This window comes from Heptranchias perlo, chromosome 14 (assembly GCF_035084215.1).
Source record: "Heptranchias perlo isolate sHepPer1 chromosome 14, sHepPer1.hap1, whole genome shotgun sequence".
Taxonomy (NCBI): Eukaryota; Metazoa; Chordata; class Chondrichthyes; order Hexanchiformes; family Hexanchidae; genus Heptranchias; species Heptranchias perlo.
In genome coordinates, this window is record NC_090338.1 from 27253577 (window position 1) to 27375472 (window position 121896).

General features: G+C 45.3%; 1 protein-coding gene across 2 annotated transcripts; it reads left to right on the plus strand.

Moving 5' to 3' along the window:
• The first annotated feature begins 40965 nt into the window (after positions 1 to 40965).
• LOC137332378 (organic cation/carnitine transporter 2-like) lies at positions 40966 to 116642 on the plus strand. Of its 2 annotated transcripts, XM_067996156.1 has the most exons (10): positions 40966 to 41355; positions 47301 to 47404; positions 56002 to 56156; positions 73347 to 73518; positions 86228 to 86354; positions 93167 to 93267; positions 98682 to 98896; positions 101789 to 101971; positions 107717 to 107852; positions 110707 to 116642. In XM_067996156.1, exons 1-10 carry the CDS (start codon positions 40966 to 40968, stop codon positions 110804 to 110806), a joined length of 1683 nt encoding a protein of 560 aa, XP_067852257.1. In that variant the 3' UTR covers positions 110807 to 116642. The 2 variants fall into 2 exon arrangements, with proteins under 2 accessions (XP_067852257.1, XP_067852258.1); XM_067996157.1 differs by lacking the exons at positions 107717 to 107852; positions 110707 to 116642 and adding an exon at positions 102693 to 102833.
• The last annotated feature ends 5254 nt before the right edge of the window (positions 116643 to 121896 follow it).

The following is a 121896-nucleotide window of genomic DNA, read 5'->3' on the forward strand; positions in this document are numbered from 1 at the left end:
AAAAGCTGAGGCAACTATGCCTGTAGTGAGAAAAATGGCAAATTCTTGACATGCACTGCTCACTGCATCAGTATCAATTACTCTCCTTGCCATTCAGTAAGGGATTGGAGAGAGAATGTGAAATTACCAATGAGCAAATTAAACAGGCCTTGCGCTGGGGTGGGGCGACACTGCTCCCTGGGGTGGGGGAGATACTGCTCCCTGGGGGGGTTGGGAGAGATCACGCTCACTGGGGAAGGGGTGATACTGCTGACTGGGAGGGTTAAGAGTTTGTGCTGAGAACTCATGCTCTGAGTCAACGGGTGTACTGTAAATTTTCTATGATTCTATAATTCTAACTGCCCCATCCTACTCTCTCACCGACTTTCCTGCCCAGCGCGCCCGATGGAGGCTAATCCTGCCAATCTCCTTCCCGCCCCACTCACCCCTCCCAGTGCTGACCCTGTAGACTCTGTCAGTGGATCCTTAGCTAAGGAAGAATATACTTGCCTTAGAGGGGGTGCAACAAAAGTTCACTAGATTGATTCCTGGAATGAGAGGGTTGTCCTATGAGGAGAGGTTGAGTAGGATGGGCCTATATTCTCTACGGTTTCTAAGAATGAGAGGTGATCTCATTAAAATGTATACAATTCTTGAGGGCTTGATAGGGTAGATGCTGAGAGGTTGTTTCCCCTGGCTGGAGAGTCTAGGGGGCATAGTTTCAGGATAAGGGGTCGGACATTTAGGACTGAGATGAGGAGGAATTTCTTCACTCAGAGGGTTGTGAATCTTTGGAATTCTCTACCCCAGAGGGCTGTGGTTGCTCAGTTGTTGAGTATACTCAAGGCTGAGATCGATAGTTTTTTGGACTCTCGGAGAATCAAGGGATATGGGGATCGGGCAGGAAAATGGAGTTGAGGTCGAAGATCAGCCATGATTTGCCAAGATCTGATTGAATGGCGGAGCAGGCTCGAGGGGCTGTATGGCCTATTCCTGCTCCTATTTCTTATGTTCTTGTGTTCTTATCATCACTACATCATATTCCAATGTGGCTATTTGAGCCTGCAGCTCACCAGACAACCTTATTTACCTCACTTCACGCGTTCACACACATGCACTCTAAACCTATCTTCGGCCGTCTCATATTCTGTCTTGGTCTGATCCCACCTGATACTGTACTCTTTCTTACGCTAGTGCTATCTGTCTCTCCAAATCCTTTGTGCACCTTGTTCCTCCTTTCCAATGCTACATCCTGGTGCCCACCCCCCTGCCAAATTAGTTTAAACCCTCCCCCACAGCACTAGTGAACCTCCTCGCGAGGACATTGGTCCCAGCTCTATTGAGATACAACCCATCCGTCTTGAACAGATCTGTCCTGCCCCAGGACTGGTCCCAAATACCCCAAGAATCTGAAGCCCTCCGTCTTGCACCATGTCTCTAGCCACGCATTAACCTGCCTTATCTTCCTATTTCTGTACTCACTGGCGCGTGGCACTGGGAGTAATCCCGAGATTACTAACTTCGAGGTCCTGCTTTTTAACTTCCTCCCTCGCTCCTGAAACTCTGACCGCAGGATCTCATCCCTGAGGGGTTGCAAATGGAACTGAACACTGTGCAATCATCAGCGAACATTCCCATTTCTGACCTTATGATAGTGGGAAGGTCATTGATGAAGCAGCTGAAGATGGTTGGGCCTAGGACACTGCCCTGAGGAACTCCTGCAGCAATGTACTGTCTTATGGTTCAGAAAGTTACAACCGTGGTTGAACAACATTCCTGGGAACCATGGGTAGTCTGCTAGGGCTCCCGCTAGGCATTGAGCATGACTGGGACCATGCAGAAAGACCAAGCACAGCAGGTCAAGCTGCGAGGAGACGGAGGTCGATGAGGCGCAGAGCACTGAGCAGGAGGCCCTACCCAATGAGGGCCTGCCGGGACCAATTGTCTTATCTTAACATGACCGAGGAGGATTGCATCTGATGCCTGAGATTCACCAAGGAAGTCGTGACCAGATCTGTCAATTGGTGCGGCCACAATTGCAGCCGCAGAGCAGGGTGAGGACAGCATTGCCTGTGGCTGTGAAGGTCACCGTGGCGCTGAATTTCTATGGCTCAGGAGCATTTTAGACCTCTGCTGGCGACATGTGCAACATCTCGCAGTATGCAGTGCACTGCTGCATAAGGGAGATCACAGACGCACTGTACCGCATGAGGAACAGGTTCATCAGCTTCCCTCTCAACAGAGACAAGCAGAACGAGCGAGCACGGGGGTTCACTCACATTGCTGGCTTCCCCATGGTGCAGGTTGCCATTGATTGCACGTATCTTGCCATGCGTGCCCCGCATATCAACTCAGCCGAAAGGGCTTCCACTCCCTCAACGTGCAATTGGTGTGCGACCACATGCATCGACTCATGGAGGTCAATGCCTGCTACCCTGGGAGCAGTCACGACATCTTCATCATGCGGCAGTCCAACGTGCCAGCTTTCTTTCACCCGACTTGGCACGTCAAAGGCTGGCTACTGGGTGACAAGGGCTAATCCCCTCACGCCATGGCTCATGACACCGGTCTGGAATCCACGCACACGTGCACAGCAGACCTATAATGAGAGCCATGCTGCTACACACAACATCGTGGAGCACACCATAGGCCTCCTCAAACAATGCTTCCGCTGCCTGGACCGGTCTGGAGGAGCCCTGAGCGGGTGGGCAGATTCGTGATAGTCTGCTGCATGCTGCACAACCTCGCCATTATGAGGGACCAGCCTTTGCCACCAATGATTGGAGAAGACCCTGAGCCAGGGGTGGAGGAGGAGGAGGCTGAGGAGGAGGAGCAGGAGGAGGAGCTGAAAGAGGAAGTGGAGGAAGACGCAAGGGTGCAACAGGAACCACACGCCTTGTCTGCAAGGGCTCTGCTTGCTCGCCTGATCCATGCCCGCTATCAATAATGTCAACTACATCCCCCAACTCACCAACAGTCCTAACAATCCCCACCTTTCCGCTCCCACAAGACAATCAAATCGTCCTCCATCTGATTGCACATTGGTTTCCCCCTCAGCTCATTGCATAAATAAAAATCACCACCAAATGCAAAATCAAAGTCTCATTTATCAATAAATAAATGAAGTTATGCAAACATAGCAGAACTATTCACCCATGTGCATTCCCTTAGTGCCTTTTGTCCGTGTGCCTTTACCTATCCTAGTGCTCCTCGAGGTGCTTCCCCAGTGGCTGGAGTATGGGTGGTGGAAGGCTGCTGGCCTTCAATGGAGGAATGTCCAGATGGCCTTGAGGACGATCTCGAGCAACTCTGGGCCGGGAGAGCCCAGCTTCAGACTGCACCATCTCACCATGGGCTGCAGCAGCCTGTCCTGGCTGGCTGATAGGCAACAAAGGGGCACTGGCGGAGTGGCAGGGGTGGGAGCAGGCAGGTCGTTGTCCTGAGAGAGGACAGCAGGTCTGACTGCCATGGTGCCACTGCCACTCTCAAGGGGCGGCGCCTCAGCAATCCTGGTGATCAGCTGGAGAATGGATTGCTGGAGTGCTGTGACACCCTGGAAGCCCCGTTCCACAGTGGTCCCCAGGCCCACGATAGCAGCAGTCTGAGCTTCCAAGGCAGCAGTCTAAGCTACAAATGCAGCTGTCAGACCTTGGATGGCAGATGTTTGTGCTGCAATGGAAGCTGTGACGTCAATCATTAGACGCTGCAACATAGTGGGTTCCACAGGTGTGCTGATGGAGGTGACCATCCATTCCATATGAGAAAGGATGGGCTTCAAGCTCTGCGCAAAGCCCTGTGCCAAGTTGGAGCTGGACTCCTCCATGCCCCTTCTCATTGTCCGCAGACTTTGTGGCAGGCTTTCCAGCGCTCCAAGCATTTGTTGGTGTACACCCATCGGCCATCTTCTGTAGCCTGGCCCATCAAAGTGCTCATCTGACTCCTCTGCAGCAGAACTAGTGAGCGACCTCGTCCTCCAGCGATCTGGCACCTGTGGTATCCATTCCCCCCGCCCCAGCTCCTGCGCACTTGTGCTCGGTGTCTCACCAGGTGCAGATCCCTCCTCTAACTTAGCCTCTAAGGACATGCAGTGTCAATCTCTGAGCTGGTGGAAGCAAGTGTCAGATCGAGTGACGGTGTGGCTTCAGTGTCCCCCTTCTCCTCCTCCTCCTCCTCGGACGGTGTCACTACGTGTTCCTGGGTATCTGCAATGACAAAGGGAAACAGGTTGAGTTGTGGAGCGGGGAGAGGAGCAAGTAAGATGTGCATGCTGACTGCATCTGCAGCACGTGAGTCAGAAAAGATTATAGGAGGAGGGAGAGGTGGAAAAGGAGAAGGAGTATTAGATATGCAGAGACCCCCTTCATCAGGACCTCCAGCGTGGCATGTGGTCACAGCTGCAGCGACGGCCCACTCAATGATCCGAAGCACTGTCTCCTCTAGGGGGGTGAGGACGTGTAAGCGTGCCTATCCACCCTCATGTTCCTCCTGCTGCCGGCTGATGTGCGCCACCTTCTCCTCAAGCCAGAGGACAGTGTGTCAGTGAGTATCCTGCAAGGTGTGTGGATGATGTGCCTGTTGAGGTTGAATAGCTGCCAGTGTGTGTGACCTATGAATGGTGGTTGTGTGGCCTGCAAGTGTGGTACTATGTGCGGGTGAGATGCAGCATGCTGAGTGCAGCATTGCATATGGATGGGCAGTGTTTGTTGGTGGGTGGGTGATGGGGAGTGTGATGCGTGGAGCAGTGGTGCAGTTGGTAGGTTGTACCACTTGACACTTGCATTCACTCACCTTGACCACTCGTGTCAAATCATTGAACTTGTTTCAGCACTGCACCCACATGCGTGGTGCACTGCTTCTGGCGTTGACTTCCTGTGCCACAGCCTGCCAATGCCTGCGAAGCTGCAGTCTGGAGGGTCTCCTGCCACCCTGCGGGTACATGTTGGCCCTTCTTTCGTCCACCCCTTCCACCAGGGCCTCCAGTGCATCATTGGACAAGCATGGAACCCTCTCTCGTGCCGGTCCTGCTATCCTCATGGCCATTTTTCCCTTCTCCTAGTAAGCTGTGTACCTGTCATTTCAAATGTGCACCTGCGCCTTTAAGAGGTACAGGCTGGTGATGACGTGCGCTGTGCACGCCCCATTTCCAACTTCCTCATTCTCCATGCAGCCTCTCAGCAGCGCTGATAGCACTAGCTACACGGAGATATCATGGTAAGTAGCAGGCAACACGACGTTCACGTGCTGCCTGTGCACGGGCGATCGGTCGCAGGGTACTAGCAAATCACACTACCCCCGCCCGAAAACGGCCCTTATCAAATTCTTTCCCCATTCATCTCCAGTTTCCCCAGTTTATTTCCCAAACACAATGCTTTGCAAAACATGCATTTTAACTTACTGTTATATTTTTTATCACTATTCATTTTCTCATAATTTTTTTGCCTAAGCTATCTCCTACCTTCACTTCAGTCTTTTGCTTGTTTAGATCGAGAACATTGGATTTTATTTTCTATTCCATGTCCCTCTTTGCTAAATTGTTTTCTTCATGAATATTATTGTCATCTATTTCTTTCTTCTCCATTAGCTGATCCTGATTATCTTTATTATCCCAGCCACCCACCCTCCTTCCACCCCGTTTGTTGTTTCTCTTCAGGTCTCCCTGCACCATACGCAATGTCATGGCGAGAGAATGTCCAAAACTTGCAGTGTCAATGACACTCACGATCCGAGCATTTCTGTAAACCTGTCAAAATCCATATTAAACACCGTTCACACCATCCCGTGCCATTGTAGTACCTGAATCCGCTACTAAATTTGAATACAATTATATGTTAATATCATAGAGTCATAGAGTTATACAGCACGGATAGAGGCCCTTCGGCCCATCGTGTCCGCGCTGGCCATCAGCCCTGTCTACTCTAATCCCATATTCCAGCATTTGGTCCGTAGCCTTGTATGCTATGGCATTTCAAGTGCTCATCCAAATGCTTCTTGAATGTTGTGAGGGTTCCTGCCTCCACAACCCTTTCAGACAGTGAGTTCCAGACTCCAACCACCCTCTGGGTGAAAAAGTTCTTTCTCAAATCCCCTCTAAACCTCCCGCCTTTTACCTTGAATCTATGTCCCCTTGTTATAGAACCCTCAACGAAGGGAAAAAGCTCCTTAGTATCCATCCTATCTGTGCCCCTCATAATTTTGTACACCTCAATCATGTCCCCCCTCAGCCTCCTCTGCTCCAAGGAAAACAAACTCAATCTTCCCAACTATTAAAGAGTATCTGAAGATTAATAGAAACTTCACAAGTCCTTTGTGTGACTTTAGTCCCTTTTCTTAAAATAACACTTTTCATCCCAGGTTTATTCCTGAATCTCCACGCTGGCTGCTGTTAAAGGGAAGGAATCAGGAGGCTGAAGCAATACTCCGACTAATTGCAAAGAAAAATGGTGTCACTCCACCAGCAGTGCTCTTCACTCTTCACTGACCTTGAGGTACGACACACAATACTACTATTGATTTCTGTGTGGTCATTTAGCCCTTTAGTACATATGTGCTCTTTTCCTGGAAAATATTTCTCATCCCCTTTCTCTCATGAAGGTCTTGACTCTCTGCTATGGTTCGACGGGTGTCAGTCACCTCCCTTGTCCAAGTGACTATTCTTTCTCATGTATGAACCAAGATCATGAGTGCTAACAGACTTTTTGACCATCAAGGATCTTGTGGCCAAGCCCAATCCAGTCTTCATCTAAAGCAAACACACGTGCCCTTTCCAGCAGGATTCACCGCATAGCAATTAGGCATGAGAATGCTGGCTGATTTGTTTTTGCTTCCCTCCAATTCTTAGAACAGCAGTATTGCCACCAACTGCACGAACAAGAGATCAGACATGGTTTATATGGCTCAGTACCAGTCGGAACCTTAGCTCAGGGTCAAATAGAATGCCAAGTTTGCAAATAGTCTGGTTCAGCCTCAGACAGTGGCTAGGGGGTGGAATCGGGGTTGTAGCCGAGGTGAACTTGACGGCAATGTACAAATGTGGCCAGCGGACCAATATCCCGTGGTCCTGCCGCCAGGCTCTTTAGGTACGAGCAGAGGTCACTGCAACCGGATTACACCCAAATTCAGGCACATTCCTATTTCGAGACCACAGACTCTGGTCACCCAGATAATTGTTCTCGATATGAAGGCCTGCTTCGAAACAGTTTCAACTTATTTTTTGATCTGATGAAAGGTCATCGACCTGAAACAATGGGCTGGAAATTGCTCCAAGCGGCAAACCAGCAGTGGTCACCGCTCATTAGATTTAAATTCACCCTCTAAGTTACCGCGTTCGTTTTGCCGGCAACTTCCTTGAACTGTGGGCTGTGTGAGTGGTGAAAGGATTTCTAAGGCCCCTCAACCAATTCGCTTGAAGCAAGCCACGCTGTGAGAACCAGGATGTGCAGTTAATAGACAAACAGTGCAGACTAAAAACCCAGATGTGCTTGATAAAGTATTATAAAGTGACATGGAGAAAATGAAATAGAGAGAGGATAACATTAAAAGACTGAGATAAAAGAGACAGAAGAAAAAAGTTTTTTAAAAAATTATTTTTTTAATTTCAAATTTTTAAAAAAATGTTCCAAAACATTTAAAATCAGGAGTAATGAGACTCCACATTTTTAAAAGTTAATTTTTAGTGCCAGAGACGTTGTTTGGCAGTCATTAAAACTTTCCACGTTGTTAAAACTTAGTTTAGACTTAAAAAAATGAGCATTCCTGTTTTGTGGCGAGATGACTTTGTTTCCAGCTGGGCAGGAGAGCAAGTTGGTACTGGTTCATTGATTCCATTGATTGCAGCCGGCGATATCCCTTTAAGGTGAAGATGTCATATTGTCGGCGAACCAGGAAAAGGATGTTCCGGACTTCCGCATTTAGCTGCTCAAGTGCGGTCGCTGGAACTTGCTCTTCGATTTCGCCATTAATAATGGTGAATGCTGTTAGGCTCACCATTATTTTAAAAGCGATTTCTGTGCCATTAACTCTGTTTCTCCACAGATTCTGCCTGACCTGCTGAGTGTTTCCAGTATTTTCTGTTTTATTTTAGATTTTCATCAACCGCAATACTTGCTTTTATTCCAGTAATGCCCCACTTGGCTTAATATTGCAAATGCAGCTGGTCACCTGCTGTCTGCAGAGTAGATCTAGGGTCAGGCATGGCTGTGACGTCCCCTGCAGTTGATTTGTCTGCTGCCATTTGATGTCCAGGCTCATGTAGGAAGAATGATAAACTGATGACAATACACATGCACCTTCCAATGAGCATTGGACAGTGATCAGGAGGGGGAGTCCCAACCGATTTTGCTGCCCTTTCTCCCAGGGGTGGGGAAACCACTTCTTGTCCCCACTAATGTCCTGACTGTGATCAGCTAAATGACCATGGAGAGGGGAATTAAACGTGAGACCTTCCATATTTGCATGGCTCAGACTTGCATCCAGTGGTGCATTTATCCTCTAAGCAATTACGGTAAATACTTATAATTTTTTTTAAAAAGACGAGCAAATTTAGCCTTGTACTTATCTCAACCTCTTTAGCTCATTTAGATCATATTGATAAGGGAAAGGTGTGTGGACTTTTTCAGCCAGTTTGATGCCTAGAACGTTTCATAACAAACAAGATTGCTGCAAAATTAGCTGCCAGTGCAACTCAGCAGTTTCAATACCTTCCTTGGCACTTACATTTACCATGTGTTGCCTCCCCCATTTTTATAAAAACTATGGGGCTGGATTTTCCTGTGAAAATAACAGTGAGTCTAACAGGGCTCGCCGTTATTTCTGTGCAAATGGTAGAGCAACTTCCAGTGACCGCACATGTACAGTTAAATACGGAAATCTGGAATTTGCTGTACCAGATGCGACCGTCCTCCATAAGCTGTGTTGGAATGGCATCTTGCCGGCTTTCTCTCCATTCAAATAAATGGAACGGCATGAAGTTCCTGCACTAACCTCATGGATATGAACTAATCGCGTCAAAAAAAGGCATATCAAGCCATTTTAAATCTAAGCACCCTGTTAACAGCCTGGTGAGTCTTAATGGCTGCCAAACAACCTCCCTGGCACTGAAAATTAACTTTTACATGTGAAGTCTCATTATTTCAGATTCTAATTGGCTTTTAAAAAAAATGCTTTAAAAAATTTTTTTACTTTTTCTTTCTGTCTCGTTTATCTCTGTTTCTTAATCCAATATTTCTTATCCTCTCTTTATTTTGCTTTCCATAACTGATTTGACATTGAATTCACTGTCCTAACTTACACTTCCTGGTTCAGTCTCTGTGTGGCTTATTAACATGCTTCAGTCTGTTTGGTTAAGTGGATACATAGTTGCTTGCCCCGTTCACACAGGTCCTAGATGCCCGGGAGAGGGCGTCACGTTAGATTGAGAGCACCATGAGACAAACTTGCTGTGCAAAAGCCAATGAAAAGTCTATGGTTCGTTCACCGCTCACAGGAACATCCAACCCAATATTTAAAAATAAGTGTCACATGCTATTGTCATTGTGTCACTGATCATACTATTGCACACTTGCCTCAATAAAGTTATGGGTAAAAAAGGATATTACTATGACAGCAGGGCACTTTAAACGAATGTAAATAGTGTCCAAAACATTCCTATTTTTTTCATGCCAGTAAAGATGAATTTATTGTGCTCAAACTACACAAAATGTTAATACGTTCTTGCCCACCACTCTCCACATACTCAGCTCTGACAGAGACTGAAGGAAGAGCTATAATTTCTAACTTTATTATAATTTCTATTCAAAAATTATATTATGCACCCCAACCCACAAAAGCATTTTACCTCTCCAAGCACAGACTGAAAATGAGATGGTGTGAAAAACAATCCTCTTTGAGGACTGAGTCAGTATCATGAACTGTGACATGGCACAGCATCAATAAAATGCGGGTTTTATTATGTTTATACATAACAAAGAGATCTGGGAGTACAGATTCATAGCTCCTTGAAAGTGGAGTCACAGGTGGATAGGGTGGTGAAGAAGGCATTCAGCATGCTTGGTTTCATTGGTCAGAACATTGAATGCAGGAGTTGGGATGTCTTGTTGAAGTTGTACAGGGCATTGGTGAGGCCACACTTGGAGTACTGTGTACAGTTCTGGTCACCCTATTATAGAAAGGATATTATTAAACTAGAAAGAGTGCAGAAAAGATTTACTAGGATGCTACCGGGACTTGATGGTTTGACTTACAGGGAGAGGTTAGACAGACTGGGACTTTTTTCCCTGGAGAGTAGGAGGTTAAGGGGTGATCTTATAGAAGTCTATAAAATAATGAGGGGCATAGATAAGGTCGATAGTCAAAATCTTTTCCCAAAGGTAGGGGAGTCTATAACGAGGGGGCATAGATTTAAGGTGAGAGGGGAGAGATACAAAAGGGTCCAGAGGGGCAATTTTTTCACTCAAAGGGTGGTGAGTGTCTGGAACGAGCTGCCAGAGGCAGTAGTAGAGGCGGGTACAATTTTGTCTTTTAAAAAGCATTTGGACAGTTACATGGGTAAGATGGGTATAGAGGGATATGGGCCAAGTGCAGGCAATTGGGACTAGCTTAGTGGTATAAACTGGGCGACATGGACATGTTGGGCCGAAGGGCCTGTTTCCATGTTGTAACTTCTATGATTCTATGATTCTATACTGAGACCCACTTATCTTATCTACAGGTGGTGTAGGGTCAACACAATAGATGACAAGGGAAGGGCAAAGAAAGAAGCTGCAAATGTGATAGTGATTGACTTCAATGGAAACAAAAATCAGGAGAGTTGTAAAAGGGCCTGCCGATTCGCTTTCACCCCTCTTACACTATCGCACAAAGCCAAAATTACCCCCAATCATTTTTCACTAGTCCACTGTGTCACCATTATTTACTGATACCTGGCAAGGTAAGGGTGGATCCTGCATGACCAACAATATCTGATGTAGCCTTGGCTTATGACACCTTCATGGCATCCTACTCCAGAACCAAGCACAAAGACAGCATGCCACCATCCGTTGCACTATCGAGCACACCATAAAAATGCTGAAGCAGTATTTCTAGTGCCTTGAAAGGTCCGGGGCATCCTATAGTATAACGCAGCTAGAATTTCCCATAAGATTGTAGTTTGCTGCATTCTCCAAAGCATGGCAGTTAAAGAAGTTATGCAAATTGCGGAACAAGAACTGCAACAAGCAAGAACAGCTGGAAGATAAAGCAGAGGAACCTGAGGAACCAGATTTGGTGGAGAGGCACAAGCACCTTCTGTGGCTGCAAGAGCTATTCGCCACATCTTAATTCAGGAGGGAGATCTCCAAACGGAAATTCTCTTCCACAATAGCCGATTTGCATAACTGTGGCAGAGGTCAGAAAACCATCAGCACTTCATCAACCTTTTCATGTTTGTTAAAAAAAGAAGCCCATAATAGAAGGGAAGAGCTGAAAATTGGAGAGGGCACCCCAAATCTAAAGCTCACCCTGGACATAGTGGGCTGTCACTCCATGATCCCCATTGGAGAGGGGCATGCAGCTGGCAAACCTAAACCTGCAGGTAACTACCCATTTTTCCATCTTTCTCTTCCCACAAGGAGTTAATTATTCGTTTATGTTTTTCGTCAAAAGGCAACTAGCCAGCACTACTAAATCATTTCATGACATGTGAGGGTTGCTGAAATGTGCTGCAAAGAGTGTCTTGCAATATCTGCTTTCTCATATTGTTTTTCTGTAGGGCTGCCTGAGGTGCAGCTGTTTGCAGGGACAGAAGTGGAAGGCCCATTTACTACATATCACACTCCATCCGGTGTTCACTGCCTTCTGGTACCTTACCCAAGAGGCTACTCTTAAGGTATCAGCCTAAACATTAAGGGGGATCATTTCTTTCGCCTTTTTGACATAACAACGGCCTATTCAGGGCAGGCATGGGTAGAAATTGGGGTGGGGCCTAATTATGCTGTGTCCTAACCACTTTTTAACACCCACTGAAAATTCCTGTGGATGCATGCAGATGAAAAATAGTCACCTGGGCAAGGTAGTCCAGGACTGATGATGACCAGGCTTTCAATAGAGGAGGGGAGTAAATTAGAAAACTAAGATTACAATAGAATTAAGTTAATTGAGAAAAAAATGGATAAGATTGTTAAAATGAGTAATAATTAGCTGTACCTGTTTTAGTTTGAAAATGGATACTGACACTAGCTCTTATACCACCCCTCCCCCACAAAGGCATAGAAGATTATCTCAAAATTGTTAACCTTTGTGCCTGAACTTCAAATATTTGCTTGATAAGGAGCATAGGAATTGCTAGAATAAAAAAGATGAAGGTCCATCTAGTTCGCCTCCTACCAGGAGTCACATGATACAATGATAATAGAGTTGCTGAATAATCAAAGCAATCAATCACTATCAATTAGTCTACACAGAACCAGACATCACAGTATCATAGTAGGTACAGTGCAGGAGGAGACCACTTGGCCCATCGTGCCTGTGCCGGCTCTTTAAAAGAGCTATTCAATTAGTCCCATTCCCCTGCTCTTTCCCCATTGCCCTGCAAATTTTTCCCTTCAAGTATCTATTCAATTCCCTTTTGAAAGTTGCTATTGAATCTGCTTCAACCATCCAGCATTTGCAGTTTTTTCTTCTTATTGTGCTGTTTGATTTACTGCTACTTTCTAGATGCTGACTGACGAGCTGTTCATTTCCTGCCTTTTCTGTTTTGTTTCAGATTTTCAGCATTTGCAGTTTTTCTTTATTTGTGCAGAATCAATTCTTTGTCCCACCCAAACACCCTTGTCAAACTTTGTTGATTGGGACACAGTGGCTTTAGGAGAATGCATTGGATACAATTAAGCTGTGTAATGGTCATAAGGACAGGCTTACTAAACCTCAATGTTTAAAAGAAACTCAAAATAAAAGAAAAATTATCCCCAAAACAAATTTTGAAAACTGCTTACAAAGCAGCTAGTCTTTTTCAATATTTCTCACACACAATGCACTTGCATTATAATTATTCCCAATGGTGGGAGGAAAGGGACTGAAGAGAATATGGTATGAGGGCTGTCCGTAAGATAATAATGGAAAGTTCTGCAACTACGGACACTTATGTCAGACATTACGCTGTGTCCCTGCCCTTTTTAACACCCACTGAAAATTCCTGTGGATCATACATTAGGTATAACAAAGTATAACTTGTTGGAACAAGTTTTCTCTATCTTTGATAAATTCATGAGTAAATCAAAACAAAATTTACTACATATCACACTCCATCTGGTGTTCGCTGACTTCTGGTACCTTACCCAAGTCGCTAGTCTTAAGGTATCAGCCTAAACATTAAGGGGGATAATTTCCTTGGTCTTTCTGACATAATAACAGCCTATTCAGGGCAGGCATGGGTAGAAATTGGGATGGGGCCTAATTACACTGCGTCCTAACCCATTTTTAACACCCACTGAAAATTCCTGTGGATGCATGCAGATGTAAAATAGTCACCTGGGCAAGGTAGTCCAGGACTGATGATGACCAGGCTTTCAATAGAGGAGGGGAGTAAATTAGAAAACTAAGATTACAATAGAATTAAGTTAATTGAGAAAAAATGGATAAGAATGTTAAAATGAGTAATAATTGGTTGTACCTGTTTTAGTATATAAAACCACAGAATTGAATTTTGCCTTTGCCTCCTTATGTAAGGATTTGAAACCTAACCAGGTCCTTGGTGCTGTTGGCCAGAGGCTGCAGAAACCTATTGAGGTTAATTCGAAGTGCTAACAAAGACACTGACCTTTTGAACTGAGGTGACCTGGAGTTCAGTCACTGGTCTGAACTGGCCAGAACCGGTTTGAATTCATTCCGCTTCTTACAAGGACAAAGGAGCTGTGATGAGACACCAGTCCTTATTTAGAAAAGGAGTATTGAGGTGATGCTACCTAGGCCCTTGGAACAGAGCCAATCAGGGGATGACATCGATCACTCCAGCAACTTTGAGCCAACCAGAGAAGACAGCATCATTTGAAAAGACAGGCTTGGAGTTAAAACTGAAGAATTGCTGGCTTGGTCCCAGTGTGTTTGTTTGTGAGGGAGACTCTGGAGACTAACCATTGTGGAAGTGAGAACCCTATGTCCGGGACGTAGAGACTACGTCAGGGACGTAGAGACGACGTCGAGAGTGAGCGAGCGAATTGCCTGGCCAGCAGTATCTCTCCTTTCTGGGTAATATAATATCTTTTCTATTCTGTGACACTCAGGGAGTGTTATCAGATAAACCTAGTGGGTGTGTGTTTAAATCCTAATACTCAGGGAGTGTTAGCAGAGAAACCTAGTGGGTGTGCGTTTAAATCCTAGTTTGAGTATAAAACTGTATAACCTGCTGTAAACTGCATGCCTATATCTAACTAGACGTATAAGCGGTATGTACATGATCTAATAATGTTAATAAAGCGAATTGAGAATTAAGAGAGAATTGACTCTTCCTCTGTGTACTAAGCCAAAACCGTTAACCGGTGACTTCCGATCAACATCTTTGGTGTCCCTGGGTGGGCTCGAGGATAAATCTCTCCGTTGCGTCAGTGGGAGCCTCGAGGCGAACCGAAGTTGGCAAAGTATACAGAGAACATGAGTTTGGGTTAATTCATCGTTAATAACACAAGATGACGAATAAAGGGAAATCACCAAGCCCTGGGGACTTGGACTGTTTTGATTGGAAGGGACTCCTTCAAAAATACGTAATAGGGAAGTGGCCGCAATAGGGGAGTATGCGGGTCACATTGGAGACAAGGGAAAGCCTGTTGGGGAGGTCCTTTGGAAAATTGCGCAAACAAAGATGTCAGATAGGAAATTTAAAAAGATACAAAAGTCCGTAGCGATCGGATGTTTACTTGAGGAATAGATAGAATGCCGACAGCAGACTTGGAGAGAGAAAGAAGAGACTCAGGAAATCCAAGACGAATTAGAAGTAGAAAATAAAAAACTCCGTGAGGAGATCGCCCGCCTTAGTGAGAAGGTAACTGATCTACAGGGACAGAGAAGTGCAGATTTGATGCACATGAACCAATATCAGTTACAGTGTGAAAAATTGACTAATGAAAAGAGTAAGAGAGAGGGAGAAGCCCAAGCAGCTAAAGCTGAGGTGGAGAGATGGAAACAACAATGTAGTGATTTAAAAACTGCTATGAATGTGATTCACAGAGCAGCTCAGGAGAAGAGGAGTAGTACTGGCGATCACACAGTGTCAGAAAGTGATAGGGAGGCTGCAAGTTCAGCTAGCCGTACAGAGGGGCATATTGTGTGCTTTTGCACCCGGGAGAGGTGAAGAAAGTGGTCTAGGGGATGTAGATTGGGATGATTTAGCAGACAAGGCGGATAGATACAGCAGCGGTGATAGGGAACCTCCACTAGGGGACCCACCGCCAGCATATGCTCCAGAGCAGAAAAAACCGTCTGCCCCAATGGCCCCCCTTGTAACCACTAGAGCACAGGTGGGGGATGATGGCCAGGATATGACATATTCCACCCCACTTGGGGTACAGGAACTGAGGGTTATTGCGAAAGATATTGGGACGTGTGTACCTGGGGATGATCCTAGGGAGTTGTTCCTAGCGGTCAGGCAACAGAGAGCGATACACGGCTTAGACGATGCTGAGGAAAGGAAATTAATCCTAATGTGCCTACACCCACATATACACTCCGCCCTACCGGAGGAACAAAAACTTGGTAGAGGCACAAATGAAGCCTTAAAGGACCAGGTATTATCTGTCATGGGCAATAACAGAGGGGATCCAGTGGAGGTGCTGATGAAATGCTATCAAAGGAAAGGTGAACACCCCACTGTATTTTCGGCCCGCATTTGGGCGGTGTTTCAAGGGGTCTATGGTACAGACTTAGACAGGGATAATTTACAGCGGGAGGTTAGGAACCAATGGCTGAGAACACTAGTGTCGCATGGCACTGAGGAGTCGAGGAAGGCACTAGATCAGTTTGACCCCGCTGATGACACACATACGGAACCCTGGATAATTAGGAAGATGGTTAGCGTATGGGAAAGGGAAATACCAAAACGATCCAAGGCATCCGGGGACACAGCAATGCCTGTTAAAGATCAGGTGATAATTTGGAGAAATGAAGGGAGGGGACCTACTAAGGGGGAACCCCCTCCAGCTTATCAGACAGTGGGAAGAGGTAGAGGCAGAGGAAACTTCTCAGGAATGGGGAGAACTCAAGGCGAGGTGTCCAAATGCTATAACTGTGGCCAAGAGGGACACTTCGCAAGGGACTGCCCGAACCCGAGACGAGAGAATGCAGGTCGGGGAAGGAATCAGAGCCTACCCGTGGAAGGGCCGAATAGACCAGGTCCTCAGTGTGATACGATAGAAATATCACCGAGTTCCGGGTTGTACCCCGAACTGCAATGACGGTCTCAGGCCTCTCCGTTATGGGTGTGTGACGCGCGGTTGGATGACATGGGGAGACCCCTAGTGAATGGTAGGGTCGGAGGCCGCCCTCTTACATTTCTTTGGGACACAGGGGGATCCCGAACCACCGTTAACACCACTCAGATCAATGATATAGATTGGAAAATTCAAAACGAAATTATTCTCAGTGGATTCACAGGGCATTCACAAGTGGGATATGTGAGTGTACCGTTGGAAGTCGGTGTGGGAGACATCGTGATAGAGCATTCAGTGGTCCTTATTAAATTACCTAGAGAACAAGAACATATATTAGGGAGTGACTATATGGCCAAAGCGGGATTCTGCTTCGACCCTGTTAATTGTAATATTTGGCAAATGCCTTTGGGCATGGGCAGTATGAATCACACAGTCGTCCCGGTGGGGGAATATCAGGATAGGATATGCACGATCGGGGAAATGTGGATAGAACCAGGAGAAATAAGTAACGATCGTGAAGTACAACAGATTATTGCACAAAACTCAATAGTTTTTGCCCGACATAAACATGATTGTGGGGAAATGACCGGGAGTGTGTGTATACAAGGTCCAGATCCCAAACCACAGAAGCAGTATGGTTTCCCAAAGCAAGCAGAAGAAGAGATAGAGAAGGTGATAGAGTCTGCTGCAGCAAGGGATATTGAGACCAATAGCTTCTACTAATAACGCACCTATTTGGCCAGTAAGGAAACCCGACGGTAGCTGGCGACTAACGATAGACTACAGAGAATTAAATAAAGTCACCCCGCTAACAGCGCCTACTGTAGCAACTAGCCCAGAGACAGTAGTTTGACAAAATGAGGATGCGCAGTGGTTTACGGTTTTGGACATAAGTAACGGTTTTTGGTCTATTCCACTGGAGAAAGAATGTCAATATAAATTTGCATTTACTTTCCAAGGACAGCAATATACATGGACCGCCCTGCCGCAGGGGTTTCACAATTCCCCGTCCATATTTCACCAACGGCTGAGGGAAGGGTTAAAAGGATTCTCGAGGCCTGAATGTCTAGTGCAGTATGTAGACGATTTACTCCTACAAACTGAAACCAAGAGGGAACATTATCAACTGCTAAGTGAATTACTGCAGTTGTTATATGACTTGGGATTAAAGGTTAACCTTAAAAAAGCGCAGATCATGAAACAAAAAGTTACTTACTTGGGAATGATTCTGACGCCGGGACTAAGGGACATTGACAAGCGAAGGGTAGAGACGGTTGGCAGACTCCCTGTTCCGTGGGATGTAAAAGGGTTAAGGTCCTTCTTAGGGTTGGTGGGATATTGCAGGGACCATATTGATGGATTCGCCACAAAGGCGGCCCCGCTGATGGAATTATTAAAAAAGAATGTGGCTTGGGAGTGGAAAACAGAACACACCCAGGCCATGACTGATCTAAAGCAAGCACTAGATGCCGCGCCTGCTTTAAAAACCCCAAATCCAACTGAGCCATTTGCATTGGAGGTGGCTACCACAGACACCGCCCTCTCGGCAGTTCTATTACAGGAGACACACGGGAAATTACGACCAGTAGCGTACGTCTCACGTATGCTCTCACCAGTAGAGCAGGGGTATACGGTATGCGAAAGACACTTGCTAGCTGTCTTTTGGGCAGTGCAGCATTTTACTTATATAGTGGGACTAAACCCACTTACAATATTAACAGAACACACCCCAGTACAGCTACTGTTGGGTGGAAGGATTAAGGATGGTTCAGTTAGCCAAAACAGAATTGCTAGATGGACATTGTTGCTGCAAGGGAGAAATATAACTGTAAAGGGGGTAAAAACCACTACTATGTTAGCAGACAACTTAGTTTATCAGGGAGAAAAACATGAGTGTCAATTGATGATAGCAAATGACCCGCCCATTTGTATCAAAACAAAAAGGGGGTAAGACGGGGCCTGAAAGCAGAAAGACAAAGGAAACAGGAAAGGAAGAACCCTCTTTTAAAATTATTGTGGATGGCTCTTCATCAGTACAGGATGGGGAAAGGAGAACTGGCTGTGGGATATACATGGAGGATGACCACGGACAGGAAAGATTTAGTGCGGCTCTGAAATTACCTAAAACTATGAGTGCGCAGGTAGCAGAACTAGCAGCCGTCGCATATGTGGTTGGTCACCCAGAATATTTTCCGCCCAGATCAGTTATATATTCTGATAGCATGTATGTCTGTAATAGCCTCACAGAACATTTGCCCCTATGGGAAGCAAGAGGTTTTGTCTCAGCGGATGGACGACCCCTTCCGTCAGCCCCGCTATTACGGTACATCTTTGAAGAAGCACAGGGGAAAGGATATGGGGTCACAAAAGTGAAAGCTCATTCAAAACTATCTCCCGAAGGGAACAGGAAAGCTGATGAGCTAGCTAAACGAGGTGCTGTAAGTGGACAGGAATGGCAGCCACCGATTGGGGAAATCGGAGGCCAGAAAGAGAAGCAGGTCAAAATAATGGATTTAACGGAGAAGCAAAAGAAAGACGGAGAATTAAAAAAACTAATAGAAGGAGCAGAGTCAGCCACATACAAAAGGCACAAGGGGGTCTATATTCAAGACGGAGTGGTTTTATGTGAAGGAAAATTTGTGGTGCCAGAGAGGGGACGAAACCAAATAATCCACTGGTACCATGACTTATGGGGACATAAAGGGATGGAGAGCACCCTAGATAGGATAAAGGAGGTGTGTTGGTGGCCTGGAATGACAGGTGACGTGGAACACTATGTCAAGAATTGTTCGATCTGTGCACAACACAACCCCGATAGAAATGTTAAGAAAGGGGCCCTCCGACATACTAGACCAGTAGAAGGGCCTTGGACTAATTTACAGATAGACTATATAGGACCGCTTCCTCCCACTCCAGGAGGATACAAGTACATTCTAGTAATAGTGGATACCTTCACTACATGGGTGGAAGCTTTTCCGACCAGAACAAACACAGCCAAAGTTACTGCGAAAATTCTATTAGAAAAGGTGTTTACCCGTTGGGGTTTACCTCGAAGCATAGAATCGGATCAGGGAACACATTTTACAGCCCAAGTAATGCAGGACGTTATGACCCTTTTTAGGGTTAGACAGAGATTTCACATACCCTATAGACCACAGTCTAGTGGAATTGTGGAAAGAATGAATCGGACATTGAAAAACAGTGGGCTCGAATTTAGCAGGCCTGCGGGTTCCCAGCGGGTGGTCCTCCGGGAGCGTCGAAAACGCGAACGGCGAAATTAGTGGGTTGCCCACGCGATCGTAGCAGGCAATCCACTAATAGGATCCAATTACCTGCTCCTCCGGGGTCCACGGCGCTGGCCTGCGCGTCGGTCGGGCTGCGCATGCGCAGTACGATCTGTCAGCTGGAGGCTCTCTAGTTAAAGGGGCAGTCCTCCACTGACAGATGCTGCAACCAATGGGACAAATTGCAGCATGGAGCAGCCCAGGGGGAAGGATGCTCCCAGTTTAATGATGCCTCACCCCAGGTATCATCAGATGGGGTGAGGAGGAGGGGGAGGACACAGATCTTCCCCCCGGCGGGCGGGAGGAAGCGGCCTGCCTCTGCCACCAAGAAGGCCTGGCTCGAGGTGGCAGAGGGGGTCACCTGCGCCACCAACATATGGCCCACCTGCATACAGTGCAGGAGGCGCTGCAATGACCGCAGTAGGTCCGCCACAGTGAGAACATGAAGTCTTTCCCCTACACTCCGTCTGCCACAACACTGCCCCCACCCCAAATCTCCTTCGGCACCGCCAACACTATTCTGTCACATCACCCTTCATGCCCACTCACACCCCATCCTCATCTTACCTCCACCTACTCACCTCGCCAGTACTCATCCTGCCACTAACACGCGACCCAATCCTCATACAATCTCATGGCTCCATCCCATACTCACCCTCTCGTGCATCTCCCTCACGGCCAGCCTCACTCAACCTGCCACCACCTGTGCTGCAGCCACAGGGCATGCATCACATATGTGCAGTAGGCAGGGTAAGGCAAACGTCTCGTCAGCATGAAGGGGGTGCACAAGGGTGTCTGAGGGTTTGTCATGGGTGTTACCCATATTGAATTTCAGAGCCACAAACAGCACACATTATATTGACGCCACCACTGCCATGTCTCCGCGAATCCTGTCCATTGTGTCCAATTATGCCCGCTCCTGGGTATCACTATGAGGACCCACCACTGATGCCACCCATCGTGTTACTGCAGAGTAGGTGCAGGTGTATTTGCAGGGCTCGTCCGCGCAGACGACTGAGAGACATCGGCGGTGTAGCCGGCTGCACCCTGGAAGGATGCGGAGGAGAAGGTGTGGAGGACAGTGGTGACTTTGCCAGCGACAGGTAAGCAGTTGGTGCTGGGGCCAGCCAGGAGCAGCTCGGCATGAAAGAGGCTGCAGATCTCCACGACTACATGTCGAGCGAAACTGCGCCTCCCTGTGCACTGCTGCTCGGAGAGGTCCGGGTAGCTGCGCCTCGGTCTGTGGACCCTGTGGCGAGGGTAGTGCCCTCTGCGACGCGTCTCTCTCTGCGGTAGCCCTCCCTCCTGCTGTGCAGGTGGGCGTGCAACAACACCGTGTTGGGGGGATCCACGTCTCTGCGGCGGACGGCGTGGACTGCGAGGCTGCTGGTGCTGGTCATGCTCTTCGTCCTCCGAGGGTGTCCACACACCACCCAACTGGCAGGTGTTGGTCTGAGGGGTTGTGCAGGGTAGGTGTGTGGGTCCTCGGACTGGGGCTGCGGTTTCGTGTCGGTCTGTCCTCTGGCTTGGCCGGGGGGTGGTGGGGGGCAGGGGTTGCCCTATGTGACGCGGTGGCCTCCTGCGTGGGTGAGGGCTCTCCCCCGTGGAGCGCACCTTGGCACCTGCCACAGGCTGCTGGCTGCAACACGCCTGGTTTGAAGGGTCCTGTTTCCCCCAGTGTGGGAAACTGACTGCTTTGAACGTAAAATCCCACACTTCCTCTTTTGACAGCTGCTTCAGCTCATTAACTGACCACAACGAGCAAGTTAAGTGCTCTCAAGTGGAACCCCGCTGGCTTTAATTGCCTGCGGGATTCCCACCAGCGGGGCTTTCGCGCGCAGCCCCGCACGTCCGCGCGGTACCCGGAAGTGGCCGGGATTTCGTCCGAATCCGGTCACGTGATCGGAGATCGGGATTTTCGGGGCCCCCCCGCTGGAAACCCGCAGGTAACCCGACCCTAAAATCGAGCCCATGATAGCCAAAATGGTGCAGCAGCGCAAGACAACCTGGCAAGTGGTTCTGCCCATCAACAGGCTACACTCCTTATAAACTCATGACAGGAAGGGACATGAGGGGAATGGAGGGGTTGGTAGGTTTGGATTTGTCTGAACCCGAGGTAGACCACATTATATCAGAAAAATGGGTACAACAGCTAGTAGAACAGTAAAAGAAGCAAATTATGTAGCCGCTCACCGACAGGGAAAGAAGAAACAGCAAAGCAAGGCTTATTTCGATGTAAAAGCCAGCCCGATAGAGTTGAGCCCCGGACAGAGAATAATGATTAGAATACAACAGCCCACCTCATTCTTGAGTCCAAAGTTTGCCGGTCCCTATGAGATAGTAGACAAAGCTAGCCCATCTGTATACAAGATATTAACGGCACCAGATAAGAGTGGCTGGTACCACATTAATCAGCTAAAGTTGGTAGGAGAAAAACAAGATAATCATCATTGGCATGTGCTGCTCGATGCTAACGATGTTCTGAATTCTGAAGGTCAGGGAGATCAAGAACAGGACCAGCTACAGGTCCAAGAGGAGGTGATCGAAAACAAATTTGATACTGTCCGTTCGCGTGCAGAGGCGAATCCAGGAAAAAAACGAAAGAAAAACAAAACAAAAAGGGGGAATAAGTGGGTTAGAAGAAACGGACGGTTAGAATCTGAAACAAATTGGGAGCAGGATTTGGACGGTCTGGCTCAGTGTATGGAGAGACTGGACTTATGATATTACCTGAAAGAAACTGTACATAAGAACAGAAATTACGCTTGTTTATTCCTGGTCCAGCCTAGAATGAAGGGGATGATGCATTTTGTTGCTATCGGATTGATCATCATCAGAACTGTGGTTGAACCTGCCTTGGAGTCGTCACGACGAATGAACGTGCCTGAAGCAGTGTCGACGGCGGAGGGATATCCCGAGACCAGGGACAACTTTGCTCTGCAGAATAAGACAGTCCGAACCAACAAAGGGAAAAGAGGCGATTTAAATTTGTATTATACGGGTGTGGATGGATTAGCGTGTGTAGGAAAGACTTTGGGTATACCGGAGGGAGCGGGAGTACGGTTTTCATGTAACACAGTTCTAGAGGTGACATTATCGGTAATCCCAGAGGGAAATATTATTAATCAATTTGTGGGTCCATTTATGGAGCGACCATCGGGGAACGACGGTCAAGGTAAAATATGGTCCACTGGGACCACACCTATGTAAATATTGACTGGAGTAGTGACCCATACCAGAAATATTACGTTGGGGCGGTGTTTCATATTCCCCGGCATGGAGGCAATTTGACCTACCAGTTAAAAAGAGTTCATAACGTGGGCAAGTATCATGAGGGTACTTGGATATCTTTGAGCAATCCACCATCTCATGCTATTGTAATGGACGGTGCTGAGAAAGGGGTAGATTTGTCAAAGTGTCACCAAGGAGGGAATCACTGGGCCTGTCCAGAAGAGATAACGAGACAGAGACTTACTAATTGTGGGTTCAGTACTTATGAAAATTGTTCATTGTCCATTTTGCCAGTTAACAACCAGTCCTTTTTACAATACGCCCTTGTGGGACAAACGTATTACATAGCCACAGCGGCTATGAGCTATAATAAAGGATGGAAACAGTGCCCTCTGGAAGGACACAATGTGGCCATTAACAATGTGACCTCAGACCTGGTTGTCGGTGGACATGTTCTGCCGAAGCCAATAATGAGGATGGTAATAAACGAAAACCTCACAGTCCAACGTACCGATATAGACCAAGATCTGTGGAAATATGTTCCTACCGAACTACCACCCATTCCGCACCTGACTGCAGATTGGACGCAAATAGCAGAGGAAGCCAATGAGATAATTCATCAATGGACTAAACACACTAAAATAATTAAAACACATGTTGATAAAGCGGATGAACTGCTACGGGACCCCGGGTTCTGGAATAAGTTTTGGAATTGGGGATCTAATGTTCAGATACATCCATGGGTCAGGATTTTATCACATGCTGCTGTAATTGTGATTTTATGTGCATTAATACTTGTCATATTCAATGTATATCAGCTTAGAAGGTGGAAAAATGAAATTTTGCAACAATTGAGTGTTAGTGCTATAATGAAACAGAAGAAGCGATTATCAACATAAAGGACACTGTGTGAAATATATTTTATATGTTTCTGTTTGTATTTTTTCTATAACCATTCATATATTTTCTATAATCATATGATATCGCGGATGTAACATGCCCATTGGGGGACAATGACAGCCTCAGGAGTGGTACACAGAAAGGGAGAATAATGATCCTAAGATAGGCATCTTTGGATCAAAAGGAGGGAGATGTTGGCCAGAGGCTGCAGAAACCTATTGAGGTTAATTCGAAGTGCTAACAAAGACACTGACCTTTTGAACTGAGGTGACCTGGAGTTCAGTCACTGGTCTGAACTGGCCAGAACCGGTTTGAATTCATTCCGCTTCTTACAAGGACAAAGGAGCTCTGATGAGGCACCAGTCCTTATTTAGAAAAGGAGTATTGAGGTGATGCTACCTAGGCCCTTGGAACAGAGCCAATCAGGGGATGACATCGATCACTCCAGCAACTTTGAGCCAACCAGAGAAGACAGCATCATTTGAAAAGACAGGCTTGGAGTTAAAACTGAAGAATTGCTGGCTTGGTCCCAGTGTGTTTGTTTGTGAGGGAGACTCCGGAGACGAACCATTGTGGAAGTGAGAACCCTACGTCCGGGACGTAGAGACTACGTCAGGGACGTAGAGACGACGTCGAGAGTGAGGGAGCGAATTGCCTGGCCAGCAGTATCTCTCCTTTCTGGGTAATATAATATCTTTTCTATTCTGTGACACTCAGGGAGTGTTATCAGATAAACCTAGTGGGTGTGTGTTTAAATCCTAATACTCAGGGAGTGTTAGCAGAGAAACCTAGTGGGTGTGCGTTTAAATCCTAGTTTGAGTATAAAACTGTATAACCTGCTGTAAACTGCATGCCTATATCTAACTAGACGTATAAGCGGTATGTACATGATTTAATAATGTTAATAAAGCGAATTGAGAATTAAGAGAGAATTGACTCTTCCTCTGTGTACTAAGCCAAAACCGTTAACCGGTGACTTCCGGTCAACAGTGCAATACCAGTTTCTGCCACGAAATGCACGCATTATTCTTAATAGTAAAGCAATGCATTGTATTTAAGTTCTTCTACTAGCAGCAGCTCATAGCAAAAAGTCTGTTTTATACTGCAGTCATATTTTTTCCAATCAGCTTAACATGTCATCCACTGTAACAAAATGAATTTTGAACTAAGACTCACACTAACCTAAAAGCTATTTTGCCAATCAATGCCTGCAGTAATTTGTCACAGTCTTATTTATTGCCCCCAAATACTGTGCAGGTGGTACCTGAACCAAATGTTATCAGAAACAAAATATTTACATGTTGCAGATTTATTGATTTATTTCATTTTAGTTTCTCCAGCACAGCGATAATACATGCCCAGGATTCAAACGTGTTCAGACAATAGCTGCTGTTCCATTTGTATAACACAAAATAGGTCCTAAATGTGCATCTTGAAACAACTCAATATGCTTATTCTGAGTAAAGTGTTGCTGTTAGTTCTTGAACAGAGAATTAATTTTATTGCAAGCCAAAAGGAAGGCAATTTGAAAATGCAACTGGTCAGGCCCTAAGATGCACCTTTTTGTAAATGCCCAATTTAAAAGTGGTCTTAACCTTAAGAAAATACTGTACCAAAAAGTCTTCATAAATAGTTGTGCAAGTTAAGGTTTCATAATTGTTGCATGATGTGAGGCATGACGTGTTAAGAATCTTAACTGAATAATAATTGGGAAATTGGGAAAGGACAGCTCAAATAACATGTCCACCATTTTAGGACCAAGTCTAAACAATAGAAATTTTTATTATCCCTATTCATGTGAGATTTATTGTTTTCAGGTTAATGAATGTTTAAAATGACTTTGGAAAAGTTAACCAGAGAGAAATATATAAACTGATTACATAGGTAAGGAAAACAGCCTTGACCCTTTCTTTCCCTGTCCTTCTAGGTAATGCTCTAGTGAACATAAGTACAGACAAATAGAAAATCCAAATTTTTGGTGGGCACTCATCAGCAAATGAATTGGCTCCAACCACAGAAAGGAGAAACATGCTCATTGAAGCATGTTAAGTAACCAGTGTTGGGAGTTCAAATGAGTAGGAATGGAAGAGTATTGTTATCTATCCAACTGCAAAATGGAGCTGCATAGAATGGAAATTAAATGATGGCCAGACAGAGCAGTAACAAAAAGAGTTGTTTTTTTTTTCTTTGCTGTTCCTTCTTTTTCCATCAATTTTCTTCCCTTCCTTGTATCCTGCTCACATTCACTTCTTGTAGAGCTTCAGCAATTCCTTCCAGCACTTCCCCAAGTGGCAATTCAATCATGAATGTGAATGTCAACAGGCTACTCAAAAGTAGTGGGGGGATGGGGGTATCACCAGTGAACTCAATCTAGTAATCAACCAACATCCATACATGTATACTTCCAGCAGGAGTTGGATAGTGATCAGGAACTGGAATCTTGGCCAATTCCAACTGTCTAAACTAGAGGTGGCAAGTTCAATTGCAGTATCCTAAGTATTACCCTGGCTGGAATCAAGAAATTTGGTATAGAGTGGGGATTAAACCTGCGACCATTCTGATATATATCGCTCTGCTATCATTGCCTTAACCAGTTGAGTCATTGGGGATCACCCCACTTTGTATATTTGCACCCACTGATATTTCCTCTATTTATGTTCGACAGCATCACAGACTAGATACGTCTCTCTGACAGGATCACTTGTTGAACTGAACTAGCGCTAGCCCTGCCAAATTTTCAGTGGCCAATTTTAATTAAATAATCAAGGCAGATTCCTGGTGGTATTTCCACCTCTGATTGAGAGATCACCACTAGGGAATGGGAAATGGTGTGGTGCTGCTGGTTCCCATCCTACTCTGGATGCTGTGGAATGATCTTTGATTTGCTGCTATCTGCTTGTTTACTGTGGTCACAGACACTGCTTTGCTACACTCATCTTTAGCACTGTTTGCTGGGCTGGGTTGGACTGGCTCCTCAAGGGTATGTACTATATATTGAATTGTATTGATGCTTTTGGAAAAAAAACACATTGGTCACCTAATTGATTCATGGGGATCAATATAGTCTTAATGGTTAAGTGAGGGAGATGGTAAGCTCGTAAGAAGGGAGAATTCCTGATCTTATGTACTCCTCGCCTTCCTGGAGCTGTTCCTTGGAGCAGCTCCCTCATAGAATCATAGAAAATTTATGGCACAGAAGGAAGCCTTTTGACCCATTGTGTCCGCGCCGGCTGAGAAACGAGCCACCCAGCCTAATCCCACTTTCCCGCATTTGGTCCGTTGCCCTGCAGGTCACGGCTCTTCAAGTGCACATCCAGGTATTTTTTAAATGAATTGAGGGTTTCTGCCTCGATCACCCTCTCACACAGTGAGTTCCAGACCCTCACCACCCTCTGGGTGAAATTTTTTTTCCTCCTTTCCGCTTTAATCCTTCTACAATCTATGCTCCCTGGTTATTGACCCCGCTGCTAAGGGAAATAGGTCCTTCCTATCCACTCTATCTAGGACCCTCATAATTTTGTACACCTCAATCAAATCACCCCTCAGCCTCCTCTGTTCCAAGGAGAACAATCCCAGCCTATCTAATCTGTCATAGCTAAAATTCTCCAGTCCTGGCAACATCCTCGTAAATCTCCTCTGCACCCTCTCTAGTGCAATTACACCCTTCCTGTAATGTGGTGACCAGAACTGTGCGCAATACTCAAGCTGTGGCCTAACTAGTGTTTCATACAGTTCCAGCATATCATCCCTGCTTTTATATTCTATGCCTCGGCTATTATAGGAAAGCATTCCATATGCCTTCATAACCACCTTATCTACCTGTCCTGCTACCTTCAGGGATCTGTGGACATGCAGTCCAAGGACCCTCACTTCCTTTACACCTCTCGGTATCCTCCCATTTATTGTGTATTCTCTTGCTTTGTTTGCTCTCCCCAAATGCATTAGCTCACACTTCTCCGGATTGAACTCCATTTGACACTTTTCTGCCCATCTGACTAGTCTATTGATACCTCCCTGCAGTCTACAGCTTTCCTCCTCACTATCAACCACATGGCCTATCTTTGTGTCATTCGCAAATTTCTTAATCATGCCCCCTATGTTTAAGTCCACATCGTTAATGTATACCACAAAAAGCAAAGGACGCAGTACTGAGCCGTGCGGCACCCCACTGGAAGCAGCCTTCCAGTTGCAAAAACACCCCTCGACCATTACCCTTTGCTTCCTGCCTCTGAGCTAAATTTGGATCCAATTTGCCACATTCTCTTGGATCCCATGGGCCTCTACTTTTTTGACCAATCTGCCATGCCGGGCCTTGTAAAAAGCCTTGCTAAAATCCATGTAGACTACATCAATTGCGCTACTCTCAGCAATTCTCCTTCTCACATCCTCGAAAAATTCAATCAAGTTAGTCAGACACAACCGTTCTGACTGTCCTTGAATCGTCCGTGCCTTTCTAAGTGTCAGTCTATCCTGTCCCTCACAATTGATTCCAATAATTTGCCCACCACCGACGTTAGGCTGACTGGCCTGTAATTACTCGGTCTATTCTTCAGTCCCTTTTTAAACGACGGTACAACGTTAGCATTCCTCCAATACTCCGGCACTTCGCCTGTATCCAGTGAAGTTTGGAAAATGATGGTTAAAGCCACTGCTATTTCCTCCCTGGCTTCTTTTAAGAGCCTGGGATACATTTCATCCAGCCCTGGTGATTTATCCACTTTCAAACATGCTAATCCCCTTAATATTTCCTCTCTCACTATGTTTATCCCGTCCAATATTTCACACTCCTCCTTAGCTTCAATCCCTGCATCATCCCTCTCCTTTGTGAAGACAGATGCAAAGTATTCATTAAAAACCACACCCACATCTTCCGCCTCCACACATAGTTTACCGTTTTGGACTCTAATAGGCCCTACTCTTTCCTTAGTTATCCTCTTGCTCTTAATGTATTTATAAAATATCTTTGGGTTTTCTTTGACTTTACCTGCTAATATTTTTTCATGCCCTCTCTTTGCTTTCCTAATTTCCTTTTTAACTTCACCCCTGCACTTTGTATACTCCTCTAAGCTTTCCGTAGTATTGAATTCCCGGTGTCTATCATAGGCTTTCTTTTTCTGCCTTATCTTACCCTGAATGTTTCTTGACATCCAGGTGGCTCTAGATTTGGCAGCCCCTCCCTTTTTCTTTGTGGGAACATGTTTACCCTGAACCCCTTGAATCACCCCTTTGAATGTCTCCCACTGCTCTGACACTGATTTACCTTCAAGTAGCTGTTTCCAGTTTACTTCTGCTAAATCACTTCTCAGTTTGGTAAAATTGGCCTTTCCCCAACTGAAAACTTTAACTCCTGCTCTGTCTTTGTCCTTTTCCACAACTATGCTAAAACTAACTGTATTATGATCACTATCATCAAAATGCTCTCCCACTGCCACTTCTTCCACCTGTCCCTCTTCATTTCCTAGAACTAAATCCAGAACTGCCCCCCCTCTCGTTGGGCTTGCTAAAAACGGCCTAAAAAGTTCTCCTGTATGCAATTTAAGAATTGTGTGCCCTCGATACCATTCACACTATTTGTATCCCAGTTAATAGTAGGGTAGTTGAAATCCCCGACTATTACTGCCCTATTGTTTTTGCATATCTCAGAAATTTGCCTACATATTTGCTCCTCTATCTCCCTCTGGTTGTTTGGGGGTCTATAGTATACTCCCAGTAGTGTGGCTGCCCCTTTTTTGTTCTTTAGCTCAACCCATAAGGCCTCATTTGATGCTCCTTCTAAAGTATCATCCATTCTCACAACTGTAATTGTTTCCTTAACCAAAATTGCCACCCCCCTCCTTTTTTATCCCCCTCTCTATTGTGTCTGAAAACCCTGTAACCAGGGACGTAAGCTGCCAGTCCTGCCCCTCTTTAAGCCATATTTCTGTAATAATTAAGATATTATACTGCCGCGTGTCTATCTGTGCCCTCAGCTCATCCGCCTTATTTTCTATACTCCTTGCATTGAGGTAAATACATTTAAGGACTGCCAAACTCCTCTGTTGTTTATTTTCTAACCTTCATTCCCTCTGCCTTCCAGACTCATTCACTAATTTTCTGCCCCACATTTCCACTTCTGACTTTATCTCATCTGAATCTCCTCTCAGGTTCCCACCCCCCGCCAAGCTAGTTTAAACCCTCCCCGACAGCACTCGCAAACCTCCCCGCAAGGACACTGGTCCCGGCCCTGTTGAGGTGCAACCTGTCCGGCTTGTACAGATCCCACCTCCTCCAGAACTGGTCCTAATGCCCTAGGAGTCTAAAGCCCTCCCCCTTGCACCACCTTTGCAGCCACGCATTCATCTGCTCTATCCTTCCATTTCTATTCTCACTAGCGCGTGGCACTGGGAATAATACGGAGATTACTACCTTTGAGTTCCTGCTTTTTAATCTTTTTCTAACTCTTTAAACTCTGCCTGCAGGTCCTCATCCCTCTTTCTATCTATGTCGTTGGTCCTGATATGGACCACGACCTCTAACTGTTCACCCTCCCCTGCCCCCCCCCCCCGAAGAATGTTCTGCAGCCGCTCAGTGACATCCATGGCCCTGGCACCAGGGAGGCAACATACCATCCTTCAATCATGCCTGCGGCCGCAGAAACACCTGTCTGCTCCCCTAACTATGGAATCTCCAACCACTATTGCTCTCCCGACCTGTCTCCTTCCACCCTGTACAGTAGAGCCACCCATGGTGCCCTGCCCTTGGCTCTGGCTGCACTCCCCAGGGGAACCCTCTCCCCCACCAGTATTCAGAACTGAATACTGGTTAGAGAGTGAGATGCTCTCGGGGGACTCCTGAACTACCTGCCTGGTCCTCCTTGTCTGGCTGGCAGTCACCCAGTCCCTCTCTGCCTGCACTCTCTTAAGCTGCAGGGTGACCACCTCCTGAAACATGCTATCCACGAAACTCTCAGCTTCGCGGATGCACTGCAGTGACACCAGCTGCTGCTCAAGCTCTGAAACGTGGAGCTCGAGCTCCTCCAGCCAACGACACTTCCTGTACATGTGGTTGTCCAAGACACGGGAAGCATCCTGGAGTTCCCACATGGTACAAGATGTGCATTCGATGGGTCTGAGCTGCCCTGCCATGCCTCTGTTTTTAGATTATAAACTAAACTAAAGCAAATCAAGCCTTAAAACCGGTTATTTATAGTTTAATTACTCTAGTTAATAAACTAGTTTAAGTTTTCTTTTTACGCTCCCAGCTTTTACTTTAATTTTACCCAATTCCCTAACTCAGAGGGAAAAAAAGCAGCTGTAACACTTACCAGCCAATCACCTACCTGCTCTCCTGGACCACGACCTCTGGCTGTTCATCTGTTCTTTTTCTTTTTCCTCGATTTCTACTGACCGCTGGGTCCGCTCCCGCCTCCTGCTGGGTCCGCTCCCGCCTCCTGCTGGGTCCGCTCCCGCCTCCTGCTGGGTCCGCTCCCGCCTCCTGCTGGGTCCGCTCCCGCCTCCTGCTGGGTCCGCTCCCGCCTCCTGCTGGGTCTGCTCCCGCGAGTGTAGGCCCTCGAGCCTCGACCTTTATTTGCACTTCGATGCCGATTCCTGTGCTCCCGTAGGTCCACTCCTGCCTCCTGCTGCGCTCCGAGTCATCTGTACCAATCCCATTTATTTACCCGTCATGCTCCTTTTGCTCCCTGATTCATTGCCTTGGCACTCCCACTGCTCCTCGCTCCTCTGCTGGTCTACTTGATCTGCTGGTGTGCACTGATAACACCTGAGGCCAGTACAGACCTTTGTTGGATGAACCTATTCTGGCTCATGGATAACTCTCCACTCCTCCCTAGCCCTCTGATTCCACAGGTCAACCTCAACCAGTACACCTGCTAATACTCTGCTGGCTCTCAAACGGCGGCTGCATCCACTCCATCTCCACAATTACCTCTGAACCTGGACTCTGGTCCGTGGGCACTTCAAGCTTATGTCCTGTCCACATCCCTGCATAGAGCCTCAGACTTTAACTTTAGACCCTTTCATATCGGCTCCTCCCAGTTCTCTGTTTATGACAAAGACAAGTTTCTCCTAATCTCTGCCATCCCTATCTAACGCAAATTTCCTCTGTGTCCATTCGCATGTACATTTTGAATGCTGCTCCAGACATGAGCACATTACTTTTATCATCCAGCCCTGCTACCTTTCATTTCTCTCATCTCAGGTACTTTGCCTCCCTCCATCACTATTTCTGTGCTTTCCTACTTTTCTTCTGCCATCCCTGATTTGAATCTCTTGTGAATACGCCTACTGCTACCCTCTGTGCCTCTCTTAGTATTTTCCAAAGGGCCCATCAAAGCAGCGGTCACTCCCTCCTTGCAAGCAGCAACCCCAACTGCCCCACCCTCTTCTCACTCCAAACTTTTTGCCCAATGTGCCTATTGGGAGCTATCCTCACCAACATCCTTCCTGTCCCGCTCAACCCACCCCCCCTGCCTTCTTGGACTCTGGCAGAAGATCAGCAATCCCCACCTCTCTCCTTATTTCCCTTCCAGAATGTCCATGAGGGTTGTCCTATGAGGAGAGATTGAGTAGAATGTGACTATACTCTCTGGGGTTTGGAAGAATAGGAGGTGATCTCATTGAAACATACAAGATTCTGAGTTGACTTGACAGGGTAGATGCTGAGAGGTTGTTTCCCCTTGCTGGTGAATCTAGAACCAGGGGGCATAGTCTCAGGATAAGGGGTCGGCCATTTAAGACTGAAATGAGGAGAAATTTCTTCATTCAGAGGGTTGTGAATCTTTGGAATTCTCTACCCCAGAGGGCTGTGGATGCTTAGTTGTTGAGTATATTCATGGCTGAGAATTCCAACCTCCAACCAACGCTATACACCAGATACATCGATGACGACGAACACCTCGCTAAGGCCATCCCCACACCTCCACTACTCGCCTTCAAACAGCCACCCAACCTCAAACAGACCATCATTCGCAGCAAATTACCCAGCTTTCAGGAGAACAGCGTCCACGACACCACACAACCCTGCCACGGCAACCTCTGCAAGACATGCCAGATCATCGACACAGATACCACCATCACACAAGAGGACACCACCCACCAGGTACATGGTTCATACTCCTGTGACTCGGCCAACGTTGTCTACCTCGTACGTTGCAGGAAAGGATGGCCCGGAGCATGGTACATTGGCGAGACCATGCAGACACTGCGACAATGGATGAACGGACATCGCGCAACAATCGCCAGACAGGAGGGTTCCCTCCTCGTCGGGGAACATTTCAGCAGTCAAGGACATTCAGCCACCGATCTTCGGGTAAGCATTCTCCAAGGCGGCCTTTGAGACACACGACAACGCAAAATCGTCGAGCAGAAATTGATAGCCAAGTTCCGCACCCATGAGGACGGCCTCAACCGGGATCTTGGGTTCATGTCACGCTACACGTAACCCCACCAGAGAATAAAAGTTATCTGTTTTTAATACAACGGGTCATTCTCTGTCTTTCTCTTCCTTTCGGATGTTTCTCCCTCTCTCTCTCTGTCTTTTGTTCTGGCCGTTTGTATATTCGGTGGTCCTGTAGGTAACACCTCTCTGTCTGAACACTTTGATTGCCTTGACAATGGGCAGTTGGAAAGATTATCTGTAATCACCAGGTATTGTTCTCTGACTATAAATACGAAACGTTCAAGGAATCCCACACTCACCTGACGAAGGAGATAATCTCCGAAAGCTTGTGATTTTCAAATAAAATTGTTGGACTATAACCTGGTGTTGTAAGATTCTTTACACTTGTCATCCATGACCTTATTGTACATCCTGCACTTTTATTGCAACTTGGATCATGTGTGGCAACACCTTGCTTCTTACTGAAACTTTGCTGGCTGCCTGTACTTTCCACCACTGCCCCCCAATCCCCAAACTGCCATGGTTATATGTGTGTTTCCTGCAATTGTGCTTGCTGAAAGGCTCTCTTCAAATTATGAGCAGATTTTCAGGCACAGCAGCAAACAAAGTGTTTTATTGCAACTTTTTGACCATTTTTTTTCCATTTCTCCTCACTCAGACCTACTCTGTATTTCCGTTTCTTTCAATGCATGTTTATCGCATCAGTATAAGTCACATTAAAAATTGAAAAGCTTCACCGATTGCAGGTTCGTAAAAATTCTGTGCCTAATGTGCATGAACAATGGTTGAAAGAATTGAAACTTTAATATTGATATTCAAAGAGTGAATGTATAGTGTGAGTTTGGTGCTTTCCTTGAGTCCCAGTAGCTTACGCCCATTTTTACATTTGGGCTAATTCTAATGAGATTTGTAAACAATTTTACAACACCAAGTTACAGTCCAACAAATTTATTTTAAATTCCACAAGCTTTCGGAGGCTTCCTCCTTTCTCAGGTGAACGGTGTGGAAAACCGTCAATTGTCAACCCCAGTCCATCACCGGCATCTCCACATCTAATGAGATTGGCAGGAAATTATGAGCGTAACTTGACATTGGCAGAATGGGCACGAGAATAGGTGCATTTTTGGGTCTAAATTATGGATTGCGCACATTCAGGAACTCCCATGCCCAGGTATGCAGAATCTGAGTGCTGCAGTACTGCAGTGTGGTCAGACATTTACACTGTTTGTATCACTGTTTCTCCTCTCCAAATATTTAGAATTAACAAATAAATGAAATGTAACTAGCCATTCTACATTCATGCATAGCGACAAAGAGCAGAAGCCATCAGTGTAATTGCAGAATATTGTGGACCCCATATCCGCTCCATCACCAAGACCACCTACTTCCACTTCTGTAACATTGCTTGTCTCTGCCCCTGCCTCAGCTCATCTGCTGCTGAAACCCTCATCCATGCCTTTGTTACCTCTAGACTTGATTATTCTAATGCTCTGCTGTCCGGCCAGCCTCCCATCTTCCACCGTCCATAAACTTAAGCTCATCCAAAACTCTGCTGCCTGTATCCTAATTCACACTAAGTGCCGTTTACACATCACCCCTGTGCTCACTGACATACATTGGCTCGGGGTCTGGCAACGCCTCAATTTTAAAATTCTCATCCTTGTTTTCAAATCCCTCCATGACCTCGCCCCTCCCTACCTCTAACTTCCTCCAAACCTCCCCGGGATCTCTGCGCTCCTCCAATTCTGGCCTCTTGCGCATCCCCGATTTTAATCGCTCCATCATCTGAGCCTTCAGCTGCCTAGGCCCTAAGTTCTGGAATTTGCACACTAAATGTCTCCACATCCCTCTCCTCCTTTAAGATGCTCCTTAAAACCTACCTCTCTGACCAAGCTTTTAGACACCTGTACTAATATCTCCTTATGTGGCTCTGTGTCAAATTTTCTTTGCTAACACTTTGGACGCTTAAAGGCGCTATATAAATGCAAGTTATATATATTAAGTGCAGCACCTGTATTGGTGGAATGATTGGGCTGCCTGCATGTCCAAAACAGCCTACATCTAACATTTTTTTTATGCAACGAGCATTTAATTGAATAAACTTTTGTCAGTTGTAAGCAAGTAAACAGAATTTGCACTCTGTGATCATTTCTGTTTTACAGAAAAATTGCTTCTCCTGCCAAAAGAATATGAAAATTTCAGTGCTAGAAAACAAGTTGTTTACTAAGCGAATCCGCTTAATGAGTAGAGGGAGGAGACAGTGCCGGATGAAGATTGGTTTACTGTTTAGAAACTATGTAGATTAGTTTAGACTTTGAAATAATGCAGTTCTACAAATTTCTGCTCTGCCCTCCATCGGCCAATTGCTGCAGCTTTACTAAAGACATTCGCTGTCGGTCCTCCCGCTGCAACTAACATAAGAACATAAGAACATAAGAAATTGGAGCAGGAGAAGGCCAATCGGCCCCTCGAGCCTGCTCCGCCATTCAATAAGATCATGGCTGATCTGATCCCAACCACAAATCTAAAGAACACAAGAAGTCGGAGCAGGACCCGGCCACATAGCCCCTGGGCCCTCTCCGCCACCCACAGGGCATTGACCGATCCGAACTCAGCATCATGTCCAATTTCCTGCCCGCTCCCCATAACCCCTAATTCCCTTTACTTCTAGGAAACTGTCTATTTCTGTTTTAAATTTATCTAATGATGTAGCTTCCACAGCTTCCTGGGGCAGCAAATTCCACAGACCTACCACCCTCTGAGTGAAGAAGTTTCTCCTCATCTCAGTTTTGAAAGAGCAGCCCCTTATTCTAAGATTATGCCCCCTAGTTCTAGTTTCACCCATCTTTGGGAACATCCTTACCGCATCCACCCGATCAAGACCCTTCACAATCTTATATGTTTCAATAAGATCGCCTCTCATTCTTCTGAACTCCAATGAGTAGAGTCCCAATCTACTCAACCTCTCCTCATATGTCCGCCCCCTCATCCCCGGGATTAACCGAGTGAACCTTCTTTGTACTGCCTCGAGAGCAAGTATGTCTTTTCTTAAGTATGGAGACCAAAACTGTATGCAGTATTCCAGGTGCGGTCTCACCAATACCTTATATAACTGCAGCAATACCTCCTTGTTTTTATATTCTATCCCCCTAGCAATAAAAGCCAACATTTCGTTGGCTTTCTTGATCACCTGCTGCACCTGCATACCAACTTTTTGATTTTCTTGCACTAGGACCCCCAGATCCCTTTGTACTGCAGTACTTTCCAGTCTCTCGCCATTAAGAAAATAACTTGCTCTCTGATTTTTCCTGCCAAAGTGCATAACCTCACATTTTCCAATATTATATTGCATCTGCCAAATCTCCGCCCACTCACCCAGCCTGTCTATATCCCCTTGCAGGTTTTTTATGTCCTCCTCACTCTCTACTTTCCCTCCCATCTTTGTATCATCTGCAAATTTTGATATGTTGCACTCGGTCCCCTCCTCCAAATCGTTAATATAGATTGTAAAGAGTTGGGGACCCAGCACCGACCCCTGTGGAACACCACTGGTTACTGGTTGCCAGTCCGAAAATGAACCATTTATCCCAACTCTCTGCTTCCTGTTTGATAACCAATCCTCCACCCATGCCAGAATATTACCCCCAATCCCGTGATTTTTTTATCTTAAGTAATAATCTTTTATGTGGCACCTTGTCGAATGCCTTCTGGAAGTCTAAATACACTACGTCCACTGGTTCCCCTTTATCCACCCTATACGTGATATCCTCGAAGAACTCAAGCAAATTTGTCAGACATGACTTCCCCTTCATAAAGCCATGCTGACTTTGTCCTATTAAATTATGCTTATCTAAATGTTCCGTTACTGTCTCCTTAATAATAGACTCCAAAATTTTACCCACCACAGATGTTAAGCTAACTGGCCTATAATTTCCAGCCTTCTGCCTACTACCCTTTTTAAATAACGGTGTTACATTAGCAGTTTTCCAATCTGCCGGGACCTCTCCTGAGTCCAGGGAATTTTGGAAAACTATCACCAAAGCATCCACAATCCCTACTGCCACTTCCCTCAAGACCCTAGGATGTAAGCCATCAGGTCCAGGGGATTTATCCGCCTTGAGTCCCATTATTTTACTGAGTACCATCTCTTGAGTGATTTTAATCGTATTTAGCTCCTCCCCCCCGAGAGTCCCCTGTTTGTCCAGTGTTGGGATATTCTTAGTGTCCTCTACTGTAAAGACTGAAACAAAATATTTGTTCAGCATTTTTGCCATCTCCATGTTTCCCACCATTAATTTCCCGGTCTCATCCTCTAAGGGACCTATGTTTGCCTTAGCCACCCTTTTTCTTTTTATATAACTATAGAAACTCTTGCTATCTGTTTTTATATTTTTTGCTAATTTCTTTTCATAATCTAACTTCCCTTTCTTAATCAATCCTTTAGTTACTTTTTGCTGTCTTTTGAAGAATTCCCAATCTTCTATCCTCCCACTAACTTTGGCTACCTTATATGTCCTTGTTTTTAGTCGGATACTATCCTTGATTTCTTTACTTAGCCACGGGTGGCTGTCATTTCTTTTACACCCTTTTTTCCTCAGTGGAATATATTTATTTTGAAAGTTGTAAAATAACTCCCTAAATGAACACCACTGCTCATGTACCGTCTTACCCTTTAATCTATTTTCCCAGTCCACTTTAATCAATTCCGCTCTCATACCATCATAGTCTCCTTTATTCAAGCTCAGTACGCTTGTTTGAGAATCAACCTTCTCACCCTCTAATTGGATATGGAATTCAACCATGTTGTGGTCGCTCGTTCCAAGGGGATCCTTAACTAGGACATTATTAATTAATCCTGACTCATTACACAGGACCAGGTCCAAGGTTGCCTGCCCCCTTGTAGGATCAGTTACATACTGCTCAAGAAATCCATCCCTGATGCACTCAATGAACTCGTCCTCAAGGCTGCTCTGCCCAATTTGATGTGTCCAGTTAATATGATAATTAAAATCCCCCATAATTATGGCTGTTCCCTTATTACATGCCCCGACTATCTCCTGATTAATACTTCTTCCAGCAGAGTTGCAACTATTAGGAGGCCTATATATTACGCCCACTAATGTTTTTTTCCCCTTATTATTCCTTATCTCCACCCAAACTGTTTCATTATCTTGATGCTTTGTCCCAATATCATTTCTCTGTATTACAGTGATTCCTTCCTTTATTAACATAGCCACCCCACCTCCCCTTCCTTCCTGCCTGTCCTTCCTGATTGTTAAATACCCTGGCATATTTAATTCCCAGTCGTTGTCACCCTGCAGCCATGTTTCTGTAATGGCCACAAGATCATACCCATACGTAGTTATTTGTGCCGTTAACTCGTCCATTTTATTACGAATGCTACGTGCATTCAGATAAAGAACTTTCAAATCTGTTTTGTGACGCTTAGTTCCTGCTTTTTCCTTTTTTAACACTTTACCTATTACTCCATACCTTCTGTCCCTTCCTGTTACGCTTTCCTCTCTCTCCCTGCTCAGGTTCCCAACCCCCTGCCACTTTAGTTTAAACCCTCCCCAACAGCACTAGCAAACACTCCTCCTAGGACAGCGGTCCCGGCCCTGCCCAGGTGCAGACCGTCCGGTTTGTACTGGTCCCACCTCCCCCAGAACCGTTTCCAGTGTCCCAGGAATTTGAATCCCTCCCCCTTGCACCATTCCTCTAGCCACGTATTCATTTGAAATATCCTCCTATTTCTACTCTGACTAGCACGTGGCACTGGCAGCAATCCTGAGATTACTACCTTTGAGGTCCTATTTTTTAATTTACCTCCTAACTCCCTATATTCTGCTTTTAGGACCTCATCCCCTTTTTTACCTATATCGTTGGTGCCTATGTGCACCACGACAGCTGGCTGTTCGCCCTCCCCCTCCAAAATGTTCTGTAGCCGCTCCGAGACATCCTTGATCCTTGCACCAGGGAGGCAACACACCATCCTGGAGTCTCGGTTGCGGCCGCAGAAACGCCTGTCTATTCCCCTTACAATCGAGTCCCCTATCACTATAGCTCTGCCACTCTTTTTCCTCCCAGCCTGTGCAGCAGAGCTACCCGTGGTGCCAGGAAGTTGGCTGCTGCTGCCTTCCCCTGATAAGTCATCCCCCCCCAACAGCATCCAAAGTGGCATATCTGTTTGCGAGGGGGATGGACACGGGACCCCTGCACTACCTGCCTGCATCTCTTACTCTTCCTGGTGGTCACCCATTCACTTCCTGCCTGTATACCCTTTACCTGCGGTGTGACCAACTCGCTAAACGTGCTATCCACGAGTTTCTCTGCATCGCGGATGCTCCACAGTGAGTCCACCCGCACCTCCAGCTCCGAGATACGATCGGTCAGTAGCTGCAGGTGGACACACTTCCCGCACACATGGTCGGCAGGGACACTGGTAGTGTCCATGACTTCCCACATCTTGCAGGAGGAGCATATCACGGGTGCGAGGTCTGCTGCCATGACTTGCCTTAGCTGAGTTACCCCTTTTAAATTACGTTGAAATTAGAAAATGTTAACTATACTAGGGACCTAGGTTCACTAAAAAAAAAACACTATCTGCTATAAAACCTGCAGATCTTCCCTTTCTTATTACTTTACTTACAGTAAAATGGTAGAAATACTCACCTGAACCTACTCACCAATCAGCTGCCTCCCCTGTGCCGCGTCACTTTCTGACTGGTGACGTCACCCCGAACTGCCGCTGGTCTCAGAGTCTCGCTCTCAGAGTGAGCTCTGGTCTCGCTCTCTCCGCGCTGTTTATATCTCCGCTCTGGTCTCGCTCTCTCCCGCCGCTCACCGCTCTCAGGTCCACTACCGCTCTGCAGGAAAAGCAAGGCAAAGCAGCACCTCCTTCCCCCACTTTACCAAACTCCCACACGTACCGAACTCTCAGCACACTGTGTAATATCCGCACACCGTGCAGTCCGCACTGACAGGCCCCTGTATTTCTACAGTTGAGACTCAGATGAGTCAGGCCTGCCCCAACTTCAGGGACCAATTGAATCTAGCTAACCAATTAACTTGCTACAGCAGCTCTCTGCTGAAGCCTGACAGAAACTTAGAAATTTAAACTTTTAAATTGACCTTAAACAGTTGAAGCAATATGCACTAGATTTAAAGAGATTAACCCTTCAACTCCCACACGTACCGAACTCTCAGCACACTGTGTAATATCCGCACACCGTGCAGTCCGCACTGACAGGCCCCTGTATTTCTACAGTTGAGACTCAGATGAGTCAGGCCTGCCCCAACTTCAGGGACCAATTGAATCTAGCTAACCAATTAACTTGCTACAGCAGCTCTCTGCTGAAGCCTGACAGAAACTTAGAAATTTAAACTTTTAAATTGACCTTAAACAGTTGAAGCAATATGCACTAGATTTAAAGAGATTAACCCTTCAACTCCCACACGTACCGAACTCTCAGCACACTGTGTAATATCCGCACACCGTGCAGTCCGCACTGACAGGCCCCTGTATTTCTACAGTTGAGACTCAGATGAGTCAGGCCTGCCCCAACTTCAGGGACCAATTGAATCTAGCTAACCAATTAACTTGCTACAGCAGCTCTCTGCTGAAGCCTGACAGAAACTTAGAAATTTAAACTTTTAAATTGACCTTAAACAGTTGAAGCAATATGCACTAGATTTAAAGAGATTAACCCTTCAACTCCCACACGTACCGAACTCTCAGCACACTGTGTAATATCCGCACACCGGATATTACACAGTGTGCTGAGATGCGGGATTACGATGAAATTGTCGCTTTCCTCGGAGAATGGGGACCCTATCAGAGGTTTATTTTCTTCCTTTTGAGCCTCAGTGTCTTTCCCAACGGCTTCGGCGGTCTGTCCATCGTTTTCGTCGGGGACGTTCCAGAGCATCGCTGCTTAATTCCCGGGAATCTCAATCTCAGTGAAGTGTGGATGAATCGGACTCTCCCTCTGGTCCAAGAAGGAGACAAACTCCAGTACAGCAAATGCAGACGGTACCGGTTGGACGTGATATCGAATCTTTCGGAGACATTTCCCGACTTAGATTTCTTCAATATGTCTGAGGTCGAACAGGAGCCCTGTTTGGATGGATGGGAGTACAGTAAGGATCAATACATCTCCACCATCGTCACCGAGGTATGTGGCTGGAGGGACACAATGGTCCCACCGGCAATAGTTCGCCTGAGAATAGTTTGTGAAGATAACTGTCATATGGTCAGTTTTTTTAAATAAAAGGAGCGGGCGCATTTGAATGCAAACATAACCAGGCAGCTCCAATTATTTATAATAACATAAGAAATAGGAGCAGGAGTATTAGAATAGGGCAGTCCTTAAATGTATTTACCTCAATGCAAGGAGTATAGGAAATAAGGCGGATGAGCTGAGGGCACAGATAGACACATGGCAGTATGATATCTTAACTATTACAGAAACATGGCTTAAAGAGGTGCAGGACTGGCAGCTCAACGTCCCTGGTTAAAGGGTTTTCAGACGCGATAGAGAGGGGGATAAAAAAGGAGGGGGGTGGCAATTTTGGTAAAGGAAACAATTATAGTTGTGAGGAGGGATGATATTTTAGAAGGAGCATCAAATGGGGCCTTATAGATTGAATCAAAGAACAAAAAAGGGGCAGTCATACTACTGGGAGTGTACAAAAGACCCCCAAACAATCAGAGGGAGATAGAGGAGCAAATATGTAGGAAAATTTCTGAGAAGTGCAAAAACAGTAGGGCGGTAATAGTAGGGGATTTCAACTACCCTACTATTAACTGGGATACAAACAATGTGAATGGTATAGAGGGCACAGAATTCTTAAATTGCATACAGGAGAATTTTTTTAGCCAGTATATAGCAAGCCCAACGAGAGGGGCGGGGGGCAGTTCTGGATTTAGTTCTAGGAAATGAAGAGGGGCAGGTGGAAGAAGTGGCAGTGGGAGAGCATTTTGGTGGTAGTGATCATAATACAGTTAGTTTTAGCATAGTTGTGGAAAAGGACAAAGACAGAGCAGGAGTTAAAGTTTTCAATTGGGGAAAGGCCAATTTTACTAAACTGAGAAGTGATTTAGCAGAAGTAAACTGGAAACAGCTACTTGAGGGTAAAACAGTGTCAGAGCAGTGGGACACATTCAAAGGGGTGATTCAAGGGGTTCAGGGTAAACATGTTCCCACAAATCTAGAGCCTTCTACATGCCAAGAAGCATTCAGGGTGAGATAAGGCAGAAAAAGAAAGCCTATGATAGACACCGGGAATTCAATACTACGGAAAGATTAGAGAACTATACAAAGTGCAGGGGTGAAGTTAAAAAGGAAATTAGGAAAGCAAAGAGAGGGCATGATAAAATATTAGCAGGTAAAGTCAAAGAAAACCCAAAGGTGTTTTATAAATACATTAAGAGCAAGAGGATAACTAAGGAAAGAGTAGGGCCTATTAGAGACCAAAAAGGTAAACTATGTGTGGAGGCGGAAGATGTGGGTGTGGTTCTTAATGAATACTTTGCATCTGTCTGTACAAAGGAGAGGGATGATGCTGGGATTGAAGTTAACGAGGAGGATTGTGAAATATTGGATGGGATAAACATAGTGAGAGAGGAAGTATTAAGGGGATTAGCATCTTTGAAAGTGGATAAATCACCAGGGCCAGATGAAATGAATCCCAGGCTGTTAAACAAAGCCAGGGAGGAAATAGCAGAGGCTTTAACAATCATTTTCCAAACTTCACTGGATACAGGCATAATGCCGGAGGATTGGAGGAATGCTAACTTTGTACCATTGTTTAAAAAGGGAACAAAGGATAGACTGAGTAATTACAGGCCAGTCAGCTTAATGTCGATGGTGGGCAAATTATTGGAATCAATTCTGAGGGACAGGATAAACTGACACTTAGAAAGGCAAGGACTAATCAAGGACAGTCAGCACGGATTTGTTAAGGGGAGGTCGTGTCTGACTAACTTGATTGAATTTTTCAAAGAGGTGACAAGGAGGATCGATGAGGGTAGCGCAATTGATGTAGTCTACATGGATTTTAGCAACGCTTTTGATAAGGCCCCACGTGCAGATTGATCAAAAAAGTCTTTACCCATGGGAGCCAAGGGAATGTGGCAAATTGGATCCAAAATTGGCTCAGTGGCATGAAGCAAAGGGTAATGGTCAACGGGTGTTTTTGCAACTGGAAGGCTGCATCCAGTGGGGTGCTTCATGGCTCGGTACTAGGTCCTTTGCTTTTTGTGGTATACATTAACGTTGTGGACTTAAACGTAGGGGGCATGTTTAAGAAATTTGCGGATGACACAAAGATAGGCCATGTGGTTGATAGTGAGGACGAAAGCTGTAGACTGCAGGAAGGTATCAATGGACTAGTCAGATGGGCAGAAAAGTGTCAAATAGAGTTCAATCCGGAGAAGTGTGAGGTAATGCATTTGTGGAGAGCAAACAAGGCAAGGGAATACACTATATTGGGAAGATACTGAGAGGTGTAGAGGAAGTGAGGGACCTTGGACTGCATGTCCATAGGTCCCTGAAGGTAGCAGGTCAGGTAGACAAGATGGTTAAGAAGGCTTATTAGCTGAGGCATAGAATATAAAAGCAGGGATGTTATGTTGGAACTGTATAAAACATAAGTTAGGCCACAGCTTGAGTATTGCGCACAGTTCTGGTCACCACATTACAGGAAGGATGTAATTGCACTCGAGATGGTGCAGAGGAGATTTACGAGGATGATGCCAGGACTGGAGAATTTTAGCTATGAAGGCAGATTGGATAGGCTGGGGTTGTTTTCCTTGGAACAGAGGAAGCTGAGGGGTGATTTGATTGAGGTGTACAAAATTATGAGGGGCCTAGATAGAGTGGATAGGAAGGACCTATTTCCCTTAGCGGAAGGGTCAATGACCATGTGGCATAAATTTAAAGCGTTTGGTAGAAGGATTAAAGCGGAAATGAGGAAAAAGTTTTTCACCCAGAGGATGGTGGGGGTCTGGAACACGTTGAGAGGATGGTAGAGGCAGAAACCCTCAACTCATTTGAAAAATACCTGGATGTGTATCTGAAGAGCCGTGACCTGCAGGACTACGGACCAAATGCGGGAAAGTGGGATTAGGCTGGGTGACTCGTTTCTCAGCCTGCGCGGAGACGAAGGGCCGAATGGCCTTCTTCTGTGCTGTAAATTTTCTATGATTCTGTGAGTAGGCCATACGGCCCCTTGAGCCTGCTCCGCCATTCAATAAGATCATGGCTGATCTTCGACCTCAACTCCACTTTCCCGCCTGATCCCCATATCCCTTGATTCCCCTAGAGTCCAAAAATCTATCTATCTCAGCCTTGAATATTTACAACAACTCAACATCCACAGCCCTCAGGGGCAAAGAATTCCAAAGATTCTCAACTCTCTGAGTGAAGAAATTCCTCCTCATCTCAGTCTTAAATAGCCGACCCATTATCCTGAGACCATGCCCTCTAGATCTAGACTCTTCAGCCAGGGGACACAACCTCTCAGCATCTACCCTGTCAAGCTCCCTCAAAACCTTGCATATTTCAATAAGATCACCTCCTATTCTTCTAAACTCCAGAAAGCATATGCCAATTCTTCTCAATCTTTCCTCACAGGACAATCCTCTGAACCCAGGAATCAATCTAGTGAACCTTCATTGCACTGCATCTAAGGCAGATACACCCTTCCGTAGGTAAGGAGACCAAAGGTCTCAACGAAGTCTTGTAGAATTGTAGTAAGACTTCCTTACTCTTGTACTCCAACCCCCTTGCAATAAAGGCCAACATGTCATTTGCCTTGCTAATTGCTTGCTGTACCTGCATGCTAACTTTTTGTGTTTCTTAGACGAGAACACCCAATTCTCGCTGAACAACAACATTTAATAGTTTCTCACCATTTAAAAAATATTCTGTTTTTCTATTCTTCCTACCAAAGTGAATAACCTCACATTTCCTCACATTATACTCCATCTGCCACCTTCTTGCTCACTCATCTAATCTGTCTATATCCCTTTGCAGACTCTTTGGGTACTCCTCACAGCTTACTTTCCCACCTAGCTTTGTATTGTCAGCAAACTTGAATACATTACACTTGGATCCTTCATCTAAGTCATTAGTATAGGTTGCATTTCCAACAGAATAAAAGTGCAATATAAAAGCTACACGTGCATATTATGTATTCAGTGATAATAACATTATTGTAAATTAAAAGAAAATGTATTTCTAATGCTCCTAAAAGTTGATAATGTATCCTTTGAAAAATCCTCAAATGCTGTTATTCTGCTTGCTTTCTCTGTTACTGACTTTCTCTTGTCTATAATAAATATATATCATGTGTATATTTCATAATGTGGAGATCAAACTTCAAGGTGCATTGCAGCTTGGATTACTTGCCGTTGTCTTGCTGAATTGTTGTTAGGATAGAGAGAGCAGTTTTTATTTACAGGGCAGATACTGGAATGGGTGAAGGTTTTACATCCCGAGTCTATAGCATGATCTCCAGGGTTGGATGTCACCATAGTGGCCTGATGAAGAGAGAAAGAGCAGATTCAAGCATCCCATAGGAACATAGGAACAAGAGTAGGCGTTAGCTCCTCGATCATTCAGTTAGATCACGGCTGATCTATATCTTAACTCCATCTATCCGCCTTAGTTCCATAACCCTTAATACCCTTGCCTAATAAAAATCTATCAATCTCAGTTTTGAAATTTTCAATTGACTTAGCTTCAACAGCTTTTTGGGGGAGTTCCAGATTTCCACTACACTTTGTGTGAAGAAGTGCTTTCTGACATCACTCCTGAATAGCCTAACTCTAATTTAAGGTTATGCCCCCTTGTTCTGGACTCCCCCACCAGGGGAAATAGTTTCTCTCCATCCACTCTACCAATTCCTTTGATTATCTTAAATACTCAATTAGATCACCCCTTAGATCACAGAATCATAGAATGGTTTACAGCACAGAAGGAGGCCATTCAGCCCATTGATCCTTAATCTTCTATGTTCAAGGGAATGCAAGCCTAATTTATGCAACCTGTCCTCATAGTTTAATCCTTTTAGCCCCAGTATCCTTCTAGTGAATCTGCGCTGCAATCCCTCCAAGGCCAATATATCCTTCCTGTGGGGCAGTGCCCAGAACTGAATGCAGTGCTCCAGATAGGGTCTAGCCAGAGCTTTATACAGCTGTAACATAATTTCCACCCCTTTGGATTCCTCCACGCTGGTGACATTTTTACAGAGACATCAAACAAACAATTCCGCACTCACTATTTTCTTTGAGAAAATAGGATTTTGAACAAAACTACTCATTCTCAGCTTTCCTTCCCTTTTAATGAAAATATATTTTCAGTAGTAAATGGTACAAAAAAGAGTTTCTTATGAGCGCATTGGCAGATAAAATTAAGCCATTTTTGAATTTAAACGTGATAAGGTTGCAGACTTGGAAATTGAATAAGTTACATTTGATTTGAAGGCTTGCTCTATGCCAGAGAGTCATCCAAGCAAATGCAATCAGTCGAAAGAATGATGCAGGATAAATATTCAGAATATGATTAACTGGGTGAATGTGTTACCAAACAATTGCAGTGTATTTTTTGGTGAAAATGTCATGTTCAGAATTTTTAAAAAAAGTAACATAATTTAAATAGTATAATGTCTTTCATTTTTTATGCAACATTTTTTATACAACAGTGCAGATGAACTCTGAAGTGCTGTGTTTTTGGAAGGCAAAAGCTCAGCATCACTAATAAAATGAAACATCCTTGCTCTCCAAAATGCTGAAAAAAATGCACAAGATAATGTAAAATATCTGAATTTTCTTGGGGGGAGGGGGTTAGACCATCATCTTTCCAGAAAACAATCTCACACCTTCAACAGTTGTATCTTCCTCAACCTCCTGGCTCAGAGGTGTAAGTGGTGTCACTGAGCCCAGGCTGACATGGCAGTGAGCTTGGTGATCCGAATGGGATTTTCTCGTATTCTGTTTTGATCCATTCTGATGTCGTGGAGGGCACATTCTTAGATCCAGTGCAGTAAAATGGCTTACCTATAAACTTGGCCAAGAGCACATATTTGGAGCTTTTCATTTCTCTTTACATTTCAGTGGGACTTGGTGTGCAACAATGACTGGAAAGGGCCGTTTTCTATGTCAGTATTCTTCTTGGGAGTGCTGGTTGGTTCCTTTTTTTCTGGCCAGTTCGCAGACAGGTGAGTTATTTCCTTTATTCAATTCTGCTAGAAAGACTCTTTATTTTATTGTAGAAATTGTTCAGCTGTTGCCTATTGTTTATTTTGTACCCCGATGCTGGGGACACATAAAGAACAGATAAAATGATTTAAAAGACAGAGGTGAAGAGGTGAATATATTCTACACCAAATGTAATAAAGGTGATGACTGTCTCATATCAGTATTTAAAACTTCATCAACAATTTCATGGGTTATAGACATAATATTCTGTAGCGTGAAATCACTTTGATTGTGGAAATGCAATTGTATGCTCTTGTATTTTATCATATGTGTTAACCCATTTAAATAAATAAGTTAACACATTTATATGTTACTATCACAAAGTGCGATTTCACCTCCTTGATCTATGCCCTTTGTGCTTCACTTTGCCACGTTAAAAAAAATTTGTGTATAAGAATAAAAGGACGATGAAAATTTGTAAAAAACATTTTATTTCCTTATCTCTGACAGTCAGCTTTTCTGGATATGGATAGGTGAGTGACTGTTTGTGTGAACTCACTTGTTTGTGTGAATTTGAGTGTGTATTAGTGGGTGTATGAATGAATATCCATGCATGATGAATATGAACATGTTTGTTTTTCTTTATTCGTTCATGGGATGTGGGGGTTGTTGGCAAGGCCGGCATTTATTGCTCATCCCTAATTGCCCTTGAGAAGGTGGTGGTGAGCCACCTATTTAAACGCTGCATTCCATGTGGTGAAGGTTCTCCCACAGTGCCATTAGGTAGGGAGTTCCAGGATTTTGACCCAGCGACGATGAAGGAACGGCGATATATTTCCAAGTCGGGATGGTGTGTGACTTGGAGGGGAACGTGCAAGTGGTGTTGTTCCCATGTGCCTGCTGCCCTTGTCCTTCTAGGTGATGGAGGTCGCAGGTTTGGGAGGTGCTGTCAAAGGAGCTTTGGCGAGTTGCTGCAGTGCATCCTGTAGATGGTACACACTGCAGCCATGGTGCGCCGGTGGTGAAGGGAGTGAATGTTTAGGGTGGTGGATGGGGTGCCAATCAAGCGGGCTGCTTTGACCTGGATGGTGTCAAGCTTCTTGAGTGTTGTTGGAGCTGCACTCATCCAGGCAAGTGGAGAGTATTCCATCACACTCCTGACTTGTGCCTTGTAGTTGGTGGAAAGGCTTTGGGAAGTGAAGAGGTGAGTCACTCGCCGCAGAATACCCAGCCTCTGACCTGCTCTTGTAGCCACAGTATTTATGTGGCTGGTCCAGTTAAGTTTCTGGTCAATGGTAACCCCCAGGATGTTGATGGTGGGGGATTCGGTGAAGGTAATGCCATTGAATATCAAGGGGAGGTGGTTAGACTCTCTCTTGTTGGAGATGGTCATTGCCTGGCACTTGTCTGGCACGAATGTTACTTGCCACTTATGAGCCCAAGCCTGGATGTTGTCCAGATCTTGCTGCATGCGGGCATGGACTGCTTCATTACCTGAGGAGTTGCGAATGGAACTGAACACTCTGCAATCATCAGTGAATATTGCCATTTGTGATCTTATGATGGAGGGAAGGTCATTGATGAAGCAGCTGAAGATGGTTGGGCCTAGGACACTGCCCTGAGGAACTCCTGCAGCTATGTCCTGGGGCTGAGATGATTGGCCTCCAACAACCACTACCATCTTCCTTTGTGCTAGGTATGACTCCAGCCACTGGAGAGTTTTCCCCCTGATTCCCATTGACTTCAATTTGACTCGGGCTCCTTGGTGCTACACTCGGTCAAATGTTGCCTTGATGTCAAGGGCCGTCACTCTCACCTCCCCTCTGGAATTCAGCTCTTTTGTCCATGTTTGGACCAAGGCTGGAATGAGGTCTGGAGCTGAGTGGTCCTGGCAGAACGCAAACTAAACATCAGTGAGTAAGTGCCGCTTGAAAGCAGTGTGGAGGACACCTTCCATCACTCTGCTGATGATTGAGAGTAGACTGATGGGGCGGTAATTGGCCGGATTGGATTTGTCCTGCTTTTTGTGGACAGGACATACCTGGGCAATTTTCTACATTGTCGGGTAGATGCCAGTGTTGTAGCTATACTGGATCAGTTTGGCTAGAGGCGCAGCTAGTTCTGGAGCACAAGCAATCAGCACTATAGCCAGGATGTTGTCGGGGCCCATAGCCTTTGTGGCATCCAGTGCACTCAGCCGTTTGTTGATATGACGTAGAGTGAATCGAATTTGCTGAAGACTGACTTCTGTGATGGTGGGGATATCGGGAGGAGGCCGAGATGGATCATCCACTCGGCATTTCTGGCTGAAGATGGTTGCAAACGCTTCAGCCTTGTCTTTTGCACTCATGTGATGAACTTTGCCATCATTGAGGATGGAATTGTTCGCAGAGCCTCCTCCTCCCATTAGTTGTTTTATTTTCCACCATCATTCACGACTGGATGTGGCAGGACTGCAGAGCTTTGATCTGATCTGTTAGTTGTGGAATCGCTTAGCTCTGTTTATAGCATGTTGCTTCCACTGTTTAGCATTCATGTAGTCCTGTGTTTTAGCTTCACTAGGTTTGGCACCTCATTTTTAGGTATGCCTGGTGCTGCTCCTGGCATGCTCTTCTACACTCCTCATTGAACCAGGATTGATCCCCTGGCTTGTTGGTATTTGTAGAGTGAGGAATATGCCAGGCCATGAGGTTACAGATTGTGCTGGAATACAATTCTGCTGCTGCTGATGGCCCACAGCGCCTCATGGATGCCCAGTTTTGAGCTGCTAGATCTGTTCTGAATCTATCCCATTTAGCACAGTGGTAATGCCACACAACACGTTGGATGGTGTCCTCAGTGTGAAGACGGGACTTCGTCTCCACAAGGATTGTGTGGTGGTCACTCCTACCAATACTGTCATGGACAGATGAATCTGTGATAGATAGATTTGTGAGGACGAGGTCAAGTATGTTTCTCCCTCATGTTGTTTCGCTCGCCACCTGCTGCAAGCCCAGTCTGGCAGCTATGTCCTTCAGGTGATGGATATTGAAGACCCACCCAGAGTACATTCTGTGCTCTTGCTACCCTCAGTGCTTCCTCCAAGTATTGCTCAACATTGATCGGCTGAGGGAGGACGGTAGGTGGTAATCAGCAGGAAGTTTCTTTGCCTTTGTTTAACCTAATGCCATGAGATTTCATGGGGTCCAGAGTCAATGTTGAGGACTCCCAGGGCCACTCCCTCTTGACTGTATATCACTGTGGGACAGGACATACCCAGGGATGTTGATGGAAGAGCCTGGGACGTTGGCTGAAAGGTATGATTCTGTGAGTATGGCCATGTCAGGCTGTTGCTTGACTAGTCTGTGGGACAGCTCTTCCAATTTTGGCACAAGTCCCCAGATGTCAGTGAGGAGGACTTTGCAGGGTCGACTGGGCTTGGTTTGCCTTTGTCGTGTCCGGTGCCTACTGGTTCGATGCCGGATGGTCCGTCCGGTTTTATTCTTATTATGACTTTTTGTAGCGAGATTGTACAACTGAATGGCTTGCTCAGCCATTTCAGAGGGCGATTAAGAATCAACCACATTGCTGTGGGTCTGGAGTCACAAAAAGCCAGACCGGTATGTTCAAGTGACTGTGGGGTAATTTCTGCCATGGTGTATAACAGGCAATATCAGATCGACCTCCCATTATACACCTTTCCCGACTTTAATTTCCATTGAAGTCGGGTAAGATTTATCCTTTTATTTATGCAACGGACATACCTGGGCAATCTTCCACGTTGCCAATGTCACAGTTCTACTGGAACAGTTTAGCTCGGGGATCAGCTAGCACTGGTGCACGGGTCTTCAGCATTACAGCCGGGATGTTGTCTCAACCCATAACCATTGCTGTTTGCAGTGCAGTCAGATATTCCTTAATGTCACATGGAGTGAACTGAATTGGCTGGACACTGGCATCCAAGATGGCAGGGACACCGGAGGGAGGCCGTATAAGATCATCCACTCGGCACATTTGGCTGAAGACATTTGCTTAGTGCTGAAAATGCACAACAGGGTGCACCTCCTACTGATTACCACCTACCGCCATCCATCGGTTGAAGAATCAGCCCTCCTCCATGTTGAACACCACTTGGAGGAAGCTCTGAGGGTAGCAAGGGCACTGAATGTACTCTGGTTGGGGGACTTCAATGTCCATCACCAAGAGTGGCTCAGTAGCACCACCACTGACCGAGCTGACCGAGTCCTAAAGGACATAACTGCCAGACTGGGCCTGCGGCAGGTGGAGAGTGAACCAACATGAGGGAAAAACTTACTTGACCTCGTCCTCACCAATCTACCTGTCGCAAATGCATCTGTCCATGACAGTATTGATAGGAGTGACCACCGCACAGTCCTCGTGGAGATTAAGTCCCGTCTACGCACTGAGGACACCATCCAACGTGTTGTGTGGCACTACCACCGTGCTAAATTGGATAGATTCAGAACAGATCTAGCAGCTCAAAACTGGGCATCCATGAGGTGCTGTGGGCCATCAGCAACAGCAGAATTGTATTCCAGCACAATCTGTAACCTCATGGCTCGGCATATTCCTCACTCTACCATTACCAACAAGCCAGGGGATCAACTCTGGTTCAATGAGGAGTGTAGAAGAGCATGCCAGGAGCAGCACCAGGCGTACCTAAAAATGAGGTGCCAACCTGGTGAAGCTACAACTCAGGACTACATGCATGCTAAACAGCGGAAGCAACATGCTATAGACAGAGCTAAGCGATTCCACAACCAACGGATCAGATCAAAGCTCTGCAGTCCTGCCACATCCAGTCGTGAATGGTGGTGGACAATTAAACAACTAACGGGAGGAGGAGGCTCTGCAAACATTCCCATCCTCAATGATGATGTGGAGATGCCGGTGATGGACTGGGGTTGACAATTGTAAACAATTTTACAACACCAAGTTATAGTCCAGCAATTTTATTTTAAACATTTACCTGAGGAAGGAGAAAATCTCCGAAAGCTTGTGAATTTAAAATAAAATTGCTGGACTATAACTTGGTGTTGTAAAATTGTTTACAATCCTCAATGATGGCGGAGTCCATCACGTGAGTGCAAAAGACAAGGCTGAAGCGTTTGCAACCATCTTCAGCCAGAAGTGCTGAATGGATGATCCATCTCGGCCTCCTCCCGATATCCACACCATCACAGAAGCCAGTCTTCAGCCAATTCGATTCACTCCACGTGATGTCAAGAAACGGCTGAGTGCACTGGATACAACAAAGGCTATGGGCCCTGACAACATTCCGGCTGTAGTGCTGAAGACTTGTGCTCCAGAACTAGCTGCGTCTCTAGCCAAGCTGATCCAGTACAGCTACAACACTGGCATCTAACCGACAATGTGGAAAATTGCCCAGGTATGTCCTGTCCACAAAAAGCAGGACAAATCAAATCTGGCAAATTACCGCCCCATCAGTCTACTCTCAATCATCAGCAAAGTGATGGAAGGTGTCGTCGACAGTGCTATCAAGCAGCACTTACCAATAACCTGCTCACCGATGCTCAGTTTGGGTTCCGCCAGGACCAATCGGCTCCAGACCTCATTACAGCCTTGGTCCAAACATGGACAAAAGAGCTGAATTCCAGAAGTGAGGTGAGAGTGACTGCCCTTGACATCAAGGCAGCATTTGACTGAGTGTGGCACCAAGAAGCCCTAGTTAAATTGAAGTCAATGGGAATCAGGGGGAAAACTCTCCAGTGGCTGGAGTCATACCTAACACAAAGGAAGATGGTAATGGTTGTTGGAGGCCAATCATCTCAGTCCCAGGACATTGCTGCAGGAGTTCCTCAAGGCAGTCTCCTTGGCCCAACCATCTTCAGCTGCTTCATCAATGACCTTCCCTCCGTCATAGCGTCAGAAATGGGGGTGTTCACTGATGATTGCACAGTGTTCAGTTCCATTCGCAACTACTCAGATAATGAAGCAGTCTGAGCCCGCATGCAGCAAGACCTGGACAACATCCAGGCTTGAGCTCATAAGTGGCAAGTAACATTCGCGCCAGACAAGTACCAGGCAATGACCATCTCCAACAAGAGAGAGTCTAACCACATCCCCTTGACATTCAACAGCATTACCATCACTGAATCCCCAACCATCAACATCCTGGGGGTCACCATTGACCAGAAACTTAACTGGACCAGCCATATAAATACTGTGGCTACAAGAGCAGGTCAGAGGCTGGGTATTCTGCGGTGAGTGACTCACCTCCAGACTCCCCAAAGCCTTTCCACCATCTAAAGGCACAAGTCAGGCATGTGATGGAATACTCTCCACTTGCCTGGATGAGTGCAGCTCCAACAACACTCAAGAAGCTCGACACTATCCAGGACAAAGCAGCCCGCTTGATTGGCACACCATCCACCACCCTAAACATTCACTCCCTTCACCACCGGTGCACAGTGGCTGCAGTGTGTACCTTCCACAGGATGCACTGCAGCAACTTGCCAAGGCTTCTTCGACAGCACCTCCCAAACCTGCGACCTCTACCACCTAGAAGGACAAGAGCAGCAGGTGCATGGGAACATTAAATAAATTTAAAACAGAAATAGACAGTTTCCTGGAAGTAAAGGGAATTAGGGGTTACGGGGAGCGGGCAGGAAATTGGACATGAATTTAGATTTGAGGTTAGGATCAGATCAGCCATGATCTTATTGAATGGCGGAGCAGGCTCGAGGGGCCGATTGGCCTACTCCTGCTCCTATTTCTTATGTTCTTATGTTCTTATAACAACACCACCTGCACGTTCCCCTGCAAGTCACACACCATCCCGACTTGGAAATATATCACCGTTCCTTCCATCGTCGCTGGGTCAAAATCCTGGAACTCCCTTCCTAACAGCACTGTGGGAGAACCTTCACCATACGGACTGCAGCAGTTCAAGAAGGCGGCTCACCACCACCTTCTCAAGGGCAATTAGGGATGGGCAATAAATGCCGGCCTCGCCAGCGACGCCCACATCCCATTAACGAATAAAAAAAATCACACTGTAAGTGCTGAGTAGCACCTGCCCAAGACCTCCATTACTGACCCTGCCAAAGTTTGCATGGCCAGGGTGAGGCCCCTTCATTATCAAGATAATGTTGGGTGCCCATGCAACTGGGGCATATCTAGGGCATCTGCTCGCCAAAGTGACCGAAAGGTCCAGGAGAAGAAGGGGGTTGTTGGAAAGGAGGCGTGGGTGCTCGGTTCCCACAACATAAACATCTTCATGTTTCCCCAGTGATCCCCTTTTTAAGGGGGGGGCACATTGAAGTGTTTTTTTTAAATTGGAAATCCTTTTCTTCAGGGTACAAGCTGGAATCCCAGCCTGGAATCCGGTGGGCCCCACCTCCACTGTCTGACAGGTAGGTATGCCTGATCTCACCAAATGTATCTCCACAAACTCTACACTGGGTCTCTTTTGAGGGCCAGAGTTGCAGGAATTCATGATGTAGGTTGATCCCGCCTCCAACCTTGTTCCGTCTTATACTGAAGGCCTTTTTTGTGGAACCAGCAGATATTACATCTCCATCTCAGAATCCCGGATGCAAGACCCTGCATATCTGGGTCCCAACTTAATTTCTAGCATTTCCAGTGCGCCCTCGCCAAACCTATGGCAAGAGCGTGCCAACTGGATTGTGCATTTTTGGTCCCAGTATATTTTTACTTAAGTGTAAGTGTAGTGGATGTCTGTGTTTATGTGCACGACTGCTTATGTAACTGAGAGAATATATACCTGGCTTATACACCAGTGTACATGTGTTTGTACAAAGGTGTGCATGATTTAGCATATGGACAACTACATGCATGAATTTATGGGCCGGATTTTGCTGTGAGCAGCAGTTCGTTAGACTTGCACTTGCCAATAGACTCACTATGAGCTTTTGCATGGCAAGTTCCTCTAAATTGGAAATCCAAAAAGCACGGCTTCCTCTCCAGGGCATCTGGGACCTGTGTGAACAGGGCAAGCGACTGTGCATCTCCTTAACCAATCAGATTGATGCATCGCAAATGATCAGCAGGAGGTCTGAACCAGGAAGTGTAAGCTTGAAAAGTCCAACTTAGAATGTCAAATCAGGTACAGTGAGTGAAATAATGAGAGGGAAAGAAAGATTGGATTAAGAGGCAGAGTTGAAGGAGACAAAAAGATGTCCAACAATTAAAAGCTGAAGGAATGAGACTCCACACTTGTACAAGTTAATTTTCAGTGCCAGAGGGGTTGTTTGTTAGTAATTCAGACTTACATTGCCATTAAAATGGCACTTAGACTTGAAATGACTTTTTTTGGTGAGTTTAGATTGTATCTATCAGGTAACTATAGGAACTTCATGCCGTTCACTACATTTGAACAGGGAGCCAGCCAGCGAGATGCCGTTTTCGGGCATGCTTTTGGAGGAGGAGGGCATCTGGCACAGAAACTTACGGATTTCCGCGTTTAATTGTGTCTATGCAGTCGCCGGAATTTGCTGTCTGATTTGCACATGAGTAACGGTGAGTGCTGTTAGCCTCACCATTATTTTTACAGCAAAATCCAGCCCATTGTATGTTTGTCATTTACAATGCAGTATTGTACATATTTGAAACTTTGGTTGATTCTGCTTTGCAGGTTCGGGAGGAAGACAGTTCTGTTTGGGACCATGGCTGTACAGACTGGATTCAACATGCTTCAAGTGTTCTCTCCAAACTGGGAAATATTCTGCCTTCTTAATTTCCTTGTGGGTATTGGACAGATATCAAACTATGTGGCTGCCTTTGTTCTTGGTAAGTGTCCACACCATTCAATACGTTTATCAGCCCTTTCCTCACTACTTTTGCTGATTATGTCGCTCTCAGTAAGACACAAAGGGCGCTAAATTGGGCCGTGCAGTGCCCATTGTTTCGGCGCTACACGGCCTCTCTGACATCCAAGATGGTGACTTGGATGTGCACGCACGTTTCCTGCGTGACGTGCGCCAGAGGCCATCTGGGTATAGGAGTTTTGCAGGCCCAGATAACGAACGTTGGAATCATGTAAAGTAGGGAGAAAATGGCTTCAATTAATGTGCAATGCTGATTTAAAGTGATAGACACCATTTTGGGACTTAATGCTCAACTCAACGCACAGTCTTAACCCCGACCATCTGAACGTGTCTTAGAGTGTCTGGAGGACCCCCCACCAGTGCTATTTAAAGGGACCATGCAGGATTTACAGGTTAGTGGCTGGATTATTGCCTCTGGCTGCCGGGACATTTGTAACTGTTTTTGGAGGTCTCCTAGACTTCAATACTAGGACGCGGGGACATAGCCTAACATTTAGAGCCAGAACGTGCACGAGTGAAGTTAGGAAATGCTTCTACACGCAAAGGGTGGGAGATGTTTGGAATGCTCTACTGCAGACGGCAGTTGATGATAACTCACTTGTGAAAGTTAAATCTGAGATTGATAGATTTCTGCGAAACAAGGCTATTAAGGGATATGGGACTAAGATGGGTATATGGAGTTAGGTCACAGGTCCACCATGATCTCACCGACCAGTGGAACAGGCTTGAGGGGCTAAATGCCACTGCTACTTGCTGCCTCTTGAAATGCGCCACCTTCTCCTGCAAGAAAGCGGGATGCGTGCCTGGGTGATGTGCCTGTCATATTTGAATAGCTGCCAGTATGTGTGGCCTGTGAGTTGTGGGTGGGCAGCTTGACACAGTGGTAATGTGTAAGGGTGAGAGGAAGCATCTGATTGGAAGAGTTGAGTACTGATGGGAAGAGTTTATTGGTATATGGGAGATGGGGGTGCAGTGCATAGTGCAGTTGGTTGGAGATGCCACTTGACAGTTGACCTCACTCACCTTGACCACTCATGCCAAATCATTGAACTTTTTCCTGCACTGCATCCATGTTCATGATGCTGATCGCCTGGCATTCGTCCCCCGCTGCCTCCCACTGTCTTTTGAGTATATGTCTGGAGGGCCTCTTGCCCCCCCAACCCCTGCGGATATAGGATGTCCCTCTTTCTGTCCACCTCTTGCACCCAAGGTCTCTAGTGCATCAGCAGAGAACCATGGTGCATGCACTCTCGCAGGCCTGGTACCAACTCAGATCGGCAGATTGGTGAGGTCTGGCATGCAGATTGGAGGGTGTGGGCTTTAGTAGTGCGCAACCTTTATTCAATGTTTTAACATAACTCATCAGTATATAAACATAGGGATGGGCTCTGCATCTGTGTTTTACGTGTGCGATGTCTGATCTCTGTTCAGACTCCATGCAGACAGTCGACTGTTATTTTCAGCAAATAACAGGTACAACCTACCTTTAAGAGCTTTCAAAGAAACATCCTTCCTTTAAGAGATGGAGCTCCCTCTGGTGGTGGAAAGTGCAAATTGCATTCATTCCACGTGCAAGGCCCGGAATGGAACACCGATTGCACGTAAGTGCTCCCTTGGGACCAAACTTGCGTCTAGCCTGCCCAGGGTCCGTCGGGCGCGGGGTGTTAGCATCGCCCAGAACGGACCCTTATCCAATTTTACCCCCATCATGTTTAGTTGCAACTGGCTTTGTCAAATTTTTTGACACAAATTCATGAAAAAATAAGGCTTGTAAATCAGAAAGTTCAGTTCAGAGTATGTTGTTATCTTCCCACCTTTGCCACAACTCCATATTTGAACCCCTTCAATCAGGTTTCCGCCCCTGCCACAGCACTGAAATGATCCTTATCAAAGTCACAAATAGCATCCACTGTGACTGTGACCATGATAAACTATTCCTCTTCATCTGTCTCGACCCATTTGCAGCCATTGACACAGTTAACCACGCCATCCTCCTCCGTAACCCCTGCTCCGTTATCCAGCTGGATGAGACTGCCTTCACCTGGTTCCGTTCCTTTCTATCCAGTCGTTGCCAGAGAATCACCTGCAATGGCTTCTCTTCCCACTCCCTGACTCTTATCTCTGGAGCGCCGAAGGATCTAACCTTGGCCCCCTCCTTTCTCTCACCTACATATTGCCCCTCGGCGATATCCAAAAACACAACGTGAGGTTCCACATGTACGCTGACGACACCCAGCTCTACCTCACCACCACCTCTCTCGATCCCTCCACTGCATTTGATTTGTCACGCTGTTTGTCCAATATCCAGTATTGGTTGAGTAGGAATTTCCTCCAATTAAATTTTGGGAAGACCGAAGCCATTGTCTTCAGTCCCCACCACAAGCTCTTTTCCCTAGCCATCGCCCTCCCTGGCCACTGTCTGAAGCTGAACCAGACCTTTCGCAACCTTGGCATCCTATTTGCCCCAGAGTTGAGCTGCCAACCGTGACCACACGGACTGCAGCGGCTCACCGCCACCTTCTCAAGGGCAATTAGGGATGGGCAATAAATGCCGGCCTTGCCGGCGACGCCCACATTCCATGAACAAATTTTTTAAAAAATAGGTTTTAAGGAGCATCGCAAAGGAGGAGAGAGAGGCGGAGAGGTTTTGGGAGGAAATTCCAGAGCTTAGGCGACTGAAGGCACAACCGCTAATGGTGGAGCGAAGAAAATTGAGGACGGGCATGAGGCCAGAATTGGTCAATCGATCACCAAGACCACTTACTTCCAATTGCATAACATCGCCCGTCTCCGTCCCTGCCTCAGTTCATCTGCTGCTGAAACCCTCATCCGTGCCTTTGTTACCTCTAGACTTAACTATGCCAATGCTCCCCTGGCCGGCCTCCCATCTTTCACCCTCCCTTCCATAAACTTGAGCTCATCCAAAACTCTGCTGGCCATATCCCAACTCACACCAAGCCCTGTTCACCCATCACCCCTGTGCTCGCTTACCTCCATTGGCTGCCGGTCCAGCAACACCTCTTTTAAAATTCTAACTCTTGTTTTCAAATCCTTCCATCTCGCCCCTCCCTATTTCTGTAACTTCCTCCAGCCCTACAATCATCTGAGATCTCTACACTCCTCCAATTCTGGCCTCATGCCCGTCCTAAATTTTCTTCGCTCCACCATTAGCGGTTGTGCCTTCAGTTGCCTATGCTCTGGAATTTCCTCCCTAAACCTCTCCGCCTCTCTACCTCTCTCTCCTCCTTTGCGATGCTCCTTAAAACCTAATTTTTTAAATTCGTTCATGGGATGTGGGCGTCGCCGGCGAGGCGGGCATTTATTGCCCATCCCTAATTGCCCTTGAGAAGGTGGTGGTGAGCCGCTGCAGTCCGTGTGGTCACGGTTCTCCCACAGTGCTGTTTGGAAGGGAGTTCCAGGATTTTGACCCAGCGACGATGAAGGAACGGCGATATAGTTCCAAGTCGGGATGGTGTGTGACTTGGAGGGGAACGTGCAGGTGGTGTTGTTCCCATGTGCCTGCTGCTCTTGTCCTTCTAGGTGGTAGAGGTCGCGGGTTTAGGAGGTGCTGTTGAAGAAGCCTTGGCGAGTTACTGCAGTGCGTCCTGTGGATGGTACACACTGCAGCCACTGTGCACCGGTGGTGAAGGGAGCTCAGTATTAGCACAGGTGACCAAGCTTTTGGTCACCTGTCCTAATACCTTCTTATGTGGCTCGGCGTCACATTTTGTTTGATAACACTCCTGTGAAGTGCCTTGGGACGTTTGCTACATTAAAGGTGCTACATAAATGCAAGTTGTTGTTGTTATAGCCCTGACTCAATCAGTGAAGACTTCCTGAGCAGAACTGATTGTGATACTATGTGGAATAGGAAAGATTAGTTCTAAGGACTATTGAAATCACAGTTGCAGGACAAGGGGCCATAGGTACATATTGGTTAATGCAAGTTCAGGACTGTTGTGAGGAAGCAATTCTTTACACAAAGCTTGATTAGTTTGGAGTTTTCTTGGGTGGCCTCCTTTGGCACCTACTTCCACCTTAGCTCCATGACACCTCTTCAACTTTAACTTCTCAAGTACTTTAAGTCTACTTCTGCCTGTGCTGCCCTTCAAGAAGATACTTAGAGGTACTGATTGCTGAAACTGCATGCTGTTCAGGGGGCTTTGGGGAATAAGCTGCTCAGACTGAATAGACTGGCGACTAACATTAAAGGGAATCCAAAAGTCTTCTATAGGCAAATAAATAATAAATGGGTAGTAAGAGGAGCAGTGGGGCCGAATAGGGACCTAAAAGAGATCTACGCATGGAGGCAGAGGGCATGGCTGAGGTACTAAATGAGTACTTTGCATCGATCTTTACCAAGGAAGAAGATGCTGCCAAAGTCACAATAAAAGAGGACGTAGTTGAGATACTGGATGGGCTAAAAGTTAATAAAGAGGAGGTGCTAGAAAGGCTGGCTGTACTTAAAGTAGATAAGTCACCTGGTCCGGATGGGATGCATCTTAGGCTGCTGAAGGAAGTAAGAGTGGAAATTGCAGAGGTACTGGCCACAATCTTCCAAACATCCTGAGGTATGGGGGTGGTGCCAGAGAACTGGAGAATTGCAAATGTTACACCCTTGTTCAAAAAAGGGTTTAAGGATAAAGCCGGCAACTACAGGCCAATCAGCTTAACCTCGGTGGCGGGGAAGCGTTTAGAAATGATAATGCGGGACAAAATTAATAATCACTTGGACAAGTGTAAATTAATAAAGGAAAGCCAGTAGGATTTATTAAAGGCAAATCATGTTTTTATTTATTCATTCATTCATTCATTCATGGGACGTGGGCGTCGCTGACAAGGCCAGCATTTATCGCCTATCCATAATTGCCCTTGAGCCGGGGAGCCGGCTTCTTGAACCGCGGCAGTCCGTGTGGTGAAGGTTCTCCCACAGAGCTGTTAGGTAGGGAGTTCCAGGATTTTGACCCAGCGACGATGAAGGAACAGCGATATATTTCCAAATCGGGATGGTGTGTGACTTGGAGGGGAACGTGCGGGCGGTGTTGTTCCCATGTGCCTGCTGCCCTTGTCCTTCTAGGTGGTAGAGGTCGCGGGTTTGGGAGGTGCTGTCGAAGAAGCCTTGGCGAGTTGCTGCAGTGCGTCCTGTAGGTGGTACACACTGCAGCCACGGTGCGCCAGTGGTGAAGGGAGTGAATGTTTAGAGCGGTGGATGGGGTACCAATCCAGGATGGTGTCGAGCTTCTTGAGTGTTGTTGGAGCTACACTCATCCAGGCAAATGGAGAGTATTCCATCACACTCCTGACTTGTGCCTTGTAAATGGTGGAAAGGCTTTGGGGAGTCAGGAGGTGAGTCACTCGCCGCAGAATACCAGCCTCTGACCTGCTCTTGTAGCCGCAGTATTTATGTGGCTGGTCCAGTTAAGTTCCTGGTCAATGGTGACCCCCAGGATGTTGATGGTGGGGGATTCGATGATGGTAATGCCATTTAATGTCAAGGGGAGGTGGTTAGACTCTCTCTTTTTGGAGATAGTCATTGCCTGGTACATGTCTGGCACAAATGTTACTTGCCACTTATGAGCCCAAACCTGGATGTTGTCCAGGTCTTGCTGCATGCGGGCACGGACTGCTTCATTATCTGAGGGGTTGCGAATGGAACTGATCACTGTGCAATCATCAGCGAACATCCCCATTTCTGACCTTATGATGGAGGGAAGGTCATTGATGAAGCAGCTGAAGATGGTTGGGCCTAGGACACTGCCCTGAGGAACACCTGCAGCAATGTCCTGGGGCTGAGATGATTGGTCTCCAACAACCACTACCATCTTCCTTTGTGCTAAGTATGCCTTCAGCCACTGGAGAGTTTTCCCCCTGAATCCCATTGACTTCAATTTAACTAGGGCTCCTTGGTGCCACACTCAGTCAAATGCTGTTTTGATGTCAAGGGCAGTCACCCTCACCTCACCTCTGGAATTCAGCTCTTTTGTCCATGGCTGTAATGAGGTTTGGAGCCGAGTGGTCCTGGCAGAACCCAAACTGAGCATCGGTGAGCAGGTTATTGGTGAGTAAGTGCCCTTGATAGCACGTCGAAGACACCTTCCATCACTTTGCTGATGATTGAGAGTAGACTGATGGGGCGATAATTGGCCGGATTGGATTTGTCCTGCTTTTTGTGGACGGGACATACCTGGGCAATTTTCCAGATTGTCGGGTAGATGCCAGTGTAGTCGCTGTACTGGAACAGTTTGGCTAGAGGCGCAGCTAGTTCTGGAGCACAAGTCTTCAGCACTACAGCTGGGATGTTGTCGGGGCCCATAGCCTTTGTGGTATCCAATGCACTTAGCCGTTTCTTGATATGACGTGGAGTGAATCGAATTGGCAGAAGACTGACTTCTGTGATGGTGGGGATATCGGGAGGAGGCCGAGATGGATCATCCACTCGGCACTTCTGACTGAAGATGGTTGCAAACGCTTCAGCCTTGTCTTTTGCACTCACGTACTGGACTCTGCCATCATTGAGGATGGGGATGTTTACTGATCCTCCTCCTCCTGTTCATTGTTTAATTGTCCACCACCATTCACGACTGGATGTGGCAGGACTGCAGAGCTTTGATCTGATCCATTGGTTGTGGAATCGCTTAGCTCTGTCCATAGCATGTTGCTTCCGCTGTTTAGCATGCATGTAGTCCTGTGTTGTAGCTTCACCAGTTTGGCACCTCATTTTTAGGTACTCCTGGTGCTGCTCCTGGCATGCTGTTCTACATTCCTCATTGAACCAGAGTTGATCCCCTGGCTTGTTGGTAATGGTAGAGTGAGGAATATGCCGGGCCATGAGGTTATAGATTGTGCTGGAATACAATTCTGCTGCTGCTGATGGCCCACAATGCCTAATTGATGCCCAGTTTTGAGCTGCTAGATCTGTTCTGAATCTCTCCCATTTAGCACGGTGGTAGTGCCACACAACACGTTGGATTGTGTCCTCAGTGTGAAAATGGGACTTTGTCTCCACAAGGACTGTGCAGTGGTCACTCCTACCATTACTGTCATGGACAGATGCATCCGCGACAGGTAGATTGGTGAGGATGAAGTCTAGAAGGTTTTTCCTTCGTGTTGGTTTCCTCACTACATGGCGCAGGCCCAGTCCAGCAGCTATGTCCTTAAGGACTCGGCCAGCTCGGTCAGTAGTGGTGCTACCGAGCCACTCTTGGTGATGGACATTGAAGTCCCGCACCCAGAGTACATTCTGTGCCCTTGCTACCCTCAGTGCTTCCTCCAAGTGGTGCTCAACATGGAGGAGGGCTGATTCATCAGCTGAGGGAGGGCGGTAGGTTGTAATCAGCAGGAGGTTTCCTTGCCCATGTTTGACCTGATGCCATGAGATTTCATGGTGTCTGGAGTCAATGTTCAGGACTCCTAGAGCCACTCCCTCCTGACTGTATATCACTGTACCGCCACCTCTGGTGGGTCTGTCCTGCCGGTGGGACAGGACATACCCAGGGATGGTGATGGAAGAGTCTGGGACGTTGGCCGAAAGGTGCTGTCAAAGAAGCCTTAGCGAGTTGCTGCACAAGTCAGGAATGTGATGGTATACTGTCCACTTGTCTGGATGAGTGCAGCTCCAACAACACTCAAGAAGCTCGACACCATCCAGGACAAAGCAGCTTGATTGGCACCCCATCCACCACCCTAAACATTCATTTCCTTCACCACCTGTGCACTGTGGCTGCAGTATGTACCATCTACAGGATGTTTCTTCATCATCGCTGGGTCAAGAAGGCGGCTCACCACCACCTTCTCAAGGGCAATTAGGAATGGGCAATAAATGCTGGCCAACATCCCATAACCAAATTTTTAAAAAGTTGCGTGATATCATTGTTTTGACATTTGAAAAATTATTATTTGATTTGCAAAAATGAGATCAAATTCGAAATCAAGTAGATTTAGAGAAAAGGAGACCTTTGCACAAATTCTCCTGATTTTTTAATTCATTTTTGGAATACGGGTGTCACTAGCAAGGCCAGCATTTATTGCCCATCCCTGGTTGCTCTTGAGAAAGTGGTGGTGAGCCGCCTTCTTGAACCGCTGCAGTCCATGTGCTGAAGTTACTGTTCGAAGTAACTTCAGCACATGGATACTTAATTAGAAGTTATTCCTCAAAATAATAGGGTTCACATGATTAAAGATACATGCACAGATTTATTAAGCATATGGTAATACTATTATTCATAATAATTAAATGTACACTTACCAGCAGCACTTATGGCAAAACCTTGCGAGCTCACCAGACAATTTCACACATAGGTGTTAATGGTCTCGAGCTCGAGGATTTCAAGGATGATCAGGCCTCATCAAATTCTGAGGTCTCTCCCGCAGCAACCACTCATTTATATTTTTGTCAATCCTGTTATGTTTCCGCATTACCTAATCTTCCTTTCACGTTCCTTTTCAATTACTTCAGTTTTACACATCCTGATTGATCTGTCAATCAAATCCTTAGGCTGAAGACAATAACACAAATTCATGAACTATAAAAGGCTCCCTGACAAACTATGAGGGTGTTTCTTTCCCATCACCCTCGACCTTATATGTCTGATCAATACAATCCTTTCCTGCCATCTTCACCTTTACAGACACCTAACCATCATAAAAATATCAGACCTCTCCTGTATCCCTGTGAAGTTTAAAGACAAATAACCTACAAGATGCCGTGTTGTCTACACACTCACTTGCACCGACAAACTGCCCACGGTTTTGTTACAGGATCTGTCCGCATCAAAAGGAAAATTAAACTGCTTGTGAGATCTGCTACAATTGAAAAGTTACTGGACACAGTTAATATAAAGAAATCAATAAAAAGAGAAATCAGTGGCCAGCCCATCTGATTAACCCTTCGTTAACAGTATTCCCACAGTGCTGTTCGGTAGGGAGTTCCAGGATTTTGACCCAGCGACGATGAAGGAACGGCGACTCCAAGAAGACATTCGATTAAGTACCTCATAAGAGACTGTTGGCTAAAGTTGAAGCTCAAGGAATTGAGGCAAATTATTGACCTGGTTAGGAAATTGGCTGAGTGACAGGAGACAGAGAGTAGGGATAATGGACAGATTACCAGATTGGCCGGATATTGGTGTCTCACAGGGGTTTGTGTTGGGACCTCAACTATTCATTGTACTTATTAATGACTTAAATGACAGGATAGAGGTTATGCACTTTGGCAGGAAAAATCAGAGAGCAAGTTATTATCTTAATGGCGAAAAACTGGAAAGTACTGCAGTACAAAGGGATCTGGGGGTCCTAGTGCAAGAAAATCAAAAAGTTAGTTTGCAGGTGCAGCAGGTGATCAAGAAGGCCAACGGAATGTTGGCTTTTATTGCTAGGGGGATAGAATATAAAAACAGGGAGATATTGCTCCAGTTATATAAGGTATTGGTGAGACCGCACCTGGAATACTGCATACAGTTTTGGTGTCCATACTTTTTTTTTTATTCGTTCACGGGATGTGGGCGTCGCTGGCAAGGCCGGCATTTATTGCCCATCCCTAATTGCCCTTGAGAAGGTGGTGGTGAGCCGCCTTCTTGAACCGCTGCAGTCCGTGTGGTGACGGTTCTCCCACAGTGCTGTTAGGAAGGGAGTTCCAGGATTTTGACCCAGCGACAATGAAGGAACGGCGATATATTTCCAAGTCGGGATGGTGTGTGACTTGGAGGGGAACGTGCAGGTGGTGTTGTTCCCATGCGCCTGCTGCCCTTGTCCTTCTAGGTGGTAGAGGTCGCGGGTTTGGGAGGTGCTGTCGAAGAAGCCTTGGCGAGTTGCTGCAGTGCATCCTGTGGATGGTGCACACTGCAGCCACAGTGCGCCGGTGGTGAAGGGAGTGAATGTTTAGGGTGGTGGATGGGGTGCCAATCAAGCGGGCTGCTTTATCTTGGATGGTGTCGAGCTTCTTGAGTGTTGTTGGAGCTGCACTCATCCAGGCAAGTGGAGAGTATTCCATCACACTCCTGACTTGTGCCTTGTAGATGGTGGAAAGGCTTTGGGGAGTCAGGAGGTGAGTCACTCGCCGCAGAATACCCAGCCTCTGACCTGCTCTCGTAGCCACAGTATTTATATGGCTGGTCCAGTTAAGTTTCTGGTCAATGGTGACCCCCAGGATGTTGATGGTGGGGGATTCGGCGATGGTAATGCCGTTGAATGTCAAGGGGAGGTGGTTAGACTCTCTCTTGTTGGAGATGGTCATTGCCTGGCACTTATCTGGCGCGAAAGTTACTTGCCACTTATCAGCCCAAGCCTGGATGTTGTCCAGGTCTTGCTGCATGCGGGCACGGACTGCTTCATTATCTGAGGGGTTGCGAATGGAACTGAACACTGTGCAGTCATCAGCGAACATCCCCATTTCTGACCTTATGATGGAGGGAAGGTCATTGATGAAGCAGCTGAAGATGGTTGGGCCTAGGACACTGCCCTGAGGAACTCCTGCAGCAATGCCCTGGGGCTGAGATGCTTGGCCTCCAACAACCATTACCATCTTCCTTTGTGCTAGGTATGACTCCAGCCACTGGAGAGTTTTCCCCCTGATTCCCATTGACTTCAATTTTACTAGGGCTTCTTTGTTGCCACACTCGGTCAAATGCTGCCTTGATGTCAAGGGCAGTCACTCTCACCTCACCTCTGGTATTCAGCTCTTTTGTCCATGTTTGGACCAAGGCTGTAATGAGGTCTGGAGCCGAGTGGTCCTGGCGGAACCCAAACTGAGCATCGGTGAGCAGGTTATTGGTGAGTAAGTGCCGCTTGATAGCACTGTCGACGACACCTTCCATCACTTTGCTGATGATTGAGAGTAGACTGATGGGGCGGTAATTGGCCGGATTGGATTTGTCCTGCTTTTTGTGGACAGGACATACCTGGGCAATTTTCCACATTGTCGGGTGGATGCCAGTGTTGTAGCTGTACTGGAACAGCTTGGCTAGAGGCGCAGCTAGTTCTGGAGCACAAGTCTTCAGCACTACAGCTGGGATGTTGTCGGGGCCCATAGCCTTTGCTGTATCCAGTGCACTCAGCCGTTTCTTGATATCACGTGGAGTGAATCGAATTGGCCGAAGACTGGCTTCCGTGATGGTGGGGATATCGGGAGGAGGCTGAGATGGATTATCCACTCGGCACTTCTGGCTGAAGATGGTTGCAAACGCTTCAGCCTTGTCTTTTGCACTCACGTGCTGGACTCCGCCATCATTGAGAATGGGGATGTTTGCAGAGCCTCCTCCTCCCGTTAGTTGTTTAATTGTCCACCACCATTCACGACTGGATGTGGCAGGACTGCAGAGCTTTGATCTGATCCGTTGGTTGTGGAATCGCTTAGCTCTGTCTATAGCATGTTGCTTCCGCTGTTTAGCATGCATGTAGTCCTGAGTTGTAGCTTCACCAGGTTGGCACCTCATTTTTAGGTACGCCTGGTGCTGCTCCTGGCATGCTCTTCTACACTCCTCATTGAACCAGGGTTGATCCCCTGGCTTGTTGGTAATGGTAGAGTGAGGAATATGCCGGGCCATGAGGTTACAGATTGTGCTGGAATACAATTCTGCTGCTGCTGATGGCCCACAGCGCCTCATGGATGCCCAGTTTTGAGCTGCTAGATCTGTTCTGAATCTATCCCATTTAGCACGCTGGTAGTGCCACACAACACGTTGGATGGTGTCCTCAGTGCGAAGACGGGATTTCATCTCCACGAGGACTGTGCGGTGGTCACTCCTACCAATACTGTCATGGACAGATGCATTTGCGACAGGTAGATTGGTGAGGACGAGGTCAAGTAAGTTTTTCCCTCGTGTTGGTTCTCTCACCACCTGCCGCAGGCCCAGTCTAGCAGCTATGTCCTTCAGGACTCGGCCAGCTGTGGTGCTACCGAGCCACTCTTGGTGATGGACATTGAAGTCCCCCACCCATAGTACATTCTGTGCCCTTGCTACCCTCAGTGCTTCCTCCAAGTGGTGTTGAACATGGAGGAGGACTGATTCATCAGCTGAGGGAGGACGGTAGGTGGTAATCAGCAGGAGGTTTCATTGCCCATGTTTGACCTGATGCCATGAGATTTCATGGTGTCTGGAGTCAATGTTCAGGACTCCTAGAGCCACTCCCTCCTGACTGTATATCACTGTACCGCCACCTCTGGTGGGTCTGTCCTGCCGGTGGGACAGGACATACCCAGGGATGGTGATGGAAGAGTCTGGGACGTTGGCTGAAAGTAATGATTCTGTGAGTATGGCTATGTCAGGCTATTGCTTGACTAGTCTGTGGGACAGCTCTCCCAATTTTGGCACAAGTCCCCAGATGTTCGTAAGGAGGACCTTGCAGGGTCGACTGGGCTTGGTGTTTTGCCGTTGTCGTGTCTGGTGCCGAGTGGTCCGTCCGGTTTTATTCTTATTATGACTTTTTGTAGCGAGATTTTACAACTGAGTGGCTTGCTAGGCCATTTCAGAGGGCAATTAAGAATCAACCACATTGCTGTGGGTCTGGAGTCACATATCGGCCAGACCGGGTAAGGGCGGCAGGCTTCCTTCCCTAAAGGACATTCGTGAACCAGATGGGTTTTTACGACAATCTGGTAGTTTCATAGCCATCATTACTGATACTAGTATTTTAATTCCAGATTTTCATTTAATTAATTGAATTTAATTAATTAATTGAATTTAAATTCGCCCGCTGGCGTGGCGTGATTTGAACTCATGACTCTGGATTTTAGTCCAGGCCTCTGGATTACTAGCCCAGTAACATAACCACTATGCTACCGTACCCGATAGAAAGGACATACTTGCTCTCGAGGCAGTACAAAGAAGGTTCACTCGGTTAATCCCGGGGATGAGGGGGCGGACATATGAGGAGAGGTTGAGTAGATTGGGACTCTACTCATTGGAGTTCAGAAGAATGAGAGGCGATCTTATTGAAACATATAAGATTGTGAAGGGGCTTGATAGGGTGGATGCGGTAAGGATGTTCCCAAGGATGGGTGAAACTAGAACTAGGGGGCATAATCTTAGAATAAGGGGCTGCTCTTTCAAAACTGAGATGAGGAGAAACTTCTTCACTCAGAGGGTTGTAGGTCTGTGGAATTTGCTGCCCCAGGAAGCTACATCATTAAATAAATTTAAAACAGAAATTGACAGTTTCCTGGAAGTAAAGGGAATTAGGGGTTACGGGGAGCGGGCAGGAAATTGGACATGAATTTAGATTTGAGATTAGGATCAGATCAGCCATGATCTTATTGAATGGCGGAGCAGGCTCGAGGGGCCGATTGGCCTACTCCTGCTCCTATTTCTTATGTTCTTATGTTCTTATATGTTCTTATGTATATCCAAGTTTGCCGATGACACAAAGATAGGCAGCATTGTAAGCAGTGTAGCTAGAAGCATAAAATTACACAGAGATATTAATAGATTAAGTGAATGGGCAAAACTGTGGCAAATGGATTTCATTGTAGGCATGTTTGAGGTCATCCACTTTGGACCTAAAAAGGATAGATCAGAATACTTTCTAAATGGTGAAAAGCTCGAAACAGTGGAGGTCCAAAGATGCTTAGGCACACAGATCATTAAAATGTCATGGACAGGTGCAGAAAATAATCATAAAGGCTAATGGAATGCTGGCCTTTGTATCTGGAGGACTAGAATACAAGGGGGTAGAAGTTATGCTACAGCTATACAAAGCCCTGGTGAGACCACACCTGGAGTACTGTGATCAGTTCTGGGCACCGCACCTTAAGAAAGATGTATTGGCCATGGGGGGAGTGCAGCGTAGATTTACTAGAATGATACGCGGACTCCAAGGGTTAAATTTTGAGGCGAGATTACACAAACTGGGGTGGTATTCCTTGGAATTTAGAAGATTAAGGGGTGATTTGATCAAAGTTTTCAAGATATTAAGGGGAACTGATAGGGTAGATAAAGAGAAACTGTTTCCGCTGGTTCGGGAGTCTAGGATGAGGGGACATAAAAATTGGAGCCAGGACTTTCAGGAGTGAAATTAGGAAACACTTCTACATGCAAAGGGTGGTAGAAGTTTGGAACTCTCTTCCGCAAATGGCAGTTGATGCTCGCTCAATTGTTAATTTTAAATCTGAGGTTGATAGGTTTTTGTTAACCAAAAGGTATTAAGGGATATGGGGCTAAGGCGGGTATATAGAGTTAGTTCACAAATTAGCCAGGATCTCATTGAATGGCGGAACAGGCTCGAGGGGCTAAATGGCCTACTCCTGTTCCTATGATATATGTCCAAGTCGGCATGGTGTGTAACTTCGAGGGCAACTTGGAGATAATGGTGTTCCCATGCACCTGCTGCATTTGTGGTGGAGGTCTTGGGTTTGGGAGGTGCTGTCGAAGAAGCCTTGGCGAGTTGCTGCAGTGCATCCTGTGGATAGTACACACTGCAGTCGTGGTGCGCTGGTGGTGGAGAGGGTGGATATTTATGGTAGTGGATAGGCTGCCAATCAAGCGGACTGCTTTATCCTGGATGATGTCAAGCTTCTCGAGTGTTGTTGCAGCTGCACCCGTCCAGGCAAGTGGAGAGTATTCCATCACACTTCTGACTTGTGCCTTGTGGAGAGGGTTTGGGGAGTTAGGAGATGAGCCACTTATTACATAATACCCAGCCTCTGACCTGCTCTCGTAGCCAAGGAATTTATGTGGCTGGTCCAGTTGAGTTTCTGATCAATGGCGACCCCAGGATGTTGATGGTGGGGGATTCGGCGATGGTAATGCAATTGAATGTCAAGGATAGGTGGTTCCACTCTCTCTTGTTGGGAGAAAAATGGATGTATCACTTAGAATGTTCATTTAGCATATCTGTGTACAACGCAAACCAGTCTGCTGTTGAATGAGGCATAGCCCAGGTCACAAATGCCATTTTATGAGGACAGAGTAATTCACCTTCACCTTGTCCCCTCAACAGCAGCAGGATAGATGCCTTATTTTTTTCCACATAGCTGAGAAGTGATTTAGCGAAAATGGACTCGAAACAGCTACTTGAAGGTAAATCAATGTCAGAGCAGTGGGAGGCATTCAAGGGGTTCAGAGTAAACATGTTCCCACAAAGAAAAAGGGTGGGACTGTCAATTCTAGAGCCCCCTGGATGTCAAGGAGCATACAGGGTAGGATAAGGCAGAAAATGAAAGCTTATGTCAGACACTGAGAATTCAATACTGCAGAAAGCCTGGAGGAATATAAAAAGTGCAGGGGTGAAATTAAATGGAAATTAGGAAAGCAAAGAGAGGGCATGAAAAGATATTGGCAAGTAAAATCAAGAAAAACCCAAAGATGTTTTATAAATACATTAAGAGCAAGAGGATTACTAAGGAAAGACTAGGGTCTATTAGAGACCAAAAAGGTACGTGTGGAGGCGGAAGATGTTGGTATAGTTCTTAATGAATACTTTGCGTTTGTCTTCACAAAAGAGAGGGACGATGCAAATATTGCTTAGTAAAATTGGCCTTTCCCCTTCATTAAAAGAAGTGTGTATGTGTGTGTGTTTGTTCTATCTTTGTCCTTTTTCATAACTATGCTAAAACTAACTGAATTATGATCACTACCACCAAAATGCTCTCCCACTGCTACTCCTTCCACCTGCCCAGCTTCATTTCCTAAAATTAAATCCAGAGCTGCCCCCTCTCTTGTTGGGCTTGCTACGTACTGGCTAAAAAAGTTCTCCTGAATGCAATTTACGAATTTTGTGCCTTCTATGCCCTTCTCGCCATTTGTATCCCAGTTAATATTAGAGTAGTTGAAATCCCCGACTATTACTGCCCTATTGTTTTTGCACTTCTTAGAAATTTGCCTACATATTTGCTCTTCTATCTCCCTCTGACTGTTTGGGGATCAAAAGAACACTCCCAGTAGTAGGACTGCCCCTTTTTTGTTCCTTAGCTCAACCCATATGGCCTCATTTGATGATCTTTCGAACATATCATCCTCCTCACAGCTGTAATTGTTTCTTTAACCAAAATTGCCACCCCCCTCCTTTTTTACCCCCTCTCTATCTCATCTGAAAACCCTGTAACCAGAAATGTTGAGCTGCCATTCCTGCCCCTCTTTAAGCCATGTTTCAGTAATAGCTAAGATGTCATACTTCCACATGTCTATCTGTGCCCTCAGCTCATCTGTTTTATTCACTATACTACTTGCATTGAGGTATATACCTTTACACACTGCCAAACTCCTTTTTCCTCTGCCTTCCAAACTCTCTTACTAATTTTCTGCCTTCCATCTCCAGTTGTGATTCTGTCCCATCTGGATCTACACTCAGGTTCCCATTCCTCTGTCAAACTAGTTTAAACCCTCCCCAACAGCATTAGCAAACCTCCCCGCAAGGATATTGGTCCTGGCCCTGTTGAGGTGCAACCCGTCCGGCTTGTACAGGTCCCACCTCCCTCACAACCAGTCCCAATGCCCCAGGAATCTGAAGCCCTCCCTCTTGCACCATCTCTCCAGCCACGCATTCATCTGCTCTATCTTCCTATTTCTATACTCACTAGCGCGTGGCACTGGGAGTAATCCGGAGATTACTACCCTTGAGGTCCTGCTTGAATGTCTGCTCTGGAGATGACCATTGTCTGGCCAGAGTGGTCAAGAGTAAAAAACCATTCCTCCTTTCCTGCTCCCTTGCTGATTTGCTGCTTTCTTAGTGGCAAATAATCTTGCCAGTCCCACCTCCAAAAGTGACATAATGACAAAGTGGTGGGGGGGGGCGGGGGGCTGGACAAAAGATGATGGCCTCCCTCTACTGGAATTGCTGATCCTGGCCAGAAATGGGTCCTTTCTCAAATTTCCACCCCTGCCCGGATGGTATGAATTCCAAAACACGCTGGAAATTCTAGCCTCAGATCTTCATTAAAAGAAGTGTGTATGTGTGTGTGTTTGTGTGCGTACTCTGATTTTCTTAGTAGTGCTGCCTTTTCACCAACACCCTCCAAGGCAGACTGCAGAAGAAACTAGGGGGAGAAATTCATGTAGAGCTGGAAACAAGTGTGAATTGGGCATCACTTGCGAAATTTAGCTGGCTCCTGTGCTGAGCTGACCCACAGGTAAGTCCTTGGGTGGGGGAGCAGAGGGGGGGTGAAATTAGGAAATAATTCACAATCACTGTTGTCCTTAACCTGGTTATTCTCTTCTTGCAGGATCGGAAGTTCTTGGGAAATCCATTCGGATTGCGTACTCTACACTGGGAATTGGCACTTTTTATGCATTTGGCTATATGCTCCTGCCTTTGGTTGCATACTTTATACGAAGCTGGCAGATATTGCTTTTCACCCTGTCTCTCGTTGGCCTGCTGTACATTCCTTTGTGGTGGTATGTAGGAATTAAAACTTTAATCTATTTTATCAATAGATTAGGAACTTTTATTGCCATTAACTTATGGGACTGCTTCTGACCAAGATAAAGAAAACGAGAGTCCTTCTGGGATGAGGGTAGGGATGGGGATCTGCATTGGCAGTGTATTAAGGAGGTGCAGTAACATCTCCTTGACTGTGATGAGAGGCTTGACGTTCAGTAGGGGTAATTTTGACCTTCACTGCCTGGGCGGTACAGTCCCCACCCAGTCTCAGCATCAAAGGCCACACAAATCAAGTATGGCATGGTTACCAGCAGTGTAAATCTCCATTTACTCTCTTCCATCAAGCTCCCTCTAATTATTCCACCAACCTGCCTTAACTCCACTCTCAGAAAAGCACCATCTGCTGTTCCAGTGTAACAGTTCCTGTACCAGCCACCATTATGGTACCCCAGAGTGAGGTTGCCAATTTATATCAAGACATAACATTTTTATACTATGGGATCATGCCCATTAGCAAGTGAGTTTCAACAGCTCCAAAGCAATCTCAGTACCCTTAGAACCAGGAAAGACTTTCATCCCTCCATGCTGGGATGGATTCTAGCAGCATGGTTCTGTGGCAGAGGGAAGTTAAACTGCCAAAACAGATCATAGCTGTGATAATCACAGTTTAGAATGTCAACAGGCAAAAAATGAGCTTCTTGACTCCCATAAGACACAAAGCATAAGTGGCCTATAATGTAAATCTACTTATTGGAAAATTGCAAATTACAATACCAAAAATGTGGAAAGTGTATTTTACTGAGTTGGAAATGGCCCTTGGTGACAAGGAGGTTGGTTAACAATCCACATATCAGGAGGCAGATTTAGGGTCTTGGTACGAGGTTGAACACCACCCCCATCAATTTGAAGATTTGGTAGGTGGTCCAAAAAAAGTTTAACAATGGAAAGATAATTGGCAAAGAAAAAGTTACAGATACCATCAGTGGCTTAAGTGGGTCTTTGGAAGCAGAACTTTGTAGCTCAGCCCAGCAACTGGCCTCAGAGAACCATGGCCATGTAACATGGTACACAGACTCAGTATGAGAAGAAGTACATAGATTTGATGGGAAAAGACCACAAGGTACATATGTTGGGCACATTTATTACTGTGATGATAATAAATTGTTTTAAATCACCAGGTTTTCCTTGTCCACAGACAAATTATTAGTAATGGATGCTTGGGTAACAGTAGGTCATTTTGCGGACAACACCAGATTGGGGGGTATAGTTAATACCGAGGAGGACTGCGACAAAATACAGGAAGACATTAATAAACTTGCAGAATGGACGTGTAATTAGCAAATGAATTTCAATATAGATAAGTGTGAGGTATTGCATTTTGGTAGGAAGAATAAGGGGGCCTCATACTGCTTGGATAATAAGAGTCTAAATGGGATAGAGAAGCAGAGAGATCTGGGGGAACAGATACACAAATCAACAAAAGTAGCAGGATAATAAGGCCATAAAAAAAGAAAATCAAGCGCTGGGGTTTATTTCTAGAGGGATAGAATTGAAAAGCAGAGAAGCTATGTTAAACTTGATAAGATCATGCTGTGAACAGTTCTGGTCTCCATATTATAAAAAGGATATAGCAGCAATGGAGAAGGTGCAAAAAAGATTTACTAGGGTGATACCAGAACTGAGAGGTCATACTTATCAGGAAAGATTGAGCAGGCTGGGACTCTTTTCTCTTGAAAAGAGAAGGCTGATGGGTGACCTGATAGAGGCCTTTAAGATTATGAAAGGGTTTGATAGGGTAGGCGTAGAGTAGATGTATCCATTTGCGGTGAAGACCAGAACTAGGAGCCATAAATATAAGATAGTCATCAATAAATCCAATAGGGAACTCAGGAGAATTTTTTTTACCCAGAGAATGGTTAGAATGTGGAACTTTCTACCACAAGGAGCAGTTGAGGCGGCGAGCATAGATGTATTTAAGGAGAAGCTAGATAAACACAGGAGGGAGAAAGGAATAGAACGATATGCTGATAGGGTTAGATGAAGTAGGGAGGGAGGAGGCTCAAGTGGAGCATAAACAGGGCATGGGCCTGTTGGGTTGAATGGCCTGTTTCTGCGCTGTACATTCTATGTAATCTATATATATATATATATATATGTCATGTGAACGGTTTGCATGAGGATGTGTATGAGTGATTTGTATCAGTGAGATTGATGTATGAAATTTCTCACCTTGGAACAGGAGATCAGAACTGAAATCACATTGGACACTAAATTGGGCCGGGTAGCGCCCATTGTTTCGGCGCTACACGGCCTCTCCAACATCCAAGATGGCGTCTTGGATGCCCATGCACATTTCCTGCATGACGTGCGCCAGTCGCCATCTTGGTATATGAGTTAGCGCAGGCACATAAAACTAACGCTGGAATCATGTAAAGTCGGGAGAAAATGGCTTCAATCTGTGTGCAACGCTGATTTAAAGTGATAAGTCCCAAAATGGTATCTAACGCTCAACTCAATGCACAGTCTTAACCCGGACCATCTGAACGTGTGTTAGAGTGCCTGGAGGAACCCCCACCAGCGCTGTTTAAAGGGATCATGCAGGATTTATAGGTTAGTGGCTGGATTATTGCTTCCGGCTGCCGAGACATTTGTATCTGTTTTTGGAGGTCTCCTAGACTTCAATACTAGGATGCGGGGACATAGTGTAACATTTAGTGTCAGGATGTGCAGGAGTGAAGTTAGGAAATGCTTCTACACGCAAAGGGTGGGAGACATTTAGAACGCTCTTCTGCAGACGGCAGTTGATGCTAGCCCACTTGTGAATGTTAAATCTGAGATTGATAGATTTCTGTGAACCAAGGGTATTACGGGATATGGGGCTAAGACGAGTATATGGAATTAGATCACAGGTCCACCATGATCTCATTGAATGGCAGAACAGGCTCGAGGGGCTAAATGCCACTGCCACTTGCTGCCTCTTGATAGGCGTCACTTTCTCCTGCAAGAAAGCGGGACGTGTGTCTGAGTGATGTGCCTGTCATGATTGAATAGCTGCCAGTGTGTGTGGCCTGTGAGTTGTGGGCGGGCGGCTTTATATAGTCGTAATGTGTAAGGGTGAGAGGAAGCATCTGATTGGAAGAGTTGAGTACTGAAGGAAAGAGTTTATTGGTATGTGGGGGATGGGGGTGTAGTGCGTGGAGCAGTTGGTAGGAGACGCCACTTGACAGCTGACCTCACTCACCTTGACCACTCATGTCAAAGCACTGAATTTCTTCCTGCACTGCATCCATGTTCATGATGCTGTGTGCCTGGCATTGACTTTGTCCCCCATTATCTCCCACTGCCTTTTGAATATATGTTTGGAGGGCCTCTTGCCCGTGCCCCCCACCCCCACTCCCCCCTCTCCCTGCGGATACAGGATGCCCCTCTTTCTGTCCACCTCTTGCACGCAAGGTCTCCAGTGCATTAGCAGAGAACCTTGGTGCATGCACTCTTGCAGGCCTGGTACCAACTCAGATCGGCGGATTGGTGAGGTCTGGCGTGCAGATTGGAGGATGTGAGATTTAGTAGCGCGCAACCTTTATTCAATGTTTTAACATAACTCATCAGTGTGTAAACATAGGGATAGGACCTGCATCTGTGCTTTATGTGTGCGATGTCTGATCTCCGTTCAGACTTTGTGCAGACAGTAGACTGTTATTTTCAGCAAACAACAAGTGCCAGCTACCTTTAAGAGATGTCTAAGAAACATCCTCCCTTTAAGAGATTGTGCTCCCTCTGGTGGTGGAAAGTGCAAATTGCATTGATTCCACGTGCAAGGCCTGGAAAGGAACACTGATTACAGGTAAGTACTCCGGTGGGTCCAAACTTGCGTCCTGTCTGCGCAGGGGCCATTGGGCGCAGGGTAATAGCATATCACGCTACCCGCGTCCAAAAGCGGCCCCCATTGAGTTTTTCCCCCATTTTGTCTAACCTCCTGTGCCAATGTAACTTTATCTGCTTGTCCGGGTTGTTGGAATGCTTTGTGCTCCTTGAATTTGGTTTTGAGGTGAAGATCCTTTTAAAATAAGCACACCATTTTGCATACTTTGGCTGGCTCATATTGTAAGCCTTTGAATCATAGAATCGTTACAGCACAGAAGGAGGCCATTCGGCCCACCGAGCCTGTGCCCCTTTGTAAGTGCAATCCAGTTAGTCCCATTCCCCTGCTCTGTCCCCATAACCCTGCAATTTTTTTCCCTTTATATGTTTATCCAATTCCTTTTTGAAAGCCACGATTGTATCTGCATCCATCACCCTTTCAGTCAATGCATTCCAGATCAGAACTACTCGCTGCGTAAAAAAGTTTTTTCTCATGTCGCCTTTTTTTTGCCAATCATTTTAAATCTGTGTCCTCTGGTTCTCGACCCTTCTGCCAATGGCTTTATCTAAACCCGTCATGATTTTGAACACTTCTATCAAATCTCCTCTCAACCTTCTCTGCTCTAAGGAGAACAACCCCAGCTTCTCCAGTCTATCCATGTAACTGAAGTTCCTCATCCCTGGAACTATTCTAGTAAATCTTTTCTGCACCCTCTCTAAGGCCTTCACATCCATACTAAAATGCAGTGTTCAGAATTGGACACAATACCCCAGTTGTGGCCGAACCAGTATTTTATAAAGGTTCAACATAACTTCCTTGCTTTTGTACTCTATGCCTCTATTTAAAAGCCCAGGATCCCGCATGCTTTTTTAACCGCTTTCTCAACCTGTCGGGCCACCTTCAAAGGTTTGTGCACATATACCCTCAGGTCTCCCTGTTCCTGTACCCCCTCTTAGAATTGTACCATTTAGTTTATATTTCCTCGCCTCGTTCTTCCTGCCGAAATGTATCACTTCACACTTCTCTGCATTAAATTTCATCTGCCATGTGTCCGCCCATTCCACCAGCCTGTCTACATTCTCTTGAAGTCTATTATTAGCCTCCTCACTGTTTACTACACTCCAAGTTTTGTTTCATCTGCAAATTTTTAAATTGTGCCCTGTACACTCAAGTCCAAGCCATTAATATATATCAAAAAAAGCAGTGGTCCTACTACTGACCCCTGGGGAACACCACTGTATATCTTCCTCCAGTCTGAAAAACAGCCATTCACCACTATTTGAAGATAGGAATTACATCTGTTGTTTGCCAGTTCGCTGGCACTATTCCTTTTTCTATTGTATTGTTATATATGGATACTAGTGCCTCTGGTTTTTGCTCCCTGTGCGTATCCGCAGGTGCAATCTGTCTGAACCCTGAGCTTTGTCCTCCCTAAGTTTGACTAGTTTGTCTAGTATATCCTTTCTTAATTGTTATAATGTGCCTCTTGATTTCTTCTATTGTTATTATTTCCTCTTTGTTAGTCTCTTCAGTGAAGGCTGAGGCAAAGTATCTATTCAGTATCCCTGCCATTTCAGTATCATCTCCTATGAGTTTATCTTGCTCATCCCTTAGAGGCCCTATTCTAATCTTAATTCTCCTTTTGTTGTTTATGTGCCTATAGAATACTATTTCTTTTTATATTCTTTGATGTTTTCATTTCATATTTCCTCTTTACCTTCCTAATTGTCTTTATCCTCTTTCCTAAACTCATCATATTCCATTTTGTCAGCCTCTCCTTTATTGTTTATGTACTTTGCGTATGCCTTTTTCTTTTGATTCAAACATTTTCAGAGGTCATCCTGCACGGTACAGGATGCATTTGTTCAGCCCTCCAGCACTCCCATTGTTCGTCAATTAAAGGGAAGCAGGAATGTATTCGGAATAAGTTAACTGAGATGTTACAAGATGCAGAAGATAGATATAGATGAAGACCATTCAGTCCATCTCAGCTCATTCATCAAGAAAAAAACTGAAGTATTCCCATCACAGAATCCAATTGTTTATTAAATGATTTCACTGGCTTGGCCAGAAGCTCATTTCATGTCTTGAATACTCTTTGTGTGAAGAACAAATACTGATGCAGGCCTCGTTTCTCACATTGTTGACCTAAAGCTAGTGGCATAATTGGTGTTTAATACCTACAGCCATCGCTGATGTCTCTGCTGATACCGGGGAGCATGTTACTTACATTTTAAAGTTACAGTTCTGGAAAAGACACTACTCATGAATTTGACAGTCTTCTGGGCTGAGCATGAACGTCAGATATACAAATTCTGCTGAATCCAAATTGATTTAAGCACTGAATGCAGTCAATGCGATAACATAGAGAGCAATCAGAAATCATGGTTTTGTAGTTGGAACAGCACAGGAGGACGCCATTCGGCCCATTGTGTCTGTGCCGGCTCTTTGAAAGAGCTATCCAATTAGTCCCACTCCCCTGCTCTATTCCCATAGCCCTGTAAATTTTTTCCCTTCAAGTATTTATCTAATTCCCTTTCAAAAGTTACTATTGAATCTGCTTCCACCACCCTTTCAGGCAGTCATTCCAGATCATTACAACTCACTGTGTAAAAAAATGATTTCTCACGTTGCCTCTGGCTCTTTTGCCGATCAACTTAAATCTGTGTCCTCTGGTTACCGACCCTTCTGCCACTGGAAACAGTTTTTCTTTATGCACTCTATCAAAACCAGTCATGATTTTGAATAACTCTATCAAATCTCCCCTTAACCTTCTCTGTTCTCAGAAGAATAGCCCAGCTTCTCCAGTTTTTCCAAATAACTGAAGGTCCTCATCCCTGGCACCATTCTAGTAAATCTCTTCTGCACCCTCTCAAAGACATCCTTCCTAAAGTGCGGTGCCCAGAAATGAAAACAATATTCCAGTTGTGGCTGAACCAGTGTTTTACAAAGGTTCAACATAACTTTCTTGCTTTTGTACTCTGTGCCTCTCTTTATAAAGCCCATACTTTTTTAACAGCCTTCTCAACTTGAGATAGGGAGGGGGGAGGTCATGGAGGGATTTGAAAATAAAGATGAGAATTTTAAAATCGAGGCATTGCCAGACCGGGAGGCAATGTTGGTCAGGGGTGATGAGTGAACGGGACTTGGTGTGAATAGAGTTTTGGATGAGCTCAAGTTTATGGAAGATGGAAGATGAAAGACCAGCCAAGATAGCACTGAAAAATTAACTCTTCTTTGCCAAATTATCAAGGAAGGAACCAGACCACTATTTATTGGTTACAAATCACAACTTAACGTTAAAGTTGGGCATAAGAACGCTTAATAGATATGCCTAAGTATAGAGTTATCTAACAGTTGAACAGAAAATCATAATGGGCAGTGTTACTTAACAAAATGAGTAGCAAAGGTTACACAGGCAATTCAGTGTATCACTGTAAATCAACACTAATGGATGCTGAACACGAACTATAGCAGCAACCAGGATATATATTGATGAGATTATTTTAAGAATAGTTCCTTATAAAGTTGACAAGATAACAGCTTTGAATAGCCAGTCTACCAAATAGCTGAAGACTACGTGTGTGATTAACAACGTTCAGAGCTCACATGACTTCTTCATTACGAGCAGCGTGGTTGGGTCAAGTTCCTTCATTCCCTGGGACACAGGCGTTAGTATCTGGAATGTTGACTCAATGAGCCTCCTTTCGGCAGCAGGGTAATTCGTTCCCACTTGGATTTCCGGCTTCAACTGAATCCACCTTACGCACAAGTGACAATATCTAAGCTGGCTTCACTCTCACCTCTCTCTGGCCTCAGGCACTTATAAAGTTAGTGAGTCGTTGCCTGCAATTGGATGATACAGCCTCACAAGCTAACTCAGTGTTTTACTCCTTGTCCTAATAAACTGTACTTGTAAAGGTACCTTTCCATGTCAGCTAGGTAAAGGTCCTTACGGAACAAAGAGAATCTAAGCTGCGCAGCGGACATGATGCATATTCGCATGACACGATCTGAAGTCCACCATTTAAAGGGCAAAATTGGAATTTGGAGGAGCCAGGAGGTATTTACCATAAATTCACGAAGAGCAAGGCCAGCACCCAGATTCAATGATGCTTCCCTTGAAGTATTGCTGGTTACAGTGAGGAGCAGGAGGGACATCATTTTCCACAGCAATGGGAGAAAGAAACCTGCTTCTCTTACCAAGAAGGTATGGCTGGAGGTGGCTGAGGAGGTGAGCAGCAGGAACACTGTGCCCCAGTTTTGGATGCAGTGCAGCTCCAACAACACTCAAGAAGCTCGACACCATCCAGGACAAAGCAGCCCACTTGATTGGCACCCAATCCACCTCTGTAAACATTCACTCCCTTCACCACCAGCGCACCGTGGCTGCAGTTTGTTCCATCCACAGGATGCACTGCAGCAACTCACCAAGGCTTCTTCAACAGCTCCTCCCAAACCCGTGACCTCTACCACCTAGAAGGACAAGGGCAGCAGGCACATGGGAACAACATCACCTGCACGTTCCCCTTCAAGTCACACACCATCCCGACTTGGAAATATATCGCCGTTCCTTCATCATCGCTGGGTCAAAATCCTGGAACTCCCTTCCTAACAGCACTGTGGGAGAACCGTCACCACCATCTTCTCAAGGGCAATTAGGGATGGGCAATAAATGCTGGCCTTGCCAGTGATGCCCACATCCCATGAACAAATTTAAAAAATGAAAGTGCTTTAATGACCTAATCAGGTCAGGAAAAGTGAGTACTGATGCTGATTCACTTACATCCTGTGGTGTACTACAACCCCCTCTCACTCTGGGTTGCCAAACGTACTCCATCACATTATTCCTCACGCCCACTTAAGTTTCAGCAGCACCCATCCTTCAATTTCTATGCACTTCCTTACCTCCCCATGTACCATTCACTGCTGCCACTCACCCCAATCCTTAAGCAATGGATGCATCTGTCTGATAGTCACCCTCTGATGCATCTGTATGACAGTCAGCCTCACCCAATGCTCTGCATCCATTGGGTGAATACGTGACCTTCAGTCACTCACAGGTCTGTTCATTCGCCCCTTGTAGGGGAAGAGAGCGCAAAACACAAGCGAGAGGGAAATGACTGGAGGTGGCCCGTCACAAATTTTGCAGCTCACAGATGCAGAGGACGCCATGGAGAGAAGTAGCACCTCTGTGTCCCACTCTATCGGAGATGGAGAAACTGGGAACTCACAGATGCTTGGTGACAGAATTTTAAAAATCTCTGACACACATGCTGACTTTATTTCATCAACGACTGAAATAGAAGAAGCCTGAGTATGGTGATTGTCAAAATTGTTACTTTTCCAGGACTAATTCATATCACTTTCTTTTGTCTTCCAGGGCCTTCACTCGTAGAGCAAGAGTCTGCGAGATTCATGACAACAATTCCTCAGAGGAGCTCATTCCTTCTGAGGGTGCACCATCACAGAACATACAGCCATACACCAGGGCAAATACTCGCACTTCGGTGGGACCTGTTAGATAGTTAGTTGGGTTTTCACCTGGTGATTCACAATTCACAAGTGAACACGAGCAGACACTGGTGGCAGGGGCAGCTGTGGAGAGTCCGCATCGGAGGGCGCTCTCCTCTTCAAGCTCTGCTCAGCTGGACACAGATGCTGAACCCCGGGGGCCATCATTGAGAAGGACAATGTTTGAGGTACAGCAGCAACTTTACGAGGTATTGGCAAACGTTCCACGCACACTGTCCACGATAGTGGAGAGGATGGAGGAGTCCTACACCAACGGTAGTGGATTGGTGTCGCAGGTAATTGAGAGAGCGGTCGCCTTGGTGGAGCTTCAAGCTCGGTTTTCAAATAAGTCTGTGCAGGCCATGACCACGGCCGTGCAGGAGATGTCTGTTGCCTTAAACAGGATGACAGATACCTTACCTTACAACGTGTCACTGATCTGCACCAAGCTGCTTGCCAGCACAGTGGTAGGGTTGTTATGGCGCTGACCCAGGAGAGGGATGATGGCGAAAGGAGACATGGAAGTGGGAACTCCACTCAAAACGCTCCCTCGTCTCACCCATTGCCCCTCCCACCTCAACCAGTACCTGAACTGCTGCCTCATCTCCTGATGGCCGAGTCTGACCCTGCACAGGTGCAGGTGGAGCAGTCTTTGGCGGAGCCCACAGGGGCTCCAAAACCCAGAAGTAGTAGGCCAAAAGCATCTCAGCAGTCAGGGCAGAGATGTAAGCAGCCTGCCTCTACCTCTGCTGAAGCCACAGGGGATGCATCACCTAGAAGCGGTAGGAAACGTAAGTTAAAGCAATTGTCATTCACCAAGGGTATATACGTGGGTGATTGAAAAAAATGTTATGTTGTGAAGTTTCCTTTATATCGGTACGTAAAATTTATTGATTAGCACCACTTTCACGTCTTGCCCATTATTGCATCCTGAGTGTCAACTCGCTCTATCATTTGCTTCATGATAAATGTCAATACATGACGGGACCTATTGGGTGGGTGTCCAATGAGTATATGTATGGTTGAAGGACTGTTTCGTGCAAAGTGGGGGGGATGGTGTGGTGGTGATGGGAGTGGGAAAGGGCCGGAGTATTTCAATTTTTATTTTTCCCAGTCTGACTTGCTAAGTGAACCTTTGAGATATGAGGTCATCCCTGGCATCTTATTGTTGATCTTCTCTTGTAAAGAGGGTGATAAAACTGCATTCACTCTTAATACAGTTTGAAAAGTGTAGGCTAGATTTTCTGATTATTTTCTTTATATCTAGATTTGTGGTAATTATATCCTTAATTAAAGGCCCTAAAATTTTCTCTACCACAGATGTTAAGCTAACTGGACTTTAATTACCTAGATTAGCTTGGGCTGCCTTTTTAAAAAATGGGTCTACATCGGACATTCTCCAGTCTTCGGTACACGTTGACACTCAATAGAGCCCTGAAATATCATTTCTAGCAACTCTGCAATTTACTCCCTCAACTTGTTCAGGATCCTAGGATGCTTCCCATCAGGCCCTGCCATGTTGTCATTCCTTGGTTTAACTAGGCATTTTGTCATTTCTTGGATATCACATATTTTCTGATATTCTTCTCTTTAGTCAAGACTGAAATATCTATTCAATACCTCTGTCCTTATATAATTAACCTCTATAAATTGACAATCCTCTTCTCTCGTGGGTCACACCTAACTTTTAATCATTTTCTTTTTACTGATATATTTGTAAAATACCTTACTGTTTCTTTTGATGTTTTTTGAATTTTTTCCCACGTACTCCTTAACTTTCCTTATTCCACTCAACTTCTTTTCTTATTTTCTCATATTCTTTTAATTTTTTATTCTTCTTATGATCCTCATAGGCCCTCTTCTTCAATTTGAATTGTTTTTTAACCAATTTATTTATCCTTGGCATCCTAAAACTACTAGTAGTTTCCTTATTTTTAATGGAATATACTTATTCTGTACCTATGCAACCTCTTTTTTAAAAAATATCCTACTGTTGCTCTTCAGTCCTATGTACCGATTTCCCCTTCCACCTTACCTTGGCTAGCTTGCTCATCTTTCTAAAATCTGCCCATAATCCAATTTGGAGTTCTCGTTTTTTACTGATTGTTTCCCTTTCTAGTTGGATCTTAAACCTTATCATATTGTGATCACTACTCCCCAGGTGCTCACTCACATTTAGCTTGTCCGCCTGATCTATTTCATCACACATAACCAGGCCTAGTAATGTCTCTGTCCTTGTAGGCATGTTAACATCCTGTATGAGGAACGAGTCCTATACACATTTAGGAATTCCATTCCCTTTTCTCCATTTTCTCTCTTCTGTCCCAATCGATAAATAGATAATTAAAATGTTGTTACTCCTACTCATCTGTATAATCTGACTGCAGATTTCCTCTTCGATTTCCTTTGCACAAATTGGAGATCTGTAATGCACCCCTGCAAATGTAACAACCCCTTTTTTATCTTTGAGCACCAAGAATATTGACTCTGTTTGTACCCATTCCTTGTCTACATCAACCCCCTTTAGAGCATGTATTCCCTCTTTATTCTTATCTTTTCTATCCCTCCTAAATGTATTATGCCCTGACAAGTTTATTTTCCATTCTTGTCCCGTTTGCAGCCACATTTCAAATAATGCCATTTTCTACATCTTCCTGTAAAATAATGGCTTCCAGTTCCCCCAGTTTATTTCCCACACTGTATGCATTACAATACATGCTTTTTAAGCTTTTGTTGTATTTTTTAACACTGTTCATTTTCTCATACTTTTTTTTGCCTAACCTATCTCCTACCTTCACTTCAGTCTTTTGCTTGTTTAGATCTAGTCCATTGGATTTTATTTTCCATTCCATGTCTCTCTCTGCTAAATTGTTTTCTTCCTGAATATTATTGTCATCTATTTCTTCCTTCTCCATTAGCTGATCCTGATTATCTTTATTATCCCAGCCACCCACCCTCCTTCCACCCCGTTTGTTGTTTCTCTTCAGGTCTCCCTGCACCATACGCAATGTCACAGCGAGAGAATGTCCAAAACTTGCAGAACTTTGTCAGTGGCACTCATGATCCAAGCGTTTCTGTAAACCTGTCAAAATCCATATTATTCTCTGTTTCTTTCTCCACAGATGCTGCCGGAGTTGCCGAGTATTTCCAGCATTTTCTGTTTTTATTCCATATTAAACACCTTTCACACCATTCGATGCCATTGTCCTTTCTGAACCCACTCCTAAATTCGAATGCAATTACATGTTGATACCTGCTATTAAAGAGTATCTTAATATTAATAGAAACTTCACAAGTCCTTTGTGTGACTTTAGTCCCTTTTTTTAAAATAACACTTTTAATCCCAGGTTTATTCCTGAATCTCCACGCTGGCTGCTGTTAAAGGGAAGGAATCAGGAGGCTGAAGCAATACTCCGACTCATTGCAAAGAAAAATGGTGTCACTCCACCAGCAGAGCTCTTCACTGACCTTGAGGTATGACAGACAATACTACTATTGATTTCTGTGTGGTCATTTAGCCCTTTAGCACATACTTGCTCTTTTTCCTTGAAAATTTTTCTCATCCCCTTTCTCTCATGAAGTCTTGACTCTCTACTATGGTTCGACGGGTGTCAGTCACCTCCCTTGTCCAAGTGACTATTATTTCTCATGTATGAACCAAGATCATGAATGCTAACAGACTTTATGACCATCAAGGATCTCATGGCCAAGCCCAATCCAGTCTTCAAACAAAAGCAAACACACGTGCCCTTTCCAGCAGGATTCACCGCATAGCAATTAGGCATGAGAATCCTGGCTGATTTGTTTTTGCTTCCCTGGGATTTTTAGGACAACTGTAGTGCCACCAACTGCACAAACAATAAATCAGACATGGTTTATATGGCTCAGTACCAGTCAGAAGCTCAGCTGAGAGTCAAATAGGACGGCAAGTTTGCAAATAGTCTGGTTCAGCCTCAGACAGTGGCTAGGGAGTGGAATCGGTATTGTAGCCGAGGTGAACTTGACGGCAATGTACAAATGAGGCCAGCGGACCAATATCCCGTGGTCCTGCCGCCAGGCTCTTTAGTCACGTGCAGAGGTTACTGCAACTGGATTACGCTCAAATTCAGGCACAATCCTATTTCTAGACCACAGACTCTAGTCACCCAGATAATTGTTCTCGATATGACAGCCTGCTTCGAAACAGTTTCAGCTTATTTTTTGATCTGATGAAAGGTCATCGACATGAAACAATGGGCTGGAAATTGCTCCGAGCAGCAAACCAGCAGTGGTCACCGCTGATTAGATTTAAATTCTCCCACTAAGTTACCAGGTTCATTTTGGCCGCAACTTCCTTGAATTGCAAGTTCAAATAACATCACCATTCTTCCCTGGGGCTGTATGAGTGTTGAAAGGGTCGCTAAGGCCCCTCAACCAATTAGCTTGAAGCAAGCCACGCTGGGGGAACCAGGATGTGCAGTTCATAGACAAACAGCGAGGAACAAAAACCCAGATATGCCCGATAAGGTATTGTAAAATGACAGAGAGAAAGTGAAATAAAGAGAGGATGAGATTAAAAGACTGAGATGAAAGAGACAGAAGGGAAAAGTTATAAATATATATTTTTAAAATTTAAAACGATGCGTTTTTGAAATGTCCAAAAACTATTAAAATCAGGAGTAATGAGACGCCACAATTTTAAAAGTTAATTTATAGTTGTTTGTTTGTCAGTAAATGCTGGCAGACTAATCAACTGTGGGGGATGTCTCAGCCAAGCCTGACCCTGTTCTCACCTGATGACGTGATGTGGAGATGCCGGTGATGGACTGGGGTTGACAAATGTCAGGGATCTTACAACACCAGGTTATAGTCCAACAGTTGGACTATAACCTGGTGTTGTAAGATTCCTTTCACCTGATGACAATGCACATGCACCTTCCAGTGAGCATTGGACAGTGATCAGGAGGGGGAGTCCCAACCGATTTTGCTGCCCTTTCTCCCAGGGGTGGGGAAACCACTTCTTGTCCCCACTAATGTCCTGACTGTGATCAGCTAACTGACCACAGAGAGGGGAATTGAACCTGAGACCTTCCATATTTGCATGGCTCAGACTTGCATCCAGTGGTGCATTTATCCTCTAAGCAATTACGGTAGCTACTTAATTTAAAAAAAAAAGACGAGCAAATTTAGCCTTGTACTTATCTCAACCTCTTTAGCTCATTTAGATCATATTGATAAGGGAAAGGTGTGTGGACTTTTTCAGCCAGTTTGATGCCTAGAACGTTCCACAACAAACAAGATTGCTGCAAAATTAGCTGCCAGTGCAACTCAGCAGATTCAATACCTTCCTTGGCACTTACATTTACCATGTGTTGCCTCCCCCATTTTTATAAAAACTATGGGGCCGGATTTTCCTGTGAAAATAATGGTGAGTCCAACAGGGCTCGCCGTTATTTCTGTGCAAATGGTAGAGCAACTTCCAGTGACCGCACATGTACAGTTAAACACGGAAATCTGGAATTTGCTGTACCAGATGCGACCGTCCTCCGTAAGCTGTGTAGGAACGGCATTTTGTCGACTTGCTCTCCATCCAAATTAATGGAATGGTGTGAAGTTCCTGCACTGACCTGATAGACATGAACTAATCTCGCCAAAAAAAGGTACATCAAGTCATTTTAAATCTAAGCACACTGTTAACAACCCGGTGAGTCTTAATGGCTGCCAAACAACCTCTCTGGCACTGAAAATTAATTTTTACAAATGTGGAGTCTCATTCCTTCAGATTTTAATTGTTGGACACTTAAATTTTTTTAAACATTTTTTTACTTTTTCATTCTGTCTCTTTTATCTCTGTTTCTTAATTCAGTATTTCTTACCCTGTCTTTATTTTGCTTTCCGTAACTGATTTGACATTGAATTCATTGTCCTAACTTACACTTTCTGGTTCAGTCTCTGTGTGGCTTATTAACATGCTTCAATCTGTTTGGTTAAGTGGATACACAGTTGCTTGCCCCGTCCACACAGGTCCTAGATGCCTGGGAAAGGGCGCCACCTTAGGTTGAGAGCACCATGAGACAAACTTGCTGTGCAAAAGCCCTTGAAAAGCCTAGGGGCTAGTGCAAATCTAACAAACAGCAGGTGTCGTGCGTTCGCTGCTCACAGGAAAATCCAGTCCAATATTTAAAAAAATGCCACATGCTATTGTCATTGTGTCACTGATCACACCATTGCACCCTTGTCTCTATACAGTTATGGGTAAGCATCTTAGAAAGGAGATTACTATGACAACAGAGCACTTTAAACGAATGTAAATAGTGTCCAAACCATTCCTACTTTTTTCATGATGTGGAGATGCCGGTGATGGACTGGGATTGACAAATGTAAGGAATCTTACAACACCAGGTTATAGTCCAACAGTTTTATTTGAAAATCACAAGCTTTCAGAGATTATCTCCTTCGTCAGGTGAGTGAGTGAGTGAAAGGTTCTCAAATCGCGTATCTTATATTAGGCTGGAACACCATCACACCAATCAAAGGTGTCGTTGGTGTTCAATCAGGTTAGCCACGTAAAACAGTAGGTCCCAGTATACTGAATACACAATGGGTCAAATTACACAGACAAAGAGAGAAAGAGACCCGAAAGGCAGAGAGAGAGAGAGAATGTCCAGTTGTACTAAAAACAGATAACTTTTTTTTCCTGCTGGTGGGGTTACGTGTAGCGTGACATGAACCCAAGATCCCGGTTGAGGCCGTCCTCATGGGTGCGGAAGTTGGCTATCAATTTCTGCTCGACGATTTTGCGTTGTCGTGTGTCTCAAAGGCCGCCTTGGAGAACGCTTACCCGAAGATCGGTGGCTGAATGTCCTTGACTGCTAAAGTATTCCCTGACTGGGAGGGAACCCTCCTGTCTGGCGATTGTTGCGCGGTGTCCATTCATCTGTTGTCGCAGTGTCTGCATGGTATCGCCAATGTACCATGCTCCGGGGCATCCTTTCCTGCAACGTATGAGGTAGACAACGTTGGCCGAGTCACAGGAGTATGAACCACGTACCTGGTGGGTGGTGCCCTCTCGTGTGATGGTGGTATCTGTGTCGATGATCTGGCACGTCTTGCAGAGGTTGCCATGGCAGGGTTGTGTGGTGTCATGGACGCTGTTCTCCTGAAGGCTGGGTAATTTGCTGCGAACGATGGTCTGTTTGAGGTTGGGTGGCTGTTTGAAGGCGAGTAGTGGAGGCATGGGGATGGCCTTAGCGAGGTGTTCGTCGTCATCGATGACACGTTGAAGGCTGCGGAGAACATGGCGTAGTTTCTCCGCTCCGGGGAAGTACTGGACGACGAAGGGTACTCTGTTGGTTGCGTCCCGTGTTTGTCTTCTGAGGAGGTCTATGCAATTCTTCGCTGTGGCCCGTCGGAACTGCCGATCGACAAGTCGAGCGTCATATCCCGTTCTTACGAGGGCGTCTTTCAGCGTCTGTAGGTGTCCATCGCGTTTTTCCCCGTCTGAGCAGATCCTGTGTATTCGCAAGGCCTGTCCAAAGGGGATGGCCTCTTTGACGTGGTTAGGGTGGAAGCTGGAAAAGTGGAGCATCGTGTGGTTGTCCGTGGGCTTGCGGTAGAGTGAGGTGCTGAGGTGCCCGTCTTTGATGGAGATTTGTGTGTCCAAGAAAGAAACCGATTCTGAGGAGTAGTCCATGGTGAGTTTGATGGTGGGATCGAACTTGTTGATGTTATCGTGTAGTCTCTTCAGTGATTCTTCACCGTGGGTCCATAGGAAGAAAATGTCGTCAATGTATCTGGTGTATAGCGTTGGTTGGAGGTCCTGTGCAGTGAAGAAGTCGTGCTCAAACTTGTGCATGAAAATGTTGGTGTATTGGGGTGCGAATTTGGTCCCCATGGCTGTTCCGTGTGTTTGGGTAAAGAACTGTTTGTCGAAGGTGAAGACATTGTGATCCAGGATGAAGTGGATGAGTTGTAGGATGGCGTCTGGAGATTGGCTGTTGTTGGTGTTGAATACAGAGGCTGTTGCAGCGATGCCGTCATCGTGGGGGATACTGGTGTAGAGTGCCGAGACGTCCATCGTGGTGAGAAGTGTTCCTGGTTCAACTGGTCCGTGGGTGCTGAGTTTTTGTAGGAAGTCTGTAGTGTCGCGACAGAAGCTGGGGGTTCCCTGTACGATGGGTTTCAGGATGCCCTCGACGTATCCAGAGAGGTTCTCACACAGGGTTCCGTTGCCTGATACGATAGGACGTCTGGGTGTGTTGGCTTTGAGTATCTTTGGGAGGCAGTAGAAGTCTCCCACGCGGGGAGTACGTGGGATGAGAGCACGTAGGATGCTTTGAAGGTCTGGATCGAAGGTCTTGATCAGTTTCTTGAGCTGGTGGGTGTGTTCTTTGGTCGGATCTGGTCAGGACGCAACCAACAGAGTACCCTTCGTCGTCCAGTACTTCCCCAGAGCGGAGAAACTATGCCATGTTCTCCGCAGCCTTCAACGTGTCATCGATGACGACGAACACCTCGCTAAGGCCATCCCCATGCCTCCACTACTCGCCTTCAAACAGCCACCCAACCTCAAACAGACCATCATTCGCAGCAAATTACCCAGCTTTCAGGAGAACAGCGTCCACGACACCACACAACCCTGCCACGGCAACCTCTGCAAGACGTGCCAGATCATCGACACAGATACCACCATCACACGAGAGGACACCACCCACCAGGTACGTGGTTCATACTCCTGTGACTCGGCCAACGTTGTCTACCTCATACGTTGCAGGAAAGGATGCCCCGGAGCATGGTACATTGGCGAGACCATGCAGACACTGCGACAACGGATGAACGGACACCGCGCAACAATCGCCAGACAGGAGGGTTCCCTCCCAGTCGGGGAACACTTTAGCAGTCAAGGACATTCAGCCACCGATCTTCGGGTAAGCATTCTCCAAGGCGGCCTTCGAGACACACGACAACGCAAAATCGTCGAGCAGAAATTGATAGCCAAGTTCCGCACCCATGAGGACGGCCTCAACCAGGATCTTGGGTTCATGTCACGCTACATGTAACCCCACCAGCAGGAAAAAAATGTCAACTGTTTTTATTACAACTGGACATTCTCTCTCTCTCTCTGCCTTTCGGGTCTCTTTGTCTGTGTAATTTGACCCATTGTGTATTCAGTATACTGGGACCTACTGTTTTACGTGGCTAACCTGTCTGAACACCAACGACACCTTTGATTGGTGTGATGGTGTCCCAGCCTCATATCAGATATGCAATTTGAGAACCTCTCATTCACTCACTCACCTGACGAAGGAGATAGTCTCCGAAAGCTTGTGATTTTCAAATAAAACTGTTGGACTATAACCTGGTGTTGTAAGATTCCTTATATTTTTTTCATGCCAGTAAAGATGAACTTATCGTGCTCAAACTACACAAAATGTTAATACGTTCTTGCCCACCACGCTCCACATACTCAGCTCTGACAGAGACTGAAGGAAGAGCTATAATATATAACTTTATTACAATTTGTATCTAAAAAATTATATTATGCACCCCCAACCCACAAAAGCATTTTACCTCTCCAAGCACAGACTCAGAGTGAGGTGGTGTGAAAAACAATTCTCTTTGAGGACTGAGCCAGTATCATGAACTGTGACATGGCACAGCATCAATAAGATGGGGGTTTTATTCCGTTTATACTGAGACCCACTTTTCATATCTACAGGTGATGTGGAGTAAACACAATAGGTGACAAGGGGAGGGGAAAGAAAGAAGCTGCAAATGTGACAGTTTATACTCCACTGTTTTCAAAAAGCTGCTGAATTCTAAGCACTTGAATCCAGGACTGGTTCTGAGGGCAGAATTTGTCGAGTTTACATTGTTAATCAAAGTTCAGATTTTGGATCTGTCCAGAGTTTATTTGAATTTGAATGTGAATTGAGAGATTATCCAGCTCATTGTATATTCCTCATGGAAAACTATGGGATTTAATAAGTGTTGAAATTAAGTTTCCAATAAACAGGGATTGTTGGTATTTTGGGGAAGAGAAAAAAAACTCCTCAGATTCGGAAGAGTGGAGTTGTCATTTTTCCTACTGTGAGGCATGATAACATTATGCACAAGTGGCTAAACATTTTCTAAGACATCTTTGAAATGTGAATGGTACATTCCTATGAACTTCTATCCAAATAATTCACAGAACTGATGACGTCCCTTTGAAATAAGTTTTTGGATCAGCCATGCCCAGTATGAACTAATAGACAATAATACCAATAATCTGCAATAATACTGAATCCTATCTGTTTTCCTTCCAGCTCGAAGACATAAAGGCTAAAAATTTGAACTCTCTTGCAATTACTCATCTGGTAAAAACCCGTAACATCCAATCCGTCACTATCATAAACATTCTGGTGTGGTAAGTGTTAGAGCAGAGAAAAACCCTCAAACATGTTTAGCAAATAAATCTGAGATTCCTATCTATTGTTTTATGGTCTCCGTTAGAGTTATACTGCGCAGCTGGTTTGCAGTATCTGTCTATTTTTCGACAGATCAGATCTGATTAGCCGTGAATTTGCTGCAAAGGCGTTAACGACGATCGTCCTAAGTAAGACCGTTGATTGCCTTGATCCTCCAGCACCAATCCATATCCAAATACGCTGCAAAACTCATAATCATACACTACAGTGATGATAGTGGCAATCTAAGGAGCTTTGAAGCAATGCTACCGCTCAGAAGCAGGCCAGCTGTATACACAGGTTAGTTTTATTTGGAGACAGTGGCGCAACCGCTCAATGCTGTCTTATTGGTATTTATAAAATAGAGGAGAAAGTAAAAGAGGAAAGGATGGAAGGATCGATGTGTATATACGCCTTTCATGACCTCAGGACGTCCCAAAGCGCTTTACAGCCAATGAAGTGCTTTTGAAGTGTAGTCACTGTTGTAAGGTAGGAAACGTGGCAGCCAAATTGCGAACATCAAGGTCCCACAAACAGTAATGAAGTAAATGATGAGATCATCTGTTTTAAGTGTTAGTTGAGGGATAAATGTTGGCCAGGACATCGGAAGAACTCCCTGCTCTGCATCGAAATTGTGCGGTGAGATTGTTTAGGTCCACCTGAGAGCGCAAATGGTTTAATATCTCATCCGAAAGACAGTACAGCACTCCCTTAGTACTGCACTGAAGTGCCAGCCTAGATTACTTGTTCAAGTCTCTGGAGTGGGGCTTGAACCCACAGCCCTCTGACTCAGAGCGCGAGGATGCTACCACTAAGCCAAGGCTGATACCAAAAGAGTTAAACAATTCGTGCAGGTTTTGCATTTTCATATTGTAAATATCTTTTACTTGAGTTGATTAGCATAAATAGTGCTAGTCTTTTCTTATTTTATAATTAAATCTTATTGCTTATTCTCACAGAAGATATTTTAATTTAATTCGAATCCATTCACAATTGGGACACCGCTAAAGGACATCAGTCTGCTAAAACATGGGCTCCTCATTAGATGCAAGTACCTTTAAAATCTGATATTGATTGTAAAAGTTAAGAACGTAAGAAATAGGAGCAAGAGTAGGCCATATGGCCTCTCAAGCCTGCTCCGCTGTTCAATAAGATCGTGGCTGATCTTCTACCTCAAGTCCACTTTTCCGCTCTATCCCCATATCCCTTGATTGCCTTAGTGTCTAAAAATCTATCAATCTCAGTCTTGAATATACTCAACGACTGAGCATCCACAGCCCTCTTGGGGAGAGAATTCCAAAGATTCACAACCCTCTGAGTGAAGAAATTTTTCCTCACCTCAGTCCTAAATGGCTGACCCCTTATCTTGAAACTATGACCCCTAGTTCTAGACTCTCCAGCCAGGGGAAACAGCCTCTCAGCATCTACCATGTCAAGCCCTCTAAGAATTTTATATGTTTCAATGAGATCACCTCTCATTCTTCTAAACTCCAGAGAGTATAGGCCCATTCTACTCAATCCCTCCTCATGGGACAACCCTCTCATCCCAGGAAGCAATCCAGTGAACCTTTGTTGCACCGCCTCTAAGGCAGTTATATCCTTCGGTAAGGAGACCAAAACTGTACACAGTACTCCAGGTGTGGTCTCACCAAGGCCCTACATAATTGCAGTAAGACATCTTTACTCCTGTACTCAAATCCTCTTGTGATAAAGGCCAACATACCATTTGTCTGCCTAATTGCTTGCTGCACCTTCATGTTAGCTTTCAGTGACTCATGTACAAGGACACCCAGGTCCCTTTGAACATCAACATTTCCCAATCTCTCACCATTTAAAAAATACTCTGCATTTCTGTTTTTCCTACCAAAGTGGATAACTTCACATTTTTCCACATTATATTCCATCTGCCATGTTCTTACCCACTCAGTAAGCCTGTCTATATCCCCTTGAAGCCTCTTTGCATCCTCCTCACAACTCACATTCCCACCTAGTTTTGTGTCATCAGCAAACTTGGAAATATTACATTTGGTCCCCTCATCCAAATCATTGATATAGATTGTGAATAGCTGAGGCCCAAGCACCGATCCCTGCGGTACCCCACTAGTCACAGTCTGCCAACCTGAAAAAGACCCGTTTATTCCTACTCTCTGTTTTCCGTCTGTTAACCAATTCTCAATCCATGCCAGTATATTACCCCAATTCCATGTGCTCTAACATTGTTCACCAACCTCCTGTGTGGGACCTTATCGAAAGTCTTCTGAAAATCCAAATACACCACATCCACTAGTTCCCCCTTATCTATTCTACTAGTTACATCCTCAAAGAACTCCAATAAGTTTGTCAAACATGATTTCCCTTTCATAAATCCATGTTGACTCTGCCAAATCCTATTATTATTTTCTAAATGTCCTGTTATCACATCCTTTATAATAGATTCTAGCATTTTCCTTACTACCGATGTTAGGCTAACAGGTCTGCAGTTCTCTGTTTTCTCTCTCCCTCCTTTCTTAAATAGTGGGGTTACATTTGCTACCCTCCATTCTGGAACCGTTCCAGAATCTATAGAATTTTGGAAGATGACAACCAATGCATCCACTATCTCCATAGCCACCTCTTTCAAAACCCTGGGATGTAGATCAGCCTAATAGATGTTCTTCCTTTCTGAACTCCAGCAACAACAATCAGTCACATTACACCCAACTGTTGGGCAGACTTGCCTTCAAACTGCCAAAATTCACCCAGCTGAGACAAATACATTCGAGTGATGGACAGTTATAGTACTTAAACCCAGAATCTTGGGAACCAAGTACTCATGGTTTCAGTCAGGAGGACTGTGCCACATTGGCACAGTCCTCCCGACTTACTCCTCTGATTATTACCACAATAAAGTTGTATATTGCCACATATCAGGTACTGCAACCAGCTAGCAAGGACTGCTGAGAGGCACATAAATGTCAACTGACCCCACATTGCACCAACATCAGTGTTTTGGATCCACGTTTGCACTGTTTGAGATGATGCAAAGACCTGGAATTTTCTCAATGTAATTTACCTATTGCACCTTTTTAAAAAAAAAGTTGCATCCACCGACGACCTGTAGAGGGAAATACACAGAAGTATCTTGGGCAAGTTCATTTGCATTGCCATTGGTACAAGCATTGATGTAAAACTAGTGTAAAAAAGGTATTAAGCAGCTGATCCACTATGAAAATTCGATACACTATTCAGCCTGCACCCCTCAGCAGCGCTCTGGGAGACAAACAGGTAAGTCACAAATGCTGCGTTCTCTTTCATTTCTTTCTCAAATTACTTCAAAGCATATCTCAAAAATATCTTGATTATATTTTGGCAGCGTTATGACCAGTCAAATGCCATCTGTACCCAGAGGGCAGCAGAACAGAGCTACAGCAGGAGAAGGACCCAGAACTCCTCTGATGAAGACCTTGTTACCTCCTCAAAAAATTCAATCAAGTTAGTCAGGCATGACCTTCCCTTAACAAATCCATGCTCACTGTCCTTGATTGATCCGTGCCTTTCTAAAAGACGATTAATACAGTCCCTCAGAATTGTTTCCAATAATTTGCCCACCACCGAGGTTAGGCTGACTGATCTGTAATTACTTGGTCTATCCCTTTCTCTCTTTTTAAACAACGGTACAACATTTGTAGCCCTCCAATCCTCCGGCACCACGCCAGTAGCGAGGGAGGATTAGAAAATGATGATCAGAGCCTCTTCTATTCCCTCCCTTGCTTCTCTTAACAGCCTGGGATACATTTCATTCAGGCCTGGCAATTTATCTACTTTCAAAAATGCTAAACCCCTTAATCCTATAATCCAATTAAATAAAAAGGGATTTAACTTATCCAGTCCCGTTGAAGCAGTAGCCTTGGTCATAAGCATTTATTTAGGGCTGTGCTTCAGTTGCAGTGTTTTTAAGTGACCAGCTATTTAGGGACTGCGTAAGCTTTTTGTCAGCTTTTCCAAATTTTATAAGTTGGCATGCATGTCGCACTCTATCTTTGTTTTCAGTTTATTTTTTAATCCCATCCTCATTGATCCTTTCGTACCTCATGACATTATGTGACTGGAGAGGGAAAGTAGACTGATGACTTGCTTCATTGTGTTCCTTGATCCAGCCATTTGTGTTTACTGTAGCCAGTTTACCTTTAGAGTCATAGAGTTATACAGCACGGATAGAGGCCCTTCGGCCCATCGTGTCCGCGCCGGCCATCAAGCCCTGTCTACTCTAATCCCATATTCCAGCATTTGGTCCGTAGCCTTGTATGCTATGGCATTTGAAGATGGAGTCTCACTGTCTCTGAAAGTTAAATGGCGACATCAGCAGGGGAATTGGCTTCGGAGGGTTTCTGAGTCTAATGTGACTGATTGTTGTTGCTGGAGTACAGTATATTTTCGGTAGAAGTAGTTATTAATCCAAGGGGCTTCAGCCACCTTTCTATTTCTGCTCTCCGGGTGTTATTCATCTCCTTTGCACTGTTGGGCTCAGTAACTCCTTTATGCCAGTAACCCTGAATAAGGCTATTATCATTCACCTTTTAAACAACGCCATTTTTGGACCAGCCACGTAAATACTGTGGGTACAACAGCAGGTCTGAGGCTGGGTATTCTGCGGCAAGTGACTCACCTCCTGACACCCCAAAGCTTTTCCACCATCTACAAGGCACAAGTCAGGAGTGTGATGGAATACTCTCAACTTGCCTGGATGAGCGCAGCTCCAACAACACTCAAGAAGCTCGACACCATCCAGGACAAAGCAGCCTGCTTGATTGGCACCCCATCCACCACCTTAAACATTCACTCCCTCCACTACCGGTGCACTGTGGCTGCAGTGTGTACCATCTACAGGTTGCACTGCAGCAACTCGCCAAGGCTTCTTCGACAGCTCCTCCTAAACCCACAACATCTACCACCTAGAAGGACAAGGGCAGCAGGCACATGGGAACAACACCACCTGCACGTCCCCCTCCAAGTCACACACCATCCCGACTTGGAAATATATCGCCGTTCCTTCATCGTCGCTGGGTCAAAATCCTGGAACTCCCTTTCTAACAGCACCGTGGGAGAACCTTCACCACACGGACTGCAGCGGTTCAAGAAGGCAGCTCACCACCACCTTCTCAAGGGCAATTAGGGTTGGGCAATAAATTCTGGCCTTGCCAGCGACGCTCACATCCCATGAACGAATAAAAAAAAATTTGTGAAAAAGTGCTTGGCCATCCTTTTCTTATTTGGGAAGGCAGAGGAACTGTGTTTAGTGTTATGATGACAATGTAGAATTGAGACAATTTTGGAAAAAGTGGGGTGGAATTCTTTTTTTAAAGTTTCACAAGAAGATTTTATTATTTTGTTGCAGGATGATTCTAGCAATTGGATACTATGGTCTATCTTTGAACACACCCAATCTCCACGGTGATGAATATTTGAACTATTTCTTCTCTGGTGCCATCGAAATTCCGGCCAACATAGCAGCTTGGCTTTTTCTCCAGAAACTTACCCGCAAGTTCAGCATTTCAGGCACACTTTTTCTTGGTGGAGTTGTCCTTTTCTTCATCCAGCTCGTGCCTTCAAGTAAAATTTTACAGTGCATCTAGAATTATCATAATGTGTCTTTTGTTAACAAGCATTTTAAAGCAGCATTTCATGATAAATTGAAATATGCAAGTGGTGTAATACTGTAGAGGTTTTAGCATTCTGGCGCACGGTACCGCAAACTATGAAGACCCTCCCCCCTTACCCACCCATCACAACTTCACTGATCTTCGCCGTCTTGTAAGGATGAGGTGCTGGGACGAATTTTCAGTCCTTCCATCCAGTGGAAACTGGGTGGTAGCATCCAAAAATGGTGGGCTATGACCTGCCCACATCACTATGTCATGACAATGTTCACCGGAGCCTACCACTGGGCAGCCGGAGCAGCCTCCGCAGTCAGACAGTTTGTCTAATTCAAATGGACATTGTGGGCCTATGACATCAATAGGACCCCGAATGCCGTTCTTGGACTGAACTGGCTGGACCGTGCCCTGTGCACACTCTGACCAACTCGACTGAAGAGGATCCATGTGGAGCACCTGAAACTCACTTTCATATTGTTGCAACACGCTCTTAGAATATGTCACACATTGTATTGTGCATTAAATCTATCCTGTAAATACTTACTGGATCATCCACAACCTCCTCACCACCCGCCCCATCCCCTCCCCCCACCGTGCTTGTTGACTCACACCAGTAAGTAGATGCGGCATCTGTTTTCTTGGGAGAATTGAACCCGTACACAATGTGCTCTGGTTTCCACTGAGGTTCAGAGAGCCAATGCATAAGTGCAGGCACTGCCATGAGATGTATAATTTTACTGGTGGGAAGCCTTGCCTGTCAATAAATTCACACATGGTCATTAAAGTCCTGACCACCCAACTCACCACCACTTTCTCAAGGGCAATTAGGGATGGGCAATAAATGCTGGCCTCGCCAGTGACGCCCACATCCCATGAATGAATAAAAAAAAAACTTCGCCTCCTGGCCCTCACGATAGCAGACATTGTAAACGGTTCCTTCTCCCTATGCACTGTTCCCCCTTCTCCTTCAAAATCACCATTATTATCCCCTTCCTCAAAAAACTCACCATCAAGCTCTCTGCCCTTGCAACCACCACCCAATCTTCATTCATTCTTTCCTCATCAAATGCCTTGAATGCGTTGTGGCCTCCCAGATCTGAGCCCATCTCTCCTGCAACTCCATGTTGGAATCCGTCTAATCAGGTTTTCACCCCTGTTACAGCACCAAAACTGCCTTAACCAAAGTCACAAACCAACATTGACTGTGAATGTGATAATAGTGCATTATTCTTCCTCATCCTCCTCAACTTCTTTGCAACCTTTGATAGAGTCCACCACACCATGTCCTCCAACACCTCTCATATGTCGTCCAGCTCCATGGGACTACCCTCACTTTTCCGATCATAGCCCTAGCACCTCTACCATTGGCGTCACTTCCCACCCCAACTGCATCATCTTGGGAGTCCCCAAGGTTTTATCCTTGGCTCCCTCCTCCTCGTTGCAGCCCCATGTCGACATCATCCACAAACATGAGGTCAGCTTCCACATGTATGAGGATGACATCCAGTCTACTTCTGCATTACCGTTCTCAGCCCCTCCACTGCCTCTGTACTGTCAGACTGTTTATTCAACAACCAGTCTTGGATGAGCCTCAATTTCCTCCAGGTAAATATTAGGATGATCAAAGCTGTAATCTTCGGTCCTTGCCACAAACTCCATATTCTCGCTACCGACTCCATCCTCCTCCTTGGCCAATGTCTCAGGCTGAACCATACTGTTCACACCCTTGATTTGTTATTAGATCTCGAGCTGAACTTCTGACCACATATCTTCTCCTTCACAAAGACCGGTTATTTCCACCTCTGTGACATTGTCCATCTCTGCCCCTATCTCAACCCTTCTACCACTGAAACCCTCATTCATGCCCTTGTCACCTCCAGACTCGATTGCTTCACCGTTGTCCTGGCCAGTTTCCCATCCTCTCCCCTCCATAAACTTCAGATCATCCAAACTTTGCTGCCCGTATCCTATACCACACCAAGCCTCACTTGCCCATCACCCTTGACCTCGCTGACCTACATTGGCTCCCAGTCCTCGATACCTTAAAGTTAAAACTCTCATTCATGTGATTAAATCCTTTCATGGTCTCACTGTTCCCTAACTCTGTAACTTTCTCCAGCTCTAGAACCACCACCAACCCCCCCCCACCCCCCCCCCCCCCCCGCCAAAACTCTCTGTTCATCTGGCTACAGCCTCATATGCATCCCCGCACCCTTCACGCCATCATTGGCAGCTACGCCATCAGCCGCCTAGGCCCATGCTCTGGAATTCCTTCCCTGAGCCTCTTTGCCTCTCCACTTCCCTCTCATCCTCTAAGACCTTCCATAAAACTCACTTGTTTGACCAGTTTTTTTTCCTAATCTCTCCTTCTTCAGCTCAGTGTTTATTTTTTGGATATGCCTCTGTGAAGCAGCTTGGAATGTTTTATTTTTCTCTTTTAAAGGTGCAGTATAAATTTGAATTGTTGTAGTTATTGTTGTTGTTGGAAGGGAAAGTAAGCTGGCCAACATGGGTGAGGTGCCGTTATTCAATGTGCCTCACTTACACCAGCCGAGTACTTATAACACCAACATTAAGGGGCCTGTTTTCTGAATGCGAGTTTTCAGCGCAGAAACTCGTCCATCAGGAACACCTATCGGGAATTTGTGGATGCATGTTTTTCCATTTTAATGGACCAAAGATTATGGGGAGTGCCCACATGAATTCCCAATATGTACTCTTAGTTGGCTCCGTGCCAGAAGCATGTATTCAGAAAATCAGCCCGTGTGTCCAGTGTGTGACAGGATTATACAGACAGGTGCTTGCAAACCAGAGCACCTTCCATCAAGTTTACTTGTGCTTTTTCTAGATCTTTCAGTACTTACCACAGTGCTGGTAATGGTTGGAAAATGTGCGAACACATGTGCCTTCACCATGGTTTATGTCTACACTGCTGAACTCTACCCAACTGTGGTGAGAAACACAGGTGTAGGAGTGAGCTCGACCGCCTCCAGGCTGGGCAGCATCATCTCGCCTTACATTTCTTTTCTTGGTAAGTTAACGGTTAAACTTCTATATGTAGGTAGAAAATAAGGACATTTTTGGAGCTATCCTGATACAACCAGGCCCTTCCCAAATCGTAGGCGTACTCTTTCGGTAGTCAGTGCTGGCATTCTTTCATATGATCTTCAGGTTCAATTGAATGCACCTTTCTTTTATCCATCCCGAATTCTCACACAGACCTAGATTTCACCGAATCTGGAGTTCTGTGATTTTGTCCATGTCAGTCGTGGCTCAGTGATAGCGCTCTTGCTTCTGAGTTTGTAGGTTCAAGTCCCACTCCAGACACTTGAGCACAAAATCCAGGCTGACACTCCAGTGCAGGACTGAGGGAGTGCTGCACTGTCAGAGGTGTCGTCTTTAAGATAAGACAGTAAACTGAGTCTGCCCTCTTAGGTGGATGTAAACAATCCTAAGGCACTATTTTGAAGAGCAGGGGAGTTCTTCTGGTGTCCTGGCCAATATTTATCCCTGTGTGCAAATTGGCTGCTGCGTTTCCTACATTACAACAGCGACTACACTTCAAAAGTACATAATTGTCTGTAAAGTGCTTTGGGAAGTCCTGAGGCTGTGAAAGGCACTATGTAAATGCAAATTCTTTTTTTCTTTCGATGACGCTGCTGCCACAATTGCTGCAGTCGTACTATGGTGTACTGTGACACTGGCTCTATATTTTCTGAACTTGCACGTGGATAATTGTGTTTGTTTTATAGTGACCTGAGTGTTCTACTCATGTTCATGCAATAGACAACTTGGCCTGGATTTTCTTCAGCCCATCCGAAACATGACAGAGCAGGGATTCCACCTACCCACATGATCCCCATTAGCAATCGTTGTTGGGGAGAGGGGGCTGCAATTAGGTAGGCAGAGCAAGCTCAAGGTGGTAATCCTGCTGCTAAATGATTTCCTGCCGCTGGGAGTGACGGAAATCCACTGTAGTTGCAGCAATTAAAAGGCTACTGCAGCTTAAATAGTCAAAAAAGTTTTGGATGCAGAGTCAAAGCAGGAGCACAGTAAGAAGAGAATGACAGAAGGTGGTCCAACATTGGGGATGTCTGATATGGTCATGGTCCCAATATTCTGAAGTTTTGTAGAGGTAATGTCGGCAGAGATAGGGGCAAGGAGAGAAAGGCTATTTGGAATCCAAGAATGGAAGGCCCAGAAAAGAGTAGTGAAAGCATTAAGGAGAGAGGTAATGCAGGGAGTATGGAAGGAGGGGGCACAATCACTTCCTGAATGGCAATACAGTACAAGAAAAGTTTCATTGACCACACAAGGTTGGCCAAGGTAAGTGAATGCATGAGTACCCAAGCAGATACTGAAATAATGCTGGAAATGTGATGCTCCACACCATTCATGAACACACGGTGTAAATGGTGAGATGAATGAGACAATAACTATGTATAAGGTACCTCACCAACTCCACCCTCCCCACAGCCACATATCTCTTTCCCACGTTCCACTGTTCATTATCACACTTTCTGAGCCCAACAGCAGTGGCAATCAAGGAGAGTCAACATGGTTTTATGAAGGGGAAATCATGTCTGACAAATTTATTAGAGTTTTTTGAGGAAGTAACGGGCAGGGTGGATAAAGGGGAACCAATGGATGCAGTATATTTAGATTTCCAAAAGGCATTCGATACGGTGCCACATAAAAGATTACTGCACAAGATAAGAGCTCATGGTGTTGGGGGTAATATACTGGCATGGATAGAGGATTGGCTAACTAACAGAAAACAAAGAATCGGGATAAAAGGGTCATTTTCAAAATGACAATCTGTAACTAGTGCAGTGCCTCAGGGATCAGTGCTGGGGCCTCAACTATTTACAATATATATCAACGACTTGGATGAAGGAACAGAGGGCCTTGTGGCCAAATTTGCTGATGATATGAAGATAGGTGGAAAAGCAAGTTGCAATGAGGACACAAAGGGCCCGATATTAGGAGGGCGGCGAGTTGGCAGCGGGGGGTCGACTGGGCGCGTGGGTAACATGAAGGAATCTCTTGCGGAGGTCACAGATGAGCTGAGTGTTCATGGAGTGATAGCCCTTCCTGTTGATGAACATTCCTGGCTCGCGTGGAGGTGCTTGTATTGCTATATGGGTGCAATCGATTACACCCTGCACCCGTGGGAAGCCAGCCACAGCATGGAATCCCACTGCCCTCACCATCTGGCTGAAGTCATCCATGGGGAAGTTGATATAGTGCGAGACCCTGCAGAACAAGCCGTCGTTGACCTGCCTTATGCACTTGTGTGCAGACGACTGAGAGACCCTGGTGATGTCCCCAGTGGCACCCTGCAAGGATCCGGAGGCGAAGAAGTTGAGGGCAGTGGTGACTTTGACAGCGACAGGTAAGAAGATGCTGCTCGGTCCATCCGGGAGCAGCTCGTCATTAAGGAGGCTGCAGATGTCCGCGACTACCTGGCGACTGACTCTGAACGTCTGTATGCACTGCTCCTCAGAGAGGTCCAGGAAGCTGAGCCTTGGTCTGTAGACCCTGTGGCGAGGGTAGTGCCCTCTGCGATGCATCTCTCTCTGCAGTTGCCTTCCCTCCTGCTGTGCAGGTGGATGTGTCACAGCACTGTGTTGTGGAGCTCCACGTGTCAGAGGTGCACGGCGTGGCCGTTGAGGCTGGTGATGCTGTTTGTCCTCCGAGGAGGTCATGACTGCAGCTACGGCGGCCCCCATCCGGAAGATGTACATCTGAGGGGATCCGCAAGGTAGGTAAATGTGTCTGGACACCGGGGTTGAGGTTCCAAGTTGGTGAATTTTATTGTTAGGAGGAGGGTGGTGGAGGCCAAACTTTGTCCAAAGTGACAGAGTGGCCTCCTGCAATGAGTGAGGGTCTCCCCCCCACCCCCGCTAACCTGTCAAATGGACCTTTGCAGCTCCCACAGGCTGATGGCTGCAACACGTCCATTTCAACTGGGAGTGTTTCCCCCAGAACGGGAAACAGTCTCAGTTTATTTCAAAATCCCACCCCTCCTAAAATATCAGGTCTGTAAACGACCTAAAGTACCTGGTTAATTACTTTAAGTGGCATCCCGCTGGCTTTAATTGCCAGCGGGCGTCCCACATGCGGGGGCTGCGTGCGCATGTGACCATGTCACTGGTGAACCCGGAAGTGGGCAGGTTGGAGCTGGGCTCCGGACCTGCCCCGGGAATCCCCGATTTTCGCAGCCCCCCCGCCACGAACGCACCCACTCGGGGGTGCGAAAATCGAGCCCAAAGTGTCTGCAAAGGAATATTGACAGGTTAAGCGATTGGGCAAAAATTTGGCAGATGGAATATAATGTGGGAAAATGTGAAGTCATCCACTTTGGGAGGAAAAATAAAAAAGCAAAATATTATTTGAATGGAGAAATACTACAAAATGCTGCAGTACAGAGGGATCTGGGTGTCCTCGTACATGAAACACAAAAAGTCAACATACAGGTGCAGCAGGTAATCCGGAAGGCAAACGGAATATTGGCCTTTCTTTCTAGGGAGCTGGAGTATAAAAGCAGGGAAGTCATGCTACAACTGTACAGGGTGCTGGTGAGACCACACCTGGAGTGCTGCGCACAGTTCTGGTGCCCTTATTTAAGGAAGGACATACTTGCATTGGAGGCAGTTCAGTGAAGGTTCACTGGGTTGATTCCGGGTATGGAAGGGTTGTCTTATGAGGAAAGATTGAACAGGTTGAGTCTATACTCATTGGAGTTTAGAAGAATGAGAGGAGATCTTATTGAAACATTCAAGTTTCTGAGGGGACTCAATAGGGTAGATGCTGAGAGGATGTTACCCCTCTTGGGGGAATCTAAAACTAGGGGGCATAGTCTCAGAATAAGGGGTCGCCTGTTTAAGACGGAAATGAGGAGGAATTTCTTCTCCCAGAAGGTCGTGAATCTTTGGAATTCTTTCCCCCAAAAAGCTGTGGAGGCTGAGTCATTGAATACATTCAAGGCTGAGCTAGACAAATTTTTGATCAGCAAGGGAGTCAAAGGATATGGGGAAAGGGCGGGAAAGTGGAGTTGAGGTAAAAATCATATAAGCCATGATCTTATTAAATGGCAGAGCAGGCTCGAGGGGCTGAATAGCCTACTCCTGCTCCTATCTCTTATGGTCTTATGGTCTCATGGCATTTGAATGAAAGCATTATCACAATAAACGTATGCAGAAACCTGGGTGAAATTTTTTTATTGACATCTTCATTAATGTTGTGATTGAGAAGAAGTGACCTAGCAATGATAGGAGTCCTTTCAATTAATCAGAATGTCTGAAGACTGAAACCACTCACCGTACTGCAGGTCAGCGATCTCATTATAAACCTGAACATGGCAGCTCTCTTCCAACTTCTCCATCTCTCACCGCCATCCCCAATGTGCCTGTCCAGGAGCTGTAGAGCATCTTCCTCGGGTCTACTGAAGGGCTTGTTTGTTGCCAATCCTCCGCTCCCTTTGTTGCACTGATTATGGATGACCTTTTCCTTTGCAACGAAAATAAAGATGTTGAAAGACCAGAGATTAATTTAGAATTTAATTTTATCCAGACGTCTGCAGACATTCCAGTGTGAAATATTATCAGGTGCAGGCTATGCAGCAACCTCTTCATTTGTCACTCAAATACCACCACCCTATTCAAGCCTGTTCTGCCATTCAATTAGGATTCTAGTAACTTCCCCACAACAGATGTTGGACTAATCGGCTTATGATTTCCTGGTTTTTCTGTCAAACCCTTCTTAAATAATGGGGTGATGTTGGCAATTTTTTCAATCCAAAGGAACAATTCATCATCAAGCAAGTTTAGGAAGGTCATGACTAAAGCATCTACCATTTCCTCACCTACTTTTAATACCCTGAAGAAGGAAGGAACTCTCAGGTAATTGGTTCATATTGGAAGTGTTTACCATGTAGAGACACTTCTGCTGTATATATGGGGTGATTCCACAATCTGGCGCCCCCACGATTTCCTGAGATGCACTCCCTTACTTGGATTGTTGGATCACGGAATCACCCCTATAATGTGTTACATAGCTTTGACACATTGAGGAATTGCGATGGTTTATATTGTGCATAGGATAACCCCCAACCTGCTGCGTACTACAAGACAGAGACCTGTAAAATGATTGAGATCATTTGTACGATATATAGGAAACTGAACATTCAAGAGTGTGTAATAAGGTGAGATGCTGAGACCATTTTTGGAGATGGAAAGTGTAGTGGCACTTTGTTGTCAATCTGTACTTGGCAATGTGTTAAAATCGGTAGTGGTGGATTCTGTATCCATACTTTCACTTTGTTGCAAGAATGAAATCAAGAACTAGGCAATGGTTGCATTTGCCCAGTGTGCAGGACATACTGTAGTAAACTCATAAAATATCTGAAACAAGCATGTTGGAATCTTAATGCACTGCATCACAGAATGACAGGACACAGGTTTGGTGTTGTAATCACCCTTGCAATAATTTTCTAATCTATCCAGGCCTATCAGGTATTGCCATGTTGCTTGCCTGGAAATTGTGAGGAAAAATCAAAGTTATTCCAGTCCAATTTTGTGCAATCTTCAGTTGCCGATTAGGGAACAAGTTGCCTACCTCTTCACTGGGAAATGGTGTCTGGCAAAGGGTCAAAAACAGGCAGGAGAAAACTAACTTCAAAATGAAAATGAAAAAAATCCCCACATTATTGAAACGTAACTACATTGAAAATACATTAAAGAGTGTTTGTAATGCCTTGTCTATATTTTCACAGGTGTTCATCATGAGTTTCTGCCTTTTATTCTGATGGGGGGTTTGACAGTGTTGGCAGCAATTCTGGTCTTGTTTCTGCCTGAAACGGTCAATATTCCTCTCCCAGACACCATTGACCAGATGCAGAAAATCAAGTGGTAAGTGTGTACAGCCTTTATGATTCAGTCTTTTTTCTCAATTTTCTGCCATAAGCAACTATATAATGCTTTAATGTAGAAAATGTCCCAAGGTGCTTCATAGCAGAGACAAAAGAGCAAGCATCCATCCTTTATGGGAGTATTAGGAGAGGTGATCAAAAGCCTGGTCAAAGAGATGTGTTCTAAATAGAGGGAGGATAATGCCCCATGATCGCAGTCACAGAAGCAGTGCCTTTGACCAGGGCGATCTCGGTGCTGTGGGCAGGGCAGAAAACGTACTGAAAGTAATCAAATAGGGAATTGTGGAAATGTAACGACAATTACTGGGAGAGGACGACACATTCAAAGAACTTGGACAAGAAAAGTAGGTCAGAAATTGAATCGAGGCTGAGGGGGACAGAGCTGAGTTTTTTGTGATGATGCTGGTTTTGAAGGAAAGAGGGACTGTGTGTGAACAGAGTGAGCTATTACAATGTCGATGAGCATTGAGGCTAGCAAAGGCAGTGGGTGGGAGTAGAGTGAGGAGAGGATCAAGAGGGCAGGAGATGCATCTCATACAAGAGATGAGCTTCTATGAGACCAACCTCTTTGTAACTCCTGATAGAGTATGATTTTACCAAATGCCAACCCTAGTTTCAGAGTTAAATGGTCTTTTTTCAAGTGTGAGCCAGGACAGTGAGTGATGATGGAGTATTTAGCTGTTGGTTCTCATTCGACATCCACATCTACATTTCCAAAAGAGATCACTGGGTAGCAATCAGGACCACGAACCCTTGCCTCCCCCCCCCCACCCCAGCCTGGGACCACTGAGGCTAATGGCAACACCTCCACCACTGTTTCACGTCCCTAATTCAGCACAGATCTGGCAGTGAACCAAGGGTCTCCCGATCTATAGGTCTCAATAGCACAACTGACAGTGGATTTACCTGCAGAACAATGGGCATTATCCATTATAGGAGGAACTAGATGCTATCTGGAGATCCCTCACTACTACTTCCTAAACACATTCACAGTCCTAAGAAGGAAAATAAGCCTAACACTTGATGTTTCCATTTTCCACTCGACCTGCCCATTTAGTGTTGAATATGGATAGTTTGTGCTTGTGCCCCTGCCCACTGAGTTGAGATTGATTTTTCCTACCAGCCTGAGCTTGATTGAAAGATCCCACAGGTGCAAAGCTTGCATTACCATCTTCCCTGCCATCCCATCATGTTTTGTTATTATTTTTTGGCAGCACTATTGAACCAAAGCACCTTGGAACTTTCTCTACGTTAAAGGCACTATATAAATGTTGCTGTTGTTGTGTTTGATTTTTACTAGTGTAAAAAACCATGAAAATATTGCTGAAATACTGAATGTGCCAAGATCCTCATTACTGAATAGAATCAGTAAAAATTAAGCTTCTTGGGCATTTGCTAACATCTGTTTTCAGTACTGCAACTACACAATGCAGAAAACGTTTTTTTTAATTCATTCACGGGATGTGGCGAGGCCAGCATTTATTGCCCATCCCTAATTGCCCTCGAGAAGGTGGTGGTGAGCCGCCTTCTTGAACCGCTGCAGTCCGTGTGGTGACGGTTCTCCCACAGTGCTGTTAGGAAGGGAGTTCCAGGATTTTGACCCAGCGACAATGAAGGAACGGCGATATATTTCCAAGTCGGGATGGTGTGTGACTTGGAGGGGAACATGCAGGTGGTGTTGTTCCCATGCGCCTGCTGCTCTTGTCCTTCTAGGTGGTAGAGGTCGCGGGTTTGGGAGGTGCTGTCGAAGAAGCCTTGGCGAGTTGCTGCAGTGCATCCTGTGGATGGTGCACACTGCAGCCACAGTGCGCCGGTGGTGAAGGGAGTGAATGTTTAGGGTGGTGGATGGGGTGCCAATCAAGCGGGCTGCTTTATCTTGGATGGTGTCGAGCTTCTTGAGTGTTGTTGGAGCTGCACTCATCCAGGCAAGTGGAGAGTATTCCATCACACTCCGACTTGTGCCTTGTAGATGGTGGAAAGGCTTTGGGGAGTCAGGAGGTGAGTCACTCGCCGCAGAATACCCAGCCTCTGACCTGCTCTCGTAGCCACAGTATTTATATGGCTGGTCCAGTTAAGTTTCTGGTCAATGGTGATCCCCAGGATGTTGATGGTGGGGGATTCGGCGATGGTAATGCCGTTGAATGTCAAGGGGAGGTGGTTAGACTCTCTCTTGTTGGAGATGGTCATTGCCTGGCACTTATCTGGCGCGAATGTTACTTGCCACTTATGAGCCCAAGCCTGGATGTTGTCCAGGTCTTGCTGCATGCGGGCTCGGACTGCTTCATTGTGGTAAACAAGGTTGGAGAGCTGCAGGCGCAATCAGCCACATGGGAATATGATGTTGTGGCAATAACGGAGACCTGGCTCAAAAAAGGGCAGGATTGGATACTAAATATTCCTGGATACGAGATGTTCAGGAAAGATAGGGAGGGGAAGAAAGGAGGAGAGATGGCAGTATTGATTAAGGAGAATATTGCAGTGCTGGAGAGAGAGGATGTTAAACTGGACTGGGCTGCCTCAGCATATGATTTTTTAAAGGTTTTCCCCATGGTGATCTGTCTGGTATTTCCTTGGAATCTCCCCAGGACCGTGTGGGAGAGTTCATGGAACTCCTGTGTGCGGGCGACCCACATCCTAATAATCTGTGGCACAGTTATGCATTGGTACAGGAGCACACTCTGTTGTCATACTGCCTGACACTAAATCTTTTTGAATTACTGAAGTAAAACTAATCTGGTATGAAATAAGCGACTGTATCTACCCAGTGAAACATGACGGAAAAGTTTCATTTACGTTCATTCTTTATGACAGTGATTTTTTTTATTCAATTGCAGGTTCAAATGTAGAAGTACTCACAGCAAACGCTACCATTTTAATGAAAATGGAACAACTGGAGAAAACAATTTAGTGGCAATTAAAAGGGAGGAAATTTGACCCAGTTCTGGCCATAGATCTGCAGCAATGGAGAAATGGACACTCATCATTACTTTCCAGTTTACGTCACAGGCTAACAGTATCTCCTGTTAAAATATTCTTAGCAATGCAATCAAGGTACTCAGGGACCATTGTCAAATGCTCAGATCATCAGCGTTCAGCACTATTTGATGCTTCATACAAGGTTTTAGAAAACAAACTCTCTGTATTTTTTACAAGGTCTTTGACAAACAGTTTGGAACTTACCTTACTAATTTATATCTCATTGTCAGTTTATTCAAGGACAATTTCCTGCTGGCAGAGCAATTTTGCTAAAGCAGCACCAGACCCGTGCAATGAACCAAAATGCAGCACCAGACCAGTGAAATCCTTTATGTTAACGCTGTTAGCTATTGCTGTGAACTGTTACTCCTGCTCCATTCCTCTAGTTTCAGTCCGAACTCCCACAGCTGGTATAAAATTGGAAATAGATTATCAGGTTAGGAATATAGGAACAGGAGTCGGTCATTCAGCCTCTCAAGCCTGTTACGCCATTCAATTAGATCATGGCTGATCAGTATCTTAACTCCATTTACCCGCCTTGATTCCATAACCCTTAATACCCTTGCCTAACAAAAATCTATCAATCTCAGATTTGAAATTTTCAATTGACCTAGCTTCAACAACTTTTTGGGGGAGAGAGTTCCAGATTTCCAATATCCTTTGTGTGAAGACGTGCTTTCTGACATCACTTCTGAACTACCTAGCTCTAATTTTAAGGTTATGCCCCTTTGTTAAGGTTATGCCCCCACCAAAGGAAATAGTTTCTCTCTATCTACCCTATCAAATCCTTTAATCATCTTAAATACCTCAATTAGATTACCCCTTAATATTCTATACTCGAGGGAATACAAGCCTAGTCTACACAAACTGTCCTCATAATTTAACCCTTTTAGCCCCGGTATCGTTCTGGTGAATCTGTGCTGCACCAACTTCAAGGCCATATATATCCTTCCTGAGGTGCGAGACCCAGAATTGAACACAGTACTCCAGATGGGGTCTAACCAGAACTTTATATAACTTTTACATAACATCTACTCCTTTGTATTCGAGCCCCCCTGAGATACAGGACAACATTCCATTAGCCTTTTAATTTTTTTTTGTACTGTCCACTAGCTTATAGTGATCTCTGGATGGACCCCTAAATATCTCTGCTCCTCCACAGTTCCTAGCTTCTCACCATTTAGGAAATACTCTGATCTATCTTACTTAGGTCCAAAGTGGATGACCTCACACTTCCCCACATTGAACTCCATCTGCCACAGTTTTGTCCACTTGCTTAATCTATCAATGTCCCTTTGCAACTTTCTGCTCCCATCTACACTATTTACTCTGCCACTTAACTAAGTGTATCAGCTAACATGGATCTACGACTCTCTATTCCTTTGTCTAAGTTATTTATAAATATAGTGAAAAGTTGAGACCCAAGTACTAATCCCTGGGGGGCACCATTAGTCACGTACTGCCAATTGGAGTGCATACCCATTATCTCTGTCTCCTATCTCCTATTCAATTCTCTACCCATGTCAATAGGTTACCTCCAATTCCATGCACTCTCATTTTTGTTAACAGTCTCTTGGGTAGAACTTTATCGAATGTCTTCTGGAAGTCCATATTAGCAACATCCATAGACACTCCCTTATTTATCACTTTAGTTACCGCCTCAAAAAATTGAACTAGATTATTTAGATATGACATGCCCTTACAAATTCATGCTGGCTGTCTGACCAGTTCATATTTGTCCAAGTGCTCAGTCACTCTGTCCCTAATAACAGATCCAAGTAACTTCCCCACAACAGACGTTAGATTAATAGGCCTATAATTTTCTAGTTTATCTCCTACTCTTCATAAATAATGGCGTGAAATTGGCAATTTTCCAATCCAATAGAACAATTCTGGAAGATCATAACTACAGCATCTACAATTCCCTCATCTACTTCTTTTAATACCTTGGGCTGGAAACCATCAAGTCCTGGAGTTTTATCTATCTTTAGTCTTATTATTTTCTCCATTACCATTTTTTTTACTTATTTTAATTCCAACAAGTTCCTCCCCTTGATTTAGTTTTAGTTTTCCTCGTATCTCTGGTACTTTATCCTCTTCCTCTAGTGAAGATTGAATCAAGTAAGTATTTAGCAAGTCTGTCATTTCTTGATTTTCAATTACGATATCACCTGGGTCTGACTTTAAGGGACCCACATTACACTTAGCCAACCTCCATCTCGTAATATACTTGTAAAAACCTTTAATGTTGTCCTTAACATCCCTCACAAGTTTTTTTCTCATATTCACTTTTGCAGCTCCAACTATTTTCTTTGTATCCCTTTGCTATTCTTTATATCTGTCCCATTCTGTGGGATCTCCACTGTTCTTTGCATTTGTATAAGCCATCTCCTTTAGTTTTGTATTATCTCTCACTTCTTTTGTTGACCAGGGTTGTCTAATTATACACCGAGAGCTCTTACCCTTTAGGGGTATGTACAGGACTTGTATTGAACCAAATACTTCTTTGAACACCTCCCACTGTTCATCTGTATTTTTACCCATTAACAGTGCTGCCCAGTCTATTGTGGTCAATTCTGCCTCATCCCTTCAAAGACAACCTTACCTAAATTTAAAACCTTGATTCATGACTCACCCGTCTCCCTCTCAAACCTAATATTGAATTCAGTCATGTTATGATCACTGTTAGCTAGATGTTCCCTTACTGTTAGATCGTCAACTAACTCTGGCTCATTACTCACCACTAAATCTAGTATGGCCTGTTCTCTTGTTGATTCAAGAACATATTGTTCCAGAAAACTGCCTCGAATACATTCAAGACATTCACCGCCTTTGGGACTTGAGCTGTTCTGCTTCTCCCAGTCTATGTGAAAATTAAAGTCTCCCATTATAACCTTTCTGCTTTTGCAACAAGCTTCTCTGATCTCCGTACTTATGCATCCCGCTACTTTATCACTGCTATCAGTAAGTCTGTAGACAACTTGTACCAAAGTCTTGTATCTTTTTCTATTCCTCAATTCTACCCAGAGCGTTTCTACAGCCTGCTCACCCTTACTGATACCCCCTCTTCTAATGCTGTAATAATGTCCTTTATCAATATTGCTGCTCGTCTTCCTTTTCCAGTTCCCCTGACCTTATAACCTTATAACCTGGAATATTTATCTCCCAGTCATGCCCAGCTTGTAATCAGGACTCCATGATAGCCACTACATTGTACCCTTTAAGCTGGATTTACGCTTCTAATTCACTTGTTTTATTCTTTATGCTACTTGAATTTGTGTATAGAACTCCTATTTAGCCAACAGACCTTTATGCCCTGAAGCTGTTTCTCTCACACTTTTTAACTTACCGGATTTCTTGTTTTTCCTCACTCCTGTTGTATTTTTATCAGTTATTTTGTTATTATTTCCTATATTTTTTTCTGAACCTGAACTATTTATATCACCTTTAACACTATTTATGATCTGGACTTTGCTCTTGTCCCTTTTTCTCACCTTTCGGCTATTTTCACTTTTATTTGTATTTCTTCCTCAGCCCTCCCCATTCTTTATTGGTTTAAAGTACTTTCTACAACCTTATTTATCCTTTCAGCTAGGACTTTGGTCCCATTCCAGTTCAGGTGCAGCCCGTGGTACAGTTCCTCCTGTCCCAGTACTTGTACCAGTGTCCCATGTAATACAGCCCCTCTTTCCCACACCAATCTTTCAGCCACGTATTTGCTTTCCTGATCTGTTTTGTCCCTATGCCAATATGCACGTGGCTCACTTATAATCCCAAGATTATTACCCTCGAGGTCCTGCTTTTTAATTTAGCTCCTAGCTCCTGAGGCAGGACTTCCTCCCTGTTCTTCCCCATGTCATTGGTCCCAACATGGACCAAAACCACTGGATATTCCCCCTCCCTTTCCAAGTTCCTGTCCTGTTACTCCGAGATATCCTTTACCCTGGCACACGTCCTCCTGGACTCTTAATTGCAACTGCAGAGGATGTTATCTATCCCCCTAATTATTGAATTCCCTATGACGACAACCTTTCTATTCTGCTCCTCCCCACCTTGATCTGCCTCCTGCTCCATGGTGTCATGGTTAGCATTCTGGGCACCCTCCCTGCAGCCTTCACCCTTATCCTCACAAGTAGCAAGTACATCGTACCTGTTGGATAGGACCAGTATCTGCGGGACCTCCTTCTCTGCCTCCTCTTTTCCCCCTACTCTGCAGACTGACAGTCACATTCTCCCCTTCCTGCACCTGGACTTTCTGAGGTGTGACTGTACCCTGGAGAAAACTATCCGGATATTCCTCCCCTTCCTTATGTGTCGGAGTGTTTCCAACTCGTACTCCAGCTCAATGACTCTGAGCCGGAATGTCTCAAGACAGAGACATTTCCTACAGGTGTTGTCATCTGGGATAATCTCTCTGTCCACAAAGTCCCACATATTGCTGTCCTGACACACTGCCTGTGCTGCCATTTCTAACCTTTATTTATTTATTTGTTTATTGTTAACAGTAATTTATTGCGAGAACTATTAGAATCTCTTGAGGTCTCAGTTATATTTCGTAGCTTGATTTCAAATTAACTAGTAATTAGTTACACTGATTATTTATTTACTTATTCAACAATTTATTAAAAGTTGTTAAAATTTGATAAAGTTTAAATTAAACACTTAGTTTAAATTCCTCGGACTCCGCCACTCCTCCTTTGCGCTGCCTATGATGTCACTTTTTTAGATTTTTTTTCCAGTGTTTGTGTTACTGCAGCTCTGCTCCGCACATTTTAAATGATGGGCTCTTCTGCTGCTGTTACTTTTAAATGCCTTGCTTTCCTGCTTTTTTTAAATGATGATACAGGGAGAAGAGATTTAAAATCAGCAGTGGGGGTCAGGACTGAAGTTTGGAGAAATAGTTGTCCTTTAAAGAGCACAATATTGGAGAAATGGAGTAATAGTCAATAAAAATATTCTGGTTGAGATGCGAAAGAACAGGAAAGGTTGTATTGGTGGATAATGACGTAAAGGTGAGAATTTTGGTGGTTAGATGCATGATAATTTTGACCATAACCTTATAAAAAAAAGAACGATAAATATTTTGGTGGAAGTTTCGGGATTATCTTAGACATAGCACAAATTATAAACTAGTATTTACGATGCTTTTCTTTGAACATAAATCATACTCCTGAACAAGATTTGGACATGTGCCTGCAGTCATTGTTAGATTGCGAATGCAATCCTTGATGATGTTCAGTTCAGTTATACTGCACTTTATTTATTTTATTCTTTTTCTTAAATTATTCTTTTGCTTGTTGATCTCAGGATGAGAATTTATTTTCCTCGATAGGAAGCAAGATTATTAAATCTACAATTATGGATTGATGAGTGTAAGTAATAAGGCTGTAATCGAGGGCTATGGTTGTTAATCTAAATTACAGGAGTGAGATGCGAGCGATTTATAGAATTCAGTGAAACTCCTTGATTTTATTCAGTATCTCATTTCTTTTATTAATCTGGTCTCACTAACAATTGAGATGATACTAATAGAAGACCACATGGAATTATTGTCACAGAATTCACAAGTGGGTCCAAAAGTAGGCATAGATGGGTGCTTCGGGTGAATAGCTTTTCTATGTTTGTACATTTTTTCATTCTGCATAAAAATGTTACAGTTTTGAGGCAAAATTATTGGGCTCTTGTGACCATAATAGAGTTTGCTCCAAGTGATTTCCTCATGAGTGAATATATCTCCTGTGTGAATAGAAATTGAAATCCTCTTTAATTCAAATAAATATTGTTTACCAATAAATGAAGTCTCTCCTGACTGTTTTAAATGATTGTAAGGAATCTTACAACACCAGGTTGTAGTCCAACTGTTTTATTTGAAAATCACAAGCTTTCAGAGGCTTTCTCCTTCATCAGGATTCCATGGAAGGTTACCGCATTTATAGTCAGAGAACAATACCTGGTGATTACAGATAATCTTTCCAACTGCCCGTTGTCAAGGCAATCAAAGTGTTCAGACAGAGTGATGTTACCAACAGGACCCATTAATGACTTGGATATGAAGTCCATTAATGACTTGGATATGAATGTAAAAGGTATGATCAGTAAGTTCGCTGATGATACAAAAATTGGTAGGGTGGTAAATAGCGAGGAGGATAGCCTCAGTCTGCAGGACGATATAGATGGGTTGGTCAGATGGGCGGAACAGTGGCAAATGGAATTTAACCCGGAAAAGTGCGAGGTGATGCACTTTGGAGGGACTAACAAGGCAAGGGAATACACAATGAATGGGAGGACCCTAGGCAAGACAGAGGGTCAGAGGGATCTTGGTGTGCAAGTTCACAGATCCCTGAAGGCGGCGGAACAGGTAGATAAGGTGGTAAAGAAGGCATATGGGATACTTGCCTTTATTAGCCGAGGCATAGACTATAAGAGCAAGGAGGTTATGATGGAGCTGTATAAAACACTGGTTAGGCCACAGCTGGAGTACTGTGTGCAGTTCTGGTCGCCACACTACAGGAAGGATGTGATCGCTTTGGAGAGGGTGCAGAGGAGATTCACCAGGATGTTACCAGGGCTGGAGTGCTTCAGCTATGAAGAGAGACTGGGAAGATTGGGTTTGTTTTCCTTGGAGCAGAGGAGGCTGAGGGGGGACATGATTGAGGTGTACAAAATTATGAGGGGCACAGATAGGATGGATACTAAGGAGCTTTTTCCGTTCGTTGAGGGTTCTATAACAAGGGGACATAGATTCAAGGTAAAAGGCGGGAGGTTTAGAGGGGATTTGAGAAAGAACTTTTTCACCCAGAGGGTGGTTGGAGTCTGGAACTCACTGTCTGAAAGGGTTGTGGAGGCAGGAACCCTCACAACATTCAAGAAGCATTTGGAGGAGCACTTGAAATGCCACAGCATACAAGGCTACGGACCAAATGCTGGAATATGGGATTAGAGTAGACAGGGCTGATGGCCAGCGCGGACACGATGGGCCGAAGGGCCTCTATCCGTGCTGTATAACTCTATGACTCTATGACTCTGAGGACCCCCGAATACACAAACGGCCAGAACAAAAGACAGACAGAGAGAGAGAGAGAAACATCCGAAAGGAAGAGAAAGACAGAGAATGACCCGTTGTGTTAAAAACAGATAACTTTTTTTCGCTGGTGGGGTTACGTATAGCGTGACATGAACCCAAGATCCCGGTTGAGGCCGTCCTCATGGGTGCGGAACTTGGCGATCAATTTCTGTTCGACGATTTTGCGTTGTCGTGTGTCTCGAAGGCCGCCTTGGAGAACGCTTACCCGAAGACCGGTGGCTGAATGTCCTTGACTGCTGAAGTGTTCCCCGACTGGGAGGGAAACCTCCTGTCTGGCGATTGTTGCGCAGTGTCCGTTCATCCGTTGTCGCAGTGTCTGCATGGTCTCGCCAATGTACCATGCTCCGGGGCATCCTTTCCTGCAACGTATGAGGTTGACAACATTGGCCGAGTCACAGGAGTATGAACCATGTACCTGGTGGGTGGTGTCCTCTCGTGTGACGGTGGTGTCTGTGTCGATGATCTGGCATGTCTTGCAGAGGTTGCTGTGGCAGGGTTGTGTGGTGTCGTGGACGCTGTTCTCCTGAAAGCTGGGTAATTTGCTGCGAATGATGGTCTGTTTGAGGTTGGGTAGCTGTTTGAAGGCGAGTAGTGGAGGTGTGGGGATGGCCTTAGCGAGGTGTTCATCGTCATCCATGACATGTTGATGGCTGCGGAGAACATGGCGTAGTTTCTCCGCTCCGGGGAAGTACTGGACGACGAAGGGTACTCTGTTGGTTGCGTCCCGTGTTAGTCTTCTGAGAAGGTCTATGCGATTTTTCGCTGTGGCCCGTCGGAACTGTCGATCGACGAGTCGAGCGTCATATCCCGTTCTTACGAGGGCGTCTTTCAGCGTCTGCAGGTGTCCATCGCGTTCCTCCTCGTCTGAGCAGATCCTGTGTATTCGCAGGGCCTGTCAATAGGGGATGGCCTCTTTGACGTGGTTAGGGCGGGAGCTGGAAAAGTGGAGCATCGTGAGGTTGTCCATGGGCTTGCGGTAGAGTGAGGTGCTCAGGTGCCCGTCTTTGATGGAGATTCGTGTGTCCAAGAAAGAAACCGATTCTGAGGAGTAGTCCATCACCGGCATCTCCACATCATGTTTTAAATGAAATTAAGCACTGCGCAGAGGCATTTCTATCTTTATTCCATTTATGCGAAGTTATTGCTCAGGTTGTTGGCTAGCTGTGCACTCACCTTTCTGCAAATACTAACCTTATTCATTTCCACACTATCCTCTATTTGTTGATACACAGACATACCTTTGGGAATCTTCCAATATGTTAGTGCTGAATCCCACATAATAGCACAAACCCTTCTATCCCATCGTCATACACTATGGTTCCAATGCAATAACGTCAGGACTGCAGCTTTTCAGACAGTGCCTGCTCCCGCACTGCAATGAGGTGGCCTCATGCTGTAATGCAAGGTCAGCTCACTAATATATCATGGTGCTCCTGGCACACTACACACAACATACTGTATGGGTCAGGAGTGGAAAATAGGGTGCAACAGCTCTTAAAGCCATCCTGGGTAGGGGGTGGGGGGAGGGGAGGAGGGGGAATGGTGGGGGAATAGTGGGATAGCTGGTGCAAGTTCCAGAACTCAAAGTGAAAAGATTTATACAAAGCTGCTTTGGAGGTTCTGCAGTGTAAGGTCCCTGAAAGAATGATGGTGCTTTTCAGAGTTAAGGGCTACCCTCCTGGCTAGAGGAGTGCTAGAGCAGCCAGGATGAAGATAGTGGGAAAAGTCAGTGTTGTCTCACGTGTGCACCAAATTTAGGAGGGACAAATTTTGCAGGTCTCTGGAAGATTGCCAATGTAAGTACATTGTATATGGTGCTTAATTGTACAATGTTGCCTTAAAATGCATCTTGACAACATTTCACTGTAAGCGTGTTGCAGCATCGGAGGAAGAATGTTCTGGCAAATGGTCATGTGCTTTCTAAATGCATAGGTATGCCCTGATTTTAAAAGGCCATTGTGCACTGCTGCCATGACAAAACATTTGCCCTATGTCCCACTAAGTGTGGAAAATAACGGCATGCACACTGCCAATACAAAGTACCTGCATGCTGCATGTTCACAAATTCACTGGAAGTGACTGCTGCCTTGAACACATGAGTGACACACATCTCTCACATTACTTATTGTAACATCTGTCCCTCTTTGATCTGCTTGTAGGAGAAGGCCTAAACAACCAGCAGCAGTATCTGCAGATGGAAGTAGATGGCTGTCAGTTAACAAATGACCTTTGGCTGCTTATGAGGAAAGAACACTGTAGATTCTGGGCATTGAGGCAATAGAGTGAGTGGGTGAGGGTAACATCGTAGAGTTCACCCTTACTCATGGCTGCTCTTACCCTTTGCTGTTCATTGTTTATCTCTTTACTCACTTCCTCATTTACACCCCCACCAAGGCATACACTGCAGCATAATATACTAGAATGCATTGACATGTATGCTCTTTTTCAAGGGTGTACTACTGTATAACATCATTTCTTTGGTTACTCCTGTAGGTTCCCAAAAGGAGAAAATGGAAGAGCTCAATGTGGCGACTCAATTCAGTACCTCACCGCATCCTGGATCACCCATTCCTAACAATGGCGAGCACCATCACAGATACGCCAACTCTGAGGAGAGGCTGGGTGGTGTCAATTAGTCAGCTTCAGAAAGGAGAATTTGGTATCCATGGCTGGTTTGAGGGCTCCTTCAGCTGCAGATTTCACAGTACTGCCTACAGCCACAGTTTGGTCACTCAGTATTAGCAGCTCATGCAATCAACTGTGAGTGTGTCAAGCAACCTACATAATGTGCGTCTGTCTATGGAAAAATCCACAATCAGCAGCGACGCTATGCTACTTGAACATCTGACTGATTTATAGTCGGCCATGGAGAGCATGGCCAATCTAAGGCCCTCTGCAGTGAAGCTGCCCTCAAAAGACTCCTAAGCTCAGACATAGCTTCCATCACAAATTCTTTGACTAAAGCTCCACAAATTTTGGGCTAAAACCCATTACAATCTACTTTATCTGGATTCACCATTATGAGGAATCAGACTGAGCCAGCAGAGGAATAGATTTAGGAATGTGGTGCAGATGGGGCAGGCAGTGGAATCGTCTGCCCGGTGTAATTATAGAATCAAAGAATCATAGAATGGTTACAGCACAGAAGGAGGCTTTTTTGAAAGGCTTGATTGAAACTGCTTCCACCACCCTTTCAGGCAGCGCATTCCAGATCATAACTAATCACTGCATAAAAAAGTTTATCCTCATGTCGCCCGCCTTTGGTTCTTTTGCCAATCACCGTAAATCTGTGTCCTGTGGTTCTCAAACCTTCCGCCAATGGGAACAGTTTCTCTCTATTTACTTTTTCTAAACCCTTCATGATTTTGAACACTTCTTTCAAATCTCCTCTTAACCTTCTCTGCTCTAAGGAGGACAACCCCAGCTTCTCCAGTCTATCCACGTAACTGAAGTCCATCACCCCTGGAACCATTCTAGTAAATCTTTTCTGCACCTTCTCACCTTCACATCCTTCCTAAAGTGTGGTGCCCAGAAGTGGACACAATTCTCCAGTTGTAGCCAAACCAGTGTTTTATAAAGGTTCAACATAACTTCCTTGCTTTTGTACTCTATGCCACTATTTATAAAGCCCAAGATCGAGTATGCTTTCTTAACTGCTTTCTGAACCTGTCCTGCCACCTTCAAAGATTTGTGCACATATACACACAGGTCTCTCTATTCCTGCACCCCCTTTAGAATTGTACCATTTAGTTTATATTGCCTCTCCTCATTCTTCCTACCACTTTGCACTTCTCTGCATTAAATTTCACCTGCCATGTGTTCGCCCATTCCACCAGCCTGTCTATGACCTCTTGAAGTCTATTATCATCCTCCTCACTGTTTACTACAGTTCCAAGTTTTGTGTCATCTGCAAATTATGAAATTGTGCCCAGTACACCCAAGTCCAAGTCATTAATATAGAACA

What these genes read in the sequence shown, in the direction of transcription:
- LOC137332378 (XM_067996156.1), top strand. Translation starts at nt 40,966, where the DNA reads ATGCGGGATTACGATGAAATTGTCGCTTTCCTCGGAGAATGGGGACCC. An exon ending in TGTGGCTGCCTTTGTTCTTG is followed by an intron (nt 56,157 to 73,346) that starts GTAAGTGTCCAC and finishes CTCTTCTTGCAG; the next exon opens with GATCGGAAGTTCTTGGGAAA. An exon ending in GCCTTACATTTCTTTTCTTG is followed by an intron (nt 101,972 to 107,716) that starts GTAAGTTAACGG and finishes ATATTTTCACAG; the next exon opens with GTGTTCATCATGAGTTTCTG.